Raw genomic sequence first — 144,179 nt, 5'->3', positions numbered from 1 at the left:
TAACAGATGTCCACTTTGGCACCCAAAATCACCCAGGCACTTGTGCCTTCCCCAGCTTATCAGATCGACCCCCAGCAATGGTACAGCTTGATGGCATCATGGGTGAACTTCGCTAATGCTCAGAAGATGGGTTTAGAAGATGGACTGCTGCAGGGTGTAAAGCAATATCCTGACCAATTGCAATTATAAATACAGGTCTTCATACAGTATTTCTATTAGGCAAACACAATGAGGAAATAAAAAATAAATATATATGTCCTATAAATATGGGAGATGTTAAGCCACTGAGTAGACCATGTTTCTGCATTCTTAAAACATTGTTTCTAGTGTGGTTAACCCACACAGTAATTAGTAAAAGGGTCTGGACATCCATAGTAGGGTGACTGGGTAAGCAAGATGTTACACTGGAGCATTACACATATTGATGGGCATATTTATTCGCCCGGCGCTAATTGGAATTCTCGAAACGGGCGCGAAAATTCGCTAGCGTCAAAAAAGCTGGTGTCAAAAACAAGATGCCGGCACAGTTTCACAAATTTTTCGCCGTTTCGCGAATTTCGCACGAAATTCGCAAATTTGTCGGCGAAGCGAAACGGCGCAAATTCACCCATCACTAATTACACACACACACCAATAACCACCATTAAATCGAGAGGAACGAGTAAGAATAGGAAAATTGTTTTATAGCTCATTCAAATGGCGGGACTTTAAATTCTACTAAAAGATATCAAAATATCATGCCCTAATTATGACATAGGTGTATTTTTATAAGGCAGCAGTATCCCTTTAAAACAAACCTAATTTGACTTTTATTTTCCCTCCTACTTTTTAAACTGCATGTTTTCTTATTTTTCTCCCTGTTTATGATTTTTCTTATCTCAGATTTTTTTTAATCGCTTTTGTTTTTGCCAAAATGTGTTCATTACTTGGAAAAAAACATTCAAATGGGAGGACAACTGTAAGAGGTCCATTTATTCCATTTCTGTGGTAGTAGAGCTTTTTGAAACCACAATTAAAACATTTTTCTACAATCACAAATGCGATAAAAGTTATTAAAAGATCATAATATAACGAGTACAAATGGAAAAAATGCTGAACGATCCAAAAAAAAACTCCAAAAAAAAAGTCCAATAGGATCAGCGCTGCTTCCATTGACTTTTATTGCCCCCCCGACTGCTTTTATTTGGAGAAGTTTTTTATAAAAATTTTTTTTCAGTTTTTAAACTTAATTAATCTCCAATTTGTAGAGCTTTAGAGAAATAAAAAACACAAATTTTTCTATAAAAATATGATTTGTAAAAAAAAAAAAAAGGAAATCCAAATGTTAGTGTTGAAGAGCATTTTTAAAAAAACAAATTAAATGATATCTCAAAAACTACATTCGGAGTTCAAAAACATAATTTTGAAAAACATAATCTGAAAAATATTATCAAATAATAAAGAAGCCAAAAAAAAGTATTTGCAATTATTCTGAAATGGAATTATCAATCAGCAGCATTTTATTTATTTATTTTACAATTTTATTTAATTTTTGATAAATACAGTCCAAGTCCTTAGATAATAAATCAATAGTAAAAGCAAATATTTAGTAAACAAAAGGACATTTGTCAAATCGACCTCATCTTTGGACCTGGCTCATGTCCTAATGTCACTCGTTCTTTTTAACTGAGCGTTTCTGTAAAATCCCCCTATTTTCCTACAAGAGCGAATGAGTTCGGCAGCTATTTCTCTGCCTTTGTGTGGCACATCTGTAAGTATAATGTAAGCAGATTCCTTTGAAAAATGTCTATGATGAACATTGGAGCTGACGGCATTTGTGTTTATTCAAGGAAAATATAGAATTTTGCCCAAAAAAAAAAAAGCACTATATGGAGAGTTTCTTCCAAGCTATAAAAGTTACTTCTTGTTCGAAAACTGCAAAGCTATGTAGCAAGGAAAAAAAAATAATAAAGCAGCCGTACTAGAGAGCTGTCAGTCATCCGTCCATCCATCTGACTAATTGGCTTCTTACCATCTCCCCATCATGTATTTTTTTTTTATTATCAGTCGCCTCTGGCTAAAATGCAAATGATGAACAATAGACATCTAGAGCTACTGCTTTCTTAATTATCTGTCAGACCGGGGGACCAGTGGACCCTGGACTGCACAGTACAGTTATGCTAAGCAGCACGGCATCATGGGAATTGGAGTGACAGTTCATTTCCTCGCTCTGTTTTTTTTTTTCCCTCCCCGATATATATATACGAATGACAATGCAGAAATGTGGGTTTTCCCATAGTTCTTCTGAACACCTGGGCGATTGCTCTGGGGAGCATGAAGCCCAAACTGTCACTCTCGTAGATGTGGCCTTATTGCCGTTACGGTGACAGAATTGTTGACAAATGCCAGCAGTCATCTCTGTATCTTGGGAAATGTCTGCCATGATTGTGTCAACAGCCTGACAGAATTTGTTAATGTTTAAACTTTTCCCGGCCGCCGAGTCCTGTCTCGCTGATCGCGTTTGTCATATGAGACTCAATCTTTGTCAAACTTGCTTAAAAATTAACACTTCTCCCATTTCTTTTGTGCTTAACCGGCTGGCGGTGTATTTTTAACCGCGCCGATTCAAGGTAATGTCATAAGAGTATTCGGCAAACAAGCCTTAATATGAAACGCATTAGGAATTTATGACATTTTTCTTCGTCCTTTTGACCTTTGCTACAGTTATAATTATGTTTTTATTTTCTTGCTGTTTTTTTGCCCTAGGTAGCAAAATCCTGAATAATTCAACAGGCGTACGAAATGCATATCTCAGCAAACGGTGGCGAAAATCAATTATAAAGTGTTAGTCAATATTTGTAAGTTTGAACATGTGTTTCCAGGGCAGGACTCGCCCCACAGATACTGGGCGAGGATAAAGCGGCTCAGTAAATTGAATTCTTAAAAGGATATGCCAATCAAAATACAAACAGTTTTTATGTCCCGGGAAGAATTTGCAATGTTGGGAAAAGCAGCGTTGACTTGGGGAGTATAAGGATTTACATTACATTAGCTTGTTGTCCCATCTACCACAATCAAACGTGTGTAGAGATTTACTTTTAGGAATAGTTTTTCCCTGGGGCAAAGGAAATCAGTTATTGAGGCAAGTGCTGTCTGGGTGTGTGAAAAAAACACTTGACTCCCCCTCAAGGGTATTAAAGAGTTTGGCATTGAACAAATCCTGAAAGTTTTTTAGAATTGGGGACCCCATGTGGACCTTTTGCTTCTTCATCCTACTAGGGTCACGGAGATTCCATTACATGATTATGGCACATTTAACACAAAGAATGTCATTTAATAGTGCATATGCCTAGATTGAAGTTGAACAGGCTTGCTAAGTTGAGCACAGTAGAAGTATAAAGGGGTCATTAAAATATACATCTCAGTTTTGTATGAGATCCAATAAAAACAATGTCTCTTTCCTTGGGAAATTTTGAGAACTGTCCATTTAGTAGATGGGGGGGGGGGGCAAAAGAAAATCAGATCTTAGGAGAAAAAGGCAAAAAGGATTGGAACTCTTGTTTGCCTATAGCCAAAAATGAAAGGCTCTGGCTCAAGAACTCTATGGTAAAATGATAGGGAACCCACCAATCAGTAAGTTTCCAGTAGGAAAATGCCCTTATTTGAAGACATTGAAACTGGAAAGGGTAATTCAGTTTCAGGCATAACCAGCCTGGAAATATTACAGACTAGACATACAGCAAATCATCTTTGGTAGAAAAATTTAAGAGCAAGAAGTGGTATAAAATACACCCCACCAGGTAACATATTATGGATGCATGGATTTCCAAGTGTTGTTAGACTTCCTTGCGGTTATGGCTGACCTGGTCCCTCAGTTAAGCTTTCCTATCTCTATCTCACATTGTAATATCAACCACAGGCATCTCCAGACGTTAAATGCTGAAAACCATAAAGATCCTTCAAGATAAGGGTCATTATGTCTTGTGGGACACTGGAAATGATACTGAGAATTTTTTCTTAAACCCTAATATATATATTTTTTAAAATACTTGAATACAAATAACTCAGTTGTGTTACTTTGCAATAAAATACTCTTAATCAACTCTCAGATTTTGTAAAAATAAATAAAATAGCTTAAACATTAAAAATACACCACTCACTGACTTCTATAGAATATTGCCAGGTTCTAGCTGCCAAATGGTTTCATCAGAAGTTTGTTGATTTTACAGTTGGTAATGGTAAATCTTAAAAACTCCAGCTTTAAAACTCAAATTCATTCAAAGTTCTGAGATTTTTCAACTGATAATTTTGTTTTTTCGCCATGAGTTTCTTGAATCATGGCAAATACTTGTATTTTAGTAAATCAACCCCCTGAGAGCAATGAGTTTAGCATGGACTGCTATTGTTTGGCAGAAAGAAAAGAGAAATAGTAATTTTAGTACCAGGGAATGGATTTCTCATGCAAATAAAAAAAAAAGTAGCAATAACTTTTTTAGAAATACATTAAATCACTTTCCAATAATAAGACACTTATTTACCATTTTATATTGTGATGACTGTTCATTGAACTGATGCCTACAGCTGCCTGCATTATAAAGATAAGACAATATTAGATCTCATAAAGAAGCAAAACTAGACTTGGCCTCCTTTAATCTATACAGTGTGCACTGAAGCAACCCAACTCTGCAAATGCTACAAACAATTTGCACCAAACTTGGTCAAGCAATAGTGACCAACGTGGAGCTGGAATTATATGGAAAATGCTGTATTATGTGTAAAAATATACCAACTGGCCAACCCAAAATTACAGACTTCACTTGCATTCGTAACTAACAACTAGTGCTGTGATCCCCAACAAGTGGCTCAGAGTAACCTGTAGCTCCAGGCTTGAAGGCAAGTTTTGGTTTTCTAGAAACAATGTGTACTGCCAAACAGAGCATACTGTAGGCTAGCAGTCCAATAGGGACTACCAAGTTTCCAATCAAAGCCCTTATTTGGCACCCCAAGAACTTTTTTCATGTTTAAGTTGCTCTCCAACCACATTTGAATGTGGCTCAAGGATAAAAAAAATGTTGGGAATCCCCGGCGGTCTGTTAGAACCTAAAATATAGTTGATATTCTTATATTATAATTTAGGAGAGAGTATATTTGGGGGAGAGAAGATTCTCCTGTTCCTGTTAAGTTCCTCACCTTAACCTTGGAGTTTCCATAAAATATTTAGAATGCACTCTAGGCTACATTGATTTGTAAATGGCAAAGGCAAAGATCAAGAGCTCTGGGGATATCTATTTTCTTTTGTCAGTCTAATTGGTAGTGGTTGTCCCATCAGGTCGGTCTTAAACTTGAATTGGTGAAAAACCTTTGCTGGTAACATGGCTTTAATACTTGTCCATTCAAATTATTTCAGTATAGTGCTGATATAGAATTATTGAATTTATGTCCGTAGTGTACAATGCTTCACAAGGCCTTGCAGCTTGTCATTATGGAATAAAAAAATAAGAGCAATGGACCAAGAGCTCTGGGTCATCTCCGTATTCCTTTCTGAATCTATTTCGTTATATTTGGTAGATCTCTCTCAAGTAGGGATGTAGCGAACGTCGGAAAAAAAGTTCGCGAACATATTCGCGAACTTGCGCAAAAATGCGAGCGGTTCGCGAACGGTTCGCGAACCCCATAGACTTCAATGGGAAGGCGAACTTTAACATCTAGAAAAGACATTTCTGGCCAGAAAAATGATTTTAAAGTTGTTTAAAGGGTGCAACGACCTGGACAGTGGCATGCCAGAGGGGGATCAAGGGCAAAAATGTATCTGAAAAATCTGCCTGTGTGTGCTTGGAAGAGATAGTGTAGGGGGAGAGCTGTTAGTGATTTCAGGGACACCAGTCCCACTCCCCAACACTGCTAGACTAATAGCACTGGGCTCTTATAGTAGTAGTAGTAGTAGTAGTAGTAGTAGTAGTAGTAGTAGTAAAACAACAAAAAAATAAATAAAAGCAGTCCTTACAAGGACTACTGTTATTGCAGCAGTCAGCAGATGAGATCTGAAGCAGGACAGCTGCCCACTGCAGCTACATACAGAGCACTGCAGTAGAAGGTAGATTACTAGCCAGCAAAGCTACCTAAGCTTAAATGTCCCTCAAACCCCTGCAGACTTCTGTCCCTACAATAACAGAGCAGTATCAAAACGATTACTAGCCAGCAAACTTTCAACTGTCCCTGAAATCACTAACAGGCAGCAGCTCTCTCCCTACACTATCTCTTCAGCACACACAGGCAGAGTGAAAAAACGCTGCAGGGCTTCGGTTTTTATAGGGAAGGGGAGTGGTCCAGGGGAGAGCTTCCTGATTGGCTGCCATGTACCTGCTGGTCTGGGGTGAGAGGGCAAAAAAAAGCGCCAACAATGGCGAACCCAAAATGGCGAACGTCGCGCGACGTTCGCGAACTTCCGGCGAGCGCGAACACCCGATGTTCGCGCGAACAAGTTCGCCGGCGAACAGTTCGCGACATCTCTACTCTCAAGGCACAGGTCAATGAATTCGCAAGCGATATTGCCCTTTATTATGGTTGTCCTAGTCCTAGTTCAGCATTATGGAGTTCTTTTGCCTCTTGTGCACCGTGATTAAAAAGACCAATGCGTTCCTCATAGAAACTTCTTGATGAATTAAGTTGTAGGTATATTGTTACTGGGAATGAAGACGGAATTGAAATCATTTTGCCTCGCAATAAACATTATGCTGTTATCAGAATCATAGTCAGTAATGAACTGACCAGCAGATTTATGGCTTTATTTACTTTATATCACAGAATGCAAAACTGTAGGAATGTTATTAAAACTCTTTCCTGTTATAGCCTAAAGAGACTACGATTCTGATTCTGTTTCCACTGAGCACAACTTCTGCAGAACATAAACCTAAGTTAGAATATTCTTTGTCTATGTGCCCCAGGCTGTAAACTGTTTTGTCATCACATGAGAGCAGGGATTAGCTGAATGCTTAAAAATATATTGTCAGTTGTGCCTGCATTTAATGGCTTATGACCAAACAGCCAAACATACTGTGTTGGGTTATTTGACCATGGAGAGTGTTTTAATGCGTTTTTACAGTCTCCTCAGTGAATTCCATTTGCTTTTTATGACTTTGTTTTGAGATTCCTCCTAGATGAATGTGATTGGAAAATTCCCATCATATCTCATAAGAACGGTTGTGACTGAAAAGTTTTGACAATAAATAAGGGTTTGTGACTTTATTAACTCTATGGCAAAATGAATGATATGTAAACGTAAAAAGACGAGGATGCGTTTCTTAATAGATGTGTACTTTATTATACAGAGACAATAACTAGACAACTACACAACCCTCAGGCTATAATCCACCAAATTTGTAGCCCATGGGCTGCCCATCTATAAAACATGACTACAGATCTGGAACCTCATTATTTCTCCAACACACACACAAAAACGCACATTCCAAACACGGTCTTTAGATTCAATTCTTGCGACAAGTGTTATGAACATTTGACTATGAAAAGGAAAAGCTAAAAACATAGATGCTGCCACCAAAGTAATATATAAGTCAAGAAAAAAATGTCAAACTGTCAACTCAACAAAAGCCATAAGTTAAAATTACCAATAATTCAAGATTAGCTGTAAGGTCAGCCAGCAAACCACATAGGGAACTGAGTGCTGTTTAGAAACCTTAAGATCAGGGTCTCCAACCTTTTTTTTTTTACCTGTCAGCCACATTCAAATGTAAGAAGAGTTGAGGAACAACACAAGCATGAAAAACTCCCTGGGGTGACAAATAAGGACTGTAATTGGTTATTTGAGCCCCTATGTGGACTGTCAGCCTACAGGAGGCTCTGTTTGGCAGTACACCTGTTTTTTTTATCCATCCAAACTTGCCTCCATGCCAGGAATAAAAAAAAGGCATTTGCTTTGACGTCACTAGGAAAGTGAGCAAAATGTTGCTCATGAGCCACAGATTGGGGATCACAGCTTTAGATCATATGAACTACTACTTTTTTTTTTAAAGAATTCTGGACTGTGGCGTTCCATGACTGTTAAGAAAAAGCTGTAAACAAAATGTGAGCCACTGTAAGTGTGTATAATTTCTTCTTGGATCAGTAAAGACCTCAAAAGCTTTGGGTCAGGGGATATCGAAACGTTTACATTTGTACGTTGAATTTTTTGTTTCCAACAAATAATTGCAAAGATAATTATCTATAAAGTCATATTGTATGTCCTTTGAATTCAAAGGTAAGTCCAGCCAAAGCTACTGTTCACCACCCTTCAGTGTTTTTAACCCTGTTATGTGTGTTACACATTAGACACAAATACTACTGGTGCCACTTTGTTACGCATCCAAGAAATGATGAAACCAGAAGAGTAATAACAGTTTAATTAGGCAGCACCCACAGAAGACTCAACAATGGAGGTTCTCTGTATCAACAACGGAGGCTCTCTATATAACCTCATAACTAGGACTGGTATGATAATAATATGTACATATCAATGATCTGTCTGGGAGGAAGCTGCTGGTTCCTCAAACGTTTAGGTGGACAATTCTTGGAAGCCCACATCAACATCCAAATCAACTAGGGATGCACAGAATCCAGGATTCAGTTCAGGATTCGGCCAGGTTTCAGCCACTTTCAGCAGGATTTGGATTTGGCCAAATCCTTGTGCTTGGTCGAACTGGATCAGAATCCTAATTTGCATATGCAAATTAGGAGTCGGAAGGTAAATCTTTGTCACAAAGCAAGGAAGTAAAAAAAGTTTTTCTACGTTTTCCCTTTTCCCTTCCTGGCGAATCTCAAATAGTGAATTCAGTACAATAATTAAACTAAAGGTTTCAGCAATATCTTTAGGAGACTACAAAGAATGACAGTTTAATTAGCCAGCAGCCACAGAATACTCAACAATGGAGGTTCTCTCTATCAACAATGGAGGTTCTCCTTATAGGACTGGTATGAGAATAATATGCACATATCCATGATCTGTCTGGGAGGAAGCTTCTGGTACTTCCTCAAAAGTTTAGATGGACACTTCTTGGAAGCCCACATCAACATCCAAATCAACTACAGGTTTCTAGAAATATGTGGCAGTTAGCGATGAGCAAAAAAATATCACCATGTACAGATCCGCTGCAAACCTCTGCGTTTCACTGGCAGCAAAAACTTTTGCTACACTGTGTGTTTATTTCCCCAAAAAATAGTATGTAGTAAGTATGGGTCCTATTATCCAGAGTGTTCGGGTTGTGATGTTTTCCGGATAAGAGATCTTTCCGTGATTTGGATCTTTATACCTTAAGTCTACTAAAAACCATTTAAATATTAAATAAACCCAGTTAGCTGGTTTTGCTTCCAATCAGGATTAATTATATTTTAGTTGGTATCAAGTACAAGCTACTGTTTTATTATTTCATAGAAAAAAAAATACTTTTTAAAAATGTGGATTATTTGGATAAAATGGAGTCTATGGGAGACGGCCTTTGCATCATTTGGATGACGGGCTTCCCAATAACGGATCCCATACCTGTACAGCAAATGTATCCGAGCTTACAAAACTCTGTGATTTAGAAGACACCATAGTAGTCAATATGAAATAGGAAAAAATGCATTAAGACAGAAGTCTAATGCATTTTTGACTAATACATTTTCAGTCAAAGAGCATGTTGATGTGTTGGATGTTAAAGTCTTTCAACATCCAACAGATAAACATGCTCTTTGACTGAAAATGTATTGGTCAACAGCACGGCTATACCACAGCTCCCAATGGGGCCTTAAACTCTCTGGAACCTGCTACTCCTTCCTGTTGTTTTAGATTAGTGATAAGCATGCCTTCCATGGTATATGTAATGCAGGGTATCCCAAACTCAGAACAGACCCCCAAGGACCCAGTCATGTCTCACTCTTCCTCCTATAACAGCCACCTTTGGCTTCGGGACTAGACCTCCACTACACGGATGCCACCAGGTCTTACGGTGAGAGGCCCAAGGAGAGTGTTCTGAGTGAGCAAGGCAACCAAGTGTGAAGAAAAACAACGGGGAACAATACGCGTAGTTGAAAGCCAAGCCGGGTCGGTAACAGTCAGACAATGCGGTACAAATACAGGAGATGGAGGAATAGTCGGGGTCACAAGCCAGATAAAACACATCAAATTCATAGTACAGAACAGGACAGACAGGGTCAAAAGGAGACCAGGAATACACATTAAACACACCCAGGAACTATAAAATAGACCTTACATTGGGCAATGAGTTACAAGATGAGGGCCCTTTTAATATTTGAATTGCGCACCAATCCGCGATGATGTCACGTGACGGGCCACGGCAAAACCTGGAAGTGGCATGAGCATCATCCGGAGATGTGGCAGACGTCCTCACTTGCCCCACAGACCACCAGGTATTTCCTTTACAGTATCTACATGTGCTTTAATATTGCACTGGTTTCTTTCTTTCTTTTCTATTGTTTTTGTATGTTTTTAACTGATCAGATCAACTGATATACAAAGTACGTGAGTAAAACAGTACTTCCTCAGGGTACAGGCAGACAAGACTTTTGCCACCCACAACCTTAAAATTAATCTAATTATTATTATTATTATTATTATTATTAAGGTCAGACTTTTTGACTTCCCACCACAAAAATCCAATCTTCCCAAGCATTTCCCAAAACACCTAATTCTTAAATTTCTAAATGCAGCTGTGTGAATGTGGGGTTGCCCCCATAGATGTTCTCTTAACCTATAAGCAAGATCTAATGGAACAAACACTATAAATCCAGGCTCCATTTGTTTACTGAAATATTGAGTTGCAAATGTCTTTATTTCAATTCATACAAACAGTACAGCAGAATTCTTACTATAGGATTTGAAATAAAATCATCAGAATATACATTATGGGAAGAAAACACATGCGTCACAGAGGGCTCCACGTAAGTTTTGAAAATTGCCTTATCATATGGTTGAGGCCCAAGATGAGGTTTGGGAGATAAACAAAGAACTAAAAAGTAGTTTCTTTCAGGACCCAGAGTAAAATGCACACAAAGAAAGATATTGAGCATGGCTTGTAAAAACTCAAAGAATGTACATTTTACAGTCAGTCAAGGGAAAATGACTAATATATTTTGTCAGAACCACAGATGCAGGTGGCATCGCACGGTAGACTTGGGTTGCCGCATAACGAAGCATCTTTCACGTCTTTGCAGTTCTTAATGATATCCTGATATGGGCAATAGTTTGCTAAAATAAATTAAAAATATATTTATAATATTCAGCCCGTGTTTTTCTAAAGATACCCTTTTCATGTCTTTATGAGTTGCTATTACCTTCTTCTATATACAGTTTTACATTTTGATCATTAACAGACTTATTCAGTGACAAATAATATCCAACCCATAGATATCAGTGGGCCGACCCAAAACCTGTGGAACCTGCAAAACATATCTTGCTGGTAAAATCCTACCTGACCCAATTGACCATAATCATTTATTTACCCAAACTTAGTCTGCCCATCTCTGATATCACTATAGGGGTCAGAGGGCAAGCAAGAGGGAGTATATAAATAAACCAATGGCTTCCCGAGCATTTTGGCCATTTGCTATCCCTTTATTTATATATACGGAGACTTGTTTACCTGCCCCGCCCCCATGGTGCTGTCAGAGACAGGTATACAAATATTGATGGCATATTTGGTCAGGTAGGGTTTCGGTTGGGAGTGGCCGAGTTGAAATCTCAGCCATAAAGCAGGGCAGAAGTGCTACTTACATTGGGTATCATTTCCCATATTTTCCCTCCTTAATGTACACTTAAAAACTACAAAGTGTGCCATTGGCCTTAGATCATCTGAGGTTGATGGGAAGTAGAAAAACAAGTAACCATTTTGGCATCTATTTTGCCAGAGCAAATACTTACTGCACAATTGGTTGTCACAGTCATTTGGACATTTGCTGCACCAGGCTCCAGAACTGTATGGAGTAGTTATGTCATCTTTTCTGTTCCCTCTATTGGAAAAAAGAAGCAAAAAATCAAAGCTTACATCAATATATATATATATATATATATATATATATATATATATATATATATATATATATATATATATTGTAGAAAGGATCAGCACACACTGTATGTCAGGTGAAAAATCTTGTCATTTATTGTGAAAATATCAACATAATCCGACGTTTCGGTCCCACCTGGGGACCTTTTTCAAGGATGTGGGAAAATATATATATATATATATATATATATATATATATATATATATATATATATATATATATATATATATATATATATATATATATATATATATATATATACTGGATTGAGCACTCCAGTAACACTCCAGCACAGGTTCCCATCTTAAATATTTTGCCAAACATGGGCAGATCTTCTTGGTGAGGTTAACAAATGAGCAGCTCTTTGCTGATTTGACAACTCAAATGGTGGGCCACTGATCAGATCAACTCACTGCAGACACAACCCCAATGTCCAACAGAATTTCCTCAGTAGCCCCCCAAACAACACCACAAATGTTGATTTGGTCAGCAGGCAACATTGGCCTTTGCATGGGTAGCTTATGAGGGAATACAACCTTATGCAGAAAAGACAGTGACATGAATTTTGGGTAATGTCAAAGTACTACACACACAGTGCTCTACAGTTATAGGTTTTGCTGCCTGTACCCCTGACACTATTGCATCCCTTCAAATTGTCCTAATGTAGGTGAAAATTAACCATTTTCTATAGCAGAAAGGATCAGGGTTTACCCAAAAGTAGACCAGGTTTTAGGCAGATCATGACATATCTTGGCAAGGCAGGGCAGATTCCATATTCCTGCTCCTTCTACTATACACACCTGACTCATCTGGCTTATGATACATACTTTTATATATTTTTAAATATTTTCATACTGGGGTGATGGGGGGAAATGCTGCAATCTGGATAAAAACATGGCCATGTATGGCTGAATTTGCACTTTGCACACAGCACTTGCACTCGTAAATGAGCCCTACTCTGGGGTACCAAAGAGGCTTGCCAGTTCAGACCAACGTTAATGGCTCAGTAATGCATGGGAGTGGCCGGTAACGATATTGGGTCCATCTATACCAGGGATCCCCAACCTTTTGAACCCGTGAGCAACATTCAGAAGTAAAAGAAGTTGGGGAGCAACACAAGCATGAAAAATGTTCTTGGGGTGCCAAGTAAGGGCTGTGATTGGCCATTTAGTAGCCCCTATGTGGATTATCAACCTACATTGAGGCTCTGTTTGGCAGTGCAACTGGTTTTTATCCAACCAAAACTTACCCCCAAGCCTGGAATTCAAAAATAAGCTCCTGCTTTGAGGCCACTGGGAGCAACATCCAAGGGGTTGGGGAGTAACATGTTGCTCACGAGCTACTGGATGGGGATCACTGATCTATACTAACTAGCCTTACATTCAGCTTTATGTAACTGTGTCTATTTTCTTTTTCTTGAAATAGGGATACTTACGCAGGAAAATAGATGCACACGTAAAAGTAATGATATGAATCTCCATCACATTCTGAACAGTAACATGCCAGAGAATGAGTAGGGGCCCATATAATCTCGGTAAATAGAGAAAAACAAAATTAATCTATAGCTATTATGTATATAGAGGCATACAACAGAACAGTAAATGCACACACCTTTGTAATAAGTGGAATGAAGCAAACATAATCCCTCTTCCGCTAAGGATAAAAAATGATCTTGAAATATAAATGTTGTAGGGGCCACCTATTAGGAAGGCAGGGTGCAAAGTGCAAAAATCTGAGAGTATGGTCCATTGTGCACACCATAGTGCTATATTCATAAGGGGCAGATGGGGGAGCAATGTAGTGTCCCTCCCTTCCACCCCTCTAGCTGGTCTGTTCCCCATTGCGCTCTAGTCTGTATTTGCTTTTTTTAGGCACAAGGTACAGCCAGACCAGGGAAAGTAGTGTTGCCTGAATGAGCACTACTAAGGGGTGAGCTCTTGTGCCCTCTTAGTGCTCTTGCACATTCCCCCCCCCTGATCATCGTGGCTGATACGTGGTAGAAGGATTGGTTTGCAGAACAAAAAAATCCACATCAATCACATGGTTCCACTCTACTTAACATGTAACTGACCTAGTGTCAAGGTCCTATAGGTTTCTACTGTAGGAACGAGCATGGGTGAGACCATTGGGATAGCCCAGATTATATGTTCTCTTGCTATGAGTTGATGCATTTATGAAGATGTCCACTAGGGAGAGTACCATATGTCAGACGTCCACATCTTCTCAGTGACTAACGATTGTAAGGATGTAAAATATACTGTAATTTGCATATGGTTAAATGTAGTTTTTAGGTTTTTAAGGCCGGGACTCGATATGCCCCTGGACTTTTCTATAAAAGAGTGAGATTGAAAGGTTGATAGTATATATGAGATGTTAGAGAGGAAGGCCTATGTACCAGGCAATGGGCATGTGGGGTAAGGCTGATCAGTGGCAAGGTTGTGGATCTTTCTCTTTGCATGGTTCAAGATCAATAAAAGCAAACATCTCATTGGTTGCCAGAGGTTACTGCACTAGAGGACATTTTCCATAAGTAAGTAAATGAGACCTCTCAGGTGCCTCCTGGGCACTCACAATGATACGCAAGTAAATTTCACTCTCAGGCTAAAGAATGTTGCCCTAACACCAGCCTCAGAGGTAGTTTCATCCTACAGCCATACCTCTCAACCGATTAGTGACTTACACCAACAGCCAGAGGACATTACAACATAAAAGTATACTTTTATATTTAGAGTGGGACCTTTGTTTTGTAAGAATCCAATTCAAGGGGGAAAAAGAGTGAGATTAGGGTTGGAATACAAAACACAGGCTTGTAAAGTCTCCTGTAGGCTATCATCACATAACCTCTTATTTCATACCCATTGGTTTGAATAAATTACAATTTTTGGACATTTCCATTGGCTTAGGCCAGGGGTCCCCAACCTTTTCAACCCATGAGCAACATTCAGATGTAAAAAGAGTTGGGGAGCAACATAAGCATCAAAAATGTTCCTGGGTGGTTCCAAATAAGGGTTGTGATTGACTATTGGTGGCCCCTATGTGGACTGGTAGCCTACAGGAGGCTCTGTTTGGCAGTACATCTGGTTTTTATACAATTAAAACTTGCCTCCAAGCCCGGAATTCAAAAATAAGCACCTGCTTTGAGGCCACTGGGAGCAACATCCAAGGGGTTGGGGAGCAACATGTTGCTCACGAGCTACTGGTTGGGGATCACTGGCTTAGGCTAAGGCAGGGGCCTCCAACTTTTTTTTGCGAGCCACATTTAAATGCAAAAAGAGTTGGGGAGCCAAACTCAAAAAATAAGCACCTGCTTTGAGGCCACTGGGAGCAACATCCAGGGGTTTGTTGAATAACATGTTGCTCACAAGCAATCACTGGGCTAAAAGAAGGTTACTTCAAGTTTGCTTTTATAAATTTCTGATAAATGAACTTAAATCACTTTACCTGGGTAAAATGTCCTGTCACACTTTCTGACCCAACTTCGTATACCCAATCTTCCCCTTCCTTGAACCAATCAGTAATAACATCATACCAAGAAACTGGATAATAGGAATTCAGTATGTTTTCTCCAGCATATACACCTAATAGCAGGATGAGAACATTTAACAAGAGTAATATTAATTGATACCTTAGTCATCTAAATTCACCTTTAAATGAATTGCTTGCAATGATTTTGGCCCTTTTAATCACAATGCATATAGAAGAATATAAATAAATAAATAAAAATAACGATACTCTTCTAGCATATATTATAATAACTATATTGTTCTAGACTAAGAATTTATCTGCATTCTGGTGCAATTCCCTGTAGAATTCCAGGGGCAAAGTACCTGTAAACTAAACTGAATCTCATATGATATCCAGTAGTGAGTAGAGATACATGACTTGTTATCCAGAATGCTTAGCACCTGGGGGATAACAGATCTTTCCATAATTTGGATCTTCCTACGTTAAGGGGCATATTTATCATAGGATGAATTCAGAATTTGAAAAACGTCAAAATTCAATTTCAAAAAGACCAACCGAAATTAAGTCTAATTTTTTTTTTGCCTGAATAGGTCCACTTTCGATCGAATAGGTCCGTATTTGGGCGAATCGTATGAATCGAAGTAATAGCGCATTTGATCGAATTTAAATCAAAGTTTTTCCCAAAAAAACCAATTGACTCCAAATAGGTCCTAGGAAGCTAAAACAGCAATTCGGCAGGTTTTAGATGGTGAATGGTTGAATGTGAATTCTTTAAAGAGACGGTACATGATCAATTTTGAAATTCGAATTCGAAAATCGAATTTTCACTTTGATAAATCTGCCCCTAAGTCTACTAGAAAATCATTTAACCATTAAATAACCCCAATAGGCTGGTTTTGCTTCCAGTAAGGATTAATTATATCTTAATTGGGATCAAGTAAAAGCTACTGTTTTATTATTACAGAGAAAAAAATATGAAAAATTGGATTATTTCGATAAAATTCTGAGTTTTCTGGATAATGGGTTTCCGGATTACAAATCCCATACCTGTACTTAGTGAGAAGATCCCTGGGTAGCCTTTGCACTGTAAGTAATTTAGATGAAGTACCCAGCTATTAATGTCAGATAGTGTCATACAGTACATTGATCTTCACTAATAGGACCAGTAAGTTTGCCATCCATGGTGGGCACATATTTGAAGGCTTGTTAAGGGATCACATTCAAAATTTTCTCCTAGTGAATGGCATTATGAGCAGCAATTAACATGGCTTTATGAAGGCTAGGTCATGTCAGACAAATTTTATGATGATATGGTAAGTAAGATACTGGACAGTGGGGGGGCAGTAGATGTGATCTATTTGGATTTTGCCAAAGCGTTTGATACTGTGCCCCACAAACGACTGCTTTCTAAACTAAGGTCTGTTGGGCTTAATGAAGTCGTTTGCACGTGGATAGGAAACTGGCTACAGGATCAGGTACAGAGGGTGGTTGTTAATGGGACATTCTCTACTTGGAGTAAGGTTCTTAGTGGGGTCCATCGGGGCCTTAATGGAACTGCACTAGGTAAATCCATAATGGAAATGGAGCTTGGAGTCCTTGTAGAAGATAAACTTAGCTGTAGCAAGCAATGCCAGTCAACAGCATCAAGGGCAAAAAGGTATTGAACTTTATTAAAAGGGGCAGAGAGGAGGGGGTCATTCTTCCAATGTATAAGAGGTCACCCATTCCGATTAGAAGAAAAGAGGTTCCGCCTAAATATTGGGAAGGGGTTTGTTACAGTGAGAGCTGTGAAGATGTGGAATTGTCTCCCTGAATCAGTGGTACAGGCTGATACATTAGATAGGTATAAGAAGGGGTTGGATGGTGTTTAGCAAGTGAGGGAATACAGGGATATGGGAGATAGCTCATAGTACAAGTTGATCCAGGGACTGGTCCCATTGCCATTTTGGAGTCAGGAAGGAATTTTTTTTCCCCTCTGAGGCAAATTTGAGAGGCTTTAAATGGATTTTTTTTGCCATCCTCTGGATGAACTGGCAGTTAGGCAGGTTATTTATGGACTTAAAAGGTTGAACTTGATGGACGGTCTACTATGTTAGGACCACAAGCTACCATGTATGTTGCTAACACCTTTTATGGCAGCTGTGTAAAACTTGAGGGTACATCTAATGACCAATGATGAGGAAATTTATGGGTGGCAAATAATTCTCTCACCGTTATACAAGCGATAACTATCATCACTGTGATTGAAATTGCAGGTCATGGCCCATTCCTTCGCTTTAGCTAATAATGTGTTATTCCAATGCTTGAAAAGAAAAAAGAGAAAACCAAGAATATCATAAAGTAATGTAAAAATCTTGCACATGAGAAACATCACACTCTATAACATACTAAAAATGAATTTAAAGGTGAAGCACCCCTTTAACTGCTTGGATTTTGGTTTTCATTCATGGTGTTCATTTCAACTTTTCATTTCTGTGATGTAGCATGTTACTCTGTTTGTGTGTCACTACTACAGTGCTACTATTTGTGCTACATATACCCTGCTATATTTCTAGAGATATCCAAGGCAGCAAATAAGAATTTATCCCAAATCTCCCCCTAACTGGCATTCAGGCTGGGTCACCTTGGCTCATAACAAGGTTACAGATATATAGAAACATTGGGGTAACAGTCACCCTGCTATAGTTCTAGGGGTACCCAGGGTACAAATAAGCACTCACCCCAAATCTCCCCCTAACTGACCTTCAGACTGGGCCCCCTTGGCTCATAACAAGGTTACAGATATATAGAAACATTGGCGTAACAGTCACCCTGCTATAATTCCAGGGGTACCCAGGGCACAAATAAGCACTCACCCCAAATCTCCCCCTAACTGATCTTCAAGCTGGGTCCCCTTGGCTCATAACAAGGTTACAGATATATAGAAACATTGGGGTAACAGACACCCTGCTATAGTTCCAGGGGTACCCAGGGCACAAATAACCACTCACCCCAAATCTCTCCCTAACTGACCTTCAGGCTGGGCCCCTTAGCTCATAACAAGGTTACAGATATATAGAAACATTGGGGTAACAGACACCCTGCTATAGTTCCAGGACATCATATAATGACGTATTCTACTTCCCCTTTGTATCCCTTCAGATATCTCTCCCCCCCTCATCCAGTGCATGTGGATGGAAAGAAACAGCCCTACAATGTGGGAACCATTAAACCAAGACAAAAAAAACAGAGTCTCTTACTTGAAGTCTCCCCATTAAGCACAAAGGAGTCACTGGAATCACATCCTATAAATAAAGGATCCTGCTCAGGGGGTGTGACTACCTCAGATACATGTAGGGTTCCAGTTGTGTAACTAGGTCAATTTAGTGGATCAATTCTACCACAATGTATAAAATTGATCATTAATTAGGGCCATATGGAGCCTCCTACATTTCTGGGGCCCCCAGCAATCTGCAATCTGTAATGAGCCCTTAAACGTTAATTTTAAAGGGGAAATACCCCCCCCCCTTTAACATGAGCACGTTCATGACATGACATAATAACATGAGCACATTTAGTTGGGCTCAAAGTCAGAACTAGGGTTAGGCAGAAGAAGCACATGCCTAGGGTGCAAAGGTGAAGGGCACCAAACACGTACCTCTTCTCCCTGGATTCCCGTAGTTCCTATATCCTGAAGAGAATATCTTTTATCTACATCTTTTGCACTCCTGCCTTCTCCTGGCTGCCACATGCCACCACGGGAGTGAGCGGGAACATGCAGGGAGATGGAGTGATGAGGCTCACTGCCTTGGGCACCCCAGTAACATGGCTCGGCCCAGCTGAATGAACTCATGTCAAAATGGGAGATATATTATCATTTTAAGGGTAATTTCTAAATCACTAAGGACAAACGTAAATACCTCAGGATTATTTAAACGCTTATAAAAAAACATTTTGGTTATTCTTACCAATTTAAGCATGTTTTGAGCCGATGGATTCACCCATCTTCGGTAGTCATTGTGTATACCCACTATAAGGTCTTGATTGTCTTCTAAATCAGTCGACAGCTCACTGTATTCAACTATAGTAAGCTGCAAATAAAGAAATGGATTAACTGAATGCAAAAAAGAATAGACAACTGGCCAATCACCTGATAAATCAGTTTGCCTTTTTGTCATGAAATGGGCATGTGTCGGACAAATCTGAATACTATTCATTCTGAAATATTCAACCAGAATCACAATATTTCCTCATCATAAATAGGTGTTCTTGGTATCTTATGGTTTTTGAGAAATAAATGGTTAAGTGGTCCTCACTCTTAGGCAGTAAAGTGGCGGGGATCACCTCCCTCTACACATTCTAAGTCCTCTCCGATCCTTCAATGTTTTTGTACCTTACATACAGTGTTGAACTGGATCAGCACAGGCCCAACCAGAGGCCAAGGTCCCACCATCTGCATTTATTCATCAGTGATGGAATAGCAAAAAGGCAATTCTATGTAAGACAGCTATGTATGAATCATTACATAGCTGTCTTACACAGCATTGCCTTTTTGCTATTCCATTTTACTATCCTTATTGTATTCATTCCTCCCATTTTCCCTTTCTTTCCTTAATTCTTCTTAAATGTTCTCTGATTTTCTCTCTTTTAATTTCTCTTCTCTTCCAAACCCCAAACCGTGACTGTCCTTCCCTGCTTTTTCTTTCTCTTTATCCCACCCTTTCCTTTAGACCAGAGTTTATTTTACAATTTGGGGCACATTTACTATGGGTTGAATATCGAGGGATAATTAACCCTCGATATTCGACTGTCGAAGTAAAATCATTCAACTTTAAATATCGGAGTTGAAGGATTTACCGCATTTCCTGTGATCGAACGATCAAAGGAAAAATCGTTCGATCGATTGATTAAATCCTTCGAATCGAACGATTCAAAGGATTTTAATCCATCGATCGAACGATTTTCCTTCGATCCCAAATTGGCTAGAAAGCCTATGGGGACCTTCCCCATAGGCTAACATTGATGCTCGGTAGGTTTTAGGCGGCGAAGTAGGTGGTCGAAGTTTTTTTTTAAAGAGACAGTACTTCGACTATCGAATGGTCGAATAGTCGAACGATTTTTAGTTCGAATCATTCGATTCAAAGTCGTAGTCGAAGGTCGAAGTAGCCAAAAAAATACTTCGAAATTCGAAGTATTTTTTATTCTAATCCTTCACTTGAGCTAAGTAAATGTGCCCCTTAGTGTTTTTTCCCCAGCTCATCTTAAATTGTTTCTCTCTCTTTAAAATCTTAACCATCCTAACTTTTTCTTTCTGCTCACCTGCCTTTTCTATTTAACAATGAGCAGCCATGGAATAAATGCGTAAGCTACTTCTCCAGACCCCAAATAAACAATATAACAATACAGAAACATGGCAGTGTCACATTAACAATAAAATCAATTTCAAAATCAAAAATGAATACCGTACCAATTGACTGAGGTAACTCTGCTCCTTGGTTCCTGAGCTCCTCCCTTCTAACACGTTTCGCGCCATAGAAGAACCCAATGGTGTGAAATGCTTTAGGAGGGAGGAGTTCAGGCATCAACCTTTTCTATTTGTGAAATCTGCAGGCATGTAATACACTGCTTTACCAGTCTCAGAGCTGAGCTGTTTGCCAATGATCAGTGATGGATGCTGAGGACCCTCTGCTGTAGAACTATATATGAAGAAGGGTCTCCCAGAACTGGCCCACCAAGACATTCCCCAGTATTGAGGTAGGTCAGTCTGGCCCTGATCACAAGTTATCAGTTTCCGAATGCCATTAATATTCTTTAGCAAATTGCCTTCCCATGAACAACTTCTATGTAGCTACACCTCCCATCTTGTACGTATATCTTTATATATTTAGATGCCGACTGAAAGTGAAATTCAAAGCCAGTGCCAAATGAACAGATTGGGTCTCCAACCAAAATTTTTCGGAGAAATAGAGAAGTCATATAGATCCTTGAGGCACACCATGGATGAACTAGAAAAGATTTGTTAGACAAAGAAAGACCAAGATCCCTTGGATTTTACATTACCTTCAAACAGTCAGTTCCAGAGGCAGCTAATCCAAGTTTAATAGTCTTACCCTGACACAATTGCTATTTGGTTTATTGCATGATATGATGAATACCAGGGACAGAGAAAAGACATTCTAATCATTTTTGTTTTACTCTTACATATAAGGATGTCCATCGTGCAATGTTAAATGGAAGTCAAACTACAACCGACCTGTTCTGAAGATTGCTTGAACAGATATGCCAACCATAGAATCATATGGAACGCATTCATTTCCAAAGAATGAGGATTTGAAAACTCCTAGTAATAAGAAATTACATTTCAATGTGCAAATAAGGAATAAGTAATGTGACACAACACATGAAATGCATATCTGACTAAAAAACCTGTTATCCAGAAACCCCCGAATTATGGAAAAACTGCCTCCCATAGATTCCATTTTATCCAAATAATCCGAATTTTAAAAAATGATTACCTTTTTCTCTGTCTTAATAAAAGAGTACATTGTACTACATCCCAACTAAGGTATAATTAATCCTCATTGGAAGCAAAAACAGCTTATTGGGTTTATTTAAATTTTAAATAATGTTTTAGCAGACAAGGTATGAAGGTTCAAATTATAGAAAGATCTGCTATCTAGAAAAACCCAGGTCCCTAGAATTCTGGATAACAGGTCCCATAACTGTATACACACATTGCTCTTTTGCCATATTACGAATTATATTCCATTATAAACCCACCAACATTGTACCCCTTGCAGAACTGGTATAGAATACATTATCTGAAAACCTGTTAACCAAAAATTGGAAACTGAATTTCCCATAATATGCCGTTCAAGCAAACAATTCATCCAATTAAATAGATTTTTATCTGAAGAAAATTCATTCTTAATTTTAAATCCAAGTTGATGGGTGTTTTTATGTATTACATTACAGTAGGTAGGGCATTGCTGTGTGTTTTATGGAATAGTTTGTAATCCATACAACCCAACCAATCCAGATCAACCATGTAGCTTTAGATATAAAAAAGCTTACCTTGGAATGAAATAAACACCCGACGAGAAGCGTTCAGCCTGAAATCCACAAAATCTGTTGGCTGCACATTTATATATGTTCAGTTTAACATACAATCCCCAAGTTTATAATTCCAGTGTGATGTCATATGTTTTAGAATAAGTAAAGTATGGCACATATTAACACACAAAGCTGCAACTTTTGCAGATTATATTAGAGTTGGCTCTTGGCCCTGACAGTAGACGCCGTGGGAACATTATATGTGTTTACTGGGCAAACAGAACTTAATTATCTGAGAGCCATTAATTGGAATCACTTGATTTTCATTAAAATGCCCAGATTTAGTACTATGGAAAGACACATGGCAAACTTGATCTTAATATGAACAACTACACTTATAGTTTCTGTGGGTAGTAGTGATATGTGTGGGTCAGAAAAAAATGAAACCAACAGCCAACCTTAACCTGCAAAATGTTGCCATTGCAGGACCAACCCATACCCACGTCTTCTCACTCTGTATGCTTTTTCTGTGCTTGCCTCTGGTTCCAAGACAAGAAATCTTTGGAAGCAGTGGAGGAGTGTTCTTCAACCCAAAATTTTAACTCAAACCCTCCCAACTGGTGTTCAACCAATGGGTCAATGCAGGTATTGGCCCAACCAGGACATCACTAGTAGGTAGGTGTTGAAAGTTAATGCAACATACACCCTAACTTTCATTGATATGAAGTTTAATCTTGATTAAAGATAGTGTCCCTCAGACTGAGGGGGCTACGGCATATTTATATAGGTCCAGCAAGTCACACACAGCTTTGCATTAAGTTATAATGAGCATGGGTCTTACAATTAGGGATGTAGCGAACTGTTCGCCGGCGAACTAGTTCGCGCGAACTTCGACTGTTCGCGTCCGCCGCAAGTTCGCGAACGTCGCGCGACGTTCGCCAATAGGCGTTCGCGTCAAAATCGTTCGACCATTCGACCATTCGATCGCTAAAATCGAACGATTAAAATCCTTCGATCGTTCGAATCGAACGATTTTCGGATGTTCGAAGTTCGCGAACAGTTCGCGAACTGTTTGCATTTTTTGCCGGTGTTCGCGAACGGCGTTCGCGAACACATACTCGGCGGTTCGCTACATCCCTACTTACAATAATTTAACAAACAAGGGTTACAGAGTGAACCATAGTATCAGAGGTTCCTACCTGCAAGAGCTTACCATCCAAATGCTTAGAGTACATTGAATAAGATTCTCTAAGCAGGTGGGTCATTAGGGGGCGTTTGAGAGTTTGGAAGGATGGAAAGTGTCTTTCCAGTTCCAGAGATAAGACAGAAATCTTGGGATGGGATGATTGGGATGAATGATGAGATGAGAAGGTCAGAAGCAGAGTGTAGGGTACAAGAGTTCAGAGTTGAGATATAGGGAGGTGCTTCATTGTTAAGGGCCCTGAATGAGAATGTTTGAATTTGATTGGATTGGGTTTGGGGTCAATGAAGGGGGAGAGGCAGGGCCGGAACTAGGGGTAGGCAGAGTAGGCGCGTGCCTAGGGCGCAAAGCTGGGGGGGGCGCCAGGCACGTACCTGCTCTGACGCCTACCCCATTGTCCGGTCCTGTCTTTCGCCGACTGCCACAGATAATTTCTTGTGTTAGCGCTTCTGCGCATATGCGCATGCAGTTCTGGGCATGCGCATCCGAGGGCAGTTTCGCGCATGCGCGTCCGAGCGCAGTTTCGCGCATGCGCACCCAGCCGGCGCCGTGCCCAGCCAGGTTGCCTAGGGCGTCTGGCTGGGTTGGCCTGGCTCTGGGGAGAGGCTGTTGTGGAGCATTGAGGCAGATGTATGAGCTTAGCAGCAGAGTTTAGAAGAAACTGGAGTTGTGAAAGACGGCATGTTGGAAAGTTTGCAAGGAGTAAAGGTCCCCATAGACACAAAGATTTCTCTTGCTGAACGACAGATTTTAGCGAAGTCAGACCAATCCTTTGAAATTATCGTGTGGTTAGTGGGATTCGAACGATCGAACATCTTACGATTTTTTGGACCGACATCTGTCAGCAAATTGATCGGCCAGGTTAAAAAATGTTTGTCGGTCCCAGTGCAATGTATCTATGTTTGCAGGGACAAGCCAGCAGCTCCCCTTTGTTTTCCTGGCAAATTGGTCTTTTTAGTTGATGGACAATTCATATGATCGTACGATCGTTCCGAGATAATTGTGGTCTCACGATGATGATCGGATCTTTTAAAAATCTCAACACCTATGGCCAGCTTTAGTTACACTAGTCAAGGTGGGAGACTGAATAAGATGAACACAACAAGATTTGGAGAATGTTTGGATTTGAGGTATAAAAGACAGATTGGAAAACAATTCTCTCCATACTGAGAATTTATTAAAACTAATCATTGCTTTCATTATTCAAAATAACCTAGATAGTGTTGCTATGAGTTACAGAACCATGCATCTGTTTTATAACTCAGGATGTGCTTAATACATTATCCTATTTGCAACAACCAACATTGATACATTTCTGTGGATGAGATGCTTTGCTCACTTGTATGTTCTTTAGAGGATGACTCGGATAAGACCAAACAAGCAAAAAGAGAGCGTAGTGTATAGTTGCCCAAATTGCCATCATGTCTTTCCTGCCTCTGCAGCTAAATCATGCACAAGTGCTCCCATTGACACAAGTGAACCCTAGAGCATGTGATGATGTCCAGCAGCTTTGCCTAGTTGCAGCATGGAGCCTACTCCACAGCCCTGAGTAACATACTGGAGCATCTAGACCAAGCAGAGACACAAAAAGAACTGTGGAGGAACTTCTGGTCCCATTGACATAAGCTGAGATAGCTGGTGTGCAATTATACTCAGCGTATTTAGCTAGAGAGCAGAGATCAAGAGTCAATGATAGAGTTGTCACCTACTAAACATGAGTTAGCTATAGATGTAAAGCCTAGGGCCACAGGTTATTGCTGCCTCATGGAGCTTCTTACAAAGTAAAGGCAGGGACTCTAAGGTGCAGATAGGGTTTTTTGCCTTCAATAGGGACACGGATGAATGTTTAAGAGTATTGTAGGAACTTGCTAATGCATGCCTGAGATCTGGTATTTGCTGGATGTGAGGTTATCGTCTCTATATAGCTCTTGATCAGTTGAATGCCAGGTAGGTAACGGAGCTGACTACTAAGTGGCAGTTTGTATTTTCTTCTAAATTTGACATCACTTTCCTGCAGTTGCCAACAGCAACAGGACTTTGTTTCCTTTTAGCAACTGCAATTCTTCTACTTTTTCTTTAGATATTTTACAAAAATAATTTACAAAAATATTACAAAAATGTATTGATACTTTAGATTGAAGTTTCTTTATTTCGTCATATTTATAAAGAGTTTGAACTTTATAAAGAATTTAAAAATTTTAAATTAAGCATATCATTTCCATTGTGGTTAAACTATTTCCTTCAATTTATTATGAACACTTTTTGATTTTATTTCACAAATAATGTTCTTGTCCTTATTTGTTAAATCAATTCCATGCATTGCAGAAATATTCAATAACAAACATCTTAATGATGTAACAAAATGTTGTAACTGTAAATGTTGGAGATGTTGTAGATGCTGACTATTTTAATGTAGCTCGAAACAAAGACTTTGTCAACTTTTTACTTCAGTGGCCCTTGTGAAATCCTTCAAGGGCTTGAAAGAGTTTTTTCTAATTTATGGTGAGGGGCTGGTGCACCTGTGCCACTATTTCCACTTTATGGGTCTGATTTACAATCGATTTCCATTTTTTTCCACAAATATCTAAAAATTTGTGGTTTTCCTACTTTTTTTAAAGCTTCAAAAATTGAAGATTTATTTAGGGTTTTTTTTTTTATCAACAGTTTGTGAGGTTTTTTTATACCTCAAATTGAACTCACAACTCAAATGGTTTCTAATTTAAGAAATAACTTGAATGAAAAAACTTGAAGCAGTGAAACCCACCAAAAAAAACCTCGAAGCCTACAAACATCATCAAATGGTTCAAGGGACTTCTGCCATTGACTTCTACATGACCTTGGCAGGTTTTAGATGTGTATTTTCGAATTCAAGCTATTTCCAGCTATTTCAGATTCAGGATATCATAAAGCTCTAAAAATTCAAGTTAAATCCCCAAGTGTTCCTTATAAAGACATCCTAAGGAAGGTGAGGAGTAATATACAAAGGTATAAGCTATTAATAAGCCATTTTACACCATCAATCTCATTTTGTACCACTGTGTTTTATAATGAGGCTCTGGTAAGTTAAAAATCAATTTTAAATGAACAAACTCAAATGCAGTGAATTCACATTCTACTTATCATTTTCACAATCCCCACTCTTTTTACCGAAACTTGCAACTGATTTTTAAAAATGTGCAGATGTCATTGCATGTGTCGTAATGCATCAAGTGCAGAGCAACAATTATCCTTGGGAAAAAACATGATAATTTGCATCCAAAATTGCTCTCTACACTTGTGATTGTAATTTGTAAATAACCCCTTATATGTCTTTAACCTAACAACATTGCACTCCTCCACCTAACACAGATTTATTATGTGGTGTAAAAAAAGAGACTAATTCGCCACACATCACATCTTTGAGCAACTTCCGCTGGAACTTACACAATTTATTTTACAGAGATTTTTCCACAGTTTTCTTTTGCCAAACTTCACTTAACACAACATAATAAATAGACCCCAAGTACTGGTTATTTTGGGAGCTTTTCGACTTTTTTAGTCATGATCAGCTCCAGTAGCTTCCATTCTTTTAAATGGGACATTAAGGGGCAGATTTACTATGGGTCGAATACCGAGGGTTAATTAACCCTCGATATTCGATCAGGAACTAAAATCGTTCGACTTCGAATATCGAAGTCGAACGATTTAGCGCTAATACTTCGATCGAATGATCGAAGGATTTCCTTCGAAGAATATCCTTCGATCAAAAAAAACATAGGCAAGCCTATGGGGACCTTCCCCATAGGCTAACATTAAGTTCGGTAGCTTTTAGCTGCCGAACTAGGGGGTCGAAGTTTTTCTTAAAGAGACAGTACTTCGATTATCGAACGATCGAATAGTCGAATGATTTTTAGTTCGAATCGTTCGATTCGTAGTCGAAGTCGTAGTCGAAGGTCGAACTAGCCCATTCGATGGTCGAAGTAGCCAAAAAAACACTTCGAAATTCGAAGTTTTTTTTATTCGAATCCTTCACTCGAGCTTTGTAAATGTGCCCCTAAATAGATGAAGTGCTATTCAGCAACACTCACCAGAGCATTTTCAGGTCCAAAATATTCTCAATCCTGTACTTCCTGGTGGTTACCTAACAAGTCAATAGGAGCCAAGGTAGGTGATCATGTCATGTGATAGATGAATAAAAGATGAAGGACATGAAAGACCCATCTGGAGGTGGTTCTGGAGGTGTATATTTCCTGTGCTTCATTGTGGTATTCCAGATTTGTATTTCAAAAAGGAACAAATGGCGGAGGGCAAGTGGATAAGACTGGTATCTTCCTTCCAGTTTCCAATAAGTGAATACAAAAAGCTTTCCTCCTTTTGCCAAAAAAGTGAACATTAATTTCATGAGATCAAAGTTTGATACCAAACATGGAATTGGGTAACACACCTTCCGGTGTCAACCTTTGATCTCATGAAATCCATGCTCACTTTTTTTGGCAAGTGGATGAAAGCTTTTTGTATTCACGTATTCCAGGTTTGTATTCATTGTGTCCCTTAATGTAGATGGGATGTTACAAATTAAATAACCATCAGGTGTAAATTAAACATCTGTATGTGTATATTTAGCTTTATAGACCTTCAGACTCGTCCCCCATTTTTATGTTGAGGGCCCTCTTGGCATTTTGGACAATCCTACAGTCTGGAAACCCCTAAAATAAAATTATTACAGTGTTTTTTATTTTTGTTTTTCCTTCTAACGTGGCACGGCGTTGATGCCAACACTAAATAACAGCACCTGGGATATATTTACATACTAACCTTAGTCTGTGTGCTCAGATAGGTGTGTCAGAGCTTTCCACTGAACAGAACAACTAAAGCCTGTTGTATATCTTGGCAGTCTCAGTAAAATACATATTTCAGTTAACTCCTAATAATTTTATTGGGCTCCAAACACAAGGTCAGAAATAAAAAATATCAAAGCCTAACCCTTTCATAAATATGTTGTGCACTGCAATTATTAGTGTGAACTAACAGTGTGTACAAAGTCGCTCTTTATTAATGTGGCTCCCATTCATTAGGACTCCTGCTCTTTTTAAACATGTTTTGGTTACGTTTGCAAATATATAGTGAATAAAGTACCCCCTCTCAAGGATATTATAAGTCACCGAGGAGTTCCATGACCATATAAAAGTATGAGGCCGAAGGCCACGTGCTTTTAAACTGGTCATGGAACTCCAAGGTTACTTCTAATATCCTCATATTTTCCAACAAGTGGCACTTTGTTTATTATAATACACACATTTAAGTGAGTCATGTGACAAAAATGACATCACTACTCACCGTTTATAACTGATGATGTCACTGGTCACCGTTTATAAGGATATAATTTACAAGATATTCATTGCTTTTGTGTATTATATTCTGATCTATGTTGAATTTGTTTCAATCGTATTGCTTAATAGAGGCAATTTTGTAATAATGTTTTAACGCTATAGTAAAATGGAGGAACCTGCTGCTATAAGCATTATCATTTATTAATTACAAGACTCTCAATACTCAGGTGTAGGCCCTTGCAGATGTTGGAGGAAGGGTGTAGTTGAACTGTAACTCTCAAGTACTTTCAAAGAATCGGGCGAGTGTGGTTCTTCAACAAAATGTAACTCTTTATTAACCAAAAATGCACATAGGAGTTTATATGAGAATCACTGCATGATGTCACGTTCGGCACCCTTATATCCAGAACCCAAGCTAAGCTCCCTGGTCTCAGCTCTCACTTCTGCCTTTAATCGCCGCCTTTCACCTCGGGAGGAGCCCTTGGCTAATCGGATGCCGCCAGGTCTTAATTGAGAGAGGAGCAAAGCTAACGGTTCTGGACGAGCAAAGGGGCACTATTGTCTCACCAGGATACTGGAAGGAAGAACACCACCAGCACAAGCAGAGAATCGTCAGAAAGGCCAGATACAGGGTTAGAGAGCATAGAATAATCAGTGGACAGGCAAATGGTCAGGATTGGAGAGTTCGGAGTTAACAGGCAGGCAAGAGTCAGGATTGGAGAGGATCAGAATAGTCAGGAAGGCAGGCAAGGTCAAACACAGTAGATCAGATAGAAAACACTAAGAATAAACACCCAGGAACTTTTCTAAATAGAAAATCACAACGGGCAGAGTGCTGATATCTAAATTCCCCTTTTATACTATTTGAATTTCGCGCCAGACGTGATGACGTCATCACGCCGGCACATACCAGGAACCGCAACGGCGCGCGCCATAGGAACCCAGAATCAGTGGCGTAACTAGATGTTGCTGGGCCCCACAGCAAATTAATTTTAGGGCCCCCAACATTTCCAGTGTTTGTCCTGTTTTACCAATATATGTTCAAATTGCTCATCAATGAGAGCCTCTTGGGGCCCCCTGTACCTCCTGGGCCCCCCTGCAGCCGCAACATTCAGAGTAAATTTGCCCCCTAGTGTGATCTATAACAGAGTATGTGCTAACACTTACTAGGCCTTCCTTAACCTGGGTTCCAGATTTATTTCACCTACCTGCTCAGATGACATCTTCTAAGGACTTTCTAAGCACATGGCAGCTCTAGCCTATTTACTTTACTGGACACTTATTGAACTACAGGGGCCACAGCTAAATGCAGTATCAGGAAACAGTTCCTCCTCCTAAGTATATTTTAGGACCCAATTTAGGAGTCTATTACACTAGGGAAATGCCTGTTACTGTAACTAATAATGGGTGGCTAATTTACCAGTCCCCTACAATATGAATGTATGTCTAATGGGTTAAAGTGGTTGCCTAACTTTAAATTAAGTTTTAGTATAGTTAGTTATAAATTGTCCAACTTTGCAATTGGTCTTCATTATGTATTCTTTATAGTTTTTGAGTTATTTGCCTGCATCTTCTATCACTTTCCAGCTTTCAAATGGGAGTTACTGACCCATTATTCTTTGATCTGAAAAATGCACATATGCAGCAAAGCAATGGAACCTGCTATCCCAAATGCTTGGAGCCTGCGGCTTTCTGAATAAGGGATCTTTCCGTAATTTAGGTCTCTTTACCTTAAGTCTTCTTACAAATTATAAAAACATTAATTAAACTCAGTAATTAATTACATCTTAGTTTGCATCACATAGAAGGTACTGAATTCTTATTACAGGTAAAAAGGAATCATTTTTAATAATTTGGATTATTTGGATAAAATGAAGTCTATGGGAAATGGCCTTCCCATAATTCAGAGCTTTCTGTATAACAGGTTTCTGGATAATGGATCCCCTACCTATACTACATCCCGTAAACCCAAGTTCCATGTATGTGTATATACAGTATGGCCAACTTCTTAAACATGTTTCGAGCCCCATGAGATCAATGATCCCCAAGTGTCATTGATATTAAATTTGTCACTTCCTATTCAACATCATATTTGTAGAGTTTCCACTCCTTTCCTTAGATCTTTTATTTCATTAACAAGAAAATGTTGGGGGTCACTAGCATTTTCTTAGGGAAATTAATATCATTTGCAAGTATTAGCTTGGGTCATAGACATCAGAAGATTTAGTTGTATGTAAGAGCACCCTACATGCCAGTGATCTATCTTTCTATGCTACCATCCCACTTTCAATATGGTTGGTCTTGGAAAGTTTTTGAGGAACCTATTCCAAGGTTTTATTACCATGTCCTGCCCCAGGGTAGTGGCATGATACAGGGATATGGCCAAGCAGGGTCGGACTGGGCCAGTTGGACACCACCTGCCAGACAGTCGTCGATCTGTGTTCTTTCTCCAACTCGACTGATGCAAGAAAAGCAGGTACGTACTGGTCAGGGGCAGACGTGGATAGATGAGGGTTGAGGGAGGCTGGCGATGGGGCTCTGAAATTGGAGGACTAGGGGTCGGGACCCTGAAGTTGGCAGAGGAGGGTTGGGGGCCCAGAGCTGGTTTGTGTGGGGCCCTGATGTGGTAGCCCAAGTGGGCCTGGGCCCCCCAGTCGGACACTGCGACCAAGTCACACCCTAAAGGTGTAACAAACCCACTGGCAGTGAGTAACTTTAAAGAATCTTTTTTTACTACATATGTAACCATGTTGTCTATTGCAAGTTAAAAACATGTTCTATCATATATTGAAGAGATTTTTAATATATTTTGGAAAGATTTTTTATTACCAAAATTGGTCTTTGCACTAAATTTGCTGGACTTTTTGGAACTGGGCTAATTAATTGCACTCTATGTATTAAATTATGAATGAGGAGGCAGAGCCTTGGGTATAAAGGTGATTGTGCACTTGAGTCTGTATCCTGATGAAGGGAGGAAGTACCACCCCAAAACGTTGATACTGTTGGTAACATAATACAAGGGGTAAGCTCCCCAACTGCAGATAATTATGTATGTGCGGATCCAAATTTGCTGTTGCTATGGGACCTTGCTGGGAAAACAGAGGGCAAGCAACACCAGTGCAGTAGCAGTGAACTGCAGGAGTGCAGTAATCATAACATATTACAACCTAAAGGTGGCCATGGGTCGATAAAAGCTGCCAACAGACTAAATTGGCAGCTTAATAGCCTCTGAAAGATTTCCTTTGCTTGTCTGAAAATGAGCCAGATGTTGAGTGGGCAAAATTCTGTTGGTTTGAGGACTGTATCATTTAGTTGATGCAGCCCTCCTCGCATTTATAAGCCACTTATACCCTTAATGGGACTGCACTAGGGAAATCCATTATAGAAAATGACCTTGGAGTCCTTGTAGATGATAAACTTGTCTGTAGCAGCAATGCCAGTCAGCAGCATCAAGGGCAAATAAGGTCTTGAGCTGTATTAAATGGGGCATAGAGTCAAGGGAGGAGGGGGTCATTATTTCACTGTATAGAGCACTGGTAAGGCCCCATCTAGAATATGCTGTACAGTTTTGGTCTCCATCACTCAAACAGGACATTATTGTATTAGAGAGGGTACAGAGAAGGGCAACTAAGCTGGTAAAGGGAAAATCTTAGTTATGAGGAAAGACTGGCCAAATTGGGGATGTTCAAGCTGGAGAAGAGGTGCTTAAGGGGTGATATGATAACTATGTATAAATATATAAGGGGATCGTATAATAATCTCTCTAATGATTTATTTACCAGTAGGTCTTTCCAGCTGACACAAGGTCATCCATTCTGATTAGAAGAAAAGAGGTTCCAGCTAAATATTGGGAAGGGGTTTGTTACAGTGAGAGCTGTGAAGATGTGGAATTGTCTCCCTGAATCAGTGGTACAGGCTGATACATTAGATAGGTATAAGAAGGGGTTGGGTGGTGTTTAGCAAGTGAGGGAATACAGGGTTATGGGAGATAGCTCATAGTACAAGTTGATCCAGGGACTGGTCCCATTGCCATTTTGGAGTCAGGAAGGAATTTTCCCCCTCTGAGGCAAATTGGAGAGGCTTCAGATGGGTTTTTGCCTTCCTCTGGATCAACTGGCAGTTAGGCAGGTTAAAAAAAAGGTTGAACTTGATGGACGTGTGTCTTTTTTCAACCTAACATACTATGTTACTTACTATGTTACTATGTATTCCTGGTGTTATGCATTTCCCTAGGGCCCAATATCATCCACCTCAAAGTGAGCATATCGGAGAGAGATCCTCTCGATTGGCAAGATCTTTCTGTGTAAAGCCCCTTAACTCTCACTGATAATGGAATCATTTATTTTATTACCTTTATGCACAAATCAGAGAGAGTAGGACGATATAAGGCGACACCATATTCACACCTGCTCTACCTGCAAAATGTTATTACAAATGTAAAACAATGGTAAGTCCAATGTGAGTGTTCAAGGAGGAACTGTGTACAAGAATCAAAGGATGAGAGGAAAAGACTGAAAAGCACAAAGACAGGTGGAGAGAAGGTTGAAAACCAAAATAAGTCACATGAGTTCAGGACATGAGATATTAGTGTGATGCTTCACAATGACTTAACAAGGCATCTTGGTTCAAGATGTTGGAGAGAAAGCTGGGGATAAGAGCATACCTAGAAACCTCTGGATAATAACATGCAATATGGCCAGTAATCATCAACTTTTATTGTGTTTAGTTCTCAGGCCTCATATGCTTGTACAGTATGTCACCACCAAGATGGTGACCCCCTGTGACAAGTTTGAAGTCCTGGATCATTGCTGCTATTGACAAGCTGAAACTTTAGGCTGGTGTAATAAGTTCACTATATAAAATACATTTTTCGTCACATTCATTTTAAGGTTTAGTTCTCCTTTAAAATCTCCCTACCAGTATGAATTTAGGATTGCATCAATCTGCCAGCAAGCATATCTCCCCTTCAAATACACTTCATTTCTTCACTTTACACCTTCCTTTCATTTTATTTTAGAAACCTTTTGCAGAGAACTCTGGAATGGGAAAGGCACTGCCTACTTACTACTGAAATATAACACGTTATATCTATTATATAAGGCTCCACTCCCCCTCCTTGTAATTCTCAATGTGTGTGTAACACTGACTTGGTAATTAATTGTATTCGTTGCTGTTGAAGATTAAGCTTTTCATTATAGAGACTTAATACTTTGTGTCAATGTCATTGTGTTGGAAGAGCTGCCTTTCCACTACTCCTGCCCGACTCCTCTGTTTATTTTCTGATGCTTGTTTGAGTTTGTATTCCATAGAGGAAGAATGACCACTTCCGGCTGTAAATCTCTGCCCCATTTAATACAGCTCAAGACCTTATTTGCCCTTGATGCTGCTGACTGGCATTGCTTGCTACAGCCAAGTTTATCATCTACAAGGATTCCAAGGTCCTTTTCCATAATGGATTTGCCTAGTGCAGTCCCATTAAGGGTATAAGTGGATATTTTTACATCCCAGGTGCATGACTTTACACTTATCAACATTAAGGGGCCATTTACTTAGTTCAAGTGAAGGAATAGAGGAAAAACAGTTCAAATTTCGTATGTTTTTTTTGGCTACTTCGACCATCGAATGGGCTACTTCGACCTTCGACTTTGATTCGAACTAAAAATCTTTCGACTATTCGACCATTCGATAGTCGAAGTACTGTCTCTTTAAAAAAAACTTCGACCCCCTAGTTCGCCACCTAAAACCTACCAAGGCCAATGTTAGCCTATGGGGAAGGTCCCGATAGGCTTCCTGACAATTTTCTGATCGAAGGAATATCCTTCGATCGATGGATTAAAATCCTTCGAATTGTTCTATTCGAAGGATTTAATCGTTTGATCGAATGATTATTCCTTTGATCGTTCGTCCCACAAATTACAGGTATGGGACCTGTTATCCTGAATGCTTGGGACCTGGGGTTATCGGGATAAGGGATATTTCTGTAATTTGGGTCTCCATACCTTAAGGGGGTTATTTATCAAAGGTTGACTTTTAGAGCTGTGAACTTTTTTAAACCTTGAATGAACTCACAACTCGAATGGTTTCTTATTTAAGAAAAAACTCGAATGATAAACAACCAGAAAACTCTAATTGATCGAGTTTACGGTGAAAAAAAACCTCGAATTGATTGAGTTTTCAAGTGAAACCCTCTGAAAAAAAACTCCAACATCATGAAGGCTATTAACATCTTCAATTGGTTCAAGGAACCTCTTCCATTGACTCCTACATGATCTCGACAGGTTTTAGATGCTGTATTTTCATATTTGAGCTATTTCCTGGGTATAATAAATCTTGAAAGAATTTAGTTGTTTTTTAAAAAAACAAAAAACTTAAGTTTTTTTAACCAGAAAATACATTCTTGACTCAAAACTAACCAAGAATTTTTTTTTGTGGAAAACAGCTTGAACCTTAAGAAAATTTGCCCCTAAATCTACTGAAAGATCATGTAAACACTAAATAAACTCAATAGGCTGGTTTTGCCTCCAATAAGGATTAATTATATCTTAGTTGGGATCAAGTACAAGCTACTGTTTTATTATTACAGTACAGAGAAAAATGAGTCTATGGGAGTTGGCCTTCCCATAATTCAGAGCTTTCTGGATAACTGGGTTCTGGATAATGCATCCCATACCTGTATTGCTTGCTAGTGATGGGCGAATCTGTGGTGTTTCGCTTTGCCGAATAATTCACGAATTTCCTGCGAAAGTCAGTTTTTTTACACTGGTTTGGCGAATTGTGGGAATTTGCTGCGAATTTGTGCCTGGCAAATAAATTCGCCCATCACTATTGCTTGCTTTTGACAAACTACAACAGGTAGGGTACAGCTGACCTTTTCTTGGACTGTGCCCAGCCAATAGGTATTTACAATGCAGCCGCATCTTTACTTTGCTGTGACTGCTTTTTAGGGATGCACCGAATCCAGGATTCGGCTCGGGATTCGGCCAGGATTCTGCCTTTTTCAGCAGGATTTGAATTCGGCCGAATCCTTCTGCCTGGCAGAACCGGATCTGAATCCTAATTTGCATATGCAAATTAGGGAAAATTTGCATATGCAAATTAGGGAACATTTTGCATATGCAAATTAGGGACAGGGAGGGAAATCGCGTGCCTTTTTGTTACTTCAGTCACTCTTTATTGCTGCACTGCAAGTTGGAGTGATATCACCCCCCCTAACTTTCTCCTCCAGCTGCCCATCAGCAGAACAATAGGAATGTAACCAGATAACAGCTCACCGATACAAGATAACAGTTCACTGGAAGATATGAGAATAGCATTCAATAATAAAAAATCCAAGTCCCATTGTGACTACTTCAGTTACAATGAGTAGGAGAAACACTAGCTTATCTAAAAGCAGTTCCATTATGAAGTGCCGGCTCTTGACAGTACAGATTCAGGCACAATGACCTGAGATGGCTGCCTTCACATCAATAATACTACAACTAAAAAAATTACATTCATTGATTCATGAATACAATTTTAAATGATAGATGTACACAGTGACATTTTGCAATACAAACTGCACCAAAAAATCATGACAGAATCCCTTTAAAAATCCAGCTGAAGGTGCAGAGTTTTCAGGCGCAAGGCACCACTATTGGCACAATCCGAGTTGTAGTTGGTGGAAATAATAGTATTTGTTGTACCTATTTATCTGTCCCTGTACATGTCTGTACAGGACAGGAGTTGCAGCAATAGTATTCTGCATATGACTGTATATAGTCCAGGTTAGCTTGCAGTTTGTTTGTTATAGTAGCTCTGACCTTTCCATAGAGAATGTTTCACATATTATTAAGGGGTGTGTTTTGTTTTTCCTTTGTGGATTCTGCTCTAAGCCAAGGCAGATATGAGATCTAGTGTAGGTAAATGATTTATTGAACAAACAGGTTCATTTCTCCATATTGCTCAATATCCAGGCAAGGCACACGCCAACATGTCCTGTGCTCCTGTTTGGCACTTTGATAGTGGTCCTTCCTCTTTGTATTAGGGAAAATATCACAATGGAGGACCTAGTGAGTGTATCTTTAGATGTAGGGTGCTGGTTGCAGTGCCATTATTAAAAACCAGAGGGCTTATAAAGCAAGGTTCAAAAAGTAGTGATAAATCAAATCATCCAATCTGCTATGGATTTTCTTACAGTACAAATTTCAAATGAATCAATGTGCAAAACAGCTTGAATTTTGAAAATACAACTCCCTTTGACATCTAAAGGATTTTCTCAAGTGGTGGCAACAAATGAATTTTGAATTTTAATAGCTAAGCTGCATGAATTCATAACCCATTAGATGGAAGTGCTTTATTGCAGAACTGTTAAACACACACCTAGGGAGCAGATTTATTATTATTAAGTTTGAATTGGGTTTTTTTCCATGAAAATTTGAATATTCAAGTTTTTTTGGGTCAAAACATTTTCAGGTTAAAAAAAAACTTGATTAGAGTTTTTTTAAAAATTAAAAACTTAATATTCGAGATTTATTATACCCCGGCCCTGGAAATAGCTTGAGTTTGAAAATACACCACCTAAAACCTATCGTGGTAATGTAGAAGTCAATGGCAGAGGTCCCTTGGACCATTTGAAGAGGTTAACAGCCTGCTTGATCAATTAGAGTATTCTGGTTGCGGGGCATGAACTCTCACATTTGGGTTTTTGCCATTTAAGTTTTTTCTTAGATAAGATACCATTTGAGATTCGAGGTCATTCGAGGTCATTCAAGGAATAAAACACTCAACCATTGATAAATAACCCCATAAACATGCAACTCCAAATCGCTTGAATGGGCCCTTGCAGACCTAGTGGAGGAAGGTTGCTGCAGAACTTTAACCCTCAGGTTGATTTAATCAATAGGACACCAATGGTTCTTAAAACAAATGATGACTCTTTATTCATAGGAATGTTTCCAAGAGGATAGACACAGGCAGATACAGCAAAATTATTCAGCATTTACTCTGACAACAATGATTCTAGCCAGAGCTTACCCAATGCTTATCACACAATGATAATTGTATGAATTGAGTCTAGGCAGAAGTGGTCATCGCCAAGTAGAGGTCCTCCAAGTTAAACTTAGGTGGGAACACATCTACCCCTAGTTCAGTGCATGAGCCTCTACTCTCCTAAAGTGAGCTATTACAAAACTCAAACTATATACACCTACTGAGCCTACCTCCTCCCAGGCCCTAACTACCATCCACCTCCTCCAACAGGTGGGATCCAATAAGCCTGAGCACATGTTGGTTTCTCCTTTTAACGACTAGAACAATGACACCTCCTGGCCAGTTACTTCACTACCAAGAGAATACTTTAACCCAGGATCAGGAAACAATTTCCCCTCCAAACTTTAAATTAAGATCAAGCTTAGTTGTCTCCAACTTCAGAGGTCTACCTGAATAAAGGGTAACTAAATATTCAGTCATCATACAGTGGCAAATTAATTCTATTGGGTTTATGTAATGTTTAAATGATTTTTAGCAGAGTTAAGGTATGGTAATCCAAATTATGGAAAGATCCCAGATCTGGAAAACCTTAGATACCAGGCATTAAGTAATAGGTTAATATACCAGATTTTTGTTTAAAAAATCCCAGCAGAATCATCAGTCATTGATTGGACAACCTTTTTGTAAGTACAGTATGGTCATTTATTTCCAAAAACAAATGCAGGCCAATGTTACACAATACAAATCACAAGCCAACCAATCATTGTGTGCTTTGTCCAACTGCCTCATGTTTATAATCCCTACCAATCCCCCCAAATCCCCCTTCTCAGTATAGCTGATAAACAGAAGAGCTATTTTTTATGGACAATGATAAGACTGGATATTTTTCACTTCATCCTTTGTACTGTAAGTACCTGAAAGAAAGTACCATAAATATATATATATATATATATATATATATATATATATATATATATATATATATATATATATATATATATATATATATATATATGTATGCAGAAAGGCGGCACTCACAGGGTTTTCAGTCAAAAATAAAAAGTTCTTTATTAAGAAGATTAATAAAGAACTTTTATTTTTGACTGAAAACCCTGTGAGTGCCGCCTTTCTGCATACATATATATACCTAAACTCGGCAGGCACCCAGGTATGTACTGAAGTAAACGGTGTGCACCTTTTGGTCTGTGAATGTATATATATATATATATATATATATATATATATATATATATATATATATATATACCTGTTCCAACAACAGTGTTGAGCAAATTACTGTGATTTTTCTGTATTTCTTTTATATGTCTTTTCTCTGTTATAGCAGTTTAGATTTATCTTTCATGAAAGATAAGTAAGAATTGAGGCTTGTTATGGAAAAAACTATAGATTGATTGCAGCTTCTTTAGACAAAGAAGTAGACGACTAGACAGACGATGACGTCATTTTGTTACTTTGCCGATTTACTAACAGGTGCTGGCGTAAATCGCTAGCGAAGTGGACCTACTCTAGCGCTACTTTGCACCCTTACGCCAGGCGAAGTTGCGCTATGGCGATGGGACGTAACTACGCTAATTCACTAACTTGCGAATTTTACTGAACGTTACCTCTTGCGCCAGACTTGCCTTCGCCACCTCAGACCAGGCGAAGTGCAATAGAGTAGATAGGGATTACTTCAAAAAAAGTAGAAATTTTTTCTAAGTCCCAAAAAACACTGGCGTCTTTTACTTTTTTATGGGTGATAGGCTGAAAAAGATCGTTAATTTTTTTGGGGTACCCTCCTTCCCCCCTACATTTCCTAACATATGGCTCCTAAACTATACAGTGGGCACATGTGTAGGGCAAAATAACAAATAAATTTTATTTTTTAAAGTTTTCCCAGACTTGTGTAGTGTAATGTATTTGCCGCTACATATTCGGCCATTGTACGTATGCAAATTAGGCATCGCTAGTGTAACTTTGCTTTGTCTAGAGGCTTATTTAGGGGTTTTTTCATTAGAGGGGTTGGCCCAACGTTGATTCTGGAATCGAATGATGGTTTGTAGTGCAACCTATATTTTAAAGGTTTCGTTCAAGTTTTCTTTTTTAACTACGACGGGTAAATTTATTTGTCGCTTGCTACAATCCTGCATCAAATAGCCTTAAATGGTTCTAAAACTCTGGGGTAAATAAACTATTCGGGGGCACTAGCATTCCAGCCATCAAAAGAACTTTAAAATCTGGACTATTTTTTTTCCAAGCAGTAAACATCCATGTTTTGAAATGTCTAAAAAAAACAAGTTGTAAAACAAGAAGGTAAATCGATATTTGTCCATAGTACATGTCAAAGCATTATTTTCTAGATCATCTAATGTAAAAACAAAAGTCCAAATGTTAATACATAGGTCCCTAAACTTACAGAAAAGAAAAAATCCAGGATCTTCTGTCAAAACAAATATGATAATACATGGGCAAGCTTTATATATGGCATTATAATACACAAATGGTGTGTGATTTTGGTTACAGAATCAGCAACTTTAGACACCTAGGGGGTTATTTATCAAAGTCTGAATTTATTTTCTGCTACAAACTCCGATCACATCAGCTCGGGTTTTTTCCACTTATTTACAATTACATTTTCCAGAAAATTTGCTTTGCGGGAAAAATCAGATTTTCACGTTTTTTTTGGATAATTTATCTGATTTTCATGATTTCTTTGGATTTTTCATCCGATTTTAACAATTTTTTCAGATTTTTCACCTGAAAACTTCAGGGTATTACACGAAACCCAGCACACATCAAAAAATCAGTGGGACTTCTCCCATTGACTTAAATGCAACCTCAACAGGTCTGAGATGCCGGATTTTTAGATTTGGACTTTTCCATCCTCGAGGGTTTGATAAATTCCGAAAAAGTCCGATTTTATTTTAAAAAATCATGAATTTTTCTTGATTTTTCCTTACGGAGTTTAGTAAATAACCCCCCAAAACTCAAAAGGAACTTGTTGACATTCACAATGAGCTCAGAAGTGTTGAACCGACGGCAAGTAACATGCTGAAAATGGTAAGACGTCAAGAATTTAGTTTGCCAACGAGCTTCGGAAGCTTTCTTTGAAATATGTGGTAGTGCCTACAGTATTTGCTAGCTGTGTTTAGGAAAGAGCTACATTGTGCAGAGTGAGTGCAATGTTCAGCTCTTTTGGTCATGCAGAGAAGGTAAGTCAACACAACATTGATGATCATACTGCAATGACATGTAGTGTGATTTACCCATAATTTCTTTCTTTTATATTATGTAAAACACTCAATTGTGAATGATATTGAGAGTTGATAGCAAATATGTTAATAAAGGTACTGTTTGTATTGCTAGTGCACACAGAGTCTATTTCTAGTTTTCGGGATGCCTAAAGCAGTTATGGTAGTTCAAGGTGGCCTCCATGATCACTATGGAGAACTTTATGGGAAGCAGTGATTTTCCACCTGATCACATTGGCGGTCAAAGTGCTCTGTGAGCCATAGACCAGAACAAGCCAATATTAGCAGGTAATGTGGGATTAGAGCAACATTAACCTTCAGCATCACATTAGTGAACAGTAACCAGGAAAGGGCAATCAATTGTGTATAAGATCCGATGGACACAAAAGCATGTCACACATTAAGTAAAACAGAACAATCTGATCAGCTGCTGCAAGAAGTCATTTGTTTGAAGAAACAAGAGCAGGGCTGGCAGCCGCCCAGAGCCACATAATGAAGGAAATCCTCCCTGATGACAATGACATTAATAACGCAGTTAATGATTAGTGAGAGCAAACAAAACAAAAGCAATAGTACAGGTGAGCAAGTTCAGTGAGGAATAACATCAGACCCATTGCATGCTTCACGACTCAACATCACACTATGAATTCAAATAGGCATCAACTCTTTGTCCATCCACAATTATGTCCTGCTCAACTTCCTTATTTTACCCCATTTTTTAATTGATTGTTGTCTTCAAACAGGTAAAAGTTACTCATGAAGAATCAGTACAAAAAATATATAATTTTTAATATTCTAACTCCTCCTAAAATGGGTCTCATTTACTTTGAAATGGTTGCTACTAGCAACCAACACATGTGCCTTTGGTTCCACAAAGGAGCTCCATATTTTATACAGTACCTGTAAGAGGGTTATTAAAGCCTGAATGCCAAAAACTCGAAAAATTCGAGTTTTTTACTATAAAATCCAAACTTTTAGTGCGGAAAAAAAAGCTTACATTTTTCAAGATTTATTATACCCTGAGAATGGAAAAAGTCCGGCATCTCAGACCTGCCAAGGTTATATATGCTGTAAGTCAATGGAAGAGGTCCATATCATATTTGGAAATTTCTGTGGTCTGCACCGAAAAGCCAACTATTTCAGAATTTTCATGCAAAAATTAGAAAAATTTGGGCTTTTGTGGAAAAAGCCCTAAAACATAAAGCAACTCGTGGGAAAAATAATAATAAAAAAAATACTTATAAATAAATACTTCTCTCTTGATGAAGGCCTGATTGTCAATGCTGCCTCAAATGCTTACAGTTTAGCAACCCAATGTTGGATGAGTCACAGTTTAGAAATATATAATTTCTAATATTCTAACTCCTCCTAAAATGGGTCTCATTTACTTTGAAATGGTTGCTACTAGCAACCAACACATGTGCTTTTGGATCCACAAAAAGCTCCATATTTTATACAGTACCTGCACTTACTAAGAGGGTTATTAAAGCCTGAATGCCAAAAACTCGAAAAATTCGAGTCTTTTACTATAAAATCCAAACTTTTAGTGGGGAAAAAAAAGTTTACATTTTTCAAGATTTATTATACCCCGAGGATGGAAAAAGTCCAGCATCTCAGACCTGCCAAGGTTATATATGCTGTAAGTCAATGGAAGAGGTCCATATCCTATTTGGAGATTTCTGTGGTCTGCACCGAAAAGACAACTACTTCAGAATTTTCATGCAAAATTAGAAAAATTTGGGCTTTTCTGGAAAAAGCCAGAAAAAATAAAACAACTCGTGGGGAAAATAATAAAAAAAATACTAATAAATAAATTTCTCTCTTGATGAAGGCCTGAGTGTCAATCCTGCCTCAAATGCTAACAGTTTAGCAACCCAATGTTGGATGAGTCACAGTTTAGACTTTGAGAGAAAAAAAACATGTAAGTGCCAATACTGTATGTCTTATTTGTCTTATTTCGTTATCTGGTCGAAGTTTGGCTAAAGACATTAAGGATCATTTATGATGGCTATGGGCAGAAGGGGCACAAGAGAACTTCCACTTGGGATCTGGTTGTGCTTGGCACCTCGGACTGGAAAAAAAAATCTAATATGCGGTGAGGAATGTGGTGGGCACAGATCTGTCCTTATGACAGGTGGTAAGTTCAAGGCCACATGTGAAAAATGAAAGGTGATTGGTTCCTTTGCCCCGCCGTTTGCCCATGCACCATTCTCTGATGGCCAATGACAGGGGGGTTCCTATGCTGGTATAGGTTTATAGTGACCCTCTGTTCAGCTGATAAACAATCTTAAGGACATTTTTAGATGGTTCCATCTTTGAGATATAATACCTTCCTAGAAATCCCATTGAAAAGCAGGACCAAGGTGTCAGCACCATATCTGCAGTTATTCCAATTAATTATGCCTGTACCTGTCCTCCATTGCCCAGGCACAACTCTAGTGCATGACACAAAACTCTCCATTGTTATTCTTGCAGATCTTATTAAGGTCCTACAGTATTTGGGGAAAACATCTACATGTCAACTGCGGAGACTGATTGATACACATTGATTCGCTTGTAGTAATAAAAAGATGACTTCACCTATGGGGTGGGACAAAAATCAAATAAACCAATTGGCCATTATACTCAGCTACTGTATAGAAGAGTTATATGGACAATTCACCTTTCTTGTAGCTTCCAATATCGAACATGCAGCTACCCTAGACATGTACATATGCTATTACATTATAATTACATTACTGAGTTTTTATTTATGGTTTTTTGGTAGAATAAACATACTCAAAGTGATATCATTCATCAAATTGTTCAGATTAAAATTTAGATGGTCATAGGTGGGTTATTGGTTTTTGAAGTCATCAGCAACTCAAGGGGCTGCAGGTTGGGGGACACTTTTATAAAGAGTTGGTATCATTGTCTTGCTCTACTTTGGCCATCTTGTCCTATTACCAACTTTCTCTATCACCATCTTACCCTGCTAACTCCATCTTGCCCTACTGTCATTAACTTGCAGTGGCAGTGGCGAGACAGGGGAGCAGGGAGACAGGGGCCACTGACTATGGCGTCTGCTGTAGCCTGGTCTGCCCTCCTCAGTGCCTCTTCTACGTTAAACTTCACATAAAACTAACAGCTTGGTGCAGGCACGACGTGATCGGGTGGGGGGGGTGATTTGAGGGGGGGGGAAATACTGTCCTACTGGCTTCATCTCTTCTTGTTGTAAACATCTACTTCATCTTGTCCTACAGTCATTATCTTGCCCTTCTGACTCCATCTTTTTCTGTTGCCACGATCTTTCTTTACCGCCACTATCTTACCCCGCTGTCTCCAACTTGTCCTCCTAGCACCATCTTTTTCTGTTCGATTCATCTTTCTCTACTGGCACCATTTTGTCCTATTGTAACCATCATTTGCTACTGCTTATATTTAACCCTACTGTTTCTATCTTGCCCTTCTGTCATTATATTGGCCTAATGGCACCCTGTTGTCCTATTGTCCCCATCTTCTTCTACTGACACCATCTTGTCCTTCTTTAGCCATCATGGCCTTCTCTCACATCGTCCTTGGCTATTACTATTTTGTCCTACTGTCATTGTCAAGCTCTACCTAACCTGTGGTTACCATCCTGTGACCTTCTCTGAAGGAATCCTTAGAATCAACATTTGCCTTAAAAATACCTTATTTTTAGGGCTCCCTTTGTGTGTTGTCCCAACTCATGCAACTGACTTGCACCTTATGCATCACATGTACAATGCAGTAATGCTGTTTTGGAGGCAAAAATATCACTGCAAAATTCACACACCTGAACACAACATGAACACACCTTGCATGCATTTTTCCAGTGCATGTTAATGTGTAGCCCCCCCCACAACTACACTAGAATTCTAATAAATAACACTGTATTGCTGGTGAAAAACTTATAATCCCACTTGAACAATAAAAAACATGGCATCCTACTTGCTCTATAAATGGCAAAAATTCAATTAAATAACCCCCCAAATAACAAGGTTACAGATATATAGAAACAACTATAGTTCCAGGGGTACCTAGGGCACAAATAAGCATCACCCCAAATCTCCCCCAACTGGCCTTCATGCTGGCCCCCCTTAGCTCATAACAAGGCTACAGATATATAGAAACATTGGGGTAACAGTCACCCTGCTATAGTTCCAGGGGTACCCAGGGCACAAATAAGCACTCACCCCAAATCTCCCCCTAACTGACCTTCAGACTGGGCCCCCTTAGCTTATAAGAAGGTTACAGATATATAGAAACATTGGGGTAACAGTCACCCTGCTATAGTTCCAGGGGTACCCAAGGCGCAAATAAACTCTCACCCCAAATCTCCCCCTAACTGGCCTTCATGCTGGGCCCCCTTAGCTCATAACAAGGCTACAGATATATAGAAACATTGGGGTAACAGTCACCCTGCTATAGTTCCAGGGGTACCAAGGGTACAAATAAACACTCCACCCAAATCTCCCCCTAACTGACCTTCAGACTGGGCCCCCTTAGCTTATAAGAAGGTTACAGATATATAGAAACATTGGGGTAACAGTCACCCTGCTATAGTTCCAGGGGTACCCAAGGCGCAAATAAGCTCTCACCCCAAATCTCCCTCTAACTGGCCTTGATGCTGGGCCCCCTTAGCTCATAACAAGGTTACAGATATATAGAAACATTGGGGTAACAGTCACCCTGATATAGTTCCAGGGGTACCCAGGGTACAAATAAGCACTCACCCCAAATCTCCCCCTAACCAGCCTTCAGACTGGGCCCCCTTAGCTCATAACAAGGTTACAGATATATAGAAACATTGGGGTAACAGTCACCCTGCTATAGTTCCAGGGGTTATCCAAGGCACTAATAAGCACTCACCCCAAATCTCCCCCTAACCGGCCTTCAGACTGGGCCCCCTTAGCTCATAACAAGGTTACAGATATATAGAAACATTGGGGTAACAGTCACCCTGCTATAGTTCCAGGGGTTATCCAAGGCACTAATAAGCACTCACCCCAAATCTCCTTCTAACTGGCCTTCAGTACTGGATAAGCATTTAATAATATTAGGGTGCTGGCTGGGAGGACATTTTCATAAATCTTTAACCTTGTATAATATAAGGGGAGCCTAGAAGATGTTTCATGCTAATGGCCATTCTGTGTTACACATATAAAAAAAAAAACCTACTGGACATTAATTTGATAAGTACAGTTGTGCTCTCTGCTTAGGAACCCTAAAGGAGGATGGTAGAACATGGAGACTTTATGGGGATCTTCATACACAGATGATTAGCATTAACAATAAGACTTTGGATTTCAGTACTCAGTAATGGCCCTTGGTCTATACTGTAGTGTTACAATCTTCTTGTCTCATTACTAGAGATGAGTTCCTGCTTCATAAAATTTTCCCCAAAGATTAAAACAATTCCTTATGTAGGGAAAATAAAAACCTTTCCAGCACGTTCCTGTGTCTCTCTGCCCATTAATCAGAGTCATACAATAGAATTTATTGGAAGGTTCTGTGGAACAAGTACAGTACTGGTCATATAATTTTGTGGTCTCCTGTCCTTCTCCTCTATTGACTTCAGTGTCAGACTGGGATGCCAAGGGCCCAGCAGAAAACCTTAGGCTGAGGTCCCACTTTGTAAACTTTTATACCTCCTCACCTCACTCAACCTCTTTATTCTCCTAGTCTCTTTTCTCTCCATACTATACTTTTTTCCTCCTTTATTTTTTTATAATTTTTTTTCCACAATCCGATGAAATTGAGTTTTTAATATATAAGCTAAAATCTGCCATGGGAGTTTAGTTGTGTTTTTTTTTTTAAATAAAATATGAGATAAATTTGGATTTTAGTAAATAAGCCCCTAAGTGCCCTGTCGCAAGAGCCACAGTAGGAACAAGGTGACCGTAGAGCTTACAATCTTAGTTTTGAATTGCTGGACACCTACAAATAAGTTAAAGCGTTTAAGGACAACTATGGACATTTTTCCCAAGGTCAATCCTGTATAAATTGTGTTATGATTGATGAGAAAACGGAATTGAATGAAATGCAATGCTAGGATACATCCTACATGTATTCTCAAATAGGGCCACTAGATGGAAGGCAAATAACACATAAATATGTTAACAATAAAATAGTCAGGATGTGCTGCAATGCTAAGCATCACCATGGCAGACTCTTTGAACTCATTAATTGGGACTTGAGGCCCTACTAGTTTGGGGAAAGTGATAATAATGAGAGTGTTTTTATTGCCCAAATATATTGCCCAAATATTGAACAGTACTCCACAGGATGGGCCTGTGTTACATGAAAGGGTGATGGGGAGATGTAGTTTAACTACAACTCACATGTGCTGCGTGACTAAATAAAATAATTGGATGCCAGAAGGTTCTAGAACCAAATAGTAACAGGTTTTACTCTCTTAAAGCTCAAATCAGGGTTTTCATACTCAATCTCTTGAGCAACTTGTGACATCCCTATGGAGATAGTGTACCACACTGATAGATGCACCCTCAGGATCCCTTAATAGTGACCCCACACGTTGGATCAGGGAAATCACTAAACCTAAATCCCTATCAGGCTGTGATCCCTACACTACAGGCCAGTGTTACCTGAGGGGTAGGGTTGCCACCTGTCCAATTTTGAGCCAGACAGTCCGGTATTTTGAAGGGAAAACTTCCTGCCCGGTTTTTCAAATAAGGTAACTGGGCAGGGTTCCCCATGATTGACACATCAACCAGCTAATCGCCACATCATAGTCCCGCCCGTGATGCCACGACCCGCCCCTGCTGTGTCATGGTGCCACCCCCTCCACATCCCGGCCCCGCCCCTGCTCGGTCTCCACCAGGTGAAAAGGTGGCGACCGTACTGAGGGGAGAGCTACTCACTTGCTATTCCTCCTAGTCGGAGCACACACACACTGCACTTGCTCAAAAGTTCTATCTGCCTCACTTTCCTAGAAAGTGCTCTTACAGAATCAACCCTGTCCTGACTACACCTCATCCATGTAGTCCCTGTATCCTCAACTTCACCAAGGGCCTCAACACCATTGCAGCCATCCCTTTACTGGGGCCTAAATCCCAGACTCCCAGCAACATCCTTTCCCTAATGAAGTGGAAAGTAAAAGTAGAAGATCCACCCTCTGCCCACACTGCACTGAAGTGTGACAGGAAGTGGTCATCACCCTCTGGGCCAATTATAAACAATATTCTAATAAGTCAAGATGGATACATTCCTTTCTACCCAGCAACTACTGATAAAGGAAATGTAAGGATTTCAAACATAGGGGATCATTAACCCTATGCATCACACGTATATAAACTTGTTACAATACAATGGGGCAGATTTATCAAAGGTTGAGGTGAATTTTTGAATGAAAAAAAATAGAATTTTGAGATATTTTTTGTGTACTTCGACTAGGGAATAGTCGAATTTAATTCGAATTTGAAAAAAAAAAATCAAAAATTTGAATATCGAAATTTGTCATGTACTTTCTCTTTAAAAAATTAGACTTCGACCATTCGCCATCTAAAACCTGCTAAATTGCTGTTTTAGCCTATTGGTGGACTTTGAAAAATCAAAGGTTTTTTTTGGAAAAACTTTGAATCAAATTCGATCGATTTCGATATCAATTCGATTGATTCGAATTCGGCCAGATACGGACCTATTCAATTGAAAATGGACCTTTGACTTAATTTCGGTAGGTTTTTTTAATTTGAATTTCAAAGTTTTTTCAATTCGAAATTCAACCCTTGATAAATATGACCCTAACAGTCTGGTGAGGTGTGTACAGGCAGTAGGCAACAATTAGGAATCAGGCAAAGCATGGGCACTGGAGAACAGGAGCAAGGAACCAGGCAGGGACACAGGGATCAGGCTCAGGAGCTTTGATGATCAAGTAATTGAGAGTTGCAAAGAGCAGCCCCTAATTGCCAGATCAATGACAAATATGGTTAACAATGTAGGTGGAAGCAAAGAAGCAGTATGGAGAGATACTGGATGCATATCAGTAATAATGACCAGTACCAGACCTAAACCCCCAGTAGCTCAGAAGTTTAATGCAGGAACAGTTCATTACACAGTCCAGGGGTTGATTTCTGATAGTTCCTGACACAAAATTATCCAGCCCAATTAATTCCATCCAGGATGTGGCACTTGCAACAGGATCTTGACAAACTGGCAATCTGGGCAGCTAAGTGGCAAATGAGATTCAATGTTGATAAATGTAAAGTCATGTACCTGGGATGTAAAAATATCCACTTATACCCTTAATGGGACTGCACTAGGCAAATCCATTATGGAGACGGACCTTGGAGTCCTTGTAGATGATAAACTTGTCTGTAGCAAATAATGCCAGTCAGCAGCATCAAGGGCAAATAAGGTCTTGAGTTGTATTAAAAGGGGCAGAGATTCACGGGAGGAGGGGGTCATTCTTCCACTGTACATCGGAACTTAAGGTTGCACATAATTGTGCTCACCAATAACAAACACTTTGTTGAAAGAAAAAAGGCTGCAGCAACTTTATTTAACAATCATAAACAACATGTATATAATTCCAGGTGCTAATATCTCCCAACTTGTAAATTCAAGATTATAACCCCAACCAGCAGAGTATTAAGCCCACCTCTGTTGCTCCACAGCAGACAGTCACGACCATGCCATGAGCTCTGCCCTTGATGCAGAGGCCAAGAGCTAACTGGAAAAAACTCCTCCAATACTTTATCGCTAGTGATGGGCGAATTTCTAGTATATTAGGATGATGGGGGAACTTGATAGAGCTGGCCAATTAATGTGGTGATATTATGGAGGTGCCACAACTTTTGACTAGTAATATCTGCACCAATAGGCAGCCAGCTTTTCAATGCAGTTTTAAAGGCGAGGAGAGTTACACCTGCCAGAGCACTGGTAAGGCCCCATCTAGAATATGCCGTACAGTTTTGGTCTCCATCACTCAAACAGGACATTATTGTATTAGAGAGGGGACAGAGAAGGGCAACTAAGCTGGTAAAGGGAAAATCTTAGCTATGAGGAAAGACTGGCCAAATTGGGGATGTTCACACTGGAGAAGAGGCGCTTAAGGGGTGATATGATAACTATGTATAAATATATAAGGGGATCATTTAATAATCTCTCTAATGATTTATTTACCAGTAGGTCTTTCCAGCTGACACAAGGTCACCCATTCCGATTAGAAGAAAAGAGGTTCCGCCTAAATATTGGGAAGGGGTTTGTTGCAGTGAGAGCTGTGAAGATGTGGAATTGTCTCCCTGAATCAGTGGTACAGGCTGATACATTAGATAGGTATAAGAAGGGGTTGGATGGTGTTTAGCAAGTGAGGGAATACAGGGATATGGGAGATAGCTCATAGTACAAGTTCATCCAGGGACCATTTTGGAATCAGGATGGAATTTTTCCTACTTCTGAGGCAGATGGAGTTATTTGGATTATCTTGGTCAAGTACTGCACTATAAATGTAATCATATATTTCTGAAGTGCATATTATTTGCACATATAAATATACATTTATCCATCATTCTCCAGAGGTGAGGGCCAGTAAATGGGGGTAGCTGCCCTGGGCCCTGCACCTCAGAAGGACAGTGGTGGGTCCCATGCTGATTGCAGAATCACTGGTTATTTCACCGCTCCATCAGTTTGAATATGGTATTAACATAGACACTGCTTATAATCCGTTTAATACATATCTCCATATGATGTACTGTATCTCTATCAGGGTCGATAAGTGGGATCACTTGAAAGGAGAATCATTATAAATAGAATATGCAGTGCTGTACACAGAAACATTAGAGCTGTAGAGCTTACAATCTATATAAGGAAAAAGAAGCGAACAGAATAAAATCTTGTCTTCCCTGATGCAAATCTCCTATCCTTTCCAGATCAAATAATAAGATAAGTGGAACTGGCTGCTTATTAGTACAGCGAGTACAACCGGCTAAATTACCAGAGCAATACTAATTAGACAAATACACACATAAAGGCATTTCCTTGTCTATTAGTAAATTACAAATAAGGTTATTCAGGGCCAAGGCACAAAGGTTTTGCTTTCCAAGAGGAAATTAGATAAGGAAGTTAAACCTGAATATAATACAAATGTGTTTTATTGGACATTTCAGGCCTTGGGGAAAAGACTTGATGAAGAAAACAATTCAAATAGAACTTGGTAAAGTACAGGTATAGGGCCTATTATCCAGAATGGGGGTCCTTAATTTGGATCTTTACCCTTAAGTCTACTAGAAAATCATATAAACATTAAATAAACCCAATAGTCTGGTTTTGCTTCCAATAAGGATTAATTACATCTTAGTTGGGATCAAGTAGAAGCTACTGTTTTATTATTACAGAGTAGTTATGGGCGAATAAATTTGTCAGGTGTGAATTAGCGGCGAATTTCCATGTTTCGCCGCCGGAGAATAAATTTGCCGATCACTATAAGAGAGAAAAATGAAATACTTTTTACATTTTTTAATTATTTGAAAAAAATGGAGTCTATGGGAGGGGCCCTTCTGACGAAATTCAGAGCTTTCTGATTAATGGATTTTCGGATAATGGATACCATACCTATATTAGCCTGATTTCATTCATAAAATAATAGTTGATTAATAGTGGCAAAACAATTAAATACCAATGAATTATTATTTAGGGGCCTATTTCTTAAACCTTGAATTGTTCTGGAGTTTTTAAAAGGGGAGAATATTTAAATTAAAAAAAACTCAAATTTTTTGAGATTTAGAGGGCTATTTATCAAAGGTCTAAGGTTAAAAGTTTTTTATACTTTGAATGAACTCACAACTCGAATGGTTTCTAATTTTAAAAAAAAATTGTAATGGGAAAAACTCGAATCAGCGAGTTTGGGGTTAACAACCCGAAAGAACCTGAATCACTCGAATTGATTGAGTTTTTAGGTGAATTTTGACCAAAAAAATACTTAAAAACTTGAATTTTCTCGAACCTTAATAAATCTGCCCCTTATTATACCCCAAAGCTGATAAAAATCCCAGTCCGAAAATACTCCTTTTCAAACCTGTCAAGGTCATGTACAGTAGAAGACAATGGCAGATGTCCCTGAAGTTGTTTCATGACAGTGATCTGCGCTGGTTTTCATTATGTTTTCGGAGCGTCAATCAAACAATTTGAATTGGCGAACTAATTTATTACGATGTTTTTTTCGCACTCACTTTTTGGAGAATAATTATTGATAAATTTGTTTCATTTGTGGATGGGAGTTTAGTCAAGTTTAATAAAAGGAAAATGTGATAAATTCGAGTTTTAGTAAATTATCAGAGGTCAAGGTGAATTTTCAAATTCAAAAAATTCTAATTTTGACCTATTTGTTGTGTACTTCGACTAGGGAATAGTCCAAATTCGATTTGAATTTGAAAAAAAAACTCGAATATCGAAATTTATCATGTACTGTCGCTTTAAAAATTCGACTTTGACCATTCGCCATCTAAAACTTGCCGAATTGCTGCTATAGGGGACATTCTAGAACCTATTTGGAGTCAATTGGTAGGCTTTCAAAAATCAAAGGTTTTTTTGGGAAAAACTTAGAGTTGAATTTGATCGAATGTGCTATTCAATTTGTACAATTCGAATTCGGTCGAATACAGTCCTATTCAATCGAAAACGGACCTATTCGACCAAATAAAAACCTTCAACTTAATTTCGGTTGGTCTTTTTGAATTCGAATTTCGAAGTTTTTTCAATTCAAAATTCGACCTGGATAAGGGGTCTGTCTGTAAATTGGATCTCGATACCTTAGCAGGGCAATTTATTAAACCTCAAATTTACCCGGCCGAGTTTTTAAAGGGGAAAACTAAAAATGTTTTAAGAAAAAGGATTTTTAGAGATTTATTATACAGGTTTGGGGCCTTTTATCCAGAATGCTCAGGACCTGGGTGTCACGGTCGGCACCCAACACCAGAACAAATGCCAGGCACCCTGTCTCGGCACGTGCTTCACCTGTAGTGTGACCGCTGTTGGCCTCGGGAGGAGCCCTCAGCTACTTGGATGCCACCAGGACTTAAACGAGAGGTGCAAGGCTAGAGGTTCTGGATAGGCAGAGGGGCACAACTGTTAGCTAGAGTCTTTAGGCCGAAGGTCGTGGTACAAGGCATAACACAGAATCGTAGTTAGATCAGGCTGGGTCGAGGCAGGCAGAGAATATGCGTAGTCAGGCAGGCATGGGTCAAACCAGGAAGTCAATCAGAGGGTTAAACAGAATTGGAGTCGGTAAACAGGCAAGGGTCAGGATACAGAGAGTAGAATCATCAAAGCCAGGCAGGGGTCACAACAGGAATCAATAACAGGTTCAAAACACATTTAGCTTAAAGCTCAGAAGCACCAGGAACAAACTCCTATAACGGGCAAAGATTTACATGTGAATGTCCCTTTGAATTTTGCGCCAATTGCCCGCTGATGTCATGACGTCAGCGCGCATGCGCCTTTAACAACAGAGACACGCACGGCGCGCACGTGCCTTAGAGAGGCCTACCACGCAGGAGATGACAGCGCAGCGGGGGCGGCAGGCATCCCTGCCGTCCAACCCACTAGACCACCAGGGTGAGTAACCACAGTTACACTGGGGTTTTCTGTAATCTTTCTGTAATTTGGATTTTCACACCATAAGTCTACTAGAAAATTAAATACACATTAAATAAACCCTATAGGCTGGTTTATATCTTAGTTGGGATCAAGTACAAGCTACTGTTTTATTATTACAGAGGAAAAGGAAATAATTATTTAAAATTTTGATTATTTGGATAAAATGGAGTCTATGGGAGACAGCCCTTCTGTAATTCAGAGCTTTCTGGATAACGGGTTTCCGGATGACAGATCTCATATCGGTACTTCATAAAATTAGGATAATTTAGGGGCAGATTTACTAAGGGTCGAATATCGAGGGTTAATTAACCCTCGATATTCGACTAGGAACTAAAATCGTTCGACTTCGAATATCGAAGTCGAACGATTTAGCGCTAATCCTACGATCGAACGATCGAAGGATTATTCGTTCGATCGAACGATTAAATCCTTCGAATCGAACGATTCGAAGGATTTTAATACAACGATCGAAGGAATATCCTTCGATCAAAAAAACGCTGGCAAGCCTATGGGGACCTTCCCCATAGGCTAACATTGACTTCGGTAGGTTTTAGCTGCCGAAGTAGGGGGTCGAAGTTTTTCTTAAAGAGACAGTACTCATAATTTATCTACAAACTGGCCCAAACAAAAGCCTGTTGACCTATTCATGCAAACACAATAATACAACCTTTCAATTGATAATTGGGTCTCTCTTAGATATCAGTCAAACAGTCTAAAATATCCTATCAATCAGGTACCACATTGGGTTTTAATGTGTCCTTCCTGAACCCCCTATTGTGTCAAATTTCTTTGAACTAAATTATATTTTGTTGTCAGTCTGAAGGCCAAAGTTTGGCCTGAATTAAGGCACAACATGGGCAAAGATCCACACTTTGCCAATATCCCAAAAAGGCTACAATTGAAATGGGTGTACCACGACAGCCAGTTACAATCACAAGTAGTGGGGCCATAAGGTCCGAGCTACCCAAATAATCCCATGGGAACATCATACAATAAAGGAGGAGACAGTGACAATACAAGGGCTCATATAACTGTGCCCTGAGAGACTGGCAGGATAGACTTTCTAAAGGTGTTTCCCTCAGCACAATACTAAATGGTAATGGGAACCTCCGAAACGTATGAGTGGCTGCATTTTTTCTATCAATAATTATTATGGTATTTATAGAAATAATTATTATAATATTTTATATAAATGAATAAAGGAATATTATATGAATATTATTTATTATTGTGATTTTTATGTATAATCAGTTCCCCGCTTGCACCTTCCTCCTTGCGTCTTGTATGTTAAAACATGGTTGTTCATCCCCAGAGTAGATTCAATTTATCTCACTAATATTTGTTGACATAACAGCTTTTCCATCATTGACTGACTAACTGGAAGTGAAAGGGATAAAGCCCATTTCACAGCTTTTTAGTTTGTACATTCTGCAGTCCCAACGAAGGATCCATTTTATCCCATTATTTGGGGGCCGATTCACTAAGGGTCGAATATCGAGGGTTAATTAACCCTCGATATTCGACTAGGAATTAAAATCCTTCAACTTCGAATATCGAAGTCGAATGGATTTAGCGCAGATAGTTCGATCTAATTCCTTCGATCAAACGATAAAATCCTTCGAATCAAACGCTCCGAAGGATTTTCATCCAACGATCGAAGGAATATCCTTCGATCAAAAAAAGTTAGCCAAGCCTATGGGGACCTTCCCCATAGGCTAACATTGACTTCGGTAGCTTTTTAAAGAGACAGTACTTCAACTATCGAATGGTCGAATAGTCGAACGATTTTTAGTTCGAATCGTTCGATTCGAAGTCGAAGTAGTAGTCGAAGGTCGAAGTAGCCCATTTGATGGTCGAAGTAGCCCAAAAAACACTTCGAAATTCGAAGTTTTTTTAATTCGAATCCTTCACTCGAGCTTTGCCCCTTGGTGTCACTATTGGTGGATCATTTTTTTGTTTTACTCTATATCTAAGTCCAAAAAACATCACATCAACACTATTCGGATGCCCATTGACTTTAACGCCAGCGTCAGCTTCGACACGGGCGCCAATTTCCGATTTTCGCGATTTTTCGCAAAAATGTCCAATTTTCTAAATTTTTTGGTGAAAATGTCCGATTTAACGATTTTCCAGGGAATTTTTCGCTGTTTCGCAAATTTCACAATTTTTTAATCGAAACAGGAGTAAGTCGCCCATCACTAATTGTTATTACTACTTTTTATTACTCATCTTTCTATTCAGGCCCCTCGTATTCATATTCCAGTTAGCAAATTCACTGCGAAATTCGCGAAACGCCGAAAAATTGGCAAAACACATGGAAGTTAATGGGCGCCAAAATAATATTGACACGTGTCGATTTTGACGTGAGCATACATTTTTATATGCGCGACTATTTGGTCCAAATGCATTAAAGTCAAAGGCCATCCGAATAATTTTTATAAGCGAAAATTTTTATGCGTGTGCCAATTTTGATCCGCAACCTTATATTTTTTTTTGATGCGGTGGATTTTACAGGCAAATTGTCGCCACAACTTCGCTAATTAATTCCAGTCTCTTATTCAAATCAGTAGATGGTTGCTAGGGGAGCGCACTGGAGCGCACTGGGTTAGGGTCGGGTGCAGGTTCTGTTGGGCCAGATTAGGGTCATGTGTGGGTTGACTCTTAGCTATATGTTCACTACCACAAGATCATAACTCCCAGTGTGCCTTGAATTAGTACTGAAGGGGTTACTGTCAAAATATCAGCCCCCGGAGTTAGCTGGGACAAAACAGAACATTTGTATTACTGGCTTCATATACAATTCTTGGAAAACTGATGTCATTGTGTCACCTGAGGCCTAGACTACAGGAACTATAGATTTATTCATGGGTTAATGACTGGCACTACAGCACAAGTGGCTTTATAACATAGAGTTAATCCCAGGAAAAAGCTACGAACGCTTGTCACAAACTTGATTCAAAGAATGGCTAATTTTTTTAAATTAATGTTATAGTGTCGTCCAATTATTCTTGGTACATGGAGACAATAAATAAATATTTCCGCTGTGTTCACAATAAATAAAGGAAGCCCTGAAGCTTCTTATGCAAATGGGAATGTGTCTAATTAGCTCCATTTTATTTCCATGAACAAATAACAATTTAAATGAAAAAATAGAACCGCGTATGACCTGTGCCTATATATTGAGCTCTGTGAGATGAGTCCTAACATCTTAAACCCTTCAAGGACAAAGCAATAGGCTGCCAGCCCTTACTTTCAAGGTGAGAAATGAAAGTTATGTTTGGGAATTATCTGTCTAACTGAGCCTTTCTTCTAGATCCTTAAACACAAAGTTATTGATTTTCTAGTAGATGCAGTGGCTGGTCTCATTGAAACTTGCCCTAAATATTCTTGGAACTATAGCAGGGTGACTGTTACCCCAATGTTTCTATATATCTGTAACCTTGTTATGAGCTAAGGGGGCCCAGTCTGAAGGTCAGTTAGGGGGAGATTTGGGGTGAGTGTTTATTTGTACCCTGGGTACCCCTGGAACTATAGCAGGGTGACTGTTACCCCAATGTTTCTATATATCTGTAACCTTGTTATGAGCTAAGGGGGCCCAGTCTGAAGGCCAGTTAGGGGGAGATTTGGGGTGAGTGCTTATTTGTACCCTGGGTACCCCTGGAACTATAGCAGGGTGACTGTTACCCCAATGTTTCTATATCTGTAACCTTGTTATGAGCTAAGGGGGCCCAGTCTGAAGGCCAGTTAGGGGGAGATTTGGGGTGAGTGATTATTTGTACCCTGGGTACCCCTGGAACTATAGTAGGGTGACTGTTACCCCAATGTTTCTATATATCTGTAACCTTGTTATGAGCTAAGGGGGCCCAGTCTGAAGGCCAGTTAGGGGGAGATTTGGGGTGAGTGCTTATTTGTACCCTGGGTACCCCTGGAACTATAGCAGGGTGACTGTTACCCCAATGTTTCTATATCTGTAACCTTGTTATGAGCTAAGGGGGCCCAGTCTGAAGGCCAGTTAGGGGGAGATTTGGGGTGAGTGATTATTTGTACCCTGGGTACCCCTGGAACTATAGCAGGGTGATTTTTTAACCCAGGGGCTGTTGTCTATGCTGACCCAGACCAAAATTCTAAGGGGGGCTTGAACAGAAAAAATCTGACCAGAATTAATCATGATGTATGCCCCATATTTAACTACAGTGAGAATGATACCATATGAAACTCCAGCAGTGAGAGGAGCATGCTGCAAGTATTACTGGCACTACTTAGAGATTCCAGTAATCATTTTATACAACTGCAATAGCTTCAATACAACATTAAACAAGTTTTGTGGGAGTTATAGAGCAGATTCTCTGCATAGAAGCAGGAGGACTTTAGAGAATGGCAGGTCTCCCCCCCCCCCAGTTTAGGGAATAATCATTTGAGACTGTTATTAGACTGTAGTTTCTAGAATGGATTTAGGGAGGAATTGCACCATGGGGCACATCAAGAATTTAACCACAAAACTGTACTGGGCAAAAAAGGTTGTTCATCTCTACTAAATACATTTTTTGTTACAGGAGGAATGAAGGCGATTGTGATCATCTGCCTTTCTCTCTGCTTTCAGCAGGCAGTAACTCAGGGGGTATGTACCCATCATTATAGCTCAAAGTGTCATTTTCTGCTATTCTATGGCAGAACAACATCGTCCAGTGACTGTAAATTATATTGAGATGCTTTGGCATCATTTATTCTAATCAGGGTATTAAATAACTAGCCAGATTTTGTAGCACAGTTAATTAAAAAAATCTTAGATAACACATTTTAAATGATCGCAAACCCTAAAAATATCTCCAGTTTCCTGCTGAATTGTGCTTAGTACAGGGAATACCTATGCTGCCATAGTTTTATGGGATCTCTCTGTACAGAGTATGAGCAAACTTAAAGGGCTGTTCCTGCTGAATTGTGCTTAGTACAGGGGAATACCTATGCTGCCATAGTTTTATGGGATCTCTTTGTATAGACTATGAACAAACGTAGGGGCTGTTCCTGCTGAATTGTGCTTAGTACATGGGAATACCTATGCTGCCATAGTTTTATGGGGTCTCTCTGTACAGACTATGAGCAAACTTAGGGGACTGTTCCTGCTGAACTGTGCTTAGTACAGGGGAATACCTATGCTGCCATAGTTTTATGGTATCTCTCTGTACAGACTATGAGCAAACTTAGGGGACTGTTCCTGCTGAACTGTGCTTAGTACAGGGGAATACCTATGCTGCCAAAGTTTTATGGGATCTCTTTGTACAGACTATGAGCAAACTTAGGGGTTGTTCCTGCTGAATTGTGCTTAGTACAGGGGAATACCTATGCTGTCATAGTTTTATGGGATCTCTCTGTACAGACTATGAGCAAACTTAGGGACTGTTCCTGCTGAATTGTGCTTAGTACAGGGGATACCTATGCTGGGATAGTTTTATGGGATCTCTCTGTACAGACTATGAGCAAACTTAGGGTCTGTTCCTGCTGAATTGTGCTTAGTACAGGGGAATACCTATAATGTCATAGTTTTATGGGATCTCTCTGTACAGACTATGAGCAAACTTAGGGGTTGTTCCTGCTGAATTGTGCTTAGTACAGGGGAATACCTATGCTGCCATAGTTTTATGGGATCTCTCTGTACAGACTATGAGCAAACTTAGGGGCTGTTCCTGCTGAATTGTGCTTAGTACAGGGAATACCTATGCTGTCATAGTTTTATGGGATCTCTCTGTACAGACTATGAGCAAACTTAGGGGGCTGTTCCTGCTGAATTGTGCTTAGTACAGAGGAATACCCAGGCACGTTTCAGGGGCTGCTGCAGCCTGAGGCAGCAGCCCCAATGCCGCCCCTCCTCCTGCTCCGCTCTTCTAACTACCAGCGTCGGAGCGGGTGGAGGAGGGGCCGCATCGCTAGTGCAGTGAGCGCAATTGCACTCGCTGCGCTAGAAGAGCCAAATTTCCGTTTTAAAAAACGGAAATTCGGCTCTTAAAGTTACCAGAGGCGGCTTTTTGCCGCCCCTGGTAACTGGCCGCTCCGTGCTGCCTGAGGCAAGATTCTCACCTTGCCTCATGGCCGGAGCGGCCCAGGGAATACCTATGCTGCCATAGTTTTATGGGATCTCTCTGTACAGACTATGAGCAAACTTAAGGGACTGTTCCTGCTGAATTGTACTTAGTACAGGGGAATACCTATGCTTTCATAGTTGTATGGGATCTCTCTGTACAGACTATGAGCAAACTTAGGGGACTGTTCCTGCTGAATTGTGCTTAGTACAGAGGAATACCTATGCTGCCATAGTTTTATGATTTCTCTGAAAAGGATGAGAGACATATTACAGACATTTTACACTATTTAGGTGCTTGTCTCTGCAGTTGTGAAGGTGTCAATGTCTGCATAGAATGGAGACTCACATGTTTTACCTGAAGTCCACTAAATTTGCTCATAGACTGCTTATTATAGATGATACCATCATTTCTTTGCTCTTAGGACAATATACATGGGAATACTGTCAATCTCTGATGTCAACTCTTGGGCCATTAGATCAGGTCCCTTCCTCATACCAGTTGTAACACTTCAGGATGGACTAATACTGATTTACTGTCCTTTCACTGGTTTCCAATTGGCTACAGCCTAGAGAAATAAATTGCCCCTAGAGTTACAGTATAAAGAGCAGTGTTATTTACTTGCCTGTAACTCTATACACATTTATACAAGTTAGTAACATATCTCATCATTAGGAATCTTCTGGTTAAATTCATGTTTAAGGATTAAGCACCACCTCCTGGGAGTTATATAATAAAAGGTACAAACTTTGCTTAAAGTCTAATAATCTTTATCAAACAATCAGCAGGAAGCATTTAATTGTCACCGGTTTTAAAGCAAGTATGTTATTGGGTGATATCTGGGTACACATTTTAATGACATTTAAGTTGTGAAATAGCATAATTGTCCGCTTAGAGTAGGAGGCTACGTGTCCTTGTTTAAAACCTCATCAGATAATTATAAATTATTTTACAGACGGACGAGCTATCAGCTGCTCCAAGTGCCACCCAAAATGATCCCAATGCCCATCAGGTATGTATGTATGGCCGTATTAGTCATTCAAAAGTCATTGTACCCTAACCTATAGCAGCCATCAGCACCCACAGACTGCTCTTGAACCCCATAACTCTCTAGCACTAATAAATAACCCATACAGTCTCCAATCATTAAAGGAGAACTTGACTAAAGAAGTAGACTAGAAATGTTGTACATTATGTTTTGTGCTTCTGTACCAGCCCAAGGCAACCACAGCCCTTTAGCAGTAAAGATCTGTGTCTCCAAAGATGCCCCAGTAGCTCCCCATCTTCTTTTCTGCTGATTCACTGCACATGCTCTGTGCTGCTGTCACTTACTGAGCTTAGGGAGCCACTCACAATATGCAGTACACATAGAATAGAAATGTCACAATATAAGGCTGATTAGTAATTAATACACATAATTACTACATGGCAGCACAGAAACCAGTGCAATTAGCATCAGAATTTAATAATCAGCAAACCTGTAGCATCAGCTTATATTACAGGGGAAGCTCATTTTCTGCTGGATAATTAGTGACGAGCCCTAAGCTTAGCTTCTCAACAGCCAATCAGAGCCCACTGAGCATGTGAGTGTCACAGACACTTTCCAAGATGGTGACCCCCTGTGACAAGTTTGAAGTCCTGGATCATTGCTGCTATTGACAAGCTGCAACTTTAGCCTCGTGCAATAAGTTCACTATATAAAATATGGCATTTTTAGCCAATGATAGCCAAGGTGCCCCTCTGAGACTGGGTGTCCTCCTATCATTTTCCTTCCAAAGAACTTGCTCTAGAGACATAGTGGGGCCCCCTGATTCTGTTCTTCTGATTTGCTCCTATTTGAGTCATTCATTTTTCTTTGTTATATTAGTCCTGGGCAGATTGTCAGGGTTACTAGGTATGGGTAATGATAATACAACTGAAAACACATGTAGGTAGTATAAGTGTAGAGCTATTCTGAAGGAACAACCGTATAGGCTTGGTCAATGCCTACAGACATTTATCCTACAAGAAAATATCCCTCTTTAGACATTCAATGATAAAACCTTAGGGTCTGTTCCTTCTGAACTATACTTGATACAAAGGAATATTTACTTTATGCTAGTGTGTTCCATGCTATCTTTTGTACAGAAGCCTTTGAGCAAATGTAGGGGCTGTTGTTTCTTACTACAGGGGAATGCTTTAGCTGCTATGAGACAGCCTAGAACACCCCGAGTTAGTTTTGTGGATGTTTAACCACTGAACCCTTTTAAATAACAAAGGGAGCATGGGAGATTTCTGTCCCTCGTTTAAGATATTATTGGATCATTTCCCATTTATGTTTAAAGGAGAAGGAAAGCTATGGCGACATTTTATTACAGTAGAGAAGAGAGGGGAGCGGGGGAAGAGCAGCAAACTGAGCATGCTCTTGCCCAGGGCAATGAGGTTTAAGCTGAAGGCAGGAAGTCTGATACAGAAGCCCATGAGTACACAATAGAAGGAAAGAAATGCAGTGTTTCTTTTGACAGGGGACTCAGAGCAACATTACTTTGGGGGTTTACTGGTATGTTAAGATGGACCTTTCTGATAAGGCTTACTTAGTTTTAACCTTTCCTTCTCCTTTAAGGCTAGTGATGGGCGAATTTGCGATGTTTCGCTTCGCCGGAAAATTTGTGAATTTCGCGCGAAATTCGTGAAACGGTGAAAAATTAGTGAAACGGCGCTGGCGTCTCGTTTTTTACGCCGGCGTCCGTTTTTTCGGCAGGCGAATTCGCGCCTGCCGAATAAATTCGCCCATCACTATTTAAGGCTTCTGGCATATCTAAAAGAGATGTTTATTAGACCCAAAGCAATTGTAATAACATGGAATGTACGGCTACAGCAGTATTATAAATGGCTGTTCTACAGCCTGCACCCTGTATATCATTAATGAAGAACTGCACCATGTATAACCCCAGCCCCCACCACAACTAAAGATCACCCTATACAGCCTTTAATCATTGAAAAGAAACAAAAACCCCTGAACATTGCAGGTTCCTATAAAATATATCACATAAAACATCCCATATGTAAAACACTGATTCATCTATAAAAATATTTTCATAAAAATATACTAGTAGCATGTGACATTGGCTAATCTTAAATCCAAAATTGACATTTTCAATTATATTTAGCCATTGAAACCTTTAAAATGACACGTGGAGTGTGGGAGATGTCTGTCCCTCGTTTAAGAAATGTTTAAGATATTATTGGATCGTTTACCATTTATTTTTAAGGGTGATGAGCTGCCGACAAGACAAACTCCTTCAGTAGTCAAACGAGATGTTTCTAAGACCCAAAGCAATTCGGATAACGCGGTATGTATGGCTACAGCAGTATAATAAATGACTGTTCTACAACCTGCGCCCTGTATATCATTAATGAAGAACTGCACCATGTTTAACACCATCCCCCACCACAACTCCAGATGGTCCTACATACAGCCTACACTCATTAAAGGGATTCTGCCATGATTTTTATTACAAATATTTCACTCTACCATATAAAACTTTATTCCTGGACCAACAAACATATTTTTTTAGTTGTAATATTGGTGTGTAGGCAGGGTCGGACTTGGCCCTTGGCTCTTGTGGCCCCACGCTGGCCCAGATCCGTACCCAGATCCCACATCTGAGAGATTCTTCAAGCCGCGACCTCCCCTTTTTAGGTGATCATGGGAAAAAACATAGTGTCCACATGCGCATGCGTACACATGCAGTAACGCTGCACGACGGAGCAGTGGGGGGGGGCAGAAGGGGTCCCTTGGATAGCAGCCCCCGTGGGCCCTGGGCCCCCAGTCTGACCCTGTGTGTAGGCGTCATCTCAGGTCATTTTGCCTGGTCATGTACTTTAGAAAGAGCCAGCACCTCAGGATGGAACTGTTTTCAGTTAAGCTATTGTTTCTCCTACTCAATGTTACTGAATGAGTCGCATTGGATTTTTATTATTAAGTGCTGTTCTTATATCTGCCATGTTTTCACATGACAGATCCCAATTTACTGGACAAACCCAACTGCTCCATGAAAAGATCCTAAGGGGTGCAATGTTCTCCTTAGGGCTCCCAGTACTTGTATCCATACAGGAAAAAAATACCTCTTTTGTTGCAAAAAGTGAAAACTTGAATTTATTAGGTCAAACAACCAGGCAACGTTTCAGGGCTTACTCTTGCCCTTTCTCAAACCTTGTACTTGTACTGGTGTCCATGGCATTAGTAACTGTGGCCTTCTGGTTGCATTTATAATGTGGTCAAGGGAAGTTTGAACCAAAAAAGTTTGAAAATTCCAGCGCTAAGGGAACCCTATAATTGCCGGCAGATCAAGGCAGCTGGTAAGTACAGATTTCCCTTGAATTCATGTGCAAGTGCATGCAGTTCATACGGGCAGACAGAGAGGCTTAACCCAAGCTGCTATGGAACTTGTATGGAAAAGTAGCTTTGTAAATTGCTTAAATGCACGCTCCATTGCCTCGCATTTGGTTATGGTTATACTGGATAATATACTGTTCTATTAAAGGGTGGTGCTTTTCTGGCAACCGGTCTAAATGATAAGAGTTCTACTAGACAACGCAGAAGTGGAAGGCCAGTCTTTATCTCCCAAGAACGTATTGATCAAATGGTATGTATATATCTTTATATACTGTAGCCATCACTGTACATCTCTTCCATAAATGAAAAGCACAGAAAGAAGGAACTTGTGGTGCCGAGGTGGCCGTTGCTTTAAAGGGATACTGTCATGGGAAAACATGTTTTTTTCAAAACACATCAGTTAATAGTGCTACTCCAGCAGAATTCTGTACTGAAATCCATTTCTCAAAAGAGCAAACAGATTTTTTTATATTCAATTTTAAAATCTGACATGGGGCTAGACATTTTGTCAATTTCCCAGCTGCCCCTGGTCATGTGACTTGTGCCTGCACTTTAGGAGAGAAATGCTTTCTGGCAGGCTGCTGTTTTTCCTTCTCAATGTAACTGAATGTGTCTCAGTGGGACATGGGTTTTTACTATTGAGTGTTGTTCTAAGATCTACCAGGCAGCTGTTATCTTGTGTTAGGGAGCTGCTATCTGGTTACCTTCCCATTGTTCTGTTGTTTGGCTGCTGGGGGGAAAAAGGGAGGGGGTTGATATCACTCCAACTTGCAGTACAGCAGTAAAGAGTGATTGAAGTTTATCAGAGTACAAGTCACATGACTTGGAGCAGCTGGGAAATTGACAATATGTCTAGCCCCATGTCAGATTTCAAAATTGAATATAAAAAAATCTGTTTGCTCTTTTGAGAAATGGATTTCAGTGCAGAATTCTGCTGGAGCAGCTCTATTAACTGATTCATTTTGAAAAAAAAATTTTTCCCATGACAGTATCCCTTTAAGGGAGGCGGGAACGTAGCCTGCCAACTGATGGAGGTTCACAACCTGAAAGGGACTATTCTAGTTTATATTTACTGTATACGAGTTAGTTGGATAGCTTATTTAAATGGAATAAGAGAAATGAGATTATATTCATACAAGGAAAATGGGTTATTCTTTCCCTTGACAAAGTATCGGTAAATCCCAAATCCCACAGCCCCCTCCATATACATTCGATTCAAAAAATAACTTTGTAACCATTTAAAGGAAACAATGTACTGAGAGGGGCATAGGTTATTAATACGTTATTAGTCACGATTTGCAACAGACATACTTATTATTTTCTCTTTTTCCTTTTATTCCAGAAAAGTGTCCCCCTGTCCGCTCTATCTACTGAAGCTGAGTCTAACAGAAAAATCATCCTTGATGTACACAATGAATTAAGGAGGACTGGTAACCCTACTGCATCCAACATGCTGAAACTGGTAAGAACATTAAAGTGGTCTTGATAACTGCCTTAAATTGGGGAGAAATACAGATTATATGTGACAGCCTCCCCTCACACCCAAAGGGTTAATTGGTGTAGGGTGCCCCAAAGCCTCAAAGACTCCTATGAAGGACTCCCAAACATTTCTTGTGCAGCAGACAGCTCATACCTGAGATAACTTTGATTATATTAATAACTTCCTGGCACATTTCTGCCTCTCTATGTACTGAAAAGACATTTACATGTTTTGAATTTGATTTGAATAGTAACTATAAACTGTAAAGTGAACTGTAAAATACTAAATATAACTGTAATTATATTGCTACTAGAAGTCACTCTGAGTTCCATGACCTTTATCAAAGTACTCAACCTGTAGCCTTTATATGTGCTTTATATGGTCACAGAACCCCTCAGTGACTAATATCCTTATCATTTACAGTAGGGGGTACATTATCCCTTATAATACATGAGTGATACTCAGAGTTCCCTGTATAACTCAGCCTGCAGCCTTGTGCCTTTATATGGTCACAGAACCCCTCAGTGACTTCTAATATCCTTATCATTTACAGTAGGGGGTACATTATTCCTTATAATACATGAGTGATACTCAGAGTTCCCTGTATAACTCAGCCTGCAACCTTGTGTCTTTATATGGTCACAGAACAACCCCTCAGTGACTTATAATATCCTTATCATTTACAGTAGGGGGTACATTATCCCTTATAATACATGAGTGATACTCAGAGTTCCCTGTATAACTCAGCCTGCAGCCTTGTGCCTTTATATGGTCACAGAACCCCTCAGTGACTTCTAATATCCTTATCATTTACAGTAGGGGGTACATTATTCCTTATAATACATGAGTGATACTCAGAGTTCCCTGTATAACTCAGCCTGCAGCCTTGTGTCTTTATATGGTCACAGAACAACCCCTCAGTGACTTCTAATATCCTTATCATTTACAGTAGGGGGTACATTATCCCTTATAATACATGAGTGATACTCAGAGTTCCTTGTATAACTCAGCCTGCAGCCTTGTGCCTTTATATGGTCACAGAACAACCCCTCAGTGACTTCTAATATCCTTATCATTTACAGTAGGGGGTACATTATCCCTTATAATACATGAGTGATACTCAGAGTTCCCTGTATAACTCAGTCTGCAGCCTTGTGCCTTTATATGGTCACAGAACAACACCTCAGTGACTTCTAATATCCTTATCATTTGCAGTAGGGGGTACATTATCCCTTATAATACATGAGTAGGGATGTAGCGAACGTCGGAAAAAAAGTTCGCGAACATGTTCGCGAACGTCCGGACAAAAAATGCGAACGGTTCGCGAACGTTGCGAACCCCATAGACTTCAATGGGAAGGCGAATTTTAAAAGCTAGAAAAGACATTTCTGGCCAGAAAAATGATTTTAAAGTTGTTTAAAGGGTGCAACGACCTGGACAGTGGCATGCCAGAGGGGGATCAAGGGCAAATATGTTTCTAAAAAATCCATTGTTGACACAGCGCTGCATTTTGTGCTGTAAAGGGCAGAAATCACACTACGTCACTCAGGTGGTGTTTCTGGAGACGGTATTATTATTGATATTTAGACAGAATGTGAAAAAACTCACACAGCTAGGTGGCAGTGGTTTGAAGAACAGATGCAGATGAGAGATCAGCAGCAGGACAGACAGCTGCCCACAGCAGCTACATACAGAGCACTGCAGTAGAAGGTAGATTACTAGCCAGCAAAGCTACCTAACCTGAAATGTCCCTCAAATCCCTGCAGAGTTCTGTCCCTACAATACAGAGCAGTATCAAGTAGATTACTAGCCAGCAAACTTACTATCAACTGTCCCTCAAATCACTAACAGCTCTCTCCCTACACTAGCTCTTGCAAGCACACACAGGCAGAATGAAAAAACGCTGCAGGGCTTCAGTTTATATATGGAAGGGGAGTGGTCCAGGGGGTGTGGGGGTGGTCCAGGAGGGAGAGCTTCCTGATTGGCTGCCATGTATCTGCTGGTCTGGGGTGAGAGGTCAAAAAAAAGCGCCAGGTAAGGCGAACCCGAAATGGCGAACGTCGCGCGACGTTCGCGAACATTCGGCGAGCGCGAACAGCCGATGTTCGCGCGAACAAGTTCGCCGGCGAACAGTCCACGACATCCCTATACATGAGCGATACTCAGAGTTCTCCGTATAACTCAGCCTTGCACCTTGTGCCTTTATAGGAGAAGGAAAGCTACTGAGGCATTTTATTGCCAATAGATTAGCTGCAATAGTGCAAGCTAGAATGCTATATTTATTCTGTAGAATGTTTTACCATACCTGAGTAAAAAGCTCTAGAAACTCTCTGTTTAGGAAAGGAGCTGCAGTATTAACATGGTGTGACATCACTTCCTGCCTGAGTCTCTCCCTGCTCTGGGCTCAGATTACAGTAGAGAAGAGAGGGGGGCGGGGGAAGAGGAGCAAACTGAGCATGCTCTTGCCCAGGGCAATGAGGATTAAGCTGAAGGCAGGAAGTCTGATACAGAAGCCCATGTGTACACAATAGAAGGAAAGAAATGCAGTGTTTCTTTTGAAAGGGGACTCAGAGCAGCATTACTTTGGGGGTTTACTGGTATATTTAGATGGACCTTTCTGATAAGGCTTACTTAGTTTTAACCTTTCCTTCTCCTTTGAATGGTCACATAACCCCTCAGTGACTTTTAATATCCTTATAATTTACAGTAGGGGGGAGCATTGTCAATTTCTGTGCAATTGTATTTGATAACATAAAGACAAGATATCACAATTAAAAATACCTGATGTCAGAACACGCCGTCTATAAGGATATAATTTACAGTCTGGTCCCATAGGGAAAGGACCAGACTGTAGATTATAAAATATATAAAATGTTTCTGCTGCAACATGTATGAGACCAGAAGGCTGCATACACATATCTTTACATTTTCCCTTTATAGGTTTGGAGTGAGGAGGCTGCAAAAACAGCAGCTAAATGGGCAAAATCATGCAACCAATTTCACAGTCTAAGGGAAAATCGTACTATTCCTGGTAAGTAGAACAGTACATTGATCAAATATCAAATATTAAATATCAAGTATTCATTGGCTCCCCCAAGCCACCTATGAACCCAGTGCCCAATGGTTTTCTAATCCAACACCCAAATAGGTCAGTCCCTGTATGAAGTTATAGAACTGTTTTCTTCATTCATTCATTTTTGCTCATAGTTTAAAGCTGCCCATACAGATGTGATTAGTCCTGACTACGTTGGCTAAGGTGGTTCATGTACAGGGGGGCAATAGTCTCCCTGCTTGATATCTCATTAGAGCTCGGACAGAGCTCTGGGATCTGAGCCAAGGACTTTGAGTTTCTGGCTCTGCACCTTAACCATTGGTCCAGGTGAGCAGCCTACAGGGTTGCTCACCATATGTTACCTGGCCTAGTCCAGCAGCAGCCTGATTGGTGGTTGGGGTCAGCCAATGTGGGCTGACCCTGCCCTATATAAAGCCATCCCTCCTCACACTCCTTGCCTGAACTTTGGTTCCTATACTAGCACTGTGGCATTGCCACTACATTAAGGTTCCTGCTCTAGCCTCCTTTCCTTTCCTACCTTGCCTTGTTACTTTTCCTTGTTCTGACCTATATCTACCTTGCCTTCTACTCCAGGTTCTTCTCCAGTCCTGTTCCTATGTCGGGTCCAGTCCTGTTTTGATCTTTATCTTGCCTTGCTTTAACTTTTCCTTGACCTTGCCCTGCTTTGCTTGCCATTCTGAATCTTGCTCCGTTCCTTGCTCCAATCCTGACCTTGCCTTGACCTTACCTTGCACCTTACCCTATCTTTCTTTTTCCTGTCTGAATCTTGTCTACCCAGCCTGATCCTTATCTATCCAGTCCTCCTGCTACAAAATCCCCAGTCTGATCTGATTCTACGCCCGCTACATCATGTCTCATCCAGTCTGTTCCTGTTCTACACCTGCTTCATCCCACTCCTAACCAGTCTGCTCCTGTCTCTTGATCTGACCTACACCCTCTCTGTCCTTGCTCCTCTCTAATACGCTCCTTTCTTCTGTTCTGATTCTACGTCCTCATCACCCTGTTCCTGCCTCTTTCTTGCAGTGTCGCCTTAGGCACATACAGCTACTGCCTCAAGGACTCATCCTTCCCTCATCAACCTCCACAGCACCCCCTACCTAAACCTTTACATACACTAGTATCTATGGTTATGAGATTTGCATAGTTTCGTTGCTGTATATGTAAACTGACTTTTCCAAGTTGATTAAAGTATAAAATGTTTCCAAAAATCCCAGGTTAAAGGGGAACTGTCATCTTAAGAAATAATATCAAATCCTATTTTGTGATGTAAATCAAGCAAAATAAACTTTACTTACACTATAAGAATTATTATTTTTTTTTAGTCTTGGAATTTATAATCACAAAAAGCAGGCAGCAGCCATTTTGTGGGCTCTGTTATTAAGGCAAACTTTGCATCTTGTCAAAATCTTCAGGCAAATATTATTATTTGCCTGAATGGGGGGCCAGATGCCCAAGCACTCGCTACACAATTAGATGGTGAAGAAGGAGAAGAAATGAGAGGAGGGCAGTGACATCTAGAAAGTGCAAAATGGAAAGGGAAATTAATTGCCTGCCCGGTCTCCATGCTTAAGGAATAGAGCAAGGGCAGACAAAATATGATGGATGTTTTCACAAAAAAAAAAATTGGGGTTTCATGTTTAATTTGAAAAGGATTTTTATTGCACTCACAATACTTCTTCTGGGTATTGCTCATCCTCCCGGCTTTCCTCTCAGTTGCTCATTCCAGTTTTTCCTCAAAAAATCAGGACAGCCTGATTCTCATTGTTCCATTTATTTTCAATGAGGCTAAAAAAATCTATAATGTTTTAATGAACTGGGAAAATACACAAAGTCAATTCCCATTGACTTTTATTGAGCCCCGCCAGCTTTTACTTGCTGAGTCGGTGACTTTCAATAGGTTTTAATAGTTTTTTTTGTATTTGCATTTCTTCACTCTTTTCTTTTTTTCAAAAGTCTGTGCCCTGCTGTTCAGAGAGACTTTCCTAACATTCTCCAATTAAATACCTTTCTAAAGGACAGCCTTCCTATGGGAAAATCAGCTCCAATATGTGGAATCCATGGAATGGATTGGCTGGCTTGCTGTTCCTTCCAGAATATTCTAGGACCTGACAGTTGGGGACCCATTTATTAAACCTCACATTTTTCTGGCTGAATTTTAAATGGGGAAAACTCGAATTTTTAGAGGGGAAAAAAAACCTTGAATTTTTCAAGATGTATTAGCCCAAAGCTGCAAAAAAACCCCAAAAATACTCCATCTCAAACCTGTCAAGGTCATTTAGAAGACAATGGCATATGTCCCTGAAGATGCTTCTTCAAATTTGTAGCTACATTTCTTTTAAACTGAATTTTTTTAAAGAGAATTTTTGATAAATTAGTTAAATTCATGGATGGTAGTTGTCGACTTTGTTTTAATGAGATACACTCATAAATGACCCCCCTAAAGAATTTAAACAGAGAAAACATTCCCCATGTACCAACACCTTTAATTATGGGGAAATTAAAGGCAAAACTCAACTTGTTGACATTTTTGTTTGGTCACATATCACCCTCTGTATTCCTATAAATATACTTTGCTTTCTGTTGTCCAGATCTCTATGGACATTTGCAGGAAATGTAGCCGCACAAATAATATTTGCATTTTTATGTTTTGAGGGTTTTCCTGTGGAGAGAACCTGTTCATGGCATCATATAAAGCAGGCTGGGAGGATGTTATTAGGTCATTCTGGAGTGAAATTGAAGATTTTACATATGGAAAAGGAGCAATCGAAGGTCGGCAGGTGTTACATTATACGCAGGTAAAGTTATTAGAGGGGTTCAGATTAATACAGTTTGGCTGTCTTCACCTGGGGATCTGAGTGGGCAGCAAAATCAATAAAGTCTGTGCAAGATGGTCAGTAAAAGGGGACAGTTAACCTACACATGAACTTTTTAGTTTGCTGTACAAAATTATATTGTCATACAATTTGCAATTGGTCTTCACTAGTCTTCACTAGTGATGTCATCAGTTATAATTTGTACTTAGTGATGTCATTTTTGTCTCATAACTCATTGAAACCTGGAGTTGGCCTATGGCATTTGAGTAAAGTTTTGCAAATTTTCAAAGATACCGGAGTGCTGCTGCTTTATTTGCTACTGAAGTTGGAGTTCAGTTACCAGTTTGTCAGTACAGAAATGGGACCTGTTATTGGTAATGCTCGGGACCGGGGGATCATAATGGTAAGGTGAGAAGAGGCCAAAAGTTTTGAGACTTCATCATCAGTGACAGGGTTGAAGGAGCACAGGAGAGACTGGGGAGTGTGGAGGGAGGGTGATGGAAGTCTAGGGAAGTCTAGGAAGAGCTCAGCAATATCTTGAGCAGAGACAGATGGGCATGGAGGGGGTGGAGAGAGTGTTAAAGGTGGAGAAAAGTTGTGCTGGTTTTTTTTGAAAGGGAGTTAATGAGTGAAGTAAAGTATGTTTGTTTGGCTTGGGAAAGGTGGGTGTTATAGGAGCACAGGGCAGATTTGTAGAGCCAAAAGACTGATTCTTATCTGGATTTGCACCAGTGACACTCTAGTGCATGTGAATGCCTTTGGATAGCTTTTGTATGAGCAGTATGCCAAGGCTGAAGTGGTTTGGGTCTAGCATGTTTAGATTTTGGTGTAGCAAGCTCATTAAGGGCAGTGTTATAGTAGACAGAGGTAGCCACATTAGGACAAGAGATGGTCAAGATATCAGAATAAAGAGAGTCAAAGGAAGAGGTGAGATGCCACATGTTTAGAGAGGTACATGTTAGAGAAATAGCAGGGGGTGAGGAGGGAGTTAATGAGAGTTGAAATGTGAGCATATTGTGATCAGAGAAGGGAAACAATGAGTGTTACCATTGGAGTGAGAGGAGGAGTCTGAGCACAGAGATAAGCCTAGAGAGTATGTTAAGGTGGCCATACATTGAGAGATCCGCTCGTTTGGCGATGTCGCCAAACAAGCGAATCTCCCTCCGATATGCCCACCTTGAGGTGGGCAATATCGGGCTGATCCGATTGTGGGCCCTAGGGCCCAACGATCGGATCATAGCGAACGCTAACGGGCGGTCGGATTGCGGGACTGCATCAACGAACAGATGCGGCCGTGATCCGACGGGATTTTTAGTCCCATCCGATCGAGATCTGGGAAGCCCGTCGGGGGTCCCCATACACGGGCCAATAAGCTGCCGACTCGGTCTGTTGGCAGCTTTTATCGGCCCGTGTATGGCCACCTTTAGTAAGAGCTTTTGCCGGAGTTGCTGTTTGTGTTGGGGATCAGGGCCAAGAAGCAAAGCAGCTGCTCCTCTTCCACCCAGGCCCAGATTTCAGGGACAGCATGCCATCCAGCCACATTCTAGGGAGCTGCAGCTTCCCAGCAATCCAAAGCATGGGAGCATGCTAAATCAGGCAGGTGCTAGGACCTGGCAGCCTAGGAGCACCAAAGAAGCAAATCCTCCATGCCTCCGTCTGTTTGTCTGATATGTGGGGATTGATAAATACTTACATTGCATCTGAACTCATGCTGGATGGGTGGTTTTGGAAAGAATTACATCAAGGGGTTATTGGCCAGAGACATAAATACAATTGTCAATGGTAGTTGCATTGAACTATTCAGGTAGGTGTTAGCTGAAACGGAAAACAGTGTGAAGATCGTTATGGTACCATTGTGACCAGATCTCATTTTCACCCTCTGTGAGTTTCAGCTCAGCATTACCTGAATATTGGAACCATTGTGATTGGATATCGGTGACTGTTTCTTTAAAGGGGAACTGTCGAGAAAATTTAAATTTATTTTAAGCTTTGTCATACTGAAATAAGAAACATTCTAAATACAATCAATTAAATATTATGGATCATTTCTGAAATAATCAAGTTCATCTTCAATATTACTCTTTAAGCACCTGTTTCTCTTCATTCTGTCTTCATGCAGCAGTTGGGTGTCAGATATTCATTGACAGTTAGATCCAATATATCTTATAGGGGGGCTCCTTTCCTAGCAGATGAATTAGAGCTCAATTAAATAACTGATTTGAGTACAAACAAAATCTAACAAAATAACTGCCTTGTGCACAAATTCTGCATGTAGAGAGTCATGATGTAATTGATTATATTTAAAAAAAACTATTTCAGTATGATGAAACGTTTTTAATTTTCATTTTTGTGACAGTTCCCCTTTAAGGGGTTAAAGGACTTGTATCTAAGCTGCATACCATATAAATATACCATTCATTCTTACTGGAGTGCTGTACCACAGCTTAGTATGCAGTAATTTTTGTGCTTAAAGGGATCCTGTCATCAGAAAACATGTTTTTTTCAAACACATCAGTTAATAGTGCTACTCCAGCAGAATTCTGCACTGAAATCCATTTCTCAAAAGAGCAAACAGATTTTTTTATATTCAATTTTGAAATCTGACATGGGGCTAGACATTTTGTCAATTTCCCAGCTGCCCCAGGTAATGTGACTTGCGCCTGCACTTTAGGAGAGAAATGCTTTCTGGCAGGCTGCTGTTTTTCCTTCTCAATGTAACTGAATGTGTCTCAGTGGGACATGGGTTTTTACTATTGAGTGTTGTTCTAAGATCTACCAGGCAGCTGTTATCTTGTGTTAGGAAGCTGTTATGTGGTTACCTTCTCATTGTTTTTTTGTTTGGCTGCTGGGGGGGGAAGGGAGAGGGGCAATATCACTCCAATTTGCAGTACAGCAGTAAAGAGTGATTGAAGTTTATCAGAGCACAAGTCACATGACTTGGGGCAGCTGGGAAATTGACAATATGTCTAGCCCCATGTCAGATTTCAAAATTGAATGTAAAAAAAATCAGTTTGCTCTTTTGAGAAATGGATTTCAGTGCAGAATTCTGCTGGATCAGCACTTTTAACTGATTCATTTTGAAAAAAAATTTTTTTCCCATGACAGTATCCCTTTAAGAAATAGCAAACATTGGAGTGTATGAAAATATAACTAGAACTTGTGAGTTTTTGAGCAAAAAATAATTGAATCATGGCAAAGTTTTTAATTTCAACGTTGATAAATCACGCCTGAAATGTTTTATATTGTATTTCTCCAGAATTAAAAAAATATATATTTTATTTGTATTTGAAAATGACCTTCACTGTGTTTATTTCCATATCGTTTATATTTAAGTTAATTGACAACATCTGTATTTTGTTTTTCATTTCAAGGTCATGTGGTACCGCTCATGGTATATTGGGTGCTCTGTATGGCAGTGCCCTATAACTGATCACTCATTAGAGTTCTACTATGTCTGTCACTACTGCCCAGCGTAAGTAAACAGGAAATCGTTTGTATCCCGTCTTGTAGTTCAACTTCGTTCTTTATTATTGGTGAATAGTGACGGGTGAATCTGACCCGTTTCGCTTCACCGTAAATTTGCAAAAATCAAAATTTCGAAAAAATGCATTGACGTCTATGGGCGACAGGTTTTTCGAAGCAGAACAATTTTTATGGGCTATGGGCGTCATTTTGGGGTGAAACTCTGTGAAAAATTTCGCTCATCACTATTGGTGAATTTTAAGCTTTGGCAAGAAAAGCAGATTTAGGAACACAATCATATAAATGCTAAATTCACTGCCAATATGTTAGGACCTCACCCCATGATTCCAATTGGCAAGTTTTGTCCCCCAGCTAGCACTCCATGTAGGGGGGAAAAGCACTAGACCAAGGAAAAAACCCAACTCAATGTCCTACAGCAGGTATAAGGGCAATCTGCAAATTTTCAATTCAGTTACAGGGGGAAACAAATTGTGTTCAAAAACGATTATTTTTCTTTGTTCCATTCAGTTTTAAAAATTCAACTATGAAATGGTGTGAATGTTGAAAATACATCTCAAATCTTTTCATGTCAAAGATTTCCTCGATTGCTAAATCTTGAAAATTCGAGTTTAAAAAGCTTAAACTCAAAAATATTTGACATCCCCATTTGTTGCCACCATATTTAAAAGCTGTCGAGTTCATGTAAAAGTTTAGGTTATTTTTCATTTTAAGTTTTGGAGAATAATTTAATAATTGGCTGACTCACTGAAAATGATGGGTACAATGTGATTTCCCTGCATTCAGTTTGTTTGTTTTTTTATAATCTTTTTTTTTTAAATAACTGATTCCAGTACAAACAAAATCTAACAACATAACTGCCTTTTGCACAAATTCTGCATGTAGAGAGACATGATGTAATTGATTATATTTAATCAATTACATCATGTATTATATCAGTAAAATGGATCACCACAACAATTGAGGGGTACAGGTATGGGATCTGTTATCTAGAAACCCATTATCCAGAAAGCTCCAAATTACAGAAAGGCCATATCCCAGAGACTACATTTTATCCAAATAATCCAATTTGTTTTAAAATGATTTCCTTTTTTTTCCTTATTAAAACGAAGATATAATTCATCCTTACTGGAAGTAAAATCAACCTATTGGGTTAATTTAATGTTTACATGATTTTCTAGTAGACTTATAAGGGGCAGATTTACTAAGCTCGAATGAATGGTTGAATTTCGAAGTAAATATTTGGATACTTCAACCAGCGAATAGGCTATATTCGACCATTCGACTTCAATTCGAACGATTCGAAGTAAAAATCGTTCGACTATTCTCCAATCGATAATCGAAGTACTGTCTCTTTAAAAAAAAACGTTGACATCATACTTCGCCAAATTAAAGCTACCGAAGTGCAATGTTAGCCTATGGGGACCTTCCAGAGTACTTTTCTACGTTTTTTTTTTTTGGTCGAATAGAAATCCTTCGATCGATCGCAAAAAATCTTTCGAATCGTTCGATCGAACGATTTCTATTCAATCATTCGATCGATCGAATAGGCTAAAAATTCCTCGATATTCGAAGTCGAGGGATTTCTATTCGATGGTCGAATTTTGAGGGTTTTGACACCTCTTGAAATTCGACCCTTGATAAATTTGAAAATTCAAATTACAGAAAAATCCTTTGAAGTAAACTTGGTCTTGGTCACAGAGCTCCTTGGTGACTTCTATTATTCTTATATATTATAATAGCAGTATAGTATTGCCTACATATTTTTATATCCCAGTCCTTACTTATATCTATACTGTACATTTGATATTATTTGATTTTTTCTGTCTTTTTAGGGGAAATAATGGAGATCCTGCTTACCCATACAAAAGTGGCAAGCCATGTGCAGACTGCCCAGGAGCATGTGAAAATGGCCTCTGCAGTAAGTACAGAAAAATTATCTACTTTGTTTCCATAGCTCGCAATTTGAATGACCATTTTAAAAACAGAATTGTTGTTCTAGATGACACAATGCCATCATATCCTTCCCCACAGCCACTCCAAAAATCTGATTGAGTTTTTAAAGTGGAAAACTCAAATCTTTCGAGGGGAAAAAAAATCTAAATGCTAGAGATTTATTATACCCCAAAGCTGCTATAAATCCAAATCCAAAAATACTCCAGCTAAAACCTGTCGAGATCATGTAGAAGTCAAAGGCGAATGTCCCTTTTTACAATTTGAAGATGTTGTGATCTGTGCTGGTTTTTCGTACGGTAATTCAAAAAGGTCATGGTTTTCAGGCGACAACTTGAAAAAATTGTACGGTTCAGGCATCAAACTCAAAAATATTTATATGATTCGAATTGTCACAAGATTTTGTCGAGATTATTCCGGCACAAACTTTTTAGAGCTGATTTTTTTGATAAATGAGTTCATTTTGTTGATGGGAGTTACTGTAGGTCTACTTTGTTTTAATAAAAAATTAGATTAATTTTGCCATTGTGTATATAGATACATTGCATCGTTAGATATCTATTGTTATACATATTTCGGGGGGGTTATTTATCAATGGTCGAGTTTGTGAGGTTTGTGAAATTTTTGTTCTACCTTGAATAAATTTACAGCTCAAATGTTTGATTATTTATCAAAAAACCTGAATATAAAAAACTTGATTGAATGCAATCAGGGGAAAAACTCTTATACAGGTATAGGATCCCTTATCCGGAAACCCGATATCCAGAAAGCTCCGAATTACGGAATGGAGTCTCCCATAGACTCCATTTTATCCAAATAATCCAAATTTTAAAAAAATGATTTCCTTTTTCTGTGTAATAATAAAACAGTAGCTTGTACTTGGTCCCAACTAAGATATAATTAATCCTTATTGGAAGCAAAACCAGCCTATTGGCTTTATTTAATGTTTAAATGAATTTCTAGTAGACTTAAAGCATGAAGACCCAAATTACAGAAAGATCAGTTATCTGGAAAACCCCAGGTCCCGAGCATTCTGGATAACAGGTCCCATACCTGTACCTTGAATTTAGTTTGAATTATTGGCTAAAAAACCTGATGCATGAAGCAAAACACACTCCATTTGGGAAAAACATAACTTGACCTTTAATATATAACCTTTCTAAATGTAAGCACCCTTTCTGACTTGATGCGTTATTTCTTGGAGTATCCAGAGCTGCACGATATTAAGATATTCAAGTACAATTATTATTATTATTAGATATCTATGTACAGTTATTGTTATTAGATATCCATGTACAATTTGAGAAAAACCTAATACATATGGATTAGGCTTTTTTGATGCAACTTTTCATAGGTACTTATGCCGAACCTCTTATGTTGGACTTCCCTATGTCATTGTATGCCTTCCCTTATGCTATGCCTTCCAACCCAGATGGGTTGTTCATGGAACAATGTACATTATCTTTGTCTCTGTTTTATTTCAGCCAACGGTTGCAAATATCAAAACAAATATAGCAACTGTGATTCTCCCAAAGCTAGTTGTGGAAACCCAACGGACGAGGCCGATTGCCCCGCAACCTGTTTCTGCAACAACAATGAGATCCGATGATTTCCTTCTTTATAAACAATGAGGAATTTATATGATCTCTATGGGCTTCTTTGCTTTGAAATGAAACGTAATTAAGTATAAATTCTTCGGAAATAAATGAGTGGGTGATAAATTGCAGTATTGTCTCTACATAATCATAGTCACTGATTTTAATTCAATATTTAGACTTGATCAAGAAATCATGTATCACAAATCAATAACTTTGCAAATTCCTGTAATCCTGGCTATAGCATCACATTTAATAAAGCAATTGGATAAGCATATCTAATGTTGTATAGAATTCTTTGGTTATGTTTTATTAAATGTAATAGTTAAAAGGGCACTATTATGAATTTAAAACGTGCAGGATAAATATTTTCTCAAATATACTTTTATAATAACTCTATATAATCTTTTAAAAAATGTTCCAGAATTACAGAAAAGGGATCTTTCTAAATATACATATATCACAAGACTAAACACACTCCTGGACTTCATAATGCAGTTAAAAAAAGTGAAAGTGAAGTGGCAGATTTACTAAGATTCGGGAGGATAGGGAGCTTAATGGGTGGCTCAAGTTTTGGTGTAGGAAGGAAGGGTTTGGGTTCCGAGAGCACTGGGCTGATTTTTCCTTGGGGTACAACCTATACAGTCGTGATGGATTGCACCTCAATGGAAGGGGGTCCACGGTGTTAGGGGAAAGAATGGCTAAGAGGTTGGAGGAGTGTTTAAACTAGGCAAGGGGGGTGAAATAAAGAATTATGGGGAAGCTAGGGTAGACGGGCAGTGGGATTAGTTAGGGGTCATGGGGGAGGAGTGAGGGGGACATACAATTTACCAGCTAAGGAGGTCCCTATGTCACAAGGAAAACAGACTAATACAAACTCAAGATATAATTCTCCACTAAGTACTGAAAATTTCAAAACAAAAAGTAGTAACCTCCGCTGTATGCTGGAAAATGCACGGAGTTTGTCAGGTAAAATGGCAGACCTAGAATTAATTGCATGCTCTAAAAATTATGATATAATTGGTATCACTGAGACCTGATGGGATAAAACATTTGACCGGACTGTGAATTTTATTTAGGAGGGACAGAGGGATTAAAAAGGGTAGAGGAGTGTGTTTGTATTTAAAGCCTGAATTAAAGCCATGTGCTAAAGAAATAACCATAACTGGCACTGGTGAGGGTGTAGAATCCCTCTGGATAGAGATTTTGACTGGGCAAAAGGTAACAAAAATAATTATCATTGGTGTATGTTATAAACCACCTCGTATAAGTGTCGAGTATGAAGCCCAGCTACTCTTGCAGATACAAGCGGCTTCACAGCTGGGTCAGGTTGTTGCTATGGGTGACTTCAATTATCCAGACATTGACTGGGGTAATGGGGTTGCCAAGACAGAAAAAGCTAGTAGTTGTGTAAATATGCTGAATGACAACTTTTTATTCCAGCTTGTCAAGAACCTACTAGGAATAACTCTATTTTGGATCTTGTAAAAACTAATAATACTGAACTCATCTCTTGCATTTGTGTGGGTGAGATTTTAGGGAATAGTGATCATAACATGGTCTCCTTTGAGATTCTGTTGCAGAAGCAATTCTATAAGGGAGTAACTAAAACACTAAATTTCAGACGTGGAAACGTTGACAGTATAAGGGCATCTCTGCAACATATTAAGTGGGAAATGCTTTTCACAGAGTTAAACACAGAACAAAAATGGAAAGTCTTTAAAATGATGCTTAATAAATATACTTGTCAGTATATTCCACTTGTAAGCAAGGAACTTCGTCGTTAGCTGGGACAGTCGAATCATTTATAAGGTACAAGGAGGCCAATAAATCATGCAAAAAAGCTATAAGGCAAGCTAAAATCGATGTGGAAAAGGATATTGTAGCAAGCAGTAAGAAGAATACAAAATTATTTTTTAAATATGTAAATAGTAAAAAAATTAAGCAGGAAGGGGCGGGACACTTAATATCAGAGAGGGTTCAGCTGGTTGATGAGAACAAAAAAAAGCTGATATTCTAAACTCATATTTTATTTCTGTCTACACAAATGAGTAACCAGTTAATGAAGGTTTCCTTCTTAATAGTCCCAATTCTAGTAATACAACTAATGATGCCCAGTTCACACATGAGGAAGTTTAAAAGAGACTAGAACATGTTAAGATAAACAAAGGTCTGGGGCCAGATGGTGTTCATCCCAGGGTACTTAGCGAGCTTAGCTCTGTGATTGCCAAACCTGTTTACTTAATTTTTCAGGATTTATTGAAGTCTGGCATAGTGCCGAGAGACTGGTGAATTGCTAATGTGGTGCCTATTCAAAAAAGGGATCCCATTCTTAGCCTCAAAACTATAGGCCAGTTAGTGGTGGGAAAGCTTTTCAAAGGGTTAATAAAGGATAAGATACTGGACTTAATACGAGCTAGGTCTAATCAAAATAAACCACTGCATTCAAAGACTTCAATTAACTAAATATACAAAAAGGCAACAAAGCAACAAAACTGTTAGCAAATTTATTGAAACAAAAACAAAAAACCCAAGCAATAGATCAAATCATAAATAAAGAAACTAATAAAATAACCAACCCTAAAACAATATGACATCTTTACGTTATTAGTGATGGGCGAATTTATTCGGCAGGCGCAAATTCGCGGCGAATTCCCGCGATTACCCCGCGTCCAAAAAAACGGATGCCGACGTCCAAAAAACAGACGCCAGGGTCAAAAACGAGATGCCAGCGCCTATTCGCAAATTTTTTTGGATGCCCATTGTCTCCACTAATATTTAACTTAATTCTAGAACCATTAGCCAAAACGATCAGAGACACAATAGACTTTTTGCAGGTGATATTATCCTAACTCTTGCAGAGCCAGAATGATCGTTCTAGAAATTAACCCAGATTTTAACAAATTACAGTCAAATATCATACTATAAACTCAATGTCAATAAAACACAAGCCCTTCCACTAAATATGTCACAGGATTGCATTAAAGTACGAACTATCCTTTTCAGTGGAGACAGGAAACTATAACTTATCTAAGCATAGAAGTAGGCACTACTATTGCCAAAACTTATGAAAGCAATTTTCCAAAAACTAGTCCGCCTGTCTGAACTCGTCCATTCCTACAGCTAGGGGTTAAAAAGGTCACGGTTTGTTTGTTGATTCACTTTGAAAAAGGTCAGATTGCTGACCAAAACGTCAGGCTCTTCCCTCTGTGATATAAAACACGTTTATGATTTTTAAGTCCTGTGAGTGCGAAACTCTTTTCGGTCTCCTCCCCAGCCAGCAATCAGGCTTTTAAAGGAGAATATATGGGAATATCTCTCCTTTAAAAGCCTGATTGCTGGCTGGGGAGGATTTAGCCCTCAGTGAAAAAACAGCGTTCAACGGACATTGATTACAGGTAATGCTAAAATGCACATAAAAAATAAATAAAACAAGTTAGGGACCGCCATTCGGGGTTTACCTTGACGTGGTATGGTGGCTTATCAATTTTATGATCATAACTTTGTAACAAAATAACCCCTGTTTTGGGTACATATGCAATAGCATTTATTATACTTATATATATATATATATACTTTAAAGCCTTAGAGTGCTCCCACAACCCCCCTGTTTTGATATTATATATATATATATATATATATATATATATATATATATATATATATATATATATATATATATATATATATATATATATATATAGATATATATATATAAAACTGTCCCAAATAAGGCATGCACTCACAGGTCTTATCCAAGGTGAAAAAAGGTGTTTATTCAGCAAAAAACTGCTAACGTTTTGGCCAGCCCTTTAGCCTTTCTCAAAGTGATCTTTTGAGCTAGCCAAAACGTTAGCAGTTGTTTGCTGAATAAACACCTTTTTGTACCTTGGATACTGCTGCCCTGCAAGTTGGAGAGATATCACCCTCTTCCCTTATCCCCCAGCAGCCCATCAGCAGAACAGTGGGAAGGTAACCAGATAGTGGGAAGGTAACCTGATAGATATAAGAACAGCACTCTATAGTAAAAATCCAAGTCCTTCAGTTTCATTGAGTAGGAAAAACAATAGCCAGTCAGAAAGCAGTACCATAGTGCAGCACTTGCTCTTTCTGAAAGCAAATGGCCAGGACCGGATTCCTCGGGCGGAAGTCCCTAGTCCATGTGGTCAGATCGGCCAGCAGCGCGGTCCTAGCGCACTCCCCTCCTACCGCTGTGAGCGCACGCGCGTATATACATAAGCACTGGCAAACGTGGGAAAGAAAGGGCTCCATGATGCATCTGGGCGGCATGCCGCCCTTCATTTTTTGTCGCACTAGTCATGGGCCTTTGTGGCTACAAATCCGGGCCTGCACATGACCAGGCAAAATGACCTGAGATGGCTGCCTTACAACTCAAGAAATAAAGTTGCTGGATTAGGAATGAAATTTTACATGGGAAAGTAAGTTAATTGCAGTATAAACTGTAATTTAGAAATAAAAATGACGCCATAAAAATCATGACACAATCCCTTTAAGGAGATGGTGCAGAACGCTTTCCGGATGATCCTATGCCAGAAGCAGACAAAAGGGAGCTTAATATACATTACACATGAATATACATTTCATTTCTGTACAATATAATTACAGTATAAGGATTCTGGCAGAATGTCAAATTTGTGGTCAGGAGATTACAGCGTTTAGTAATAGATATGAATTCTATTAACTGGCATGTCACAATATTCTTTGTGCAGTATGATTATCCCATGTTTTCAATTCTAAGAATACGTTTGACCTTTTTTTTTTTTATAATAAAATCACTTGGTACATGAATAAATATATACGCAGGGATTTGTATTAGTAAACTCAATTTACCCCTAAAGTTAGAAGCCTATGTATCTGTGTGATTTTTGTAGTTTTTTTATATAATTTGAATATACTCACTACAGGTACGGGATTTGTTATTCGGAAACCTGTTGCAAAGAAAGTTTATCTCCCGTGAACTCAGGGTCAGACTGGGGGGCCTGGCGCCTACCGGTACTGCTGTCTCAGGGCCCCCTCCAGACCCCTGCTCTCCGCCGCAAGTTTTTTTTTTTTTGAAGTGTGTGCACGTTTTTTTGCCCACGTCTTTTTTTTTTTGCTGATGATCCAGGGAGCAGGTCTGGGCCAGCAGGGGCCCACTGGGTTTTTCCCGCCCAGTCCAACCCTGCATGGACTCAATTTTATCCAAATAATTCAAAGATTTTAAATGATCTCCTTTTTCTCTGTAATAATAAAACAGTCACTTGTACTTGATCCCAACTACGACATAATAACTACGACATAATTAATTAGGGATGCACCGAATCCACTTTTTTGGATTCGGCCGAACCCCCGAATCCTTCATGAAAGATTCAGCCGAATACCAAACCGAATCCGAACCCTAATTTGCATATGCAAATTAGGGGCAGGAAGGGGAAAACATTTTTTACTTCCTTGTTCTCTGACAAAAAGTCACTGCTGTATCGCTTTGGTCACTAGGTGGCAGCATAATAATAGGTAAGCATTTAAAGGGATACTGTCATGGGGGAAATTTTTTTTGAAAATGAATCAGTTAATAGTGCTGCTCCATCAGAATTCTGCACTGAAATCCATTTCTCAAAAGAGCAAACAGATTTTTTTATATTTAATTTTGAAATCTGACATGGGGCTAGACATATTGTCAGTTTCCCAGCTGCCCCAAGTCATGTGACATGTGCTCTGATAAACTTCAATCACTCTTTACTGCTGTACTGAAAGTTGGAGTGATATCACCCCTCCCTTTTCCCCCCCCAGCAGCCAAACAAAAGAACAATGGGAAGGTAACCAGATAGCAGCTCCCTAACACAAGATAACAGCTGCCTGGTAGATCTAAGAACAACACTCAATAGTAAAAACCCATGTCCCACTGAGACACATTCAGTTACATTGAAAAGGAAAAGAGCAGCCTGTCAGAAAGCATTTCTCTCCTAAAGTGCAGGCACAAGTCACATGACCAAGGGCAGCTGGGAAATTGACAATATGTCTTGCCCCATTTCAGATTTCAAAATTGAATATAAAAAAATCTGTTTGCTCTTTTGAGAAATGGATTTCAGTGCAGAAGTCTGCTGGAGTAGCACTATTAACTGATGTGTTTTGAAAAAAAACATGTTTTCTGATGACAGGATCCCTTTAAGCATTAAACATACATTTTAACATAACAAACTTTATCTACTGGGACAGCACACTCCCCGTCTTTAAACTATATTATATTAAACATAACGGCAATAAAAATACAAAATAAACATTAGTATGTATATTTTTATTTGTAAAGTGCTCCTTGAGGGCAAAGCACTGTACAGCAAAACAGTAAATTAGTAGTAACAAACAAGGGGTCATTGGAATAAAAAGTAACAATAAGTGCATTATTAGAAATACAATTCACATAAATATAAAAAATATAATTACAATACAGATTAAGTGCTCAGTGTCAAGGAATAGGGATGTAGCGAACTGCCGTTTATGTGTTCGCGAAGCCGTTCGCGAACACCGGCAAAAAATGCGAACAGTTCGTGAACAATTCGCGAACTTCGAACACCCGCAAAATCGTTCGATTCGAACGATCGAAGGATTTTAATCGTACGATCGAACGATTTTCATTCGAATCGAACGATTTTCATTCGAATCGAACGATCTAAGCCATTCTATGGAATGATTTCATTCAATCGAATGGCTTCGATCGTTCGATTCGAACGAAAATCCTTCGATTTTAGCGGTCGAAGGAATCGAATGGTCGAATGGTCGAACGATTTTTTTCGAATCGAACGCGAACTCATAATGGTGAACGTCGCGCGACGTTCGCGAACATTCGGCGGACGCGAACAGTCGAAGTTCGCGCGAACTAGTTCGCCGGCGAACAGTTCGCTACATCCCTATCAAGGAAACAAAAGGCTAGAGGACCCTACCCCGTAGAGCTTACAGTCTAAATGGGAGGGTAACATACAGACACAATTCAGAGGGGTATTAAGGTGCTGTGGGTTACAGTTTGTTACACTGTTATATAAGTGCCAGTTCAGGTGTTATCCAGGTGCTCCCAGAGGTAGTCTTTGAGAAAATATGGAACGCTTCACGAATTTGCGTGTCATCCTTGCGCAGGGGCCAAGCTAATCTTCTCTGTATCATTCCAATTTTAGTTTATATGCTGCCGAAGCGAGCGTTAGTGCAATTTTGCTTGAAGACCCTGAGATCTGTAAAACAGAAGAGAAAAACAAGCATACAATGCAACAACATGGCATTTCAATATAACAAAGTCCTGTGAAGATCAGTGGGAGTCTCTTATTTCAAGTGCTGATGAAGCAAATACGAGTTCAATCCCCAAAGGGTAAGATCAGAACAAGTTCATTGATGGGCCGATTGAAAGTCTTTGTGGCACCATCATTAGCAATTCTCACTTCTACTTTATGTACCTTACCAACCTCACTAGGAAGGCACTTTGTGATAAATCCCATTGCCCAATCAATCCGCTGGGTTTATTGGTCTTTTAGTATGATAAGGTCTCCTACCTGTAGATTAGGACTCAGTCTTTGCCACTTTCTCCGTCCTTGCAAAAGAACAAGGTCCCCCTTCTTCCATCTGTTTCAGAAACAGGTTGCCAGGTGCTGCACATGCCGCCACTGACTTTGATAGAGGTTCCCTGCTGCAAGGTCACCAGGTGGAACCGGGGCATTCCCAATTTTCTGGGTGAGAAGAGTAGCTGAGGTGAGGATGACTGGAGATTCTGGGGCAAATTCACTAAGCGCCGAAGCGCCGAACGCTAGCGTTACTTCGCTAGCGTTTGGCATTTTCGTTACTGCGCAAATTCACTAACGAACGCTGGCGTAGTTTCGCTAGTGTTACTTCGCACCCTTACGCCTGGCGAAGTTTCGCTAGCGACGTAACTACGCAAATTCACTAACTTGCGCAGTGTACTGAACGCTACCTTTTACGCTAGACTTCCTTCGCCACCTCAGACCAGGTGAAGCGCAATAGAGTAGATAGGGATTGCTTCATAAAAAGTCAAAAAACGCTGGCATGTTTTCTACATTATGGGTGATAGGCTGAAAAAGATCGAAAAAAATTTTGGGGCTCCCCTCCTTCCCCCCTACATTTCCTGACTCATGGCAACTTACCTAGACAGTGGGCACATGTGTAGGGCAAAATAAAATTTTTATTTGATGTTTTGAAGCTTTTCTAGCCATTTGTAGTGCTGATACTTATTCCTCCATTGAAATTCGAATTTGGCGCCGTATGCAAATTAGCCTTCGTTAGCGTAACTTCGCTTTACTTAGCGAATCAACGCTAGCGCAACTTCGCAACCTTACGCTACCCCTGCGCGCAACTTCGGATTTTAGTGAATTTGCGAAGTGCTGGCGAAACTACGCCTGGCGAAATGCGGCGAAGTTACGCCTGGCGCAACTACGAATCTTAGTGAATTTGCCCCTCTGTGTCTGTAGACACTGGAACCAGAGGCCTCGAGTTGATTATGGCAGACACTTCTGCAAGGAATGTGGTAAGGATCTCATGAGTGAGCCTTGTAGAATTAAAGTTCAGCTGCATAGATTCCAGTAATGTATTCTACGTGTGATGCCTATCATTACTAGGGATGTAGCGAACGTCGGAAAAAAAGTTCGCGAACATATTCGCGAACTTGCGCAAAAATGCGAGCGGTTCGCGAACGGTTCGCGAACCCCATAGACTTCAATGGGAAGGCGAACTTTAACATCTAGAAAAGACATTTCTGGCCAGAAAAATGATTTTAAAGTTGTTTAAAGGGTGCAACGACCTGGACAGTGGCATGCCAGAGGGGGATCATGGGCAAAAATGTTTCTAAAAAATCCATTGTTGACACAGCGCTGCGTTTTGTGCTGTAAAGGGCAGAAATCACACTACATTTCTAAACCTGTGTAATAAAATGCTTTAAAACGTCCGGCGTCTACATGCCAATCAAGTCGTGTAAAAGTTACAGCCTGTTCACACGCAAAGACGAAACGCGGTGCTTACTGCAACGCAAAAAGACGCAAAGAGCTTTAATGAATGATACCGTCAAGTGAGCAAATAATAGTTTTTAATTACTAGTTGCTTGTCACCTCCAGGATGTTCGTCCTGTTGGTGGCAATATTTCTGTAGTGGTGTGTTTAGCAGTCACCGTGCTTGTGCGCACGTGCACGGTCAGGCAGAGGTAATTCAATGTACAGTGAAGTGAACCAAAAAACACAGATTCTGCAGTGTGGGCCCAGTTTTGGTCTACTTTATTGATCACCTGCGGTGACCATAAAAGATGCGATTTTGCCACTGTTGCAGAACCCTGAAAAATTAGGCATGTGTACTTTCCTGAAAAATTATGTTTTTTTTGTCGCAGCCACTGAACCAGAAGTCCAGAAACAATATGCCATATAAATGCTGAAAATATTAATTTTTTTTTGTGGCAGCCACTGCAGCACAGAGGCCAGAAAAAATATGCCATATAAATGCAAACAATATTAATTTTTTTTTGTCGCAGCCACTGCAGCACAGAGGCCAGAAAAAATATGCCATATAAATGCAAACAATATTATTTTTTTTTTGTCGCAGCCACTGCAGCACAGAGGCCAGGAAAAATATGCCATATAAATGCTAACAATATACATTTTTTTTGTCGCAGACACTGAAGCACAGAGGCCATAAAAAATATGCCATATAAATGCAGAAAATATGCATTTTTTTGGTCGCAGCCACTGAAGCACAGTTGACAGAAAAATTATGCCATATAAATGCAGAAAATATAAATTTTTTTGGTTGCAGCCACTGAAGCACAGAGGCCAGAAAAATTATGTCATATAAATGCAGAAAATATGCATTTTTTTGGTCGCAGCCACTGAAGCACAGTTGACAGAAAAATTATGCCATATAAATGCAGAAAATATAAATTTTTTTGGTTGCAGCCACTGAAGCACAGTTGCCAGAAAAAATATGCCATATAAATGCAGAAAATATAAATTTTTTTGGTTGCAGCCACTGAAGCACAGTTGACAGAAAAATTATGTCATATAAATGCAGAAAATATGCATTTTTTTGGTCGCAGCCACTGAAGCACAGTTGACAGAAAAATTATGCCATATAAATGCAGAAAATATAAATTTTTTTGGTTGCAGCCACTGAAGCACAGAGGCCAGAAAAATTATGCCATATAAATGCAGAAAATATGCATTTTTTTGGTTGCAGCCACTGAAGCACAGAGGCCAGAAAAATTATGCCATATAAATGCAGAAAATATGCATTTTTTTTGGACGCAGCCACTGAAGCACAGTTGCCAGAAAAAATATGCCATATAAATGCTGAAAATAGTCATTTTTCGCCATACGTTGACCTTGTAGACATTGTTTGCCCAGTTTTTTTGGTTGCAGCCACTGAAGCACAGAGGCCAGAAAAAATTAAACCAGTAGGGTTTGCACCCTAGTTTGTAACGGTGGCGGAGGGAGGAGGACGCTAAAGGACAGCTGTGTGTGGAGTCATGAGGCTTGAAGAGAAGGACAGCTGCATAGAAGTCAGAACAAGTCTTCCGGCGTGCAGTAACCCTCCGAGATCCACCCCTCATTCATTTTAATAAAGGTCAGGTAATCGACACTTTTGTGACCTAGGCGAGTTCTCTTCTCAGTTACAATCCCTCCTGCTGCACTGAAGGTCCTTTCTGAGAGCACACTTGAGGCTGGGCAAGACAAGAGGTTCATGGCAAATTGTGACAGCTCTGGCCACAGATCAAGCCTGCGCACCCAGTAGTCCAGGGGTTCATCGCTCCTCAGAGTGTCGATATCTGCAGTTAATGCCAGGTAGTCCGCTACCTGCCGGTCGAGGCGTTCTTTGAGGGTGGATCCAGAAGGGTTGTGGCGCTGCCTTGGACAGAAAAACATTTGCATGTCTGACGTTACAGACTGGCCAAAGGGCTTTGTCCTTGCAGGTGTGCTCGTGGCAGGATTACTGGCACCTCTGCCCCTGGAATGTTGATGAGTTCCTGAAGTGACATCACCCTTAAAAGCATTGTACAACATGTTTTGCAGGCTGGTTTGTAAATGCCGCATCTTTTCGGACTTGTGGTATGTTGGTAACATTTCTGACACTTTATGCTTGTACCGAGGGTCTAGTAGCGTTGCGACCCAGTACAGGTCCTTCTCCTTAAGCCTCTTGATACGGGGGTCCTTCAACAGGCATGACAGCATGAAAGACCCCATTCTCACAAGGTTGGATGCAGAGCTATCCATCTCCGCTTCCTCATTATCAAGGACTGCATCATCCACGGTCTCCTCCCCCCAGCCACGTACAAGACCAGGGGTCCCCAAAAGGTCACCACTAGCCCCCTGGGAAGCCTGCTCCTGTTGGTCCTCCTCCTCCTCCTCCACAAAGCCACCTTCCTCCTCTGACTCCACTTCTGGCACCTCTCCCTGCGTTGCAGCAGGTGCCTGGGTTCGTTCTGGTGATTCCGACCAGAAATCGTGCGCTTCCAGCTCCTCGTCACGCTGGTCTACAGCCTCATCTGTCACTCGTCGCACGGCACGCTCCAGGAATAAAGCGAAGGGTATTAGGTCGCTGATGGTGCCTTCGGTGCGACTGACCATATTTGTCACCTCTTCAAAAGGTCGCATGAGCCTGCAGGCATCGCGCATAAGCACCCAGTAACGGGGGAAAAAAATCCCCAGCTGTGCAGATCCAGTCCTACCACCCAGTTCAAAAAGGTACTCGTTGACGGCCCTTTGTTGTTGCAGCAGACGTTCCAACATAAGGAGCGTTGAATTCCAGCGAGTCTGGCTGTCAGAAATCAAACGCCTGACTGGCATGTTGTAGCGCTGCTGAATGTCAGCAAGGCGTGCCATGGCTGTGTAGGAACGCCTGAAATGGGCCGACACCTTTCTGGACTGGGTGAGAACGTCCTGGAATCCTGGGTACTTGGAGACAAAACGTTGGACTATTAAATTTAACACATGTGCCATGCAGGGCACATGTGTTAAATTGCCTAGTCTCAACGCTGCCAACAGATTGCTTCCATTGTCACACACCACTTTTCCGATCTGCAGTTGGTGTGGGGTCAGCCACCGATCGGCCTGTGACTGCAGAGATGACAGGAGTACAGATCCGGTATGGTTTTTGCTTTCCAGGCACGTCATCCCCAAGACAGCGTGACAACGGCGTACCTGGCACGTCGAATAGCCTAGGGGGAGCTGGGGGTGCACAGGTGTGGAGGAGGAGAAGGAGGACCCAGCAGCAGAGTAAGAAGAAGAAGAAGAAGACGAGGTAGAGAGCGATGGAGGAGTAGAGGTGGTGGCAGAACCGCGTGCAATCCGTGGCGGTGACACCAACTCCACTGTTGTTGTTGAGCTACCCATTCCCTGCTTCCCAGCCATTACCAAGTTCACCCAGTGGGCAGTGTAGGTGACATACCTGCCCTGACCATGCTTGGAGGACCATGCGTCAGTAGTCATATGGACCTTTGGCCCAACACTAAGTGACAGAGATGCGGTAACTTGGCTCTGCACATGTTGGTACAGGTGTGGTATTCCCTTTTTAGAAAAAAAATTGCGGCTGGGTACCTTCCACTGCGGTGTCCCAATTGCTACAAATTTGCGGAAGGCCTCAGAGTCCACCAGCTGGTATGGTAAAAGCTGGCGGGCTAAGAGTGCAGACAAGCCAGCTGTCAGACGCCGCGCAAGGGGGTGACAGTCAGACATTGGCTTCTTACGCTCAAACATGGCCTTCACAGAAACTTGGCTGGTGGCAGATGACTGGGAATGGGAACAGGTGGTCAAGGTGGAAGGCGGAGTGGAGGGTGGTTCAGACGGGTCAAGGAGAGCAGAGGTAGAGCAGTAAGATGCTGGACCAGAAGGAGTGTGGCTTTTAGTTTGCCTGTTGCCTTTGAGGTGTTGCTCCCAAAGTGCTTTGTGCTTGCCGCTCATGTGCCTTCGCATAGAAGTTGTACCTATGTGGCTGTTGGGCTTACCAAGGCTCAGTTTCTGACTGCACTCATTGCAAATTACAATGCTTTTGTCAGAGGCACACACATTAAAAAAATCCCACACTGCTGACTTTTTGGAAGTGTGCGATCTGGCGGTAACAGTAGAAGTTGGCGGAGTTGGCGGTATTGGCGGCAATGGCGGGTGCGTTGGCCGGCTGAACACAGGTGCCGATACATGTTGTTGCCCTACTGATCCCTGCGGGCTGTCCTCCCTGCTTCTTCTAGGTCTTATTCTCCTACTGCCTCTCTGACTCTCCGTCTCTCCATCTGAACTACCCTCCTCTTGCTCTCTTCTACTAGGCACCCACAAAACATCAATCTCCTCATCATCATTCTCCTCAGATGCATCAATTTCTTCTGACACATCACAGAAGGAAGCAGCAGCGGGGACCTCCTCCTCATCACTCATTATGTCCATCTCTATCGTGTTCTCTGCCAGAATTAAATCTGGTGTAAGGTCCTCATCTCCTTCATCTTCTTCTGGCAATAATGGTTGCGCATTACTCAGTTCAAGAAACTCATGGGAAAATAACTCCTCTGACCCCAGTGAAGAAGGGGCACCGGTGGTGGAGGAAGTGTTACGTGGGGTGGCCATAGCAGTGGAGGATGAGGAGGATGTTGTGGTAAAGTTAGAAACGGTAGAGGATGGGGTGTGCTGTGTAAGCCAGTCAACTACCTCTTCAGCATTTTGGGAGTTCAGGGTCATTGGCTTTTTAAAACTGGGCAATTTGCTAGGGCCACAGGATTGCATAGCAGCACGGCCCCTAGCACGGCCTCTGCGTGGCGGCCTGCCTTTGCCTGGCATTATTTTTAAAAAAACAACAACAACAAAAACTCAGTTGGTTTTTCTGGAAACGATAATACACACAGCTAGATGGCAGTTTGAAGAAAACAGTGTGCAAATAATGCCTACAAGGTCAACGTATACACAGCGGTGGATACGGATTACGTAAAATATATGAATGCTGCTTGAAAAAAAGTAACTCAAGTGGTTTTTCTAGAGACGATAATATTATCAATATTTAGACAAAATGTGAACAAGCTCACACAGCTAGATGGCGGTTTGAAGAAAACACTGTGCAAATAATGCCTACAAGGTCAACGTATACACAGCGGTGGATACGGATTACGTAAAATATAAGAATGCTGCTTGAAAAAAAGTCACTCCGGTGTTTTTTCTGGAGACGGTAATATTATGGATATTTAGACAGAATGTGAACACGGGCACACAGCTAGATAGCAGTTGGTTGAATAACACACTGGGCAAAAAATGCCTACAGGGCAAATAATGCCTAAAAGGTCAACGTATACACAGCGGTGGATACGGATTACGTAAAATATAAGAATGCTGCTTGAAAAAAAGTCACTCCGGTGTTTTTTCTGGAGACGGTAATATTATGGATATTTAGACAGAATGTGAACACGGGCACACAGCTAGATAGCAGTTGGTTGAATAACACACTGGGCAAAAAATGCCTACAGGGCAAATAATGCCTACAAGGTCAACGTATACACAGCGGTGGATACGGATTACGTAAAATATAAGAATGCTGCTTGAAAAAAAGTCACTCCGGTGTTTTTTCTGGAGACGGTAATATTATGGATATTTAGACAGAATGTGAACACGGGCACACAGCTAGATAGCAGTTGGTTGAATAACACACTGGGCAAAAAATGCCTACAGGGCAAATAATGCCTACAAGGTCAACGTATACACAGCGGTGGATACGGATTACGTAAAATATAAGAATGCTGCTTGAAAAAAAGTCACTCCGGTGTTTTTTCTGGAGACGGTAATATTATGGATATTTAGACAGAATGTGAACACGGGCACACAGCTAGATAGCAGTTGGTTGAATAACACACTGGGCAAAAAATGCCTACAGGGCAAATAATGCCTAAAAGGTCAACGTATACACAGCGGTGGATACGGATTACGTAAAATATAAGAATGCTGCTTGAAAAAAAGTCACTCCGGTGTTTTTTCTGGAGACGGTAATATTATGGATATTTAGACAGAATGTGAACACGGGCACACAGCTAGATAGCAGTTGGTTGAATAACACACTGGGCAAAAAATGCCTACAGGGCAAATAATGCCTACAAGGTCAACGTATACACAGCGGTGGATACGGATTACGTAAAATATAAGAATGCTGCTTGAAAAAAAGTCACTCCGGTGTTTTTTCTGGAGACGGTAATATTATGGATATTTAGACAGAATGTGAACACGGGCACACAGCTAGATAGCAGTTGGTTGAATAACACACTGGGCAAAAAATGCCTACAGGGCAAATAATGCCTACAAGGTCAACGTATACACAGCGGTGGATACGGATTACGTAAAATATAAGAATGCTGCTTGAAAAAAAGTCACTCCGGTGTTTTTTCTGGAGACGGTAATATTATGGATATTTAGACAGAATGTGAACACGGGCACACAGCTAGATAGCAGTTGGTTGAATAACACACTGGGCAAAAAATGCCTACAGGGCAAATAATGCCTACAAGGTCAACGTATACACAGCGGTGGATACGGATTACGTAAAATATAAGAATGCTGCTTGAAAAAAAGTCACTCCGGTGTTTTTTCTGGAGACGGTAATATTATGGATATTTAGACAGAATGTGAACACGGGCACACAGCTAGATAGCAGTTGGTTGAATAACACACTGGGCAAAAAATGCCTACAGGGCAAATAATGCCTACAAGGTCAACGTATACACAGCGGTGGATACGGATTACGTAAAATATAAGAATGCTGCTTGAAAAAAAGTCACTCCGGTGTTTTTTCTGGAGACGGTAATATTATGGATATTTAGACAGAATGTGAACACGGGCACACAGCTAGATAGCAGTTGGTTGAATAACACACTGGGCAAAAAATGCCTACAGGGCAAATAATGCCTAAAAGGTCAACTTATACACTACTACAGCGATGGATACGGATTACGTAAAATTTATTATGGCTGCTTGAAAAAAGTCACTCCGGTGTTTTTTCTGGAGACGGTAATATTATGGATATTTAGACAGAATGTGAACACGGTCACACAGCTAGATAACAGTTGGTTGAATAACACACTGGGCAAAAAATGCCTACAGGGCAAATAATGCCTAAAAGGTCAACTTATACACTACTACAGCGATGGATACGGATTACGTAAAATTTATTATGGCTGCTTGAAAAAAGTCACTCCGGTGTTTTTTCTGGAGACGGTAATATTATGGATATTTAGACAGAATGTGAACACGGGCACACAGCTAGATAGCAGTTGGTTGAATAACACACTGGGCAAAAAATGCCTACAGGGCAAATAATGCCTAAAAGGTCAACTTATACACTACTACAGCGATGGATACGGATTACGTAAAATTTATTATGGCTGCTTGAAAAAAGTCACTCCGGTGTTTTTTCTGGAGACGGTAATATTATGGATATTTAGACAGAATGTGAACACGGGCACACAGCTAGATAGCAGTTGGTTGAATAACACACTGGGCAAAAAATGCCTACAGGGCAAATAATGCCTAAAAGGTCAACTTATACACTACTACAGCGATAGTAAAATAAAAAAAAGTTAAATAAAAAAGAATGAATATTAAAAAAAAAAAATTAAAGTTGGTGCTGCTGAACTACTAGGAGCAGCAGATTAGCACACCAGTCCCACTCCCCAACACTGCTAGACTAATAGCACTGGGCTCTTATAGTAGTAGTAGTAGTAGTAGTAGTAGTAGTAGTAGTAAAACAACAAAAAAATAAATAAAAGCAGTCCTTACAAGGACTATTGCTATTGCAGCAGTCAGCAGATGAGATCAGAAGCAGGACAGCTGCCCACTGCAGCTACATACAGAGCACTGCAGTAGAAGGTAGATTACTAGCCAGCAAAGCTACCTAAGCTTAAATGTCCCTCAAACCCCTGCAGACTTCTGTCCCTCCAATAACAGAGCAGTATCAAAACGATTACTAGCCAGCAAACTTTCAACTGTCCCTGAAATCACTAACAGGCAGCAGCTCTCTCCCTACACTATCTCTTCAGCACACACAGGCAGAGTGAAAAAACGCTGCAGGGCTTCGGTTTTTATAGGGAAGGGGAGTGGTCCAGGGGAGAGCTTCCTGATTGGCTGCCATGTACCTGCTGGTCTGGGGTGAGAGGGCAAAAAAAAGCGCCAACAATGGCGAACCCAAAATGGCGAACGTCGCGCGACGTTCGCGAACTTCCGGCGAGCGCGAACACCCGATGTTCGCGCGAACAAGTTCGCCGGCGAACAGTTCGCGACATCTCTAATCATTACTGGCTAAATGGTCTTTTACAGGCTTAGGGGCCAATTCCCTAAAGGTCGTTATTCCTTAACAGTCTCAGGACTTTGATACAATAAAAATAAAGAAGTGAAGATTTTTTATATGGGTGTGACGGTTGTCTGGTATTCGTGTGTGTATATGTATATATATATATATATATATATATATATATATGTATATATATATATATATTTTGTATGAGTTATATAAAGAAAAAATAACTTGCATCATAACTATATTTTCATACAATTGGTTGTTCTGATTCCATAAATTATTAAAACATAACTTGATGGGTACTGGGCATTGATATCAGGATTAGTAATCGCCTCGTGGACATTGCGTATCAACTCATGAACACTTTGTGTGCTAAAGATCTTCCTTTATCATCACCTGTATTGTTCTTTATCTTGATGAAAGGTTACATACATATCCTGTTTTCATCCTTAATGATATCAAATATGGAAAATACCTTCGTTCCAAGCACATCTATTCATCCAGCTTGTTTATATATAGCTTAGGTGTTATAATGGATAATGTACCCCCTACTGTAAATGATAAGGATATTTGAAGTCACTGAGGGGTTGTTCTGTGACCATATAAAGGCACAAGGCTACAGGCTGAGTTATACACGGAACTCTGAGTATCACTCATGTATTATAAGGGATAATGTACCCCCTACTTTAAATGATAAGGATACTAGAAGTCACTGAGGGGTTCTGTGCCCATATAAAGGCACAAGGCTGCAGGCTGAGTTATACAGGGAACTCTGAGTATCACTCATGTATTATAAGGAATAATGTACCCCCTACTGTAAATGATAAGGATATTAGAAGTCACTGAGGGGTTGTTCTGTGACCATATAAAGGCACAAGGCTGCAGGCTGAGTTATACAGGGAACTCTGAGCATCACTCATGTATTATAAGGAATAATGTACCCCCTACTGTAAATGATAAGGATATTAGAAGTCACTGAGGGGTTGTTCTGTGACCATATAAAGGCACAAGGCTGCAGGCTGAGTTATACAGGGAACTCTGAGTATCACTCATGTATTATAAGGGATAATGCATCCCCTACTGTAAATGATAAGGATATTAGAAGTCACTGAGGGGTTGTTCTGTGACCATATAAAGACACAAGGCTGCAGGCTGAGTTATACAGGGAACTCTGAGTATCACTCATGTATTATAAGGGATAATGTACCCCCTACTGTAAATGATAAGGATATTAGAAGTCACTGAGGGGTTGTTCTTTGACCATATAAAGGCACAAGGCTGCAGGCTGAGTTATACAGGGAACTCTGAGTATCACTCATGCATTATAAGGGATAATGTACCCCCTACTTTAAATGATAAGGATATTAGAAGTCACTGAGGGGTTCTGTGACCATATAAAGGCACAAGGCTGCAGGCTGAGTTATACAGGGAACTCTGCGTATCACTCATGTATTATAAGGGATAATGTACCCCCTACTTTAAATGATAAGGATATTAGAAGTCACCGAGGGGCTGTTTTTCTGTGACCATATAAAGGCACAAGGCTGCAGGCTGAGTTATACAGGGAACTCTGAGTATCCCTCATGTATTATAAGCGATAATGTACCCCCTACTGTAAATGATAAGGATATTAGAAGTCACTGAGGGGTTGTTCTTTGACCATATAAAGGCACAAGGCTGCAGGCTGAGTTATACAGGGAACTCTGAGTATCACTCATGCATTATAAGGGATAATGTACCCCCTACTTTAAATGATAAGGATATTAGAAGTCACTGAGGGGTTCTGTGACCATATAAAGGCACAAGGCTGCAGGCTGAGTTATACAGGGAACTCTGCGTATCACTCATGTATTATAAGGGATAATGTACCCCCTACTTTAAATGATAAGGATATTAGAAGTCACTGAGGGGTTCTGTGACCATATAAAGGCACAAGGCTGCAGGCTGAGTTATACAGGGAACTCTGAGTATCACTCATGTATTATAAGGGATAATGTACCCCCTACTTTAAATGATAAGGATATTAGAAGTCACTGAGGGGTTCTGTGACCATATAAAGGCACAAGGCTGCAGGCTGAGTTATACAGGGAACTCTGCGTATCACTCATGTATTATAAGGGATAATGTACCCCCTACTTTAAATGATAAGGATGTTAGAAGTCACTGAGGGGTTCTGTGACCATATAAAGGCACAAGGCTGCAGGCTGAGTTATACAGGGAACTCTGAGTATCACTTGTATTATAAGGGATAATTTACCCCCTACTGTAAATGATAAGGATATTAGAAGTCACTGAGGGGTTGTTCTGTGACCATATAAAGGCACAAGGCTACAGGCTGAGTTATACAGGGAACTCTGAGTATCACTCATGTATTATAAGGGATAATGTACCCCCTACTGTAAATGATAAGGATATTAGAAGTCACTGAGGGGTTCTGTGACCATATAAAGGCACAAGGCTGCAGTATACAGACAACTCTGGTGAACTCTCAGTAACACATGCAACAAAGTGATATCAGTAAACAACAATTATGTCTGATTACCTTACAAAGCTTGATTAATATGGATGTACTTTGCAGTTTGTTAATTTGTAATAGGGTGTGATAAGCAATGTGGAAATGCCAAACCTCTCACATTCTGAACCATCCACTTGTAACATTTCTTCCAGTTATTTCTATATACTTGTGGCAGTTTGATACCCTCAACAAAATGTAAATGCATTTGAAAAATAGGCACTTTTCTGATGTAAGGATTTTTTCAAAGTAAACTGAAAAATAAGGATTTGAAGGGAAACTATACACAAAGAAGTTTAATGTTTAGAAGATTCTGGAGGAAAATGTATTTTCTTGAGCTTTCAGTGACTTATAAGCTTGTCGAGATAGTATGATTATCCCAGAGCAGCACATCCTTCCGGGATGTAAAGAATTTAAAAATTTTCATAAAGCTTATTTAATTTTCAACTTAAGTTTAAATATAATTGTATTAAAATACAATTAGTAATAAAGTATAATTAAATATAATTAAATGTAATTTAATTTGTATTTAATTACATTACGCCTGCGACAAGTCGTAATTGTTCGACAGCGTAAATTTTGACGCCCGCGAATTGACGCCCGCATCAAAATTTGCGTTTCACTATTTTTTTTGTCCATTTCATGAATTTTGCAGTAAAGTAAAACGGGACAAATTCGCCCATCACTAACTGACACCATTTTTCCTCCATTTGCCATTACCTACCTGGAAATGTCTCAGGTAAGTTTGCCTTGGGCACAATTATTTTGGAGGAGTGGCAGATTTATCAAGGGTCGAATTTCGAAGTACAAAAAACTTCGAAATTCAACCATCGAATTAAAAAACTTCAAATTTGAACATCGAATTCAAAGTATTTTCAGCAAATTTGGCAATCCTGCTGTCGAATAAAAATCGAACTATTCGAAGGATTTCAGCGATCAATTGAACGATTTTTATTCGATGTGTAAAGACTTAGAAAATGGTTGTAGAAGGTCCCCATAGGCTAACTTCGGCAGGTTTAACTTGGCGAAGTATTGAAGTCGAAGTTTTTTTAAAGAGACAGTACTTCGATTATCGAATGGTCGAATATTCAAACAATTTTTACTTCGACTCTAAGTCGAAGTAAATTCGAAGTTGTAGTATCCAATTAGATACTTAAATTACTTAGAATTTTGAATTTTTTTACTTCGAAAATTCCCTCTAATTCACTCGGACCCTTAGTAAATCTGCCCCACAAAGTGGCAAAGACAATGTATAGTCTTGAAATGGTTACTGTGCTTTCATTTGTAATTCAGAAGAAGGGATGGATTACAATATAGAAGTGCATTTACTGAAGGAGGCAGATTTATTAAAAAATTTAAAAAATGTAAAAATTTGAAAAAACAATTATTTATGAAAAAAACTTAAAAACAAATTGATCCTGTAAAACTGAAAAAAAAAGACATTCAAATAGAAAATTACATTATTCCATTCATTTTGATATATTGGGACTGTTTAAAAAATTAAATAGCCGACTAGTTAAACTGCTTCGACTAATAATGAATAGGGATGCACCGAATCCAGGATTCGGTTCGGGATTCGGCCAGGATTCTGCCTTTTTCAGCAGGATTCGGATTCGGCCGAACCGAATCCGAATCCTAATTTGCATATGCAAATTAGGGGCGGGGAGGGAAATTGCGTGATTTTTTGTCAGAAAACAAGGAAGTAATAAATATTTTCCCCTTCCCACCCCTAATTTGCATATGCAAATTAGGGTTCGGATTCGGTTCGGTATTTGGCCGAATCCTTCGTGAAGGATTCGGGGGTTCGGCCGAATCCAAAAAAGTGGATTCGGTGCATCCCTAATAATGAACCAGGTTGTGGTTGTTGAATATTTATATTTCAGTGTTCAAAATTTCAAAAAGTTTTGAAAGGGTTTGTGTTTCTGGATCAAACAAACAAACTTCCCTGTGGCTCACCTATAGCCATTATCTCATGGCACCCGTTGATAAATAGCAGTCCCTATAACTCACTGAAGCCCTAAACTCATCGTCACACCCTGATCCCTATGGTGTGATAGCAACGTACAGGGTATAATTAGGTTCACCAGATTTTGATCTTGTCACATTTGACAGTGGAAATTCCATTGCTCGCATGTAACCACCTGAATAACAATGATAACAATGAACAAAGTACAATGCAAGGTGTGTGTTCAGCTTCTCTCCCCTATAAATTCTCTTCAAATAACTGTTCATATCAACTTGATCTCTCCGGCAGAACAGAGCTGAGCTGAAGGTACTTGCTAAAGCTTGAGGTAAGAATCTTGTTCTTGCTCTTTTCACGGTTTTTGATATCACATATTTCTTTTATTCGTTTTTATTCGTTAGATTTTCATGCATAAAAATGTACATCATTTTGGGGGGGGACCTGAGAATGCTGCATTTTTTATTATTGCCAAGGGATAACATTTAAAAAATGACTTTTTGACATAATATAACTAATAAAAGATATTTCATTTCAGGTAGAATGATATTAACTTTGCTACTGGGTCTTTCAGGCCTCATGCAATATGGAGCCAATGCACAGGTATGCCATTGGGGAGTCAGCTCTTCAGGTTTTAATTTTATTTCAGTGTTTTAGAAGTACAGTATTACACACTTATTATTAACATGTATTTATATAGCGCCTACATATTGTGTAGAAGTGTGGGCACATTTACTATTACACCTAGGGGCACATTTAGTATTGGTCAAATATCGAGGGTTAATATCGAAGTCGAAGGATTTACTGCATTTCCTTCGTTCGTACGATCGAAGAAAAAAACGTTCAATCGAATGATTTAATCCTTGGAATCAAACGATTTGAAGGATTTTAATCCATCGATTGAACGATTTTCCTTCGATCAAAAAAAGCTAGGAAAGCCGATGGGGACCTTCCCCATAGGCTAACATTGGTGCTCGGTAGGTTTTAAGTGGCGAAGTAGGTGGTCGAAGTTTTTTTTAAAGAGACAGTACTTCGACTATCGAATGGTCGAATAGTCAAACGATTTTTAGTTCGAATCATTCGATTCGAAGTCGTAGTCGAAGGTCGAAGTAGCCAATTCGATGGTCGAAGTAGCCATAAAAATACTTCGAAATTCAAAGTATTTTTTATTCTAATCCTTCACTCGAGCTAAGTAAATGTGCCCCCCAATTAAAAACCTTAGCAGATCCCCTTGGGAACCAGTAATGTAAGAAATAAATTCTTCCCCTATTGCCTCCTTGATCAAGAAACATGGTGTTTTTATACTGAAAGTATAAAGGGGAACTATCTTGAAAATGAACATTTCATATAAGCTTCAGCATACTGATATAAGAAACTTTCTAAATACAATAAATTAAAAATTCTCCATTGTTTCTGAAATAATCAAGTTTATATTCACTATCCCTCTCTCAGCATCTGTTTCTCTTCATTCTCTTTTCATGCAGCAGTTGGGTGTCAGATATTCATTGTTAGTTAGATCCAATATATCTTATAGGGGGGCTCCTTTTGCCTAGAAGATGTATTAGAGCTCAAAATAAACATCATGTCTCTCTACATGCAGAATTTGTGCAAAAGTCAGTTATTTTGTTTTATATCCAATACGATATATTGAAAACCACAGTTACATATTTTGCTTTCCATTGAATAATTCAATGTAAAATGATTTAAAGTCTCCACTTGCAGTTTCCATTGGAGATTAACGCTTGGAAACATTGTAAGATCTCAGATGGCTACCCAGACAGAAAAGCAGATGGTGCTCCTGTTTTAATTGGATTAATATTAGAAGTGTAAAACTGCTGATATCATGAAAACTAAATGTAAAATGTAATTGCATAAAGTATTTATCAAAGTCCTAATGCCAAAAACTTGAAAAAGTTGATTTTTTTTTTGACTTTTTGGATTTTTGTTTTCAATTTTTTCATGTTTGTCCCCGATCTGATTAAATCGGGATTTTTTTTTTACTAATAAATAAGGTCCAATCGTGGATTATATCTTGGTCAGACATTTTAGATTAAAATAATCAGAAAATTTCGGATTACTGAAATTAGGCCCAAATAAGAGTGGGCTGAACAATTTTACATTCAGTTTTTTGGCTAGGTATATTTAAGGGGAAAAAAATCACGGAATGAATCTATAATAACATACTTTTCTTCTTAATGTTAAAGAATGAAGTGCTGGGATGTCAGGATATAGAATGTAACAGGACATTAGTAAACAGAACTATGAGATTATATAGATCTATTGGTGGACGCCCAGTTGATATTAAACAAGAAAATATAAAAAAGATGGTAAGTATCCATTGACATTTTAATTCCAAAGGGCTTATTTCAATAATCTGGCACTTCAATCTTTTTTTTTTTTTTTTTTTTAGAAAACTGTTTCATTTTCTGCTCTATCAACGAAAAATAAAAAAATTCAAGATATCATTGTCAATACTCATAATATATTAAGAAGCTCTGTGGATCCACCAGCAACAAACATGCTGAAAATGGTAAGAAGTACAAGTGCTGTACTGCTGTAAAAATGCCAAAATATATTTAAAAATAAATTAAATTATTCTGGCAAGATCTATCATGCCTAAAACTTGAAACTGGCACAAGCTCATAGTATTATGATTTGCAATGAAATCAATTATCTTATCCCTTAATACCCCTTCGTAAAGTTTTTCTACCACTGCTGTCAGACTAACTGGCCTATAGTTTTGATGCTGAGAACGGGATCCCTTTTTAAATTGCGGCACCACATTAGCAATGCACCAGTCTCTCTGCACCATGCCAGACCTCAAAGAATCCTGAAAAATTAAGTAAAGAGGTTTGTCAAATAAAGAGCTTTGCTTTTTGAGTACCCTGGGATGAATGCCATCTGGTCCCGGACCTTTGTTTATCTTAACATGTTCTAGTCTTTTTTGAATTTCCTTGTGTGTGAACCATGCAACATTAGGGGGCAGATTTACTATGGGTCGAATATCGAGGGTTAATTAACCCTCGATATTCGACTAGGAACTAAAATCGTTCGACTTCGAATATCGAAGTCGAACGATTTAGCGCAAATCCTGCGATCGAACGTTCGAAGGATTATTCGTTCGATCGAACGATTAAATCCTTCGAATCGAACGATTCGAAGGATTTTAATACATTGATCGAAGGAATATCCTTCGATCAAAAAATCACAGGCAAGCCTATGGGGACCTTCCGCATAGGCTAACATTGACTTCGGTAGCTTTTAGCTGCCGAAGTAGGGAGTCGAAGTTTTTCTTAAAGAGACAGTACTTCGACTATCGAATGGTCAAATAGTCGAACGATTTTTAGTTCGAATCGTTCGATTCGAAGTAGTAGTCGAAGGTCGAAGTAGCCCATTCGATGGTCGAAGTAGCCAAAAAAACACTTCGAAATTCGAAGTTTTTTTAATTCGAATCCTTCACTCGAGCTTTGTAAATCTGCCCCTGGTTGTATTAATATAATTGAAACTATTAAGAAGGAAACCTTCATTAGCTGGTTCTTCATTTGTGTTAACATACAAAAAATAGTTCAGAATCAGAATTTTTCAGAATTATTTTTACTATTTACATATTTAAAAAATAATTTTGAATTCTTTTTATTCCTTGCTGCAATACACTTTTCCATCTCAATTTTAGCTTGTCTTATTTATTGGCCTCCTTTAACCTTATAAATGATTCGACTGTCCCAGCTAACTTGAAAGCCTTAAAAGCAGGTCTTTTCTTACCCACCTCAACACCAACACTTCTATTGAACCAAAAAGGTTTTGCTTTGCAACGACGTTCCTTGCTTACAAGTGGAATATACTGACAAGTATATTTATTAAGCAGCATTTTTAAAGACTTCCCATTTTTGTTCTGTGTTTAACCCTGTGAAAAGCATTTCCCACTTAATATGTTGCAGAGATGCCCTTATACTGTCAAAGTTTGCACGTCTGAAATTTAGTGTTTTAGTTCCTCCCTTATAGAATTGCTTCTGCAACAGAATCTCAAAGGAGACCATGTTATGATCACTATTCCCTAAATGCCCCTCACCCACACAAATGTTAGAGATGAGTTCAGTATTATTAGTTATTACAAGGTCCAAAAGAGAGTTATTCTTAGAAGGTTCCTGAACTAACTGAAATAAAAAGTTGTCATTCAGCTTTTTCTGACTTGGCAACCCCATTACCCCAGTCAATCTCTGAATAATTGGTTGTTGGTTTCACAATATCGAATGTGTCAGTATTCAATAGCAGTCTATTAGTAAAATCCTATTTTTGCAATAGGTATGTTCTATAATTATTACAATTATTTGCAATGATAACATTTTCGAGGTAATAATTAAAATATTACATTTTCTAGCACTGGAATAAAGAAGCTGCAAAAACTGCAGAAAAGTGGGCAAAATTATGCCTTCAGAATCACAGCCCAAAGGAAATCCGGGTGACGTCTAGTAAGTGAAACCATTCTACTGTGTGTTGGCCATCATAGGTCTATAGGATATGCAAGCTTGGTGCACCCCCAATAAAGTTTTTACCTTAGGAAATGCATTTATTTAGTAATGGCCACGCAAACACACTCACATTTTCATCACATGAATGCCCAGTTGTCACCTGCTAAACTATCGGTACTACCTCACAAATGCAGTAATTTTTTCATCTTTATAGCATGTATGTATAATACATCTATTTTGAAAAAAAATACTGCATTATTGACCATACAGGTACATGGCGAGGCCAATTTACTAATTTTTGAATTCAAGATTTATTTCTAAAATGTGATCAGGAAAGGAAATTCCCTAATATATTCAATCAATTTTTTTTTTGTGATCACAATTTTTATTCGACTGCTAGAATGTTTCAAAAAAACCTTATTGTGTTCATTTGTGAATTTTCTTTTTAAATTCAACATCAAAAACAATTTTGATATTTTATAAAATAGCTTGAATCTTGAAAATACAGCTCCATTTGACTTCTATAGAAGTGCTGTGCCATTTTAATTCAAATTGATGAGATAATTTTATGATTGATCAAGCTCCAAAATTTGAGTTTGTGAAACTCAAATTTGAAAATATTTCATTGTTGCAGCAATTCTCTCAAATTACTGCAAAAGGTTAAATTTGATTTGTAATAAATCTGCCCTGTATTGTCAGTGTATGATGAGGGTTATTTACTTTTTTAAATAAAAAAACCACAACCAAACTCCCAAACCCGATTTTACATTATTTATTATTATTATTAAAAAAAATCTTGATTTAATCAGTTTGGATAAAAATGTGATACAATTGAGTGAAAACCAGAATCGTACAGTCACTCAACTGTTTCAGACTTTTTCCCAAAAAGGCTGAATTTTATGAATTTTTGCCTGAAAAGCCCAAAGTGGTTGAATTTTTGGGTTAATTCCAGCACAGACCACAGAAACTTCAAAATAGGATAGGGACCTCTGCCATTGACTTATACATAACCATGACAGGTCTGAGATGGGGGATTTTCAGATGCTGGCTGCAACGTGCTTTAATAAATCTCGAAAAAATCAAGTTTAAAAAAAAAAACCTGAAAAATTTAAGTTTTGCCCAAAAAAACTGACCAGAGTTTAGTAAATAATCCCCTTAGGGGCCCATTTACTTAGCTCAAGTGAAGGAATAGAGGAAAAAATACTTTGATTTTCGAATGGTTTTTTTGGCTACTTCGACCATCGAATGGGCTACTTCAACCTTCGACTACGACTTTGAATCGAACGATTCGAACCAAAAATCTTTCGACTATTCGACCATTCGATAGTTGAAGTTCTGTCTCTTTAAAAAAAAACTTTGACCCCCTAGTTTGCCACCTAAAACCTACCGAAGTCAATGTTAGCCTATGTGGAAGGTCCTCGTAGGCTTTTCTAGCTTTTTTAGGTAGAAGAAAAATCGTTGATTGATGGATTAAAATCCTTCGTATTCAATGATTCGTTCGATCGAACGAATTGCGGTAAATCCGTCGACTTCGATATTCGAAGTCGAAGAATTTCAATTCGGCAGTCGAATATCGAGGGTTAATTAACCCTCGATAATCGACCTTGAGTAAATTTGCCCCATAATGTCTATTTTTGAAACGTGAAATAAAACATATTACTTCTGTGTAATATATCTTACATAATAAAACTGCAATATTACTTGTGTACATTTTGTAGAGTTCCGCTGTGGGGAAAACTTGTACTTTTCAACATTTAAAACCGCATGGGAGGATGTTATTAACGCATTCTTCAGCGAACGTGAGGATTTTGTATATGGAAAAGGAGGCAAAAGGCCTGGGCTGGAGATAGGACACTATACACAGGTAAGTTGGTATTTTAATTGACTATAGTTATAAGCCAAGTGGCAAGATACAAAATAAGAACAGTCTGTTGAAGGGATGGCTTGGCAAATAAATTGTCTAGAACATCTGCCATCATGGGCCACTTCAGCGAATCACACGTCATCCCAAATATAATTTCTACATGCTTCATATATATGAACAACCTCAAGCTAATTTTGCATTTCCCCTCCCAAAATCTGATAGTGACTCATACTCCCCCATGTTTGCAGATTATTAAAGGACCAGTAACATCAAAAAAGACTTTAAAAACATTTGTTGGTATACATGACAAATTAAACGTTAAAATCGCAAAGCCTTTATTAAGAAATAACTTCCGCTCCTCGTCAGTAAAGGCGACACAGTGATGATCCATCGTGCAGCGCTTGATTTTTCCTCCCTGGCAGGGAGGTGAAATCGAGCATTGCACGATGGATTGCACATTTGCTTTCTGAATAGGAGCTCAAGCGGAGTTTCTGTAAGTTATTTCTTAATAAACACTTTGTGATTTTAAAGTTTAATTTGTCTTGGTAGTTTTTTTTCGATGTATACTAACAAATGTTTTTGTAATAGTCCTTTAATGTGTCTCCTCTCCTTCTCCTCTTCCTCTTAAAGGAGAACAAAACTTAAAGTGAATATGGCTAGAAATTAGGGATGCACCGAATCCAGGATTCGGTTCGGGATTCGGCCAGAATTCGGCTTTTTTCAGCAGGATTTGGATTCGGCCGAATCCTTGTGCATGGCCAAACCGAATCCGAATCCTAATTTGCATATGTAAATTAGGGGCGGGTAGGGAAATCACGCTACTTTTCATGACAAAAGAAGAATTTTTTACTCTTTTTCCATTCCTGTCCCTAATTTGCATATGCAAATTAGGATTTGGATTCGGTTCGGTAATTGGCCGAATCTTTCACCAAGGATTCGGGGATTCAGCCAAATCCCAAATACTGGATTCGGTGCATCCCTACTAGAAATGCTGTGTTTATACCGAATTTTGTGTAAAGAATTCTGTATTTAATTAGAATATTGTTAGGAGTGTCAATGACACTGCACATGCTCAGTGGGCTCTCGACTCACTGATGCTACAGGGTTGATAAACTCTGATGCAAATTGTGCTGGTTTCTGAGAATCAGAATCTGATTTAATTATGAATCAACCTTATATTCTAACTTTTATATTCAAAATAAATTGTATGTTGTAAGACTACACCTAAGCTCAGTAAGTGACAGCAGCACAGAGCATGTGCAGTGAATCAACAGAAAAGAAGATGGGGAGCTACTGGGGCATCTTTGGAGACACAGATCTTTACTGCTAAGGGGCTGTGGTTGCCTTGGACTCGTACAGAAAGCCAAAATATAGTGTGCAACATTTTAACCCTAATTTGTTGAGATTTAGTTCTTAAAAAGATATTTTACAAGTGAACTATTATATATATATATATATATATATATATATATATAATACAATAATAATATGTAATATCTATTTGTTTTTTATTCCAATTTACAGCTGATGTGGTACCGAACACACCAGATTGGGTGCTATGTCCATAAGTGCCCTCAGAGCTTATACAGATACTCCTATGTGTGTCATTACTGCCCGGCGTAAGTGAAACATTATGTCTGTCAACAAGAACATATAGTATAAGCGTTTTTAATGCTAAGACGCATGAAAATGAGCGTCACTGGTTACTCCAAACCTTTTATTATTAATACTTTTAATTCATTCAGTTTTAGAGTGCTTAAAATGTAATCATAAAATTAAGACAGGCAAGGGACCTGTTATCCAGAATGCTCAGGACCTGGGGGCAAATTCACTAAGATGCGAAGCGCCGAACGCTAGCGTTAATTCGCTAGCGTTTGGCATTTTCGCTACTGCGAAAATTCACTAACGAACGCTGGCGTAGTTTCGCTAGTGTTACTTCGCAACCTTACGCCAGGCGAAGTTTCGCTAGCGACGAAACTACGCAAATTCACTAACTTGCGCAGTGTACTGAACGCTACCTTTTACGCTAGACTTCCTTCGCCACCTCAGACCTGGCGAAGCGCAATAGAGATTGTTTAAAAAAAAGTCAATTTTTTTTCTAAGTCCCAAAAAAACGCTGGCGTGTTTTCTACATGATGGCTGATAGGCTGAAAAAGATCGAAATTTTTTTGGGGCTCCCCTCCTTCCCCCCTACATTTCCTGACTCATGGCAACTTACCTAGACAGTGGGCACATGTGTAGGGCAAAATAAAATTTTTATTTGCAGATTTGAAGGTTTTCTAGGCATTTGTAGTGCAGATACGTGTTCCTCCATTGAAATTTGAATTTCGCGCCGTATGCAAATTAGCCTTCGCTAGCGTAACTTCGCTTTATATAGCGAATCAACGCTAGCGCAACTTCGCAACCTTACGCTACCCCTGTGCGCAACTTCGGATTTTAGTGAATTTTGAGGAGCCCTGGCGAAACTACGCCTGGCGAAGTGCGGCGAAGTGCGGCGAAGTTGCGCCTGGCGCAACTTCGCATCTTAGTGAATTTGCCCCCTGGGGTTTTCAGGATGAGGAATCGTTCTGTAATGTGGATCTTCATACCTAGAAAATCACGTAAACATTAAATAAAGCCAATAGGCTGATTTTGCTTCCAATAAGGATTAATTATATCTTAGTTGGGATCAAATACAAGCTACTGTTTTATTATTACAGAGAAAAAGGAAATAAAAAAAATTAAATATTTGGATAAATTGGAGTCTATGGGAGATGGCCTTCCCATAATTCGGATAACATACCTGTATATTCTTTGGTGTCTGGAGACATCTGTTGCACAAACAGTCATCAGGTTATTCAGGTTTTTACCTGGAAACTGAAATAATGAATATGGATGAAACAGGTTGGGAAGTTCTACAAAGTGAAAGTAAAAATACAAAAAGTAAAATACAATTGTAGCATGCTTTTTAAAGATTACTAATGCTGTTTTCTTACTGGATTAGGGGGAACACAGGCAATTTGAAAGTCCCTTACAAAGCTGGCCTGAGATGTGCAGACTGTCGGGGTTCCTGTGACAAAGGCCTTTGCAGTAAGTATTCAGCTGCTTGTGAGTCAGTGGATAAACACAAGTGTATGTGTAAAGGTTTGTATTATTGCTTAGTATAAGGGGCCTATTTACTTAGTTAGAGTGAAGGAATAGAGGAAAAATAGTTCAAATTTCAAACGTTTTTTTTGGCTACTTCGACCATCGAATGGGCTATTTCGACCTTCGACGATTCGAACTAAAAATCGTTCGACTATTCGACCATTCGATAGTCGAAGTACTGTCTCTTTAAAAAAAACTTTGACCCCCCTAGTTCGCCACCTAAAACCTACCGAGGCCAATGTTAGCCTATGGGGAAGGCCCCCATAGGCTTCCTAACAATTTTCTGATCGAAGGATAATCGTTCGATCGATGGATTAAAATCCTTCGATCGTTCGATCGAACGATTATTCCTTCGATCGTTCGTTCAAACGAATTGCACTAAATCCTTCGACTTCAATATTCGAAGTCGAAGGATTTCAATTCGGCAGTCGAATATCGAGGGTTAATTAACCCTCGATATTCGACCCTAGGTAAATTTGCCCCTAAGTGTATGAAGACTGCAAATTGCTTGTGTTGAAGAATATGAAGACGGGTTGAGGCCTATTTATCAAAAGTCTCATTTTAGTGGTTTTTGAAACCGCAACTAAACCCACTTTCTCTAAAACCACGAATGCCATGGAAGTTATTAAAAGATCCAAATTAAAAAGCAAATGTACTGAATCGATTTAAAACAGTCTAACAGGATCACTGGACTGGTTATTGGAATTCTAAGCAGAGAGCAATGAATTGTATAAAAAGCTTGCTCTTAGGGGCAGATTTATCAAGGGTCGAATTTCGAAGTACAAAAAACTTTGAAATTCGACCATCGAATTGAAAAACGTTGAATTCGAATATCGAATTTGAAGTTTTTTCACAGAATTTGGCAATCCTACGGTCGAATAAAAATCATTCGATTGAACGATTCGAGCGATTTTAGCGTAGGATTGAAGGATTTTTATTCGATATGTAAAGACGTAGAAAAAGTTTGTAGAAGATTCCCCAAGTATTGAAGTCGAAGTTTTTTTTAAGGAGACAGTACTTGGATTATCGAATGGTTGAATATTCAAACAATTTTTACTTCGAATCGAAGTCTATGTAAATTCAAAGTCGTAGTATCCTATTCGATGGTCGAAGTATTCAAAAAATTACTTCGAATTTTTGTACTTCGAAAATTCACTCGAAGTTTGCCTCGTTTCGCCGAAAAAATTACTCCCATAGACTTGTATGGCAGCATGTGTCAAAAAAAATAAATTTGCTACGCGACAACATTTTTTTTGATGCCCATAGACTTTAATGGGCGTCTGCAACATTTCACCTGTGGCAATTTTTTTGCGAAACGAAACGGGTCAAATTCGCCTATCCCTACTCTATAGCTTATAAGAAAACCCCCTCCTCCCCAGCCACTCTCTTACCGGCGTGGAAGGGGGTCGCAAATCAGGGCGGGTCGTGGGCTGCAAATTGGGGCGGGGCATGGGCAGGGTGGATGCAGGATGTGGGCAGGGCGGAAACAGGGTGGGAATTGGTCAGAGGAGGGGCAGGAGGAAGGAGTTTGGAGTGCACCTGTCCCCTTTAAAAAGTTTTTTTTGCAGGGTGGTCTAGTGCACTCTAGTTATGCCACTGGGGCTGTGTGTGGATCAGAGGTGGGCCGGGGACAAATTTACCAGCAAATACCAGTTGATCTGTAATACTGGCCCCTGTCTTGTCTGGTATTTTACTGGCTAGGTTGATAAAATATCAGCCAGGTGGAAACATTTATGGCAGGATAAATGTGGCGCCAGCTTCAAATATAATTCCTCTATCCTGCTTGTTGTTAGGAATTCATTGGTATTTGTTTAGTAAGGCTTAGTCTCCTCCCCAGCCTTGCTCCTCTTTAAAAGTCAATAAGTGATTGGTGGTTATGGTTTACTGTAACCGAAGCAAACATTTTACCTGTAACTAGTGATGGGCGAATTTGCGAATTTCGCAAAACGGCGAAAAAGTCTCGTTTTTGACACCCTTTTTTTACGCCAACGCCCGTTTTTGACGCCGAATTTTCGTGGGCGTTTTGCGAATCGCGTAAATTTGCCGCGAATTCGCGCCTGGCGAATAAATTCGCCCATCACTATCTGTAACTACATAACCCCATGTCTTACCTGCTGCATTGCTTCCATACACAACAGTTCTGCAGATCTACAGGCACAACACAAAAAACACAAAGTTATTTGTGCCCATCTTTTGCCTTTTTGCACCTTGCTCTGGCTTTGCAGTTAGGGTTGCCATCTGGCCGGGGTTTTACCGGCCTGGCCGGTAAAAATGATGGTTGATCCCAATGTTATTAATAGGGAAAAAAAGATAAATATATAGGATTTTTGTTCTGGAAAAGGTGGCAACCCTATTTGCAGTTAGGATGCAGCCAAAGGTGTTCTTATTTGTTTGGATAAAACTAATGATGGGGCCAAATGCAAATCCTGCCAAAAGGTATTAGAGTTTGTTTGTACCTCGTATTGAGAACCTCTACCATGAATGTATTCCCAAAATGGATTTGTGTATCTGTGATTTTGAGCGGTTTACTCTCTCTTCTCCACCCTGTGTATTGTACGGCTTATATGATTCATATCCACTAATCAGATCTCTTCTTCTTTGCAGCCAACTCCTGCCCATATCAAGATAAATTTAAAAACTGTGAGGAATTTAATGTGGACGGTGCATGCGCGAAAGATAAAGCGCTAAAGTACGACTGCCCCGCTACCTGCCTCTGCACTAACAAACAGATTAAATAACTCCCCCCCTTATAATTTACTTGCCCACCCAGGGACACAGCCAACACATTACATGTAACTTATTCTGCAACATGGATCATAAGGAAACCTGTCGATGTTATGAAATATATTTATGGTGATAATGATTATTTAACACATATCTATCTCATTTAATTTTATTTAAGTTATTTTCTCGAATATGGCTGATTGCACACTGTACGATGTTGTATTCCACCCATGCTCAAACACCAAGTGCTCAGAAACAATAAAGTATTTATCAGTAATATTTGAAATGACTCACTCCATTGATGTTTGGATTATTTTTGCTTTGATTGTGCATGAAGTGACATAGTTAACAAATACAGGTATGGGACCTGTTATCCAGAAAGCTCAGGATCTGGAGTCTTTCCAAAACTTAAAGATGGCCATACACGGGCCAATAAAAGCTGCCGACAGACCAAGTCGGCAGCTTATTGGCCCATGTGTGGGGTCATCTGATGGGCCTCCCCAATCAATATCTGGCAGAAAGTCGGGCAGATGTCGATCGGGCAGGGTGTAAAAATCCCATTGGATCGCAGTAGTATCTGTTTGTTAAACCAACCAACCGGCCGGCCGTATTGCCTGAAGCAGAAGAAGCAGGATAGACAGAAGAGCTATAGAATAGTATCAATTACCTTTAATGAATGGTGCCTGTACACACACAACTATTGCATTTGCACTTGCAGTCATAAATTAGGCTACATTAATTATATTGTACACACTTTAATCAGTTCAGTGACTTCACCATGTAACAATTAGATGATATCACTACCCACTGCTTACATTGATTTATTATAAAGGTTATTCATGGATTTAGTATAATTGTAATCAGATGTGAAAGGCAAAGTGAAAGCTCCCAGACTATCCACCTGTATACACGGCTGCCATCAGAAATCACAGGGCCCTGTGCAACAAAATTTTCTGGGCCCCCTGGTCCCTGCCCACCCCAGCCCTCAAACCCCACCCCAGACCAGCCCACGCCAAAGTAAAAAGACATCAGCGCTATAAACCCCCCTCACACAAGTTATATTGTAAAAATCCATTGGTGGTAAGGGCCCCCTACAAGTTAAAAAACAATATTGGTGGCCTTGGACCCCTTTCCAAGTTATAAAAACTAATTGGTTGTGATGGCCCACCCTTTAAAGGGATACTGTCATGGGAAAAAAACATTTTTTTCAAAATGAATCAGTTAATAGTGCTGCCCCAGCAGAATTCTGCACTGAAATCCATTTCTCAAAAGAGCAAACCGATTTTTTTATATTCAATTTTGAAATCTGACATGGGGCTAGACATATTGTCAATTTCCCAGCTGCCTCAAGTCATGTGACTTGTGCTCTGATAAACTTCAATCACTCTTTACAGCTGTACTGCAAGTTGGAGTGATATCACCCCTCCCTTCCCCCCCAGCAGCCAAACAAAAGAGCAATGGGAAGGTAACCAGATAACCGCTCCCTAACACAAGATAACAACTGCCTGGTAGATCTGAGAACAGCACTCAATAGTAAAAACCCATGTCCCACTGAGACACATTTAGTTACATTGAAAAGGAAAAACAGCAGCCTGCCAGAAAGCATTTCTCTCCTAAAGTGCAGGCACAAGTCACATGACCAGGGGCAGCTGGGAAATTGACAAAATGTCTAGCCCCATGTCAGATTTCAAAATTGAATATAAAAAAATCTGTTTGCTCTTTTGAGAAATGGATTTCAGTGCAGAATTCTGCTGGAGCAGCACTATTAACTGATTCATTTTGAAAAAAAAATTGTTTCCCATGACAGTATCCCTTTAAGTTATAAAAAGCATTTGGTGATCAGGGCCCCCCTATAAATTAATTAAAAAAAAAAAACATTTGCACCAGGGCCCCACAGAGAAGTTAAGAAAAAAAACATTGGTGGCCAGGGTCCCCCATTCAAGTGGCCAGGGTTTCAAAACTATTTTTAAAAACACCATTGGTGGTCAATAGAACTTACCTTTAAAGGTTTTCTTTGTTCTCCTCTTTTTCGGGTCCAATCAGCAGCTTTTGGCCCTAATTGGTGCCTTTCGGCTCTTTTGGCTCTTTTCATGGCTTTAAGCTCCAATCTGGGCTTTTGGCTCCTTTTGTGGCTTTCACAAACTTCAGCCACTCAAGAGGGGCCTGGATAATTCAGGAAGTGCAATATGGCTGGGCCCCCCTTAAAACACTGGGCCCGGTATAGTTGTGCCCCCCTGATGGCACTCTGCCTGTAGAAATCTACATTACATACAGTATTAATGCTCCATCAGGCATATGTGTACCAGAGCTGCCTCTGTGTTCTGCCCACTTGCAAACAATATCTATTACCAATTCCTGCCGCCTGTTTAGAGAAGGCTTTGCTGGCAGTTTTTTGCCCTGTTCTCTTGGTTGAAAGAAAAGCCGTGTTACATTAAAGACTCTAATCGAATTACACAGTGACATCATTATGAGTCAAAACGAGACTCCTGCACCAACTGGTCTGATGCCTCTTGTTGTGGAATCACATTCTAAGAACTGAAAGCTGAAGTTTGAATCATATATATAATAATAGCATCAACAGTGAATTATGGGAAATTGTCTCACCTGTATTGCTCTTTAATGATATAAAAAACATATTCAAAGAAAATTGAGCAAACATTGTATTCATACAATACAAGAATTAGTTTGGCTTTAAATCTCATGTCCATGCCCATGGAATCTTCTCTCAGAGAAACCACTTGGACGCACCCCCCACTATTACTACTGTTTCCCACCTTAAACCTTTCTCTCTTGCTGCTCCTTACATGGGAATGTCTTCCCTGAATTCCTCCAGGTGAATCCTCCCTCAGTCTCTTCAGAAACAGACTCAAAGACTCCCTCTTGGGGCACTCGAATACCATCGGGACTTATAATGCCCTGACACCCACTCTAACCTGCAGCACTTAGGGGTAGATTTATTAAGGATTGAGTTGTGCTTTCCACAATAATTCAAGTTTTTGAAAGTTTTTTTGGTCCAAAATTTATTTTTCAGGTTAAAGAAAAATTGAATGTTTCGAGCAGTGGCATAACTACCAGGGGAGCAGGGGGTGCAATTGGGCCAGGGCCCGCACCCCCTCAGGGCTCCCCTGGCAGCTCACGCGCCACGATTCCCGGGCGGTTCTGGGTGTACGGAGGGGGGCGGGGGGCCCGGCAGCGTGTCCCGGGCCAGGGCCCGCCCCCCCTCTAGTTACATCACTGGTTTCGAGATTTAATATACCCCAACCCTGGAAATAGCTTGAATCCAAAAATACACCATCTAAACCCTGTCACGATCATGAGCAATTGCACTCTCCGCACTAGCGTTGCTGCCTCCCCACCCACCCTCCCCACCCCCCACCCCACCATTACTGGAGCCGCCACGGGCGGCAATTACCACAGGATTGGCGCTGAATGTACCCAAAAAGTGGTCGCGATGCCTTAATTGGGGTAGAGGTTTCAGTTTAGATCCGATGTCAGGGAGTATCATAGTATTGATGGCCTTCAGGTCTGAACCAAAGCTATAAATAGTCTCTAATCCTAAAACTTCAATCCTTTAATGGTTGTAGGATTAACACAATGAGCCAAAAAGGTTAGGGTAATGAGAACAATTCTATAAAGATACCGTATACAGTACAGAAAAATACTGTATAACGAAACGTTTGGGAAGTTGAACCTTGAACTTTCCTTTATTTGATGTTTTGGTATTTTATGTCAGGGTATTTTGACTTACAGAGTTTAATGTCCACTTGCTTTCTACACTAGGAAGATAACATGATGCCCATGAGGCCACGATGACTAGCATATTCATTTTTGGGATAATGGCATGGTGCACAACAATATAAATATGAGAGACAGAGAAATAGAGATAAGACATGATTGGAAGAGAAATTAAGAGGAGCTTATTGAATTCATTTGTAGGGGATTTCAGGTAGGAAAGGAGATATGAGGAAGAAGAATATCGTTTCAAATGGTTAAGACTTAGACCTTGTGCATAAGTAATATAATCACCTATTGTAGTCTTACATAATGCCTTATACGTTACATAACATACAATTAGGTTTGTTATCATTTGTATAATCTTCTGTGGCATGCCGGCATCTTCCAGTAATTGTGTGTCATCCACAAAAAAAAAAGGAAAAAATCCATAAGATCCAAAAACAAACAAAACAAAAGCAAAGGGAAATAAGTGTTTTTCACTGTCCATCATTGGCATTTTGTGGTTTTGAATGATAGAGATGACAGAGGTCTCAGCGGGCACATAATAAAAAGAAACCATGATAAATCTTGGGATTCAAGAACTAACATTTTCCACAATGCTGTAGAATATAACGGTGTATAAGTTGAATGTATTAATAGAATGTATTTAATATATAGCAGTGGGGTACCCACATGGCACAAAAAACCAACCACCCATCCATGTCCCCCCACTCCCCGGCAACTCTCAGGTAGGAGAGAAACTGGGCAGTGGGGATTTCCATACAACTTCTATACAACTTCTTTTCCCTGGGCACAATCAAGGTGTGTACATTGCACCTTTTTGTTAAGCCTATGTATAGTTTTGTATTTTTTAAATTGCTATATCTATTTTTAACCATATCTGAGTGTATTATAGTTTTCATAAAGTATTTTTGAGTATTTGTGTTGTTTCACTCTTTTTAGTTGTCCTTCATAAATACTACTTTATTTACTATAGGTAAGGAACCTGTTATCCAGAATGCTTGGGACCTGGAATTTTCCAGGTGATGGTTCTTTCCGTAGTTTGGATCTTCATACATTAAGGGGCCGATTCACTAAGGGTCGAATATCGAGGGTTAATTAACCCTCGATATTCGACTAGGAACTAAAATCCTTCAAATATCGAAGACAAGGATTTATTGCAGATAGTCCGATCGAACGATCGAAGGATAATTCCTTCGATCGAACGATTAAATCCTTCGAATCGAACGTTTCGAAGGATTTAAATCCAACGATCGAAGGAATATCCTTCGATCAAAAAAAGTTAGCCAAGCCTATGGGGACCTTCCCCATAGGCTAACATTGACTTCGGTAGCTTTAAGATTGCGAACTAGGGGGTCGAAGTATTTTTTAAAGAGACAGTACTTTGACTATCGAATGGTCGAATAGTCAGACGATTTTTACTTCGAATCCTTCGATTCAAAGTCGTAGTCGTAGTCGAAGGTCGAACTGGCTCATTCGATGGTCGAAGTAGCCCAAAAAAAACTTTGAAATTCGAAGTTTTTTAACTTCAAATCCTTCACTCAAAGTTAGTGAATCGGCCCCTAAGTCCACTAAAAAATCATATAATCATTAAATAAACCCAATAGGCTGGTTTTACTTCCAATAAGGATTAATTATATCTTAGTTGGGATCAAGTACAAGCTACTGTTTTATTATTACACAGAAAAAGGAAAATATTTTTAAAAAATTTGGATTATTTGGATAAAATGGAGACTATGGGAGACGGCCTTTCTGTAATTCAGAGCTTTATGGATAATGGGTTTCAGGATAACAGACAAAAAAATATCCTTGTTGTTCTGCTAAAATGCAGTTTCAGCAAACTCCTGAGAGATTGCTAAAAATAATTTTCTGTTGAACCATGTTTCCACTTTGTCACACTATCCATAAGTCTGAAACTTTCTACACAGTTATTTGATACTTACCTGCTGGCAGGGGACACCTAAGAACCTACTGTGATCAGTGGATTAAAGGATTAAAACAATTTGAGAGCCTGGATGTTCTCAAAACATGACATACCTCCCCTTGGTCAACACTTCAGGGGTTATTTATCAAAGGTCCAGTTGTTTGTTACACAAAAATTTGAGTACTCAAGAGTATTTTTGGTCAATAATAGATTATTTACTTTTCAAAATTTATTATACCTGACCCTGAATATAGCTTGAATCTGAAAATACACCATTGAAAACCTGTCAAAGTAATGTAGAAGTCAAAGGCAGAGGTCCCTTGAACCATTTATATATGTTAATAACCTTCATGATCAGGCCTGGATTTGCGGAAAGACCACCAAGGCCCGGTCCTAGGGCAGCAGGATTTTAGGTGGGCGGCATGCTACCAGAGATCAAATAGTGGATTCTACTTTGGTCGGACTGTTTTAAATATAAAAAAAACAAAAAAATTCTGATTTTGATAAATATTTATTACATTTATTTCAGTTTGAGGTATTGTAGAAAAGTCGAAATGCACACAAGAGGTGGTTGTCATACCTTAATGGGGTAGAGGTTAGAGTTTAGATCCCAATGTCAGGGAGTATTATGGTATTATTGACCTTCAGGTCTGAACCAAGGATGTGGAGCTCACAAAGCTATAAATAGTTTCTAATCCTAAAACCTCAATCCTTTAATGTTTGAAGTATTAACACAATGAGCCAAAAAGGTTAGGGTAATCAGAAAAATTCTAAAAGGATACAGTATAGAGTACAGAAAAATACTGTATAAAAAACTTTTGGGAAGTTGAACCTTGTGCTTTCCTTTATTAGGCGTTTTGGCATTTTATGTCAGGGTATTTTTTTGAGTTTAATGTCCACTTACTTTCTGCACTAGGAAGAGAATGTGATGCCTATGATTAAAGGAGAAGTCTACCCCTTCGGCGCTAAAATCCCTCCCCTGTGAGGGGGTGCGGGCCCTGGCCCAATCGCACCCCCTGCTCCCCCGGTAGTTCCGCCACTGTGCTGGATCCATATTGTGACATTAAAATGTTGTGCAACTGTTGATATAGTCTTATCATTATTTTTATTAACATTGCCTGAAGTTCTTGTGTTTGAAATATTTTATTTGGTTTTCACAATAAAACCATAAAAATCAATATGATAACAAATAGTATGCAGAATAAGAAGATTAATACAATGACATATTATACACAATGTGCCTGAAGTTCTAATCGAGCTACAGTGCTGATGGATTCTCACTTTCAAAATTTGTGTGGTTCATGCCAATATATTTCTTATGGCATGGACACGCTACACAATAAATTACCCCTTGCGTACAATTTATATAGCTGTTTACCCTATGTTTAATGCCAAATCTATCTTCAAAGGAGAGACTTGCTCACTAGGAGCCATTTTCAAACTACGTGTCCCAAAACCCGCAAAAATTAATTAACATTAAGGGGCCGATTCACTAACTTCGAGTGAAGGATTCGAAGGTATAAAACGTAGAATTTCGAAGTTTTTTTTGGGCTACTTCGACCATCGAATGGGCTACTTCGACCTTCGACTACGATTACGACTTAGAATCGAAGGATTCGTAGTAAAAATCGTTCGACTATTCGACCATTCTATAGTCGAAGTACTCTCTCTTTAAAAAAAAACTTCGACCCCCTAGTTCGCCATCTAAAAGCTACCGAAGTCAATGTTAGCCTATGGGGAAGGTCCCCATAGGCTTGGCTAAGTTTTTTTGATCGAAGGATATTCCTTCGATCGTTGGATTAAAATCCTTCGAATCGTTAGATTCTAAGGATTTTATCATTCGATCGAAGGAATTATCCTTCGATCGTTCGATTGAACTATCTGCGCTAAATCCTTCAACTTCGATATTCGAAGTCGAAGGATTTTAATTCCTAGTCGAATATCGAGGGTTAATTAACCCTCGATATTCGACCCTTAGTGAATCGGCCCCCACATGTTAATAGCCTTCATGATGTTCAAGGTTTTTTTTTTTGGAGTGTTTCGCTTGAAAACTTGATCAATTGTATAAATTTGAGGTTTTTTTTTTCAATTACATTTTTGCGGTTTCTCAACTGGAATTCACTGATTTGAGTTTTTTACTTTCAAGTTTTTTCTTAAATTAGAAACCATTTCAGTTGTGAGTTCATTCAAGGTCCAACAGCTCACAAAGCTCTAAAATTCGACATTTGATAAATATCCACCATCGAGTGCAACTGTTTTTCAAAAAGTACAACCATGCCTAGTCTGAAGGAAAACCCCCTACTGTGGGTCCATTTTTTTCTTCTTATCTAGGTTGGCACATGCTGCAAGGCAGTTCCGACAGAGATAAAATCAGCGGGGTAGGAGGGGGAGGAACAAGATAGAATTTTTTATTTTTTAAAAAAGGTTTTGTTGGTGGTCAAAGGTAGTAATGGGTGAATTTGAGGCGTTTCGCTTCGTTGAAAAATTTGCAAATTTCCAGCGAAATTCGGGAAACGGTGAAAAATGTGCGAAACGGCGCCGGCGTCTCATTTTCGATGCCGGCATCCATTTTTGGTGAAAATGTGCCGTCGTCCAAAAAAACGGACTTCGTCGTCCGTATTTTTTGAATTTCCACTGGCGAATTTTTGCGGTGGTTTCGCAAATTTATTCCCTGGTGGCAAATCGCTGGAATTTGCCGCGAATTCACGCCTGGCGAATAAATTCGCCCATCACTAGTCACAGGTCAAAAGAACAGTAAGGAACTGTGAATGATGTACACAGCCATAAACATTTGGAGGCTTTAGTGTTCTGGTGTTTCCTTGAACGCTTAACCTTGACAACCACTCTAATTATAGCTTAAGTGTAGAGGTATCCAGTGTTGTTTTAGACAGGGAACAACCCTCAAATATTGTTACCCTTAAAGGGGTTTACATTCATGCAATTGGTTTTCATTTTTTATTATTTGTAGTTATTTAGATTTTTATTCAGCAGCTCTCTAGTTTGCACTTTCAGAAATTTAGTTCCTAGGGTCCAAATTACACTAGCAACCATGCATTTTGTATTTTAGATGGGGTCAGTGACCCTCACTTGAAAGCTGGAAAGAGTCTGGAGAAGAAGAAAACTATAAAAATTTAAAAAAATGAAGACCAGTTGAAACGTTGCTTAGAATTGGCCATTCTATAACATACTAAGGGCTAGTCCACACGGGGAGATAGCGACGCGTTTGCGGTCGCGGCGACAAAGCGCCGCGACAGTCGCCGCGACCGGCGCAGGCGACAGTTTTGTATGGGCGCCTATGTAAAAACGCCTGTGCTAACCACACGAGGCGATGCGCTTTTCAACAGTCGCCTGAAAAAGCCTGGCGAGGCATTTTCAGGCGACTGTTGAAAAGCGCATCGCCTCGTGTGGTTAGCACAGGCGTTTTTACATAGGCGCCCATACAAAACTGTCGCCTGCGCCGGTCGCGGCGACTGTCGCGGCGCTTTGTCGCCGCGACCGCAAACGCGTCGCTATCTCCCCGTGTGGAATAGCCCTAAAAGTTAACTTGAAGGTGAACCACCCCTTAAATATGATACTGGCTGTTCATACTGATATAAAGTTACAACTTTGTCTTGATAGCTGGTTTATTGAATTTCTTCAAATATTTGTTCAGCTTAAGACTGAACTAGAAATGATCCTCAGGTTTCATCATACCCCCATCTTTCATCTGAGCTTAACCATTATATCTAAATCTCTTGTACTTAACTCATGACATAAATCACTTATATCATTAGTCCTTTACTATACATTTCATAAAATGATTAATATATAGAAAAAAGAAGAATAGTTAAGGGACCTGTTATCCAGAATGCTCAGGTCCTGGGGTTTTCCGGATAACGGATCTGAAAATCACGTAAACATTAAATAAACCCAATAGGCCGTTTTTGCCTCCAATAAGGATTAATTATATCTTAGTTGGGATCAAGTACAAGCTACTGTTTTATTATTACACAGAAAAAGGGAATCAATTTTAAAACTGTTGATTATTCAGATAGAATCGAGTCTATGGGAGACAACCTTTCCATAATTCTGAGCTTTATGGGTAACGGGTTTCTGGATAACGGATTGCATACCCTTATTGACATTTATCCTACAAGTTGTCATAAGAGTAAACAACATGCAATTTAGCCCCTGTCTCAACTGGATATTTTGTCTCAAGGAAAAGTTTATGCGTAGTGATGGGCGAATTTGCGCCGTTTCGCTTCGCCGGAAAATTCGCGCCGGCGTCTCGTTCTTGACGCCGGCGCCCGTTTTTTTGACGCCGGCGCCCGTTTTTGGCACCGGCGTCCGTTTTTTTGGAAAAAATTTTTTGGCGCCGGCGAATTTTTGTCGCGAATTTTCGCGAGCGTTTCGCGAATTTATTCGCTGGCGGCGAATCGCGCAAATTCACCGCGAATTCGCGCCTGCCGAATAAATTCGCCCATCACTATTTATGCGGGTTAACACAATTAACTCACCAGGTTGGACACAGATATATAACTCTTGGATATGTTATAAATATAAATTATTGTCGTTGTTGATGCAACAAGAATTATTGATATATATTATACTACTTTTAATATAATTATAACCATATTTTTACATTTTATTTTCTAAATTTGAAAACATAATAAGCAGAAAACAAATAGTATTTCTTCTTCTTCTTCTTCTTTTATTATTATTATTATTGTGCTTATGGTGCTTTCAAATGTAACAAATAAAATTTTAAAAACATATTATTATTTAAAATTTCCTCTGTTACATTCTATTTTCCAATATTTTCTCAATCAATAACAATAAAATACAATTCAAATTTTTCGTTTTATTTTCTAGATCTATATAATAAGCAGAAACAGACGGTAAGTCATTATTACTATTAGGGGAAGATTTATAAAGGCTCGAAGTGAATTCGAGGGAATTTTCAAAGTAAAAAAATTAGAAATTCAAAGTAATTTTTTGGATACTTTGACCATCGAATAGAATACTACGAAGTACTGTCTCTTTAAAAAAAACTTTGACTTCAATACTTCGCCAAATTAAACCTGCCAAAGTGCTATGTTAGCCTATGGAGACCTTCTAATGCATTTTTCTAAGTGTTTTGTAGTCAAGTAAAGTCGTTCGATCGATCGCTGAAATCGTTTGAATCGTTCAATCGAACGATTTTACTTTGACCACAAGACGGTCAAATTCGGTAAGAAAAAAATTTCGATGTTCAAAGTCGAAGGGGCAAATGTATCAAGGGACGAATTCCGAGGGGTTAAATCCCTTGAAATTCGACTGGGGAATAGAATCAAATAATGAATTTGGGCGAATTTATGCGCTGGCGAATAGTCGAATGGGTGAATATTCGCCCGGCGAATAGTCGCACGATTGAATATTCGATCGAAGGATTTTCATTCGATTGAATGATCGATCGAATGCCTTTTTATTCGATCAAAAACGTAGAAAAGAAGCCTATGGGACTTTCCCATAGGCTTTTAAAGCAATTTGGTAGGTTTAATCTGGCAAAGTAGGCAGTCGAAGTATTTTTAAAAGAGACAGTTCCTCGACTATCGAATGGGCGAATAGTGGCAGCGTTTTTTCGCTCGATCTATTCGAATCATTTTACTCAGGCGAATTTACGCCAATTCGATAGTCGAGGAGCACAAAAAACGACTCGAAATTCGAGGTTTTTTTCCCTCTATTCATTCACCCGAGCTTGGTGAATGTGCCCCGAAGTATAGTCATTCGATGGCCGAATTTCAAAGTATATTTCACTTCGAAATTCGACCTTTGATAAATCTGCCCCTCATTTTTATGGCCCTAGTTATAGTATGGTGCTTTCAAATTCTAAAAATTGTGTAAAAAAAATGATTATATTTTAATTATATTAAAAGAATATTATTATTATTATTATTATAACAACATTACTTATTATACTAATAATTAGGGATGCACCGAATTCCAGATTTGGCTTGGGATTCGGACACGATTTGGCCTTTTTTGCGCCTGGCCAAACTACAGTAAATCTGAATCCTAATTTGGATATGTAAATTAGCATTGAGAAACGAAATCATGTGACTTTTGTAAAAAGTAAAAAAAAATGTTTCCACTTTTTCCTTTCCCATCCTAAATTTGCGTGTGCTAATGAAGGCATTTGGCCGAATCTGGAGTATGGGGCCGAATCCCAAATAGTGGATTAGGTGCATCCCTACTACTACTGGAAAAGGTTCAAAGTTGATAAATGCAGGTTATGCACTTTGGCAAAAATAATATAAATGCAAGTTATACACTAAATGGCAGTGTGTTGGGAGTTTCCTTAAATGAGAAGGATCTTGGGGTGTTTGTAGATAACAAGTTGTCTAATTCTGGGCAGTGTCATTCTGTGGCTACTAAAGCAAATAAAGTTCTGTCTTGTATAAAAAAGGGCATTAACTCAAGGGATGAAAACATAATTATGTCTCTTTATAGGTCCCTGGTGAGGCCTCATCTGGAGTATGGGGGCAGTTTTGGACTCCAGTCCTTAAGAGGGATATAAATGAGCTGGAGAGAGTACAGAGACTAAGTGCAACTAAACTGGTTAGAGGGAGGGAAGAGTTAAATTATGAGGGGACGATTATTGATGTATGGCAGCGCACTCCAGACCACATTCAATAGTCACCAACACCGCAGTTGCTTGTTAAAAAGATAAATTTTATTCGAACATTAGGCTAAAAAGCGTCTGAGGTCTGACGCGTTTCGTGTTCACACACTTCCTCAGAGACCTCATGCTCACTACCATGTGCACCCCTTATATTCACAAAGACCCTCCCCTTAGAATTAACATATCAATCTAAGGGGAGGGTCTTTGTGAATATAAGGGGTGCACATGGTAGTGAGCATGAGGTCTCTGAGGAAGTGTGTGAACACGAAACGCGTCAGACCTCAGACGCTTTTTAGCCTAATGTTCGAATAAAATTTATCTTTTTAACAAGCAACTGCGGTGTTGGTGACTATTGAATGTGGTCTGGAGTGCGCTGCCATACATCAATAATCGTAACTTGGCGTTTATTTCTTGGCGACGGACTCGGGGCGGCTGCACCCGGGTCACAGCAGAAATCCGGTAAGCTAAATACCAAATTGAAGATTGGGGATATCAAAGTTGGGGACGGTTTTTCTCTCTCCCCCCTTCCTTAAGTGAGAGGCTCGGGGCAATTGGCACCTGAGCCAGTTTAACTTAACGGTGAGAAAAATTTGAAGTTAATAAACACTATTGAATAAGCTTATACCGGATTTCACAACTCTCTGTATGAGTGTGAAATAAATTAATTATCACAAATTATGAGGGGAGACTGACAAGGTTGGGGTTGTTTTCTCTGGAAAAAAGGCGCTTGCGAGGGGACATGATTAGACTTTACAAGTACATTAGAGGACATTATAGACAAATAACAGGGGACCTTTTTACCCATAAAGTGGATCACGTACCAGAGGCCTCCCCTTCAGACTAGAAGAAAAGAACTTTCATTTAAAGGAACAGAGTAGGGGGTTCTTCACAGTCAGGACAGTGAGGTTGTGGAATGCACTGCCGGGTGATGTTGTGATGCTGATTCAGTTAATGACTATAAGAGGGACTTGGATGATTTTTTTGACAGACATAATACAAAGGCTATTGTGATACTAAACTCTATAGTTAGTATAGATATGGGTATATAGAATTTAATTAAAAGTAGGGAGGGGTGTGTGTATGGATGCTGGGTTTTCATTTGGAGGAGTTGAACTTGATGGTCTTTTTTCAACCCAATTAAACTATCTAACTATCTAACTATCTACTACTAATAATAATACTAATATAGATTTTTGTTTTACTTTGTAAATGTTATTTTCTAAATTTGAAAGCACCATAAACTGAAAACAAATGCTTAGTAATTTTTTAAACCATCTGGAGCAGTGGCCAGTTCTCATGTTCATCTCCTTGCCCTTAATCCAGCGCTATTTACATTTTTAATAAACCAACACAGCTTTGCATCTGACCTTTAAAAATGTCCAGCAAAATCTTTTTATTGTATTTCATTATATGAACCTGCCAGCACACATAAATACGGTTCTGCAATATGAGTAATGTAAATAAATGGAAGTAAATACTGAACAATATCTGTAATTTTATTGACATTTGATTGCATGAATACCGTTTAATATTTCTCTGATATAATAATTAGTATCATCCCTAGTAAATATATATATATATATATATATATATATATATATACAGTATACAGTATATATATATATATATATATATATATATGTATGTATTTATGTAATTATTACTAGCAATGTAATGAGCAAAACCCTCCATTATATTAAATGAACAGCTCTCCTAAAATTAAAAAAATGATTCTGTTTTTGCATGGCTAATTAGCAATCAAACGAGATGTACAATGCATCTGAATTCATTTCTTTTAGCCAGTGGTTGCAGGTGATTAGTTTTAAAGGTATGAGTTGGGCGACCCAGAGAAACATTTATATAATCTCTTTGTTTTTGCACAGACAGGAAGCCTGACAACCTTCCTTTACAAGTTGGTATCGATCACATCCACCTTCAGATGCCAAATCCTGGCAGTTGCCATAGTTATCTTCATATGGGCAGGGGTTGGCTGAAAAGATACAAGAAAAGTAAATGTAAGAAACATGTGGCACATTTCCTATAATTCCGTTACAGATTAAGGGGGTTATTTATCAAAGTCTGAATTTATCTCAATCTCCGACCAAATCCGCACAGGTTTTTTGGGCTTATTTATAAATACACTTTCCCGAAAATTTTGTTTGCGGGAAAAAAAACTGGAAAAAAATCAGATTTTCACAATTTTTTCAGATTTCTCATCCGAAAACTCAGAATTTTGCCCGAAAACTTCGGGGTATTTCCAAAAACCCAGCGCCCATCAAAAAAATCAGTGGGGCTTCTCCCTTTGACTTATATACAACCTCGACAGGTCTGAGATGCCGGATTTTTTGATTCAGATTTTTCCATCCTCAGGGTTTAATAAATCACGAAAAATTTGTGATTTTTTTAAAAGTCCGATTTTATAAAAAAAATAGTGATTTTTGCATTAGGAGTTTAGTAAATAACCCCCTTTCCCACACTTAGGGGGTGATTTACTAAAATCAAAATTTATCTCACATCTTATAAAAGAAAAACCACAACCTAATTCCCATGTCCGATTCTTATTTATTAATAAAATTTTATTTATTCGGATTGCAGAAAAACTCGATAGAATTGTGTGCATTGTGTGAAAACCCAAATTGTTCAAATTTTTTGGCCTTTTTCACAAATTGCTCTAATTTTTCTGGCTTTTTTTCTGAACTTCTCTAATTTTTCAGACTTTTTTTCCTGAATTGCTCTAATTTTTCGAGTTTTTCCCTGAAAACCCTGAAAAAGTATGTTTTTCGGGCTAAACCCACGAAAAGTCAAATTGAGATAGGTGCCTCTCCCGCTAACTTATACAGGACCTCGACAGGTCTGAGATGGTCAGATTCTGGCTTTTTGCAGCATCAAAATAAATTTAAAGAAATACAATTTTTTTTATTAAAATCCAAATGTTAAAATCTCTAAAAATTCACTAGAAAACTAATTTTTAGAGATTTTAACATTTGGATTTTAATAATAACCCCCTTACAGTCCAATTGCCCCAGATTATGTATGTGCTGAGCAGAGACCACAGTCTGAAGTAGAAAACTATGTAAGTGGAAAAAGAGAAAAGTGATGGAAAGGTTACTACCTGCTCTACTCATATTTTCCCCACAGACCTGAGAATTGATATTACAAGATGGATGTCTAATCTATATTGACAGAGACAAGGGGAAAGGGTTGGAAGTGTTACTGCCTACTCTTCTCTTTACAAAAATTGGCATTGGTTGCACTTTATAGGTACCTAATGTATAAGGACAGAAACAAAGGGAAAGTGTTGTAAAGGTTACATTTCCTCCTAAACAAGTAGATGCTAAGATCTATCCCTTATTTTCAGCTGAGCAACTAAACTAAACAGATGAAGTGTTGGTTGCCTAGTTCGTCAACAGAAATATTACCCATTGGGGGGCAAATGATTGATTTATATACTTACTGCACAGTCCATTATCACATGTGTTTGGGCAGTCAGCACACGCCGGGCCAGATTTGTAGGGATATTCTATTGTGTCAGCAAAATTTCCTCTAGAATAGAAAAGAATGACTAATTAGTAAACAAAATAAACTATAGAGACACAGCCAATGAGGATCTGACTGATGTGATTGTCAATAAGTGATTGCCACCAAGAGAGTTATTGGTATCTACCAATAATATGACTATTGGGGTAGTTAAATAATAGATGCTAAGTTCTCTCCCCCCTAGTAAACCATAAATCACCTGTAAAGCACATTCATTTCCCCCATAAACAACCCCAAACCAGTGGCCACACCTTCAGTTAGCCAGTGAAATTAATTTACGCCAAATGCGTCATTGAAGTCTGCCATTCAACCCATGGGATTTCTGCATCCCAGATAGCACCACCAGTCATGACCTTATTCACATATAGAACAGAGTTCAGTATAGGATCACAAGGCTATAGAATAGAAAGACCTCTCTGTTTACTTACGTCGGGCAGTAGTGACAAACATAGTAGTATCTCAGTGTGATGTTATTAACAGGGCATTCCGTGCAATAGCATCCAATCAGGTAGGATTTGTACCACATAATCTAGAATCATAAAAAATGTACATTTTGGGGATTATTTATCAAAGGTCGAGTGTTAGAGTTTTTTATACCTCAAATGAACTCAAATGAACTCGCAACTCAAATGGTATCTTATTTATGAAAAAACTCGAATGGCAATAGCCCGATTCTGCAAGTTCGAGTCCAGAAACCCGAAAACTTGAATTAATTGAGTTTTTCGTGGAAAAAAAAAACAATCCGAAAAAACTCAAACATCAAACAGGTCATTAACCTCTTCAAATGGTTCAAGGGACCTCTGTCACTAACTTCTACATGACCTCAAGGGGTTTTTTACCCAAAAAAGTGAGTTTGGACCAAAAAATATAACTGGAAAACTCGAATTATCATGGAAAACACAACTCGAACCTTAATAAATCTGCCCCTAAATATAAAACTGTCCATATCTAAAGGTTAAGTAAAGACCCTTATCCCCTAAGCTTCATTTACAACCTGAATTTTCACTCGTAATCCTATCCAGTTGGTTTCAAAAGGGGCACGGTCCCAAAACTGAGTGAGGTTTGGAGCATATTTGGGAAGTGAGTATGATTGGGCATGGTTAGGATGTATTCAATTGTGGCCATATTTGGTTTTGAGAAGATGTTTGCAAACTGGTAGGAACAGATCAGCAGGGAAGGTATGTAGCATTTTTCCATTTTATTGCTTAAGGTGGCATTTAGGAGCTAAAAAGATCTATAACTAGTGATGGGCGAATTTGCGCCGTTTCCCTTTGGCGAAAAATTAGCGAATTTTGCAAAACGGCGAAAAATTCGCTAAACTGCGCCGGCATCTCGTTTTTGACGCCGGCTCCCATTTTTTGAAGCCGGCGTCTATTTTTTCCGATGCCGCGGAAAAATTTTTTTGACGGCAAATTTTTGTCGGCGAATTTTCGCGGGCGTTTCGCGAATTTATTCGCTGGCGGCGAATCGTGCAAATTCGCTGTGAATTTGCGCCTGGCGAATTAATTCGTCCATCACTATCTATAACACAAGTAAGTGAGCCATAAGCTTTTTTGAACTTGTAGCTTTGGTGAATGAGCCAAAATCAAAGTAATTGTGTTATGTGAGTTGGTATCTTCATGCAAATAAACTGCCTGCAGAAAAACACAAAAAATCATTACCTGGGTATAATGGCCTATGTCCAGATCAGGGTCTTTGGCTCCTACTCCGTATTCAAAATTCTTATATTCGCTGTGAAGTGATTCAATCGCCTCCTCCCAGGAGGCCGGATAGGACGACATGAACAGATTTTCCCCACAAGAGAAAGCTAAAAGATTAAGGGGATATCATTTTCCTGATGTAATAACAAATAGGTCAATTTTGATAACATTCTTCTTACCCTCTCCTGAAATTAGCCTTGAGTGTCCTCATCAATATCATTTGTCATGCAGTTTTGGAGATATAAGGGTTAATTTAGTGCATTTGGCAGTACTGTATTTATTTGTTGGTCAGAGGGAGGAACCTAGGCGTCTCCCCTCCCATCCCCTTTAGGTCCCCTAACTTGAACCCCATGAACATGTAGGTTACTGGATAGATCTGCAATATTTGGAGCTGAATGTGTCCTAGCACAAATGTACTTACTAGTAATCTGCCGGGCGGCTGATGGACTGTGATACTGATTGCAGGTTTTCGCCCAATTCTCTGCTGTTTTTGCTGCCTCATCACTCCAACTCTGGAAAGATTGAAAATCAAATATAGAAAAAAAATGCAGTCTGCACAATTGCTTTTATTTTCTATGGGGTGTTAGTGCTCAGTGCAGCTTAGCAGCAATGCTGAGCACTAACACCTCTCTGAATCTTTGAACCCCGATTAAAATACATTTTTATGATTGGCAGTGCAATGAAACTGATATTTATTTATCATTAATACATGGACCCTATGCTGTTTGGTAGTGGTTAATATAATGCAACTGGCGACTTGCTTCAGCTTCTTCGGTTCAACTCTAGAATTGCCCCATTAGATACCCTAAACTATTGTATTGATTAAATTGTTAATTAATAGGCTTCTTCCCTAAGGCATCCCTAGGGTAGATGTACATCAGGTTCCTACTTAATCCCCTCCAACCATCTCTTTTAGATATGAATGGACACCTGGGGGCAGATTTACTTAGCTCGAGTGAAGGATTAGAAGGAAAAAAACTTCGAATTCCGAAGTTTTTTTTTTGGCTACTTCAAACTTCGACTGCGACTTCTAATCGAACGATTCGAACTAAATATCGTTTGACTATTCGACCATTCGATAGTCGAAGTATTGTCTCTTTAAAAAAAACTTCGACCACCTACTTCGCCACCTAAAATCTACCGAGCACCAATGTTAGCCTATGGGGAAGGTCCCCATAAGCTTTCCTAGCTTTTTTTGATCGAAGGAAAATCGTTCGTTCGATGTATTAAACTCCTTCGAATCGTCGATCGAACGATTTTTTCTTTGATCGTTCGTTGGAACGAAATGCGGTAAATCTTTCGACTTTGAAATTCGAAGTCGAAGGATTTTACTTCGACGGTCAAATATCGAGGGTTAATTAACCCTCGATATTCGACCAATAGTAAATGTGCCCCATAAGGTAATATCCTTGTTCCTTTCTTACCATTTTTAACATGTTGGCTGCAGTTGGTTTGGCGCCTCTCCTGTAAGCATTGTGGACATGAACAATGTTGAGCCTGTTGGTGGCATTATATGTTGACAGCGAGGAGAAGGAAAACACAGCCTGTAAGAAAAAAATGTGTTGTTTATATTTTTATTCATTCCAGCTCCGTCCAACTTTCTATCTGTCATACAAACAAATACCTGGTAGTTAGGACAGGACTGAGTCCAGCAACCAGTTTAAAATCCAAATTGGAGCACAACAGATGAAAAATGTGACAGTTTGGTAAAATGAGATATAAAATATTTCCCCAGAGACATGTATGATTTCCACGAGTTTTTTGCCCATGTCGATAAAATGCCTTTACCACACCTTGTTGTAATACAAATATGCCCCCTTACACCCAACTGCGCCAAGGTAAGTCCCTACCATGCCCTAAATTTTCTCCTATCCAGATTATAATTCTAGGTGATATCTGGATGGGTTGAGCCAATCCACAAAGCCTGAACCCTTGGCTTAATACTCTTAACAAATCTTGACTTTTTAGAGAAATTTTTTTAAAAAAAAATGAATTTTTAGAGAAAAAATATTATTTGTGACCAAAAAATACAACTCATATAGAAATCTAAATGTTAGTGAACAGGACCCTTAGAGACCAAACATTACAATTACCTAAATGTAACCATAAAAGCATATTTGTATTATCTACCCCTCTGTTGGTTGGTATTCTGCTGATTTTAGGGCAATGTTCTACATGTTTGGAGGCAACAACAACCTTTGTACATAAATGAAAACAATATTAATCAGTTACATATACTGTATGATTTTATACCAAGAACACTAGCAGGGGATCCTCTCACATTTAGGGCCTTATTTATCAAAGTCCAAATTTCTCTGATTATTTTAATCTAAAAAGCCAAACTAGTATACTCAATTGGACCTTATATATTAATAATAGGGATGCAACAAATCCAGGATTCGGTTCAGGATTTGGCCTTTTTCAGCAGGATTCGGATTCGGTCGAATTCTTCTGCCCGGCCGAACTGAATGCAAATAGTAATTGGCATATGCAAATTAGGGCAGGAAGGGAAATTGTATGACTTTTTGTCACAAAACAAGTAAGAAAAAATGTAAATGTTTTCCCCTTCCCACTACTAATTTGCATATTGAGCACTTCAAAAACAAAATTGACACTATCAGAAGGGACATTACACTACTCAACCCCCCTAGACTTCCACCACCCTCCCTCCACACTCCCCAGTCCCTCCTGTGCTCCTTCACCCCTGTCACTGATGAGGAAGTCTCAAAGCTTCTGGCCTCTTCTCACCTTACCACCTGCCCGCTTGATCCAATTCCCTCAAAACTTCTCCGCAATACCAATCCCTGTCTAATCAAAGCCTTAACTCACCTATTTAATCTTTCGCTCTCAACTGGACTGTTTCCTTCTCAACTAAAACATGCTCTTGTCACCCCCATTCTTAAAAAACCCTCTCTTGATCCCTCCAATCTTGACAACCTCCGACCTATCTCTCTGCTACCTTTCATCTCTAAACTACTTGAGCGCCTAGTCTACAACCGACTAACCTCATTCCTCTCTGACAATAACCTGCTGGACCCCCTACAATCTGGTTTTAAGCCACAACACTCCACGGAAACTGCCCTGACTCGACTAACTAATGACCCTTTAACCGCTAAAGCCAACAATCACTTCTCACTACTAATACTGCTTGATCTCTCAGCTGCATTTGACACTGTAGATCACCCTCTCCTCCTCCAGTCCCTCCAGTCACTTGGCCTTCGTGACACAGCCCTGTCCTGGTTCTCTTCTTACATCACCAATCGTTCCTTCAGTGTCTCCTACAATGGAGTATCATCTTCTCCCCTGCCTCTTTCTGTTGGAGTTCCCCAAGGCTCTGTCCTGGGACCATTACTATTCTCCCTCTATACTTCCTCCCTTGGCAAATTAATAAATTCTTATGGTTTCCACTACCACCTCTATGCTGACGATACTCAGATCTATCTCTCATCTCCTGATCTCAACCCAGAACTCCTAACTCGCGTCTCCTCCTGCCTGTCCGCTATCTCTACCTGGATGTCGCAACGCTACCTTAAACTAAACCTCTCTAAAACTGAAATGGTTCTCTTTCCTCCAACTAACACCAGTAGCATCCCCGAAGTATCCATCATAGTTAACAACTCCACTATCACCCCCTCTCCCCAGGCCCGGTGCCTTGGGGTTATCCTAGATTCTGCCCTGTCATTCACTCCTCATATCCAGTCACTTACTAAATCTTGTCACTTCCACCTAAGGAACATATCCAAAATACGATCATTTATCACCCAAGACGCTGCCAAAATTCTTATTCACTCTCTCATCATATCGCGTCTAGACTACTGTAACTCTCTTTTAATTGGCCTCCCCCTCCAGAGACTGTCACCTCTCCAGTCCATAATGAACACTGCTGCGAGGCTCATACACCTCAGCAACCGCTCCTCCTCTGCCTCGCCATTCTGTCAATCCCTGCACTGGCTTCCGTTACCTTTCAGAATCAAATTCAAATTAATGACACTGACTTTCAAAGCACTTCATAACTCTGCCCCACCCTACATCTCTGAACTCATCTCTATATACTCACCCACTCGCTTACTACGCTCCTCCACCGACCTACTACTCAACTCTTCTCTCATTACCTCCTCACATGCTCGCATTCAAGACTTTGCAAGGGCTGCACCCCTCCTCTGGAACGCTCTCCCACGGTCTGTCCGACTTTCTCCCAACCTTTCTGCTTTCAAGAAATCTCTGAAAACGCACTTCTTTCGAGAAGCCTCCCCTCACTCTGCTTAACTACCAAACGCAACACCACATACAATACCACATTTCTCACCCACTTAATTCGATCTTGCCCACTCCCACACCTTGTGTATTACTCCCTTCCCTTTAGACTGTATGCCTATGCATAGGGCCTTCCTCACCTTTTTGTACCTGTATTGATTGTGATGTTTGTTGCTCCATATGTTCTATGTATGTAATTCATGTGATGTAGTTGTATAATCACATTTACTTTACAGTGCTACGCAATATGTTGGCGCTATATAAATACATGTTAATAATAATAATATGCAAATTATGATTCAGATTCGGTTTGGTATTCGGCCAAATCTTTCGCAAAGGATTCAGCCGAATCCAAAATAGTGTATTTGGTGCATCCATAATTAATAAAAAAAGCACTATTTAATCGGATTGGGACAAACACGAAAAAATTGAGCTAAAATCCAAATCGAGTTTTTTCCCAAATTGCTCAATTTTTTCAGGCTCCTTGCCAAAAAGCCAGAATTTTTGGGATTTTTGCCCGAAAAGTCCGAAATAGTCAGGCTATTTCCAGAGCTGACCACAGAAACTTCCAAATAGTATAGGATTTATATACAGTACAACCCTGGCAGATCTGAGATGCCGGATTTTTGGATTCTGACTTTTTCCATACTCAGGGTATAATAAATTGTGGAAAATTCTAGTTTTTTTTTTTCATTAACTATTCAGATTTTAAACTAGTTTTTCAAGTTTTTGCCATTCGGACTTTAATAAATAACCCTCTAATTGTAATGATCCCCAACATCCCATATCATAGCTTGAAGGCTACAGATTGGATACCCTTGCTCCATACAAGCACAAATACAAGAACGGGCGGCTTCTCCTACAAGCTCCTGATTCTCTAAACCCCCCTCACTTACAGCAAATAGAGAAAACAGCTGAAATTTCTCAGATTAGAGAAACATGACATACAATGAAGTGCAGTACTTACTGCGGGTGTTGCATGCTGCAAGAAGGTTGAAAAGCAGAAGACAACAATCAGCATCATTTTTCCTAAAAAAAACAACAAAAAAAATAACATAAATTATAATTGCAAAATCTTTATTTTTTTATCATATATTCTTTCTTTCTTCTTCACAGTGTGGGATCTTTGAGTCATTTAAACAACATGAGAAAGGATTGTGTGATATCATAGTGTTCTTTGTATTTTATAACATCACTTCCATACAAACTGCTCTTATTCACTGTACAATCTCCTTTTTCTTTGCCCGCTTGGTCATTTAAGACTAGTTAAAAAAAAATTAGCTTAACTGCCTCAAGTGAGACCCCTCCATAACTAATAAATACTTTCTTTTTAAAAAAAAAAAAAAAAAAATTTAAATTTAAAAATAGTGTGAAAGGCACTGTCAGAGATTTGTATAGATGCAAGAATTGGTAATTATTAAAAATGTAGGACGATTTTCGGTTTAAAGATCAGGTTTCAGAAACAATTCCACATTCTGGAAAACAGGTTCTATATATATAAATAATGTAGAGAGTGATGAAGCACTGGCCATACCAAATGATTTCAGCTTGATTCAAAAATAGTTATTTGATTAACTATCTAAAAATATATAAATATCTCTTTCACAAGAGCTCATTGTATTTTTCAGCCATGAAAATGGCAACCCTCTAAAATTATATTATATTATAACTATATGTATAATTATATGATACACCCACATATATACAGTATAAATTTATATATATGAATTTGCAGTGCATAAGCTATCCAAAATAACGCAAACTGTTTTAAATGGACCCTATAAAACCAGTATAAAAGTCATTAACAATCTAGAATATCCTAAGAGATATCCTAGCACTACAATTATATATCTATATTTAAATGTATTTAGAGAGAGAGAGAGAGAGAGAGAGAGAGAGAGAGGTGCATATAGATATATATAGATACACACATACCTGCACGTTGCATGCTGCTATTTTAATGATGCTCTAACTCACCTGATTCCTTTTGTCCTTCTCTCTGTCCAGTGGATGTAACTGTTTCTATATATATATACTCTTTAGCATCCCCACCTTCTGCCTCCAGTTATTAGAGTGAAATACCTTTCAGTAGGTGTTACCCTACAACACCCAACCTTCACCATCCATAGGCTTCTACATCCCCCTGAAATCCTGTTTGTTCAGAAATCTGTTGACATTTCAGCTTATTTCAAGTGCAGGTCTAATATCTCACAGAGTCAATTAGTAATGAGCTCTTCCTTTGTGTTTGCCTTCGAGGTAAATACCTGTTCTTCCAGCTCCTTGTTGGGCATTCCTTGGACTTTGGACTGATAGTTGTACTGCATTGGTTAAACACATCGCTGCTTAGCTGAACCTATTGATGCAAATTATTAGTTTAACTAATAAAAAGAAGACCCCTTATATATATATCCTATACAAAAGAATAAGGAGCTGTAGGACCCTGTGACAAACTGTTGCAAAGACTGTTTTTACCATCTTCGTTCCCAATAGTTTATATCTATCATTTTCACAGATCTTTTTTTTCTGTGGTTTTTTTAATTTGTTTTTATTTTGCATTTCAATTGTAAACTATACAGAGGTGAACAGCCCCTTTATTTAAGAGATGGAGTGAGAGAAGAAGAAGAGGCAAGCTGGGGGAGGTTACCAGGCTGAGAACATTACATATATTCCTACTTCATCAGCCATGCTTTTCTTAGATTCCTGGGGCTCTGTTAAGATCAAATTCATCAGGGCATCCACGGGCCTGATAGACAAGTTTCTGCTTGGGTAGGGAGTCATTAATAAAAAATTTTTAAAAAAATTCAATGCAGGCAGCCCCATAGATTTTCAATGTAGTAATATTTCCTTGTTTGCATAATAGAACAGTTGCAAGAAACATCATTTAGCCGGGGGTCTCAGTGGTAATGTTTCAGCAATACCCAGAGAAAAGAGACTGGGTGACAGTATATTAGGGAGGGCTAAGGCAGTTTCAGCATAAGAACCTCTCACCAAAATCCCTGTATTATTCGGCACTCCCAGAAGACATGGAAGAAGGTACCCACCTCATTGAGGAACTTGGGTCACTGATCCCAAACCCTGGGGTAAATCCTAGCTAATCTTTGTGGGGTGAGATATACTCTTTTTAGGAATTTGATCTGTATGTATCTTTCTCTACGAGAGAGTTTGGGTACTAGAGCTAGGGCATCTCTTCCTCTAGGTCTGGAATATCCTCAGTGAAAAGAAGTAACTGAATCCGCACACACGCAATTTTTTAGCAGTCGGGGAATATCCCCTTTTATTGTGCCACCAACAAGATCAAAGTTTCGGGGGAGTTAACCCACCCTTCATCAGGATAACAATCCTGTTACTTCTTTTCACTGTTGCTAAGGGACCTTGCCCGGTCTACGGAAGTCCAGCACCACCATAAGCAGGGAGAGTGAACTACAGGTGTGTGTATATGAATTCACGAGTCTGGGATATTCTCAGGCCAGTGTTGGTTATTTAGTTGGGTTGTGTTTGACTGCATCAATATAATGTACATGTAGGTTAACACTTCTGCCAAATCTGATCAGTGTAGATATAGTTCCAAGGTACTATCATCTATCACAGTCTATGAGTGGATCGAGACTGAATGGTATACTTTACCTGCAGTTACCTAAACAACATACTCACTGGGAGTTGGAATCCGGTTTGGAGCACATTTAATTGTTTCCAGCCCCCATCAGCAATAATATCTCCTACTGACTCCTGCAGCCGACCACCTAGCAATATCTGGCACCAAATTAAAGTATCTGAACAGATCTTAATAGGAGAACAGAATGACACAGAAAAATCAGCGGAAGGAGGGTACAGCCTGGGAATTTGTATTCGATTTAATGGATTATATTTGATAGATTGATATAATTATTCTCATACTGTACAGAAACAGCCATTTGATGCACACAATAGATACATGAAGATCAATAAAGCCTTCTCCATCAAATATAGGATCCAGGATTCATACCTGATACCCCCTTTTCACAGTAACAAGGACACTTCTCAGTTCGTACAGTTTTGAATGGAGTGTCATTTCAAAGCGCCACCTGTATTAAACTGACAGTTGTACCTGACTCCTGCTTAATGCATCGTCTGATCACTTCTAATGAATAGATGTCTAATATAAAGTCTCTGACTATCCCCGTGAGAAACTTTTAGACAACCTTATGGAGTTTTATACATTATATGGGTGGACACTTGCCTGTCCCAAACCATGGGTGTTAAATTAGGCTGGTGGGATTCACTTCCATTAAGCCCCAAGGGACAAATTCACTAACCTCCAGTGACGGCTTTGCTCAAATTCGCCAGGACAACGCTAATTCACTAAAAAGCTGAATGATGGCGAAGTTTCGCTAGCGTTAATTCGGCAAGCAAACTGAAGTTGCGCTAGCATTGGCTAATTTGCATATGGCGAGAAGTTAAATTTCAATGGACGTATATGGACGTACAGTATATGTTGCAGCAAATACATTACACTACACAAGTCCAGGGAACCTTAATAAAGACAATAGAGTTGTTATATTGCCCTACACATGAGCCCACTGTATTGTTTATGAACCATATGTTAGGAAATGTAGGGGAGAAGCCGGGTACCCTAAAAGAATTTACGATCTTTTGCAAATGAAAAGTCGCCAGCGTTTTTTGGGACATAGAAATTTTTTTTTTGAGGAAGTCTTATCTACTCTATTGCACTTCACCTGGTCTGAGGTGGTGAAGGCAAGTCTGGCGCAAGAGTTAACGTTTATTAAAATCCGCATTTTAGTGAATTTGCGTAGTTACGCACATTCGCCAGAGCGAAAATTTGCCTGGCGTTAGAGTGAGAAGTAGCGCTACAGTCTATCTCCTTCGCTGGCGAATTCATTCTTGCCAGCGTTAGTCACTTCGTCCTTTAGTAAATTTGCCCCCAAGAGTATTAGTGAAGTTGAGCTCTGATGAGGATGGGCAATAGGCCAGGCTCTCTCTCTGGTTACAATGAATTACATAGGAGTTCAGTTGGGTTGAGGTCAGGGCACTGTGTAGATCGGTAGAGAACTTTCATTCCCATCTTAGCAAGAAACTGTAATAGGAAACACTGAGGGGCCGATTCACTAACTTCGAGTGAAGGATTCGAAGTTAAAAAACTTTGAATTTCGAAGTTTTTTTTGGGCTACTTCGACCATCGAATGGGCTACTTCGACCTTCGACCACGACTACGACTTAAAATCGAAGGATTCGAACTAAAAATCATTCGACTATTCGACCATTCGATAGTCGAAGTATCAAAAAACTTCGACCCCTAGTTCGCCATTTAAAAGCTACCGAAGTCAATGTTAGCCTATGGGGAAGGTCCCCATAGGCTTGGCTAACTTTTTTTGATCGAAGGATATTCCTTCGATCGTTGGATTCAAATCCTTCGAATCGTTCGATTCGAAGGATTTAATCGTTCCATTCGAAGGATTTAATCGTTCGATCAAAGGAATTATCCTTCGATCGTTCGATCGAACTATGTGCGTGTATCTGGGTGTTCTTTTGCCTTATTTTTTTCTTGAACCCAATGCATCAAAGCCAATAGGTGTTTTTTCTTTAGATGAAATTCTAGCATAGTTTTGGCAAAATTTTCACCACTCTCAAAAATGTAAATCTCAAATCCATACCAGATAAAAAAATGTGCTCATCACAATTGGCCAAACTGTGTCCACACTTTATCAGCACTTTTATATACAGTAGATGTCACTGTTTTAGCTGCATGAAACCTTTCAAACCCCAACCCCCTGTTCGGAAATGTATGAATTCAGCACATTTTGGGGGTTATTTATCAAAGTCCGATTCTATCTTAGCATTTTCTGCTACAAACTTCAATCAAATCCACTCAGGTTTTTTTACGCTTATTTATAATTACATTTTCCCAAAAATTTGCTCTGCAGGAAAAAAAAATCTGATTTTCACGATTTTTTCAGATTTTTCACCGACAAAACTCAGATTTCTTATGCTTTTTTGCCTGAAAACTTCTGGGTATTGCACAAAACCCAGCGCACATCAAAAAATCATTGGGACTTCTCCCATTGACTTATATGCAACCTGGACAGGTCTGAGATTTTCTGATTCAGACTTTTCCATCCTCTGGGTTTAATAAATTCCAAAAATTCGAGATTTTTCAAAAGTCAGATTTTATAAAAAAAAAGCACACATTTTTGTGGTTTAGTAAATAACCCCCTTTATATGCAAAACACTTTGCTTTGCATTATGACCATTCCTCATCTTTGTGTAGAAGTGATGTTCCATTTCTCTGTAAAGCAAGAAAATAAATCGAATTTCCATTGGTATCACACGGCACAAGGGACATATTGTCTACGTTATCTCCATCTCCAATAACAATGAATCGGATGCAGATCCAGATAGTGTTAAAGTAACCAGCAGCAGAACCATGATTAACAAAATTGCAGGATTACAGAGGCTTTAAATTATTATGACTTCTAAAAGTGATGTGAGATGTGCCAAATATAGCTGTATCTTTCCAAGACACCCATGAAGCAAACAGGTAATTTTGCATTATGAGCAATTTATGATGATCCCATAACCCTTAACAGTCAAGTTAGATATTATTCAGTACTGTAGCCTTAGAGGTCTATTTATTAAAGGTCAATTTTAATTGACATTAGAGCTTTTTGACACCATGATTCAACTCAGTTTCTGTGAAACCATGAATGAAAAGGAGAACTAAAGCGTAACTAAAGAAGTAGCTAGAAATGTTGTATATTATATTTTGTGCTTCTGTACGAGCCCAAGGCAACCACAGCCCTTTAGCAGTAAAGATCTGTGTCTCCAAAGATGCCCCAGTAGCTCCCCATCTTCTTTTCTGCTGATTCACTGCACATGCTCTGTGCTGCTGTCACTTACTGAGCTTAGGGACCCACTCACAATATACAATACACATAGGGGGTTATTTATCAAAGTCCAAATTTATCTCAATATTTTCTGAAAAAAGACCAAATCTGCACTGGTTTTTGGGCTTATTTATTAATGCACTTTCCCTAAAATTTTGTTTGTGGGAAAAAATCGTAACAAATCCGATTTTCACGATTTATTTGGATTTTCATCCATTTTCACGATTTTTCGTGGTATTGCCAAAAACCCAGCGCATATCAAAAAATCATTGGGACTTCTCCCATTGACTTATATGCAACCTCGAGAGGTCTGAGATGCCGGATTTTCAGATTCTGACTTTTCCATCCTCTGAGTTTAATAAAGTCTGAAAAATTCGTGATTTTTTTAAAAGTCCGATTTTATAAAAAAAAAAATTACAATTTTTTCGTGATTTATGCATTCAAAGTTTAGTAAATAACCCCCATAGAACAGAAATGTCACAATATAAGGCTGATTAGTAATTAATACAGATAATTACTACATGGCAGCACAGAAACCAGTGCAATTAGCATCAGAATTTAATAATCAGCAAACCTGTAGCATCAGCTTATATTACAGGGGAAGCTCATTTTCTGCTGGATAATTAGTGACGAGCCCTAAGCTTAGCTTCTCAACAGCCAATCAGAGCCCACTGAGCATGTGAGTGTCACAGACACTTTCCAAGATGGTGACCCCCTGTGACAAGTTTGAAGTCCTGGATCATTGCTGCTATTGACAAGCTGAATCTTTAGCCTCGTGCAATAAGTTCACTATATAAAATATGCCATTTTTACCCATATTCATTTTTAGGGTTTTGTTCTCCTTTAAAGTTTCAAATTTAAAAAGTACGAACGGAAGAAAAACGCTGAAAGATGTGTTAAAAAATACAAATATCTCTAAAACCTCAAAAAATTTAAAAGTTTCACTAATGAAAAAAAAAATCAGGAAAGTCTGGATGGTTAAAAAAAGGTCCATTAGGATCAGCACAGCCCCCCGGGACTTCTATGGGGCCTCAAATCCTGGAGAAGTTTTGTATTAGAATTTTCTTGGTTTTTGCACTTTTAAAAACAAATAGCAAACCACAATTTTTTAGAGATTCGTGGAAAAAATGTTTTAAAGAAATAAAACATCACAAATTTTTAGAGAAATAATACAATGCATGAAAAAAAAAGAAATCCAATTTAATTGACTCCATAAATAATGTTTGTTCCTTGCTTTAATTGTTCTCGGTTTAGATGGCAGTGTCAATGTTTTTTGGACACTGGCGTCGGTTTCGACGCCGCCACCTATTTAGAATTGTTGCCAGCATCAAAATCGTAGTTTCGCTAATTTTTAGCCAGTTTCGCTAATTTCATGAGAAATTCACGAAATTCGTGGCAAAGCGACACGGGATAAAATCGCCCATCACTACTAAACTCTGAAAAATGTGTGATTTTTTTTTATAAAATCGACTTTTAAAAAATCACATTCTCAGACCTGTCGGAGTTGCATATAAGTCAATGGGAGAAGTCCCAATGTTTTTTTGATGTGCGGTGGGTTTCGTGCATTACCCCGAAGTTTTCTGAGTTTTCCGGCAAAATTCGGAGTTTTCTGGTGAAAAATCTGAAAAAATCGTGAAAACCAGATTTTTCACGTTTTTTTTTCTGCAAACAAAATTTTCGGGAAAGTGTATTAATAAATATGCCCAAAAAACCCATGCGGATTTGGTCAGAGTTTTTTTCAGAAAATATTAAAGGAAAACTATACCCCCCAAACAATGTAGGTCTCTTTTAAAAGATACTGAGTAAAACAGCTCATGTGGAAAACCCTGCTTCATGTAAATGAACCATTATCCTAATAATATACTTTTTTAGTAGTATGTGCCATTGGGTAATCATAAATAGAAAATTGCCATTTTAAAAATAAGGGCCGCCCCCTGAGATCGTAAGATTCACTGTGCACACATACAAACCGCATGTTAGGTCACATGAGCCAATTAACAGACAGAGTTCTGCCTTTTGCTTCCTCACTTCTTCCTGTTACAGTTAGGGGCCGATTCACTAAGCTCGAGTGAAGGATTCGAATGAAAAAATTCGAATTTCGAAGTATTTTTTTGGTACTTCGACCATCGAATTGGTTAAATTCGTTTGAATTCGAATGAAATCGAACGAAAAATCGTTCGACTATTCGACCATTCGATAGTCGAAGTACTTCCCCTTTAAAAAAAACTTCGACCCTCTACTTCGGCAGGTAAAACCTACCGAAGTCAATGTTAGCCTATGGGGAAGGTCCCCATAGGCTTGCCTGTGATTTTTTGATCGAAGGATTTTCCTTCGATCGTTGGATTAAAATCCTTCGAATCGTTCGATTCGAAGGATTTAATCGTTCGATCGAACGAAAAATCCTTCGATCGATCGATCGCAGGATTAGCGCTAAATCCTTCGACTTCGATATTCGAAGTCGAAGGATTTCAATTCGAGGGTCGAATTTCGAAGTATTTTTAACTTCGAAATTCGACCCTTAATGAATCTGCCCCTTAGTGTTGTAGTATTTCTGGTCAGGTGATCTCTGAGGCAGCACAGATAGAGTCACGAAATGGTGGTTCAAGGCAAGAGATGTAAAAGGGCAATATTTATGTAAATATATATTCCAGTTTGGTAAGATTCTTTAATATGTCATTCAATTTGATATAAACTATCTGTTGCTTAAGTATTCATTTTGGGGGTATAGTTTTCCTTTAAGATAAATTCAGACTTTGATAAATAACCCCCATAGTGTTTTCTGACGTTGGTTGTTTCTTTTTTCTTCACAAGTGTGGTTTTTCAGAAATGAAATAAGCAAATTCCCACT

The 144,179-nt window shown here is 39.3% G+C and overlaps 4 protein-coding genes and 1 non-coding gene across 5 annotated transcripts; 2 read left to right on the top strand and 3 right to left on the bottom strand.

Moving 5' to 3' along the window:
• Positions 1–10,783: 10,783 nt before the first annotated feature.
• crisp1.10.L (cysteine-rich secretory protein 1 gene 10 L homeolog) lies at positions 10,784–22,587 on the bottom strand (the record flags this gene model as incomplete). The annotated part of the gene is made up of 8 exons (XM_018262479.2): positions 10,784–11,218; positions 11,891–11,979; positions 13,472–13,566; positions 15,478–15,614; positions 17,713–17,803; positions 19,449–19,571; positions 21,734–21,820; positions 22,555–22,587. Coding segments are annotated over 8 exons (780 nt in total), but the record flags the coding sequence as incomplete, so codon positions are not given.
• Positions 22,588–57,041: 34,454 nt separating this feature from the next.
• crisp1.9.L (cysteine-rich secretory protein 1 gene 9 L homeolog) lies at positions 57,042–78,999 on the top strand. Its single transcript, XM_041563600.1, has 11 exons — positions 57,042–57,133; positions 58,430–58,494; positions 60,906–60,962; positions 63,202–63,282; positions 64,477–64,578; positions 65,671–65,790; positions 68,749–68,839; positions 71,534–71,676; positions 75,066–75,166; positions 77,010–77,095; positions 78,612–78,999. The coding sequence occupies exons 2-11, from the start codon at positions 58,435–58,437 to the stop codon at positions 78,734–78,736; spliced, it is 966 nt and encodes a 321-aa protein (XP_041419534.1). The 5' UTR covers positions 57,042–57,133; positions 58,430–58,434; the 3' UTR covers positions 78,737–78,999.
• A 6,806-nt stretch (positions 79,000–85,805) lies between these two features.
• Positions 85,806–85,912, bottom strand: LOC121393978. Its single transcript, XR_005961439.1, has one exon. It is a non-coding gene; the product is annotated as a U6 spliceosomal RNA (small nuclear RNA).
• A 13,338-nt stretch (positions 85,913–99,250) lies between these two features.
• On the top strand, positions 99,251–112,677 carry crisp1.8.L (cysteine-rich secretory protein 1 gene 8 L homeolog). Its single transcript, XM_018262374.1, has 8 exons — positions 99,251–99,259; positions 102,685–102,807; positions 102,891–103,010; positions 104,859–104,949; positions 106,668–106,813; positions 108,338–108,432; positions 109,797–109,882; positions 112,544–112,677. The coding sequence occupies exons 1-8, from the start codon at positions 99,251–99,253 to the stop codon at positions 112,675–112,677; spliced, it is 804 nt and encodes a 267-aa protein (XP_018117863.1).
• A 13,930-nt stretch (positions 112,678–126,607) lies between these two features.
• crisp1.7.L (cysteine-rich secretory protein 1 gene 7 L homeolog) lies at positions 126,608–136,603 on the bottom strand. Its single transcript, XM_018264095.2, has 8 exons — positions 136,431–136,603; positions 135,421–135,482; positions 131,624–131,743; positions 130,621–130,711; positions 130,161–130,306; positions 128,928–129,028; positions 128,417–128,505; positions 126,608–126,952 (listed from the first exon to the last, which is right to left on the bottom strand). The coding sequence occupies exons 2-8, from the start codon at positions 135,475–135,477 to the stop codon at positions 126,819–126,821; spliced, it is 738 nt and encodes a 245-aa protein (XP_018119584.1). The 5' UTR covers positions 135,478–135,482; positions 136,431–136,603; the 3' UTR covers positions 126,608–126,818.
• Between the last annotated feature and the right edge of the window lie 7,576 nt (positions 136,604–144,179).

Source organism: Xenopus laevis, chromosome 5L (assembly GCF_017654675.1).
Source record: "Xenopus laevis strain J_2021 chromosome 5L, Xenopus_laevis_v10.1, whole genome shotgun sequence".
Lineage (NCBI taxonomy): Eukaryota > Metazoa > Chordata > Amphibia > Anura > Pipidae > Xenopus > Xenopus laevis.
This window is presented reverse-complemented; position numbering and strand designations above follow the sequence as displayed.

Bases quoted from the DNA above. Each gene is read 5' to 3' on its own strand.
- crisp1.7.L (XM_018264095.2), bottom strand. From the start codon at position 135,477: ATGATGCTGATTGTTGTCTTCTGCTTTTCAACCTTCTTGCAGCATGCA. The intron at 130,712-131,623 runs GTAAGAAAGGAA...CAATCTTTCCAG, and splicing joins CAGCCAACATGTTAAAAATG to AGTTGGAGTGATGAGGCAGC. The intron at 126,953-128,416 runs GTAAGTATATAA...GTATCTTTTCAG, and splicing joins ATGTGATAATGGACTGTGCA to CCAACCCCTGCCCATATGAA.
- crisp1.9.L (XM_041563600.1), top strand. From the start codon at position 58,435: ATGAAGGCGATTGTGATCATCTGCCTTTCTCTCTGCTTTCAGCAGGCA. The intron at 75,167-77,009 runs GTAAGTAAACAG...CTGTCTTTTTAG, and splicing joins GTCTGTCACTACTGCCCAGC to GGGAAATAATGGAGATCCTG. The intron at 77,096-78,611 runs GTAAGTACAGAA...GTTTTATTTCAG, and splicing joins ATGTGAAAATGGCCTCTGCA to CCAACGGTTGCAAATATCAA.
- crisp1.8.L (XM_018262374.1), top strand. The intron at 102,808-102,890 runs GTAAGTATCCAT...TTTTTTTTTTAG, and splicing joins AAGAAAATATAAAAAAGATG to AAAACTGTTTCATTTTCTGC. The intron at 108,433-109,796 runs GTAAGTGAAACA...TTACTGGATTAG, and splicing joins GTGTGTCATTACTGCCCGGC to GGGGAACACAGGCAATTTGA.